This window comes from Elephas maximus, chromosome 22 (assembly GCF_024166365.1).
Source record: "Elephas maximus indicus isolate mEleMax1 chromosome 22, mEleMax1 primary haplotype, whole genome shotgun sequence".
NCBI classification, from domain to species: domain Eukaryota; kingdom Metazoa; phylum Chordata; class Mammalia; order Proboscidea; family Elephantidae; genus Elephas; species Elephas maximus.
This window is the reverse complement of record NC_064840.1, coordinates 68,672,032-68,816,210: the sequence shown is the minus strand read 5'-3', so window position 1 is coordinate 68,816,210 and position 144,179 is coordinate 68,672,032. Positions and strand designations below refer to the sequence as shown.

The window sequence follows — 144,179 nt, the reverse complement described above, 5'->3', positions numbered from 1 at the left end:
GTGCTTTAGGTGAAACTTTACAGAGTAAATTAGTTTCTCATTAAACAATTAATGGACGTATTGTTTTGTGACATTGGTTGCAAACCCTGCGATGTGCCAACATTCTCCCCTTCTGGACCTTGGTTTCCCCATTTCCATTCATCCAGCCTTCCTGTCCCCTCCTGTCTTCTCGTCCTTACATGTATTAGTCTTCTGTGTGGTTACTTCCCTTTCTACTCTTATCACCCACTTATATATCTGAAAGGTAAACATGGGAAGAAGAGTGACTTCACAAACATACAAACTGACTTGAGAAACTTTTAAGCAACATGGTCAAGCTCTGTGGTAAGGGTTGAGGAGAAATGAAGAGTAGATTACTGTCGAAGTTCCATCCATTGACACAGAGTAGCCTTGTTCTGGTGTAGGGTGGGCAGATTCTAGGATGACCCTGTAATACCCCCAAACTTTTAGTAGCTTTTTGTCGTCTCCTTCTCTTGAGTGTGGGTGGGACCTGGACTTGCTTCTAACCAGTAGAATATGGCTCAGGTATAGAGGTGATGGAGCCCTGGTGGCACAATGGTTAAGAGCTACTGCTGTTAACCAAAAGGTCAACAGTTTGATTCTACCAGCTGCTCCTTGGAAACCCTATGGGGCAGTTCTGCTCTGTCCTATAGGAGTGCTAGGAGCTGGAATCGAGCTGATGGCAATGGGTTTGGTGTTTTGGTTTTTTACAGAGGTGATGGAATATATATGATTATGTTACATGAGATTCTAAAATACCTGTATTGTGAGGTCTCTGTTTCTCTCTCTCATTAGCTTTAAAGAAGCAAGCTATATTGTCAGAGGGCCATATGGCAAGAAGCTGAGGCCCTCAGTCCGTCAATCCACAAGTTACTGAGTACAGCCAACAGCCACGTGAGCAAGGAAGTGGATTGTTCTCCACTTGAACCTCAGATGAGACTGCGAGGTCGATACTTTTGACTGTGGCCCTGCAGAAGACCCAGCTAAGCTGTGCTTATGCTCCTGACCCACAAAAACTGTAATTTTTTTTTTTTAAGCACTAAGTTTGGGGTAATATTGTTACACGGCAGTAGATAACTAATACACGATATTTAATAGAATATAAGCTCCACAATTACAAATAATTTTGTCCGTGTCTCTAGCACCTAGGAATGCGTCAGGAGCATAGAGGTGTTCAATGCATACGAAGAAAAGATGGAAAGAAGGGGGAGGGAGGGACGGAAGGAGGAAGGGAGGAAGACTGACTGCTGGAATGCCAGGAAGGTCTGGTGCTCTGAATACTGGTGTGTGATGTGGCTTTTGGTGCACCAAGTGGGTTTGGTAGGACATGTTCAGTAAGTTTTTTCTAAATGTTTTCACACCTGTTGATTTACACTCTAAACTGAGAGGTCTGTCTGTAGGTGTTTTGGCAGTGTGATTAATTTGTGGGTGAGAAGTAGTGGAACTATCTCCTGGGATTGGACCACTGTGACTGACTCTTATCACAATATTAGGGAATAGAGCAGGATTGGGACATTATGGGCTTGAAATCCATGTGCGTTTCTTCCTACTCGTTTGACTGCAAGACAGAAAGCGACCAGTGAACGACAGCTTTGAGGCCTATCTGTGTGTATGTTGATGGGAACAGAGTCTGCCAGGCCCTTGTACATTTTCAGGTATATGTTATCTTTTTTTTAAACACCCTTATATAGGGTTGCTTTAAGAGTAGGGATCGACTCAATGGCAGTGGGTTTTTTTTGGTATTGAGGTACACTTTCACCTATTTATGTGTATAATTCAGTGATTCTTAGTAAATTTATAGAATTGAGCAATCATCACAATTCTGTTTTAGAACACAACACTTAAAGAAGTAAACGTAAGAGGCCATTTTATGTATGTGTCTTTATAAGAACTCTCAAGTGCGGAAACATAAAGCTAATTAATGTAAATTGATGTAGAAATACAAAATTTATAGAAAATAAAATAAGAGAGTTTAGAAAAGATCCATTGCTTGTGTGATAATTAACTGCCGATGTCTCAGCATTTTCATTGGCTAGGTGAAGCGGTCATTGATCTGAAGAAAAAGAATAGTGAGTATTACTCAGTTTTCAGAAACAGTCATACAAGAGCTTTGTCAGAGTGATAACACCTGCTAGGAGGACTTAAGTTCAAAATATCTGGAATGTCTTTCAGTTCTTATGCTGTGTATATGACTCCTCTATTCTTTCTACTTTAATGTTAATTTTTTTATTTCTGGAATTCTAGAACAAAGAAGCACCTATTGAAAATTAAAATGGTAATTTTCAGGATAAATATATAAAGATTAATACACCTATAAAGCTTGTCCTTTCCAGAGGGTGGAATAGGTTAAAAATGTAAAATGGTTGAAGAAGGATTGGCATAAGTTAATGACTGACAGATGTCCGATGGATCCAAGGGGATTCAGGTAGTAAGTAAGGGGAGTAAGGCTGTTGGTGTGCTTTCCTAAATGCTCTAGGTTCGTACATGGAGGGCAGCCAATTATACCATGAAGGATTCCTCTAGGTATCATTGTCACAGAGGAATGACGGGCTGCAAGCACTGGGGTGTGTTCAGTGTGGCATCTTATGTTCTAAGCTTATGGTATGAAAAGCTGGCCCATTCACAGACCAAAAATAACTAGGTCGCAGTTTTTTAAAATCCTAAGCTTTTTGAAAAATCTTTTTTTTTTTTTTATGATGTCCAGGCGTTATCTATGCATTTTTCAACAGTAGAGAGTTTAACAAATATTACATGTACACGTGATATAGGACTGAAAATGTGGGGAATTTGTAAGTCCACTTCAGCATGGAAAAATTAAGTGGCAAACTGGGTAGCTGATGCTCTTTGAGTGATTCCCGTGTGCTCGGCACAGTTCTAAGCTTATGTGGCACTGTGTTAACTTTCCTAGGGCGGCCATTAACAGAACACCACAAAGTGGGTGGCTTTAAAGAACAGAAATTTATTTTCTCACAGTTGTGGAGGCCAGACGTCTGAATTGAGGGCACCAGCAGGACTGTGCTCTCTCTGTTGGCTCTAGGGAAAGACCCTTCCTCGGCTTTTTCAGTTTTTGGTAGCCCCCGGATTTTCTTGGGGTACCTTGACTTTCACATAGACGTGCTGTCTCACCACTGTGTGTGTGTGAGTCTCTTTCCATGTCTGTTCTCCCCTTTTATAAGACGCACTCAGAAGGGGTTGGGATTAGTAGCACCCACCCTGCTCTGGTATGACCTCATTTGACTTAGTCGATAACAACAACAACAAAGCCTATTTCCAGACAAGGTCACAATCACAGGTACAGGAGTTAAGACTTGAACATTTATTTTGGGGAAACTCAATTAAGTCTGAAACAGGTATGTACAATTATGATTTCCAGCTATCAGTTGGGAAAACTGAGGCACAGGGAGTTAGGTAAATGACCCAAGGCCACCCTGGTAGAAAGTGGGAAAGCCGAGGTTAGTACTAAGAGGATCTGGGTCCAGAGCTTGTGTTGTGACCCAGTATCCTCTGTCTTCTCTTCTTATTGAACAATATGAAGAGTAACTTACTTAAAGGAAGTAAGATGTACCTTTCTGATTATCCCATATGTCATCTAAAATATATACCGTGATAAAATCTGCAAGATTTGGCCTTTCTGGTAGCATAGTTGGAAACCCTGGTGGTATAGTGGTTAAGTGCTATGGCTGCTAACCAAAAGGTCGGCAGTTTGAATCCACCAGGCACTCCTTGGGAACTCTGTGGGGCAGTTCTACTCTGTCTTATAGGGTCGCTGTGAGTCAGAATCAACTCGACAGTGACTGGTTGGGTGGCATAATGGTTAAGTGCTCGGCTGCTAACCAAAAGATCAGCAGTTATCAGCTACTTCTTGGGAGAGATGTGGCAGCCTGCTTCCATAAAGGTTACAGCCTTGGGGACCCTGTGGGGGCAGTTCTGCTGTGTCCTGTAGGGTCTCTATGAGTCAGAATCGACTTGATGGCAATGGAATCAATTGAAGATTTAATACATTTTAATTCAGTAACAGTTATGAAGAAAAAACTTTATAACTGTTCTGAAAATAAAGAATACTTTTCTGTTTAATAATGTTCTTTTAACCAAAATACTTCCCATAGTTGTGATTATTATTAAGTAATTCTGTATCAGAGTTAGTCGTTGGCGAGCATGCCTGGTTGAGAGTAATGGGCAAGTTTTGGGATATTCCTCCTTTCTCTTTTGCTCCAGACAAGTAGAGTCCAATAGCCGTTCACACAGACACACTACTCACCAAACTAGGATGTAGAACGTCACTTCATGAACTATATTATGCCAGTTGACCGAGATGTCCCATGAGACTATGTAAAACCCAGTTTTATATGAAATCTATATATTTTTAAATGAGTTGTTTTTGTATTGGTGCTTAGGAATTTTAATGACAAAATTTATTTTTATATAAGCAGAATTAACTGAATAAAGGAGCATAATATATGTCTTTCAGATAAGCAAGATTAATGTGGAAGTCCAGCAATTGGTACCACAAAGGTACGGAACTATGGTTTACCTGAATGGGAGGTGTCGCACCTGGGAGGGGAAGATCGGCTTCTGGAATATGAGTTTAAGAGAATTGCCGTCAAGTCGGCTCTGACTCATGGTGATCCCAAGTGTGTCACCGTAGACCTGTGCTCCATAGGGTTTTCAGTGACTGACCTTTTGGAAGCAATCACCAGGCCTTTCTTCTGAGGTGCCTCTGGGTGGACTCATACCTCCACTCTTTCAGTTAGTAGCTGAGCATGTTAGCCACTTGACCTCCCAGTGATGCTGCTAGATTATGAGTTTACAAACTTCAAAATAAGGCTAGTGTCAAACTTTGCTGATGTGTCCAAGTTAACACGTGAAATAAGATTGTTGGGGGAAGGGAGGCTATAAAAATTATTTCAGTAAAGACATTTTTTTCAAATGTCCTTAAACGTTTGAAAGGCAAAAAAAGCAACTGTTTACCTGTAAATAATTGGCATGTTAATTTTAGATAATACTTTTCTAGCCATTAAACCAAATCTCATAGGAACCACTCTTATGGTTGTTCTTTGATTTGCTTAAATTGTCTCAGGCACTTGCAATTTTTTTTTCAAATATTTATTTTTCTGAAAATAATTTATATAATTTAACATTGCCAGTCTTTCTGGAGGGTCTTTCCTCAGTTACTTGAAGTGGTTTCTATTAAGTTCTGTTGTAATTTAGAAGGTACATATTTTCTATTCCTATCTGTAATTCTGTGAAAATAAAATAATGTTACGTAGTAATATAAATGCAAAAAATATGTCCCCACTGAAGCACTGACATAACTTAATGCACGTTCAATGAAATTAGAGCAGCCAATGTGGAATGTAATTCTTATTTACGTTTTGAAATGATGGTGACAAAGGGCTTTGTTACTGTTTATAAATCCAAGTTCCACACTGATTTAGTGCTTTTAAAATTCCCTGGACTTTATAAGATAGTCATTTTTTAAGTTTTTTATTGCTGAATTCAAGCTCTGTTGGTTAGGTGAAGAATAAGCATAAGCACTATGAAGAAGAAAATCTAACATTCTAATTTCTCCTAATCTCTACTTAACATTGTCCATTTATCTAAACCAATCTATAGTGAAGATACATAAGGAGAGTACACAATGCATAGGGCATGCGTACACTACAGTAAGTGAGCAATAAAAAAAAAACAGTACTCATGTTGAATTACGTAGATCCATTTAGACACTTTCGGTCTTTGTAATCTGGCCTTTTTTGTTACTTCCTTGTGATTCTGCTTATTTCAGTTTTATGACATGCATTTCTCCTTGGAGGAAATAAAGACAAACTGATACAGGGATACAGTTTAAATTGTGAGAAATACTCAGTACAGTAACAGATAAACAGAACTAATACTTGGCTGACATTAAACTTTATTGGAATTGGGTGTCAAACAGGCTAAGGTATCCAAGGGAGAGCTAATGACTATGGATTAAATTTTAGGTTCTACTTAACATTTCTTAGAAATCAATTTAAGACAACAGTTTTCAACAGTCTTGTGCAATGCAGATACATGGCTTCTAGTCTCTTGAGACATCTGTCTTCATGAACGAGGTGAAGAGGACCGACTCATGAGTTATGAAACCTTGAGACAGTTTCCCATTTCTACTTGCTAGCGTGAATAAATGTCATAATAAAGACCAGCTATCATTTGTTATGTACCAAATATGTGGTTCTTTCTTTGACTTTTCTTCTGGATCTAAACAAGTGCAGATGACATTTATGAGAAATGAAACATACTGAATTCGATTGAGAAAATAGAAGATCCTGTATCTCCATTAACTTGTGAGTGGTTTCATCATTTTAAACCCTCTCCAGACAGCCCAGTGATCTTTACTTTCTCTGATCTCACACAGTCTATGATGATTATTTGACAATTAATTATGCATTGAGTTAATATGCATTGAGTTAATACATAGTCTGTGTATGTTCCAGTACACATATACCAGCTGCCACTGAGTTGATTCCTACTAAGAGACCCCATGTGTGTCAGAGTAGAACCGTGCTCCATATGGTTTTCAGTGCCTGATTTTCTGAAGTAGATCATTGTTGTTAGGTGCCACTCATAGTTAGTGGCACCTAACAGTTCCAACTCATAGCAACCCTAGGTACAACATAACGAAACACTGCCCAGTCCTGTGCCATCCTCACAATTGTTATGCTTGAGCCCAATGTTGCAGCCACTGTGTCAATTCATCTCATTGAGGGTCTTCCTCTTTTTCCCAAACCCTCTACTTTACCAAGCACGATGTCCTTCTCCAGGGACTGGTCCCTCCTAATAACATGTCCAAAGTATGTGAGATGAAATCTCGCCCTCCTCGCTTCTAATGAGCGTTCTGGCTGTACTTCTTCCAAGACAGATTTGTTTGTTCTTCCAGCAGTCCATGGTATATTCAATATTCTTAGCCAACACCAAAATTCAAAGGCATCAATTTTTCTTCAATCTTTTTTTTTCATTGTCCAGCTTTCACATGCATATTGGGTGATTGAAAACACCATCGCTTGGGCCAGGTGCACCTTAGTCCTTAAAGTGACATCTTTGCTTTTTAATGCTTTAAAGAGGTCTTTCGCAGCAGATTTGTCCAATGCAATGCACTGTTTGATTTCTTGACTGCTGCTTCCATGGGCATTGATTGTGGATCCAAGTAAAATGAAATCCTTGCAAACTTCAATCTTTTTTTCCATTTATCATGATGTTGCTTATTGATCCAGTGTGTGAGGATTTTTGTTTTCTTTATGTTGAGGTGTAATCCAGGACGTGGTAGTCTACTTCTGAAAAAACTGGCCAGTGAAAACCTTATGAATGGCAGTGGAAGTAGATCACCAGGCCTTTTTTCGGAACTCCAACCCTTCGGTTAGTAGTCAAGCGCCTTAACTGTGTACACCACCCAGGGACTCCTATAGGAGTATACATATCGGGGGCTGGGGGGTATTGTTTGGGTTCCCTGGGAAACATACTCTGAGACCCTGAGATTGACATGAAGTAAGTTTATTGAGGAATGCTCTTGGGAACAACACCTGTGAAGGGTGAGCAGGCGAGGGCAGAGGGAGAAGATAACCCTGCAGCAGAGTCTCAGCCAATTCTTCGGAGAGTTCTGGAGTTGGGATGGTCCTTTGTTTGGAGTTGTTCCTAATTAAGTCAAGTCAGTTGGACCTTTATAGCCCTGCATCAGTGAGTCACTGTAGGGGAGGGGGCGTGGCCTTGGGTGAAGCAGCTCTCTGCCTGAGGGCAACCCCCAGAGATGGACGCAGTCCTGAGCCGTTGGCAGTGCCTGTGGCAGCTGAGGGAGCCAGAGCCTTGGCCCCGGAAGCCAGGATCTGGAAGGTGCAGTGCAACATCCGCCACAAGAGTTAATGTCATGCGGTGTGGTTAGAGCACAGCCTCTCTTGATGGGCTGGTTGGTTCCACTATACAATAGCCGTGTAACCCCCGGCAAGTTACTTAACCTTTCTGTCCAGACGAACCGGAGATAATAGTACTGCAGATATCTTGTGGAATTATCGTGAAATGGATGAGTTAACACATGCAAAGCGCATAGCATTTCTTGGAATCTGGTGAGCAAATGCTTAACAATTGTCAGCTATTCTTTTTAGAGGTTTCCATAAGATAATGGAACTATTTTAAAACTAACTTACTCATATATCCCTATTCATTCTTATATAGGTCAGGATAACTTATGCTTTAGTAACAAACTCCAACTCTCTAGTTGCTTAAAGCAACAAGGATTTATTTCCTGGTCATGCTAGAGACGTACCATGAACTGGTTGGTGCTTTCCTTAATCTGGGACCTACGCTGACAGAGCTGACTCTAGCTGAGGCAAGCCGTGGCTATGGCAGAGAAAAGCAACAGTGTTTGAATTTCATGCTGGCTTTTAAAACTCCTACCTGGAAATGACACGTGTCATTACTACTCAATATTTCATTGGTCAGAATAAGTCACACGGATACACATAACTCTAAGGGGCAGGGAGGGAAGTGCGATCCTACTCTTTGCCTGAAGGAAACCCCAAATCCTTCACCAGCAGCAATAATGACTACTACAGTTCCATTTTAAAAGATTACCTTGGGAGGATAGACACTTAATGATAGCTAACTTTCCTGGAGCATTTATTATGTGTCAGGCATGGTGATAAACAAGACTATAAAATATTCCCCTTAATATCTCAATATTTTACATTAAATAAAACTGGGGCATAGAGAAACTTAACACTATGCAGGTAGATAGCACAGACGTTAACTCAGACCTGTCAGATTCCAAAGCTTGTGCTCGTTAGTACCACTCAGTTTCCTCCCATTAACTCCAGTGACACCAATGTAAATATTTTCAAAACGTACCCTCAATTTTTTTTTTTTTAAACTCTTACAGAATTGTTTTGGAGTCTGAATTATTTAGGGAGGCCTAACTTGCAAAGTGTATGCAGTCTCAAAGTTTGTAGAAGTTTCTTTTTTGTTTCCGTAATGGCTTTGGAGGGGTAAACAGGTCAGCAGAATGGTCCTCTTTTACTGGGTAACTTGAGTCAGAATAATAGAGACTCTACCACCTTCACCAAAACAAACAACCAACCAACCAAACCTACCTTCACCAAAACAAACAAAAAACAACCAAACCTACTGTCAATTCTGACTCATAGCGACCCTGTAGGACGGAAGAGAGCTGCCCCATCGCGTTTTCAAAGCCGTAATCTTTACAGAAGCAGACTGCCACATCTTTCTCCCATGGAGACGCTGGCGGGTTTGGACAGCTGACCTCTCAGTTAGCACCCGAGGTCTTAACCACTGTGGTGCCAGGATTCCTTTACCACCTTCACAGTGAGGAAGAATTCAGTCTCAGTGGAATAGTCTAGATTGGGCCTCCATCTACCATGGAGAACTACATCTGACTGCAAAGAAGGCTGGGAAACATAGTTTCACTGTGTGCTTTGTGAGTTTTGCCATAGAGCTCATGACACAACTGAATAGGCTTTATTTTTTCATGGGATTGAGGAGACTTTAAAATGAGGTGAATACATTTGAAGTTAGCGGGGAATATCTCAAACCCCTTCCCTGCGTGGATTGCATTTCTCTCTCATTCCAGTATTCCAGAGTAGTGTTTCTTATTTGGGTTGATATCCTCTCTTAACATTTAGTATCTCACATTTTTTAGCCTATTTTCTGGTTTGCCTCGTGCTAATAGCTATAGTTGGAATTCTTACAAAACAAAGCAAAAAACAGTTGCTGTTGATTCCAACTCATGGGGATCCCATGTGTGCCAGAGTAAAACTGTGCTCCACAGGGTTTTCAGTGCCGAGTTTTTGGAGGCAGATCACCAGTCCTGTCTTCTGAGGCACCTCTGGGTGGACTTGAACCTCTAACCTTTTGGTTAGTGGCCACTTTTAACTGTTTGAATCACCCAGGGACTCCTTGAATTCTTTACCTTCCCCTTAATTGCCACGTGAGATTTTTGTACTCTTTCTGTCTCCTTTTATGTGAATGAAGGATGGTGCTGAGGACAGCGGTGGTCAGCAGAACACAGCCTGTACTGTGTGACCCAGAGGAAAGCTGCACCTGCTGCTTGGCCAGTGCCGCGTCCGTCAGGGTCTCTGCAGATCACCAGCTGAGAACTCTGAGGCCTGGTAGGAGGACACCTTGTCCAGGCGTATCCTCCAGATGGTCCCTCACAAACTCTGATTCAGGTTTTTAGGGAGTTTCACAGGGGATGGAGTAGAGGAGTGGATTGCTAAAGTGGAGGGAGTTTTGAAAGCTGTTATAATGAAGTGAGAGATCGAGCTTTTATTAACCTGTTGAAGCTTCCTCCTTTCGGTTGGGTTTGAGCCGCTGCACTGTCTACTCCCATGGTGAATAATGAGGCTAATGAAGTGGTGTTATGAACTGAATTGTGTCCCCCCAAATATGTGTTGAAATCAGATACCCTGTGTCTGTAAATATGACCTTGTTTAGAAATAGTGTTTTCCCTTGTTATGTTTATGAGGCTGTATCAGTGTAGGGTGGATCCCAAACTTAATCATATCTGAGTTATTAAAAAATCCCAGAATAAACACTGGGACACACCAAAGGGGAAGACAGACACCATGTGAGGATCATCTACAAGGCAAGGAATGCCAAAACCCGTTGCCATCGAGTCGATCCTGACTCATAGAGACCCTGCATGACAGAGTAGAACTGCCGCATAGAGTTTCCAAGGCTGTAAACCTTGAAAAAAGCACACTGCCACATCTTTTTCCTGCAGAGTGGCTGGTGGGTTCGAACCACTGACCTTTCAGTTAGCAGCCGAGCACTTTAACTCCTGTGCCACTAAGGCTCCAAAGAATGCCAAGGAGCCAAGGAATGCCTGGGGCTACTGACAAGGAAGGAATTGATGCAACTGAGATCCTGATTTGGACTTTTAGATTCCAGAAGTCTGACAAAGCAAATTTCTCTTCCTTAAAGCTACCACTTAAAGAGCCCTGGTGGCACAATGGTTAAAGCACTCGGCTGCTAACTGAAAGGTCAGCAGTTGGAACCTACCAGCTGCTCCATAGAAGAAAGATGTGGCAGTCTGTTTCCAAAAAGATTCCCCAAAAAACCAAACCCGTTGCCAACGAGTTGATTCCAACTCATAGCGACCCTGTAGGTAAAGGTTACAGCCTTGGAAACCCTATGAGGCAGTTCTACTCTGTAGGGTTGCTAGAAGTTGGAATCGACTCAGCGGCAATGGGTTTGGTTTGGTTTGTGGTATTTATTTTACAGTAGCAGTAGATAACTAAGACAAGGGTTTTGAGATTGGATTCTGTATTATCCCATGATTCTAGGGTGGCCATAATTAGTGGGGGCACTAGGGGTCCAGGACTGTAACACGTATCACTTAAAGTATTTTAAAATGCTTTCACAGACATTATATCATTTTGATTTTGTCCGCGAGGGAGGCCAAGTGTCTATGTTCTCATTCAATGTTGTTTTTCTAGCCCAGTCCAGCATGCATTCACTATAGCCCAAAGAGCTAATAAGCAGATACCTGTCTCTCCATTCTGTAGAAGTAAAAATATGTTTAGGAAGGTTGTGTGACTTTGCCAAGGTCACGTGGGTGCTAATAACAGATTGAATTTTGAAGCAAGTTCTTCTAATTCACTTTCCATTGTTCTTTCTATGAAACTATACTGCTTCACACTCTCTTGAACATACTCAAAAGTAGCAAATATTCATCCTTTGAGGATAAATTCCAGTTTTGGGAATAGTCAAAAGTATTGAGCCTTGATGTGGTGAAGGAAGTGGGTGACCAAGTTAGATAAGGTGATTTTGGATTAATAGTGAGGCATCTCTATAAACCAGCCCCTTTTTTTAGGTTCATACACTGGCATATAGTACATATTGTCTAAATACTTGTTAGTTTGATTTGAGAAAAAATGCCTAAATACTTTCAAACTCATACCATGACTGTGTAGCCATGCAGCCTTCACCTACGTTAAGATCAGAACCAGATCCGAGGAAACTGAAAACAGAAACCAGCTAAGAGCAAAAAGTACAGAGCTCACCAATGGCCGTGTTTAAAACCTAAACTTTTGCTTTCAGTGATTTTTTAGTCTGGTGCATGTAACTCAGTTTGTAATTTGGCCATCAGGAGGGGTTATTTATAAAGGCGGAGAGGGAATGAATTCTCTAGCCTCTGTGTGTTAGGTATGTATTTCATTTAATTATCATACCAGTTTATGAAATAGACATTTCTGTTTTAAAGATGAGGACAAGGCTCATGGTTTTCAGTAACTAATCAAAGGTCACATAGCCTGTAGGAGGCAGGGTTAGAACTTGAATCCAGGTCCACCTGATTTCAAAGCCTCGGTCTTCCTTCTAAATAATGCCGCTCTTTTCAAAGGCATAAAAAAACAAAGGAGGTGTAGTGAGTTGAATTGTGGCCCTTAAAAAAGATATGTCTATGTTCTAGCATCTGTGAATGTGCCCTTAATTATAAAAAGGGTCCTTGCAGATGTAATTAATAATCTCAATATGATACCATTCTGGATTATTTGGATGGGTCCTAAATCCAATGGAGGGGTTCCTGGCTGGTGTAGATGGTTAAGCACTTGACTACTAGCCCAAAGGTTCGTGGTTCAACCCACTCTGAGGCTCCTAGGCCTGGCAATTTGCTTCTGAAAGGTCACAACCTTGAAAACCCTACAGAACAGTCTTACTGTGCACACATGTGATCACCATGAGTTGGAACCAACTTGACAGCAACTAACAACAACAACAAACTCAGCGGTCGGTGTCCTTGTAAGAGACACACAGAGGGGAGGAGATGCCGAGCGAAGGGCACGTAAAGCAGAGGCAGAGATGTGAGTGATGCAGCCACAAGGAGCAGGAGCTGGAAGACGCAAGGAACAGATTGTCCTGTAGAGTCTTTGAAGGGAGTGTGGCCCTGCCAACACCTTGATTTCGGATTTCTGGCCTCCAGAACTGTGAGAGAATAAATTTCTGTTGCTTTAAGTCACGAAGTTTGTGGTCATTTGTTATGGCAGCTCTTGGAAATTAAGGCAGGAAGCATGGGGAGGAGCATCTATCGCAGATGGACGCATTGATTCACTTAAGAGAAACAAAGGACACTGTTTTTGGAGACACAGTTCTGGGATTGAATCCCAGCTCTTATGCTTATCAGTGATGTGTCCTGAACAAGTAATTAACATCTCTAAGGCTCAGTTTCCTCATCTGTAAAATAGAAATTATAATACATTTCTCACTTGATGTTAAAGATTTAATGGGATAAGATATAAAGCACTTCGCACAATTTAAAAACTCGGTTTACTTTCTTCCTTGGATCAGGAGAGTATTTAATAGTGAGTTAAAACATTATCCTTGACTTGAGTAGCTCCCATAGTTTTGTAAATGAGAGAGACAAGGCAATACAATGTTGCAACATCCATAATAAAGATAAAATGAGATATAAAAGTGGTACAAAAGAGGGTATGATTAACTCAGCCTGGCTGAATCAGGGACATTCTCAAAGGGGAAGACCCAGAAGCTGAGACTGAAGGATGAGTAGATGTGTACCAGGCAGAAGATGGAGGAAAAACAGTCCACATAGAGCAAACAGAATGTGCAAAAAGCCGGATGTGGAAAACAGAATGGTACATACCAGGGGATGAATGAGAGCAGAAAAAGCTGGAAAGGGGTCCAAAGACTAAAGAAGGTCCAGATCATGAAGAGTCTTGAATATTTTCAAAAGCAGTTTGGGCTTTATCACAAAAGTGTTGCAGAGTCATTGAAGAGTTTTAGAAGTGCCATGTTAACAGATCTGATTTAAGGACAGATTACTTAGAGTGGGGACGTTACTTTGAAAGTAGGAAAGGCTGAGAACAGAGATCTGTTAGGTAACTGCTGTGATATTCAGGTGAAAAAAGGGCAAGAGTGTTAATAAAGGCAGTGATAGCAGGGATGAAGAACACAAGGTAGCTATAAGAGATGCCAGAGAAGTCAAATCAATAGGATTTAACGTGCAGAGATGATGATGATAGATCGTGGGAAGAATATAGGATGATTCACAGGTTAGTGGAAAATGACCGTGGAAGAAGGACTAGATATAACGCAAAGGACAAGCAGAGAGAAAAAGGGAACTGGAGAGACATCTCAGCAATTACAAAGAGTAGTGCACTAAAATGTCATTTGCCAAACTGCTTTAATACATAGTTCGGATACTACAGGCTACAGCTTAAAAGCAGTGGATCTGATAGAATATGTGCAAATCATTTGATGTAGTAATCCTCTTCCGGAAATGTAAACTGAAAACAAAAAAGTTAGGTGGTACACAAACATTAATCTATTAGGAATAGTCATATTATTGTTCCTAATATCACAAAACTGCAAATAACCCCAATGTTTACAAATAAAGGAATGAAAAAATAATATAAATGGGATACTAGATGGCCCTAAAAATAATTTATAAAAACATGTGTATTGACACAGAAGTGTGGCAACAATAAAATTAGTGATGAAAGTAGCCTTATCGTATTCGTAAATGAGTATATATTTATATAATCTTGTCTCATGTTTGAAAATAATATGAGCACATATATTTATATGATTTGATATACACATATGTGCATGAATGTATATTCATATATAATATTTGTTTCCTCTTGAGATTGAAAACAAGACAAAGCTTCCAGCTTTCACCATGTCTATTAAAAAATCGTTCTGAAAGTCCTAGCCATTATGATAAGGCAGGAAAAAAAAAATGATAAAAGACTTAAAAGCCAAAGTGTCAGTGAAGTGGAAGGACAGACTAATTGTCAAAGAAGGACAGTCTCAAAACCTTCACTCGAATTTCCCCTTGTGAGGCTACTGATGAATGTACTCCGTTAAAGCAAGGGAGCGAACCAAGAGAAAGGATATGTGGATTGTAGGAAACGGGGTCAAACCACACGATCCCCTCACCTTAGTGTGTGGCAAAGGGATGAGAGCTGTGTCTTGGGCATAAGAGCAACTAGCAGAGGCTAGAGTAGGTTCAGGAAGTTCAGGGAGAAATGTCTTCAAGAAGATGATGTTGATAGAAGAGTGTGATGGTTAATTTTATGTGTTAACTTGGCTAGGTCATGATTCACAGTGGTTTGGCCAAATACTAGTCTAGTTGCTGTCATGGAGTAGTTACAGATGATTAAAACACTTGGCCTGGGGAAGAGCAGACTACCTTCCACAGTGTAACGTGATGTAACATGTAATGACCTCACACCTAATGTAATGTAATCACCTTCCATAATTAATGCAATGTGATACAATGCATTGCAGTGTGATATAACGTAATCACTTTCCATCCTGCGATCTAATGTGATACAACCAGTCAGTTGAGGCTACACAAGTGTAGGATGGATCCAAAACTTAATTACTTCTGAGTTATAAAGAGACCATAACAGACACGGAGACACATACATAGGGGAAGAGAAAAGGCATGTGAGGATCAGTCTACGAGAAAAGGCAATGCCAGGGATCATAGGCAGGCACCAGAACTAGGGGAGAGGCTCACAGGCGGCATCAACATGGCTGTGTCCCTGACCTGAACTTTTAGCCTCCAGAACGGTGAGAAAATGTGTTTTCTTTTTAAGGCTGCCCACTTGTGGTATTTGTGTTATGGAAGCACTAGGTAACTAAGATAAATAGCTAATATAGACACATGAATTGAGAGGGTATTTAGACAAATAGGGAAGAATTTGAGCTTGACTAAGGAATAGGTACACAGAAAATTAAGCAAGTGGGAAAAGAAAAACAATTACAACTCCGGGGTAAACAGAATATTGAACAGAGAAGGAATTTAATCATAGTTTATTACAAGGTTCGTTTCTGAATTACATATGTAGTTATGATAATACGAATACTGAATATTTATCTAATCAAAATTATGATTTAACTCTATTGAGAAGAGATAGGGGCATGGGGAGTGTTTGTGTATTTGAGGAGCTAGGAGGAGAAAAGAGATAAATTTTTATGTTCTGTAGCTAATAGATAATGTTTAAACTGGAAAAATATCTAGAAATAGCAATATGAGCATGCTCTTGGGATAAATAGTAAATGAATCAGCTAAAAGAGTTGAAAGTGATTGCTTTATGGATGGAGAAATGGGGGGATTCCTGTTTGTCATACAAACCTTAAAGTAGTAGTTTACTCTTGAACTATATGCATGTACAACTTTGATGTCATGTTGTTGTTGTTAGATGCCGTCGAGTCAGTTCCGACTCATAGTGACTGAACAGGACAGAGCAGAACTACCCCATACGGTTTCCAAGGAGTGGCTGGTGGATTTGAACTGCCAACCTTTTGGTTAGCAGCTGAGCTCTTAACCACTCCACCACCAGGGCTCCACAACTTTGATAAGAAACACTAATTAAAAAAAATTGTCCTAGGTTTTAGAGTTTCTGACTTTCTAATCAGTCTGATGAAAACCTTGAGAACCTCTGACATTCCTCCTAAATACGTAATGAAACCATCGATACTGAAACTAAGCTCTTTACTGTGAATTCCTGAGTCTCTGGGGCAGTTTAAAGCGTGGCTTACATCTGATGCAGCAAGCCTCTTCGTGAATGGTACAAAAGTGAGAATATACAGGTGATAATGGAGAAAAGATTGAAGTTGTCAAGGGTTTCGTTTTACTTGGGTCCACAATCAACAGCCATGGAAAGAGCAGTCAGGAAAGCAAACGACAGATTGCCCTGAGCAAATCTGCTACAAAAGACCTCTTCAAAGTATTAAAAAGCAAAGATGTCACTTTGAAGACTAAGGTACGCCTGACCCAAGCCATGGTGTTTTCCAATCGGCTCATATGCATGTGAAAGCTGGGCAATGAATAAGGAAGACTGAAGAATTGATGCCTTTTTGAACTATGGTGTTGGCAAAGAATATTGAATATACCATGGACTGCCAAAAGAATGAACAAATCTGTCTTAGAAGATGCACAGCCAGAATGTTCCTTAGAAGCAATGATGGTGAGACTTCATCTCACATGCTTGGATATATTATCAGGAGGGATCAGTCCCTGGAGAAAGGACATCATGCTTGGTAAAGTACAGGGTTAGTGAAAAAGAAGAAGACACTCAAGAGATAAATTGACACAGTGGCTGCAACAGTGGGCTCAAGCAAAATAATGATTGTAAGGCTTGCACAGGACTGGGCAGTCTTTCGTTCTGTTGTACACAGGGTAGCTATGAGTGGGAACTGACTTGACGGCACCTAACAACAACAACGACGTTAGTTCTTAGCAGAGTTAAGAATAACCAAAGTTGTCATGTTGAGGGACAGAGACAAGAGGAAGGTGGTTCTATCATCAACTAGCTTGTTATCAGAATTTTTACTTTTTTTTTTTTTAATTGTGTTTTAGGTGAAAGTTCATAGAGCATATTAGTTTCCCATTTGATAGTTTGTACATAAAATGTTTCATGACCATAATTTCATTCCCCATAGTGTGTCAGCACTCTCCCTATTTCCACCCTGGTTTCCCCATTTTCTTTCGCCCCGGTTATCTTTCCCTTCCTGCTGTCTCATTTTATAATTGATTGCTCTAACGAGTACATTCCTCTTGGGTGTTACTATTTATTGTATGTGCTTGACTGTTGTTTGGCTGGGAGGTGGTCTCCAGGAATGGCTTCATTTCCAGGTCAAAAGGGTGTCTTAGGGCCATAGTCTAGGGGGTTCCTCCAGTCTGTCAGACCAGTAAGCATTGTCTTTTTTTGTGAGTTTGATTTTTTTTGTTCTGCACTTTTCTCCCACTTTGTTCAGGACCCTCTGTTGTGATCCCAGTCAGGGCAGCTGGTAGTGGTAGCTGGGCACCATCTAGTTCTTCTGGTCACTGGGTTATGTAGCCTATGGTTCATATGGTCCATTAGTCCTTTGGACTAATTGCTCCCTTGAGTCTTTGGTCTCTTTCACTCTCCCTCACTCCAGATGGGAAGAGACCCAGGGTAGTATCTTAGATGACAGCTTGCCAGCTTTTAAGACCCTGATGCTACTCACCAAAGTAGCATGCAGAACGCTGACTTTACATATTATGTTATGCCAACTGACGTAGATGTCCCCCGAGTCTCTGGCCCTTTGTCTCCTAGCCTAGGAACTTCATCCCACAAGGTGTTTGGTTATGTCTCAGAGGTTTCTCTGACTTCACGCTTTGTGTGTTCTATATGGGCCACACCTACATTCATGTATGTAGAAATATCTACCACCAAACCTATATTTGCTACTGGGTGTGTTCCCTTACATCCTCCCATACCTCTTGGTGTATCCATCTACGTATTTGTCCATTTGTAAGTTACTGTTTATTACTATTACTGCAGGATTGTCTATGCTATGGCAGTTGGCGTAGTTGCCCTTTATTCTTACGTTCCTCACTATGTCTTCTCTTGCTGTGGTCATGTTGTACTGACTCTACCCATATGATGTATTGCCTTTCCCTTCACCAATATTAACTCATGTCTTCTATCTAACTGGTGATTTTCCCTCCTGCCCCCTCTCATCCTTGGTAACCATCAAGGAATGTTAGTTCTTTGTGTAAACCTTTTGTTATCCCATACAAACTTTGTCCATTTGTGATTGGCTTATTTCATTCAGCATAACGTCTCCGAATTCATCCATGTTGTGAGATGTTTCATGGATTCATTATTCTTTATCATTGCGTAGTATTCCATTGTGTGTATGTACCATAGTTTCTTAATCTATTCATCTGTTGATGGGCACAGAATTTTTACTTTTGAAACAAAAATGCAACAGAAATAAATGCAGTGTTAGGTAAGGGAGGAAAGGTAAAGGTGTTAAAAGCAGATAGGTTTAGAGAAGATGAATTTATCAGATCATGAATGAAAAAAATTACTGTCGTCTTGTTCATTAGACCAAGAATTAATATCAAGAGTAAATTTGCTGCTTTGCATGAAATGGGAAATTCTGAAGATACTTCCATATGAGACAATATGGCGACATTTTTATTTGAAATGGTTGAACTTTATAAGGAGCTTTTCCTCTTTTATCTTTCTGTTATTTGTAAAGAATTAATTTTCTAACTTAGTGTTTTATGTCCATTGTTTGGAATTCTAGGCACCATTTCCTATAGAAACAATTACAAGTAGTTGGACCCACAATGTCAACCCCCTTATGACTTGGTCGTAAGCAGACTCTGTCTGCTCGCCACGACAACACTGGACCTAACCAGTATTTCCATGGAAAAATTCAAATATAGATTCACACTGGACAGCTAGGAATACTTGCAATCACAAATTGGTAATGGAGATTAAAAGGGAACTATTAAGAAGTTGGATCAAGTATAGGCATGCTGTTTCAGGGTGGGGGAGTGTTGCTATTGGTAAAGGAGAGAGAAAGGCAGCAGAAATGGACTTCTTTTAATACTTCTTGACAAGAACAACAAAAAATATGGTATCCAGAACCAGTTTTTAACCTGATTAGATCTAGTTCCTAGGTAAAAAGAGAATAAAGTTGTAGTCAGGAGTATTTCTAGGCAGTAACAGGTTGAAGAGACAGGGAGAATAGAATCTCAAGAAGGAAATATGAAGGGGGAGGGGAGTTCTTGGGTCACATGACATTTTGGTTCAATGACTGATTATATGCACACGTATGTGTCATGCACGTCATACACGTATATATAACATGCATGTATATACCTTACATATTTGAGCTTATATAAATCAGAAACTTCTGTACATCATTTTGATAGCCTATCAACTTAACAAAACTATTATCAGAGAATGTTTGAAATTTATTAAAGAATAACATTTAAGTAGCATTAATATAAAGTGTACATCAAAATGCTTATTATAAATATTATCTTAGAGCTTCTGTCTTGGGGTAGAGGAAAAAACTCAATAATTGTATATTAATTTCACTTAATGAAGAGAAAAATAACTATTTAAAGAGTTGACCAGTTTCTAAAATTCCGGAACTAATAGTGCCCATAATTGAATGCTCATAATAACATAGCAAAGGAAGCTCAGCCTATCAGATTCAGTTTTCATCAAATATGCATTGAATCTGCATCTTTAGTATTAAGATAAAATAATTTGCTGCTTCAGTATTTTCTCAAATGCCTGTTTTTGAGAGACTGAATTTTGCCATAGGTAGAAAGTGAGACTGACAGACATTTTAAATTCTATTTACCAGAACTAATTTTTTGACTCATCTGTCCTCTAAAAAATTACTGACCTCTAAAAAAAACTGCCCTCCTTCCCTTTTCGTTTATAAAATGTTTCAAATAGTTTCCTTGTTGGTTTGGAGTTGTTGCCCTGATTCCATGCCTGGCTCAGAGATTATCTAAGTGCTGATTTACTTTGTGGACATCCTAAAATACAGCCAATTTTGTCTTGGAATCATCACACTTTTATCCCATTACCTTGCTGCTCAATCCTAGCCTGTACAAAGGCGGAAATCACAGTAGAGTTGAAGCCAAAAATGCATCATCTTTTTCTGGAAACTGTGCAGTATGGAGTGCCTGCAAAGCTCTGAAAGAAACTTACAATGTGCCTCACAAAAAAAATGTGCCAGTATCTGGTCTTCTGCCCAACAGAGATCACTGACAGCCAGCCAGTATTAAACAAGAGAGAATTACAAGTGCAGAGTAATTGTTTCCAATTACAAACAAAAAAAAATGCACCTTTCCTTTAATACACAACTTCTTCAGCTCTGACTCTAGAAATGCCAGAAAAAGGAGGGGAAGGAGGGAAGGAAAAGGGAGAGACTTCACCAGGCTCCTCTCCCCCATCACAAGCCTCAGTCAGGGTTGTGTGGCAGAAGCTTTGAGTTGGCTACGAGGTTGGCTTTTGATTTAGGTGGACCAGGCCCTTTTAATCCCTCCATGGAAGTCATCATTACTTATTCATAGCCCCGAAAGAATCTGGGACTATGGGTTCTGCCTAAAACAAGAATCAAGAGATAGAGATCCAACAGAACATATTTAAAAACCGTTGACTGAAGAAAACTAAAGTCATTCCACGCTAAGTTCAGACTGCTCAGTAAATGAATTACACTGGGACAGATGGTGCAGTGAGTTCTTTTGCTGACTGCACAAGTGGCTCTTTGGGGGATGTTGTGCTCCAAAGCATGAGGTTAAGGAGTTGGTGGGATCCTTCCCTGAAGAATCAATGTTTGGGACTCAGTCTATTGGGAATGACTTCTTACCAATACTAAAACTCGTGTGCGTGTGTTGTAAATCTTTAATACAATCTTCATTTGTTGTTTCATTTAAACGTTTATTATTTTCATCCTGTACAGAAAAAAACAAAACAAAACAAAACTTAAGGCAGTTGTCCTTATGCTCAAAGATAAAAATAAAAGTAATATATACAGCACTTACTATGTGATAGACACTTTTCTAAGTGCTTTATATATACTAATATACTTAATCCTAGAAGGTTGTTGTTGCTGTTGGTTGCTGTCAAGTCAGCTCTAACTCATGGTGACCCCATGTACAACATGAATGTTGCTCAGTCCTACACCATCTCTATGATCATTGGTATGCTCAAGTCCACTGTTACAGCCACTATGTATTTTGAGTGCCTTCCTAAAAGATAATTTCCATTATCATCTGCATTTTATAGATTAGGAAACTGAGGCATGAAGGGTTAAGTAATTAGTCTATGATTATGTAGCTAGTAAAGATCAAGGTTGGAATTTGAACGCAAGAAATTTGGCTGTAGAATTTATGTCTAATGATAGACTGCCACTCACAATGATTCTAATATAGGATATACTAAGTTTAAAGAATGGGAATTGCAAAACACTTAATTGTGCTCACCTAGAACCTGAACATAAACTAAGAGGCAATTGTTCAAACAGAACAAGGGGATACGTCATGGTTAAAAAAGAAAAAAGAAGGTGTGCGTCAGGGTTGTATCCTTTCACCGTACTTATTCAATCTGTATGCTGAGCAAATAATCTGAGAAATTGGACTACGTGAAGAAGAATGTGGCATCAGGATTGGAGGAAGACTCAGTAACAACCTTCATGGTATGCAGATGATGCAACCTTGCTTGCTGAAAGTGAAGAAGCCTTGAAGCACTTACTGACGAAGACCAAAGACTACATACAGCCTTCAGTATAGATTACACCACGTAAAGAAAACAAAAATCTTTACAACCAGACCCATGAGCCAACATCATGATAAACGGAGAAAATATTGAAGTTGTCAAGGATTTCATTTTACTTGGATCCACAATCAATACCTATGGAGGCAGCAGTCAGGAAATCAAATGACATATTGCATTGGGCAAATCTGCTACAAAAGAGCTCTTTAAAGTGTTGAAAAGCAAAGATGTGTCTTTGAGGACTAAGGTATGCCTGACCCAAGCCATTGTATTTTGAATTGCCTCATATACATGTTAAAGTTGAACGATGAATAAGGAAGACCAAAGAAGAATTGATGCATTTGAATTATGGTGCTGGAGAAGAATGTTGAATATACCACAGGCTACCAGAAGAACGAACAAGTCTGTCTTGAAAGAAGTATAACCAGAAAGCTCATTAGGAGCAAGGATGGTGAAAATTCGTCTTACTTACTTTGGACATGTTATTAGGAGGGACCGTTCTCTGGAGAATGACATCATGCTTGATGAAAAAGAGGAAGACCCTCAATAAGATGGATTGACACAGTGGCTGCAACAATGGGCTCAAACACAGCAACGACTGAGAGGATGGTGCAGGGTGGGGCAGCATTTCTTTCTGTTGTCTGTTCATAGGGTCACTATGAGTCGGAACTGACTCGAGGGCACCTAACAAGAACGTCAAGTTTAAAGATAAGATTACTGGGAGGAGGATTACTGTGACCTGTAAACATTGGAGAAGACTTCAGACTCACATGCTCCAGTGCCGCTAGATGTCGTGTAGGTGTATCTTTAGAACCTGGAAGGAATGGACACATTAGTCTAATTTCAACAACTCATCTTTTTGTAAAATCCATTGTAATATCTTCTTTGGTTTTATCAGAGAGCTAATCTGTACAACAAAATATATAGTTTAAGGGCTTTATTTTTATTTTGGAATATGCATTATAATTTCACTTAGACTATAAAAGACATAGGCGATACCTATTTCTGTATATATCCCTGGAGCCCTGGTGGCAGAGTAGCTAAGTGCTTGTCTGTTAACCAAAAGGTTGGCAGTTCAAATCCATCAGCTGCTCCTTGGAAACCCTTGGGGGCAATTCTATTCTGTCCTATAGCGTCACTATGAGTTGGAATTGACTCAAAGGCAATGGGTTTGGTTTTTTTTTGGTTTATATATATATGTGTATATGTATATATCTATCTATCTGTCTTATCTCTTTATAGCTGTAGCTACATCACACTGGGGTAAGTATTGTGGAGTTGTCCTTGAACCCTTGAATAAGCCTCTTCTGATGCATTTCAGGAAAAGATGATGGAAAACCTTTGCGCTCTCTCATGTACCAGTGACTCTTTCATGTCCCAACTTGGGCCTGTTTCTAGGTCAGGGAAGATATTATCTATGGAAAAATTCCACACCCAGTAAACAGAGTCAACAAATAGAAAGCTGTTGCTGATGCGTTTTTGGTGAGTTCTAAGAAGTGGCGAGGAAGGTGTCTGAATGCAGGCTTCCTGGCTGACACCTTCACCTGAAAGGAAATGTTTGTAAGCGGAGAACTCAGCCTTAGAACGAGTGCTGAGAATTCAGCACTTCTGAGGTGGTAAGATTATGTATCCTATCACTTCCAGAAATGGTTTTTGAAAGGAAAGTCTAGGCTAGGATCTTCTTAGGGAGGCTTAAGACAGAGTTTTCAGTTAAACTATTGTGGCTTCTGGGCAAAGCACAGACTCGGAAGAGCAGGAGCCTGAGTTCTAAAGCCACGTCTGGTAACAGTTAGCTATATGACCCTGGGAAAGGCAATTAGCTTTTCTGGGCCTTTTTATCACTTATAAAATTAAGGACATAGGACCAGATATTTAGGATTCTCTCCTGGTTCTAACATTTCTTCATGATTTAGAGCATAAACTGAAGGGCCAATTTTATGGCATTCCAACATGGCATCCAGGTTGAGGTGTGGACAATTAAATATTTATCTATACTGCTTTTTAATGAGTTGTTATTGTTAGGTAGCAGACTTCTATATAACAGAATGAAACCATTGCCTGGTCCTGCGACCTCCTCACAATTGTTGCTATGTGTTTTAGTCATCTAGTACTGCTATAACAGAGATAACACAGGTAGGTGGTTTTAACAACAGAAATTTATTTTCTCACAGTTCAGAAGGCTAGAAGTCCGAATTCAGGGTGCCAGCTCTAGAGAAAGGCTTTCTCTCTGTTGGCTCTGGAGGAAAGTCTTTGTTGCTTCTGAGCTTCTGCTCCTCGGTGAACTTCACGTGGCTTAGTGTGTGTCTCCCCCATCTCTGTTTTCTTTCTTGCTTGTTTAATCTCTTTTATATCTCAGAAGAGATTGAGTTGGAAGACATACCCTACACTAATCCTGTCTCATTAACATAACAAAGACAACTCATTCCCAAACAGGATTATAACCACAGGCGTAAAGGTTACAATTTATAACACATTTTTTTTGGGGGGGGGAGGCGGGGACACAATTCAATCCATAATACAATGTTAGAGCCCATTGTTACAGCCACTGTGTCAATCCATTTCATTGACAGTCTCCCTCTTTTTCGCTGACCCTATACTTTGGTGTAGTGGTTAAGTGCTATGGCTGCTAACCAAGAGGTTGACTGTTCAAATCCGCCAGGTGCTCCTTGGAAACTATCGGGCAGTTCTACTCTGTCCTATAGGGTCGCTATGATTTGGAATCGACTTGACGGCAGTGGGTTTGGTTTTGGTTTATACTTTACCAAGAACGGTGTCTTTTTCCAATGATTGATCTCTCCTGGTGATGTGTCCAAAGTAAGAGAGACAAAGTCTTACCATCCTCCCTTCTAAGCAGCATTCTGGCTGTACTTCCTCCAAGACAGATTTGTTTGTTATTCTGGTAGTCTATGGTATATTCAGTATTCTTCACCAACATCAATTCTTCTTTGATCTTCCTTTTTCATTGTCTGGCTTTCTCATGCATATGAGGTAGTTGAAAATACCATGGCTTGGGTCAGGCGCACCTTAGTCATCAAAGTGACATCTTCTCTTTAGAACACGTTGAAGAGGTCTCTAAGAGCCCTCGTGGTGCAGTGGGTAAGAGTTAGGGGCTGCTACCAAAAGGTCGGCAGTTCGAATCCACCAGTCTCTCCTTGGAAACCCTATGGGGCAGTTCTTCTCTGTCTTAAAGGGTCTCTGTGAATCGGAATTGACTTGACAGCAATGGGTTTAAAGAGGTCTCTTGCAGCAGCTTTGCCCAGTGCAATACATCATTTGATTTTTTGACTGATGCTTCCACGGGCATTGATTGTTGATCCAAGAAGAATAAAATCTTTGACAATTTCATTTTCTTTGCCATTTATCGTCATGTTGTTTACTGGTCTTTTGTAAGGATTTTAACCCTATGGGGCAGTTCTCCTCTGTCCTGTAGGGTTGCTATGAGTCAGAATCGACTCAACAGCAACAGGTTTCTTTGGTAAACTCCTTAGAAAATTTTAAGACTATCTCGGCAATACTTTTGGAATAATTGGAAAGAAAGCAAAAAATGCTACTTACTTTACCAGTGAGAAAGACAGAACTCAAAACAAGCTTAACCATCAAACACTCCCCTCCCCCCCCTTTTTTTTCAAATTTGGCATATTTGTAAATACCAATAAGCTACACCAAAGCGTTCCTAGAAGCAAGTAAAATCGTGCATATTCATTAGTCCTAAATATCACTCACTCTACGAGATTTTTTTTTTTCCAAGACAATTTTTTGGAGGGGAAACGTGTAACTCACTGTGTAATGTATTTCGTATCTTAGGTAGCATGCTTCTATTTGATATTTACATGGTATCTATTGATAGTACCTCGCGACTAGTGAGGCGAAGAAGGAAACTTGTGGTCAGAGAACACTCAGGGGAAAGTGATTAAAATTAGTATTTGATTTTAGTCACTGGCTTTGGTATCTGCAAAATGATAATAATGTACCTTGTCTACCTCACAGTACTCTGTTATGTGTTAGTTTATAATAATGTTAATAATAACAATGATCTTCATCATCTCCGTGTCCTCAAGGAGGGTACCAAGTAGGTCATATTAACCTTGACATGGATATTTTTTTAGCTCATTAGTTTACGTGGGTATAACTGCAGGGTCTTAGCTTGACGTTCACCTTTCTCCATCAGCTCTTTCAAAGCGTGTCACAGTATGACTCAGAATTCCCACCAGGGTGGCTCCCACAGTTCTCACATGTGTGACAACTCAGTCCCATCCTCCTCTTCTGTCTTCTTTCCTTAGGGATGCTACCACGAGGACACAGCTCCCCCACTCCTCTGACAAGCACAGTAACGTTCCCCCGGCTGTGCTGTTGCCTCTTAGTCCCTCTAGGACACATCTTTAGTGCTTCTTCTTCCCAGACGTGGAATGAGGTCTTGTTCCTCACGTTTCTTCTTTTTACCCTTTCACGTGAATCTTAAAGCAACATTAATGGTGTAAGCCTTAAATTTCACGAGGTTCCTCAGCAAAATGGCCACTTGGACATTGACTTGAGGTCTCTCTTCCTGTACAGACAAGCCCTTGCCCTGAGCTGGCCTGGGGCACACATCCCATTCTGTTCTCCCTCTTCCATCCCCTCCTTCCTCTGTTTCTTCTCATGTCCCTGCCTTCTCCTTCAGAGAATAGACACACACACACACACACACAAGCAACAATGATAACAAACACCCCCAGCCCCCAGAAAACATCATTAACTCAGGCATATAGATGCATGACAGGAGAGATTGCAGTGCCGGCCCCAGAGCAGTAATCGCAGCTGGCTCGGCCTAAACAAACAGCCATACAACGATGGAGCACAGTAGAGAAGAATCACCGTTTGAGTGTTATGACTAGGTTTTTAAATAAGTATCTGTCAGCCTTTTATAGAAAAGCCCTTTCAAATTGTCAGGGATGTCTAATAGTGGAATGAGAGTTCCCAGGAAGCAGTCAGTTTATAGAAATAAAGGCATTTAAGCAGACATTATATGATCACCCTTATGGCAATTTACAAAATGTGCTGTCTCCATTACAGGGTTGGAAGATTCTTGAGGGCAAGAGATCATTTATCCACTTTGTCTTCTGCATAACACTGGAGTTCCTAAAGCATTTTCATGTACATTCAGCTATCTGAATCCTTGCAAGAGTCCTATGAAATAAAGCAGGGACTATGCACATTTAATGAAGTCCCTGGATGGTGCAAATGGTTAACACGCTGAGCTGCTAACCAAAAGGCTTTAAGTTGAAGTCCACCAGAGGCACCTCAGAAGAAAGGCCGGGTGATTTACTCCCCAAAACTCAGCCACCGAAAACGCTTTGGACACAGTGGGACCACCATGAGTTGACCACAACAGCAACCAGTACCGGTAGTGCTCATTTAATAAATAATGAAACAGGGTCAGAAAATGCATCTTTTCCTAAGTTCGCAGGGCTGGTAGACAGCAGAACTGGGAGAGAATCCCAGGCAATTACATCCCTAAACTTTACATATTGCCGGATAAAATGTCCCGTGAACGTTCGTCTCTTGGTTGGCTAGAAAGAGCTGCTGCTTAGGTGAGGTAAGGAGGTGGACCTAAATGAGACTTCCTGGTCTTCAGTACTTGCCACAAAGCTCCAGCATGTCTTGGGTCACAAAAAAAAAGCAATTAGAATAAACCTCCTGATTTCATTCTCCTTCCTCCGTCCCAGCCGGGCTGAATATATCTGAGATCTACAGGATTTCATTCCATACCAAGTGTACAAACTAGTGGTACAAGGTTCTGAGCTCCTTGAGGGCAGGAGTTTTTCATCGCTCTTATTTCCTCTTTATGCTACAAAACCCAGAAAAACCCAGTTGTCATGGAATCAGCTCCCACTCAGGTGACCTAGTGTATGTCAGAATAGAACTGAGCTCCACAGGGTTTTCAGTGGCTGATCTTCCTGAGTAGATCTCTAGGGCTTTCTTCTGAGGTGCCTATGGGCAGACACAAACCTCCAAACATTTTGGTTAGCAGCTGAGCATCTTAACTGTCGCAGGGACCCTGTGTGTTTGAGATGTGCAGGGTTTTCAGTGGCTGTGATCTTACAGAGGTACAGTGCCAGGCCTTTTTCCTGCAGCACTGCTGAGTGGCTTCAAACAGTCAACCTTACAGATAGTGAAAACAACAGGCAAACAAAAAAACAAACCCGTTGCCATCAGGTTGATTCCGACTTATAGCGACACTGTAGGACAGGATAGAACTGCCCCGTAGAGTTTCCAAGGAGCAGCGGGTGGATTTGAACTGCTGACCTCTTGGTTAGCAGCCAAACACTTAACCACCGTGCCATTAGGGCACTGTTCAGGGATACAGCCCTGGCTTAACCTCTTATTTTATAATTGAACCGATGGATGAATAGATGGATGGTGGAGGTGACTGGGGCTCCAGTGTCTGTGACTCAACTGCACAGGGGCTAGGCAGGCACAGCTCTTGAAGACTCATATTGCAGCTGGTCTTTTTCTTTCTTTCTTTTTTTTTTTTTAAATTGTGTTTTAGATGAAGGTTTACGGAACAAACTAGCTTCTCATTAAACAGTATACATATTGTTTTATGACATTGGTTATCAACCTCATGACATGGCAACGGTCTCCCTTCTCGACCTTGGGTCCCTTTACCAGGTTTCTGTCCCCTCCTGCCTTCTAGTCCTTACCCCCGGGCTGTTGTGCCTCTTTAGTCTCTTTTTGTTTTATGGGCCTGTCTAATCTTTGGCTGAAGGGTGAGCCTCAGGAGTGACTTCATTACTGAGCTAAAAGGGTATCTGGGGACCATACTCTTGGGGTTTCTCCAGTCTCTGTCAGGCCAGCAAGTCTGGTCTTTTTTTGTGCGTTAGAATGTTGTTCTACATTCTTCTCCAGCTTTGTCCAGGATCCTCTATTGTGATCCCTATCAGAGCAGTTGGTGGTGGTAGCTGGGCGCGATCTAGTTGTGCTGGACTCAGTCTGGTGGAGGCTGTGGTAGATGTGGTCCATTAGTCTTTAGGATTAATCTTTCCCTTGTATAGTTTTTTTCATTCTTCCTTGTTTCCAAAGGGGTGAGACCAGTGGAGTATCTTAGATGGCTACTCACAGGCTTTTAAGACCCTAGACACTACTCACCAAAATAGAAAATGGAGCATTTTCTTTATAAACTATGTTATGCCAATTGTGTTAGATGCAGCTGGTCTTTCATGAAGTCTCCTGAACCTTCCATCTACTCTTGAGCAGAAAGAGATGTTTTGTCACATTGCTTCTCCTGAGTGGTCTCTGTGGGTCCATATGCACAGTTCATTTGGTTGGCTCTTCTGTCAAGCCCAGCTTGTTATTAATTCACTGTTTCTAAATTGTCCAGGACCCCATGTCTGCTCTAAGACAGGGTGCTAAGTAAGTGAGGCTTCTTGTGGAGACTGTAAATTTAGTACTCCAGGACGAGCAGTGTAGTTGGTTCATGATTTATGGCTGGAGGTTTGCACTCCTGCATACTACTGGTCAGTGAGGGTAAAGAGATCGCAGGGCCTTTGTGGATTCCCTGTCGCCCCTTCAGTAGCCACTATTTAGAGGCATTTAATCAGGTATAAAGATGGGAAAACCTTTTCACGTTGCCACTGCACCACAGAACCCATTGTGGTGCTCCTCTTCACACCTTCTAAACTAGTCAAAACAGTATTTCATGATTACCTGAATAATTTTATCTGCCTGTTCTTTCCCAGTTTGAGCAGATACAATATTCCCAGGGAAGAAGATGACAACTGCTCTGACCCCTAGTTTTCCTTTTGGCTCCAAGTCTGACCACCTAGACAAGCTAAGTTCTTAAAGAAGCACTCAACCTTTGCTGTCAGCAGGTGGTCATTCATGCCTCCTTAACTTCTCAGACTAAGTGCAGCGAATAGCGTCAGCCCCTGGCAACTGAAGAGGTCATGTGTGTTTTCTTTTCAAAATTTGGATGGGGAAAATATAAAAGTGGGTTTTCGAGGTAGAGGGGACACTGAATATTTGAATACAATGCCTAAGTATGTTATACAGCATTATTATACTGTGAAAATCAAAAGTTAATAAATCTGCCCGAGCCCAGAAGAGCTAGATGATACCCAGCTACCACCACCAATTGCTCTGACAGGATTCACAACAGAGGGTCCCAGACAGAGCAGGAGAAAAATGTAGAACAAAATTCAAATTCACAAAAAAAGACCAGACTTACTGGTCTGACAGAGACTGGAGGAACCCCCAAGACTATAGCCTCCAGACACCCTGCTAACTCAAAACTGAATCCACTCCCAAAGTCCACCTTTTAGCCAAAGACTAGACAGGTTTATAAAACAATAACACACGTGAGGAACATGCTTCTTAGTTCAATCAAGTATGAGACCAAATGGGCAACAATACCTGCCCAAAAGCAAGGAGGAGAAGGCAGAAAGGGGCAGGAAAACTGGACGAAGGGAAACGGAGAACCCCGGGTGGAGATGGAAAGGGGGAGAGTGCTGACACAGTGTGGGGATCATAACCTATGTCACCAAACAGATCGTGTGTAAATGTTTGAATGAAAAACTAATTCGCGCTGTAAACTTTCACCTAAAACACAGTAAAATTAAAAGAAAAAAGAAGTTCCTATATCCAAAGTTTATGTCAGTGGTTCTCAAAGGGCCATCTCCTGACCAGCAGCTCAATGTCACCTCGGAACCTGTTAGAAATGCAAACTATCTGTCCTCACCCCTAACCTGCTGAACCAGAAATCCTGGGGCTGAGGCCAGCACTCTGCTTTCTGATGAAAACTAAAGTCTGAGAACTGCTGGTTTTAAGAATGCTTACAAGAATGAGTCTATTTCTTTTTGTCTTTTTAAAACAACATTGTGGACAAATTAAATTTGTCCCTTTTCTGAACAGCATTTTTCCAGAACTGAAATTATTCATACCTTTTCTAAAGCACAGGTTAACCATATTAGAAACATCATATCCTCCTCATTCATAAGGGAAAACAAAGATCACACCCCTCCAATGTCTGGGCACTCTGGTAAACGAGGGCTCCCATACAAGAACTAAGGTGAAATATGTACGCAACCAGGCCTTAGAACTGAAGTGTTGTAAGAACGCCAAACTTAGGACAGAAAGTATCCACAAGAATGACCTTTGAACAGCACTTAGCTGGGAGAAGAGTGGGAAAAAATACAGGAGTAGAATAAAGGCTTTTTTAAAAATACTTTTTTAGAGATTGTTTGATAATAGATAAAATACTTTGTCAAGTATTAACACGGGGTATTTATACATTTAATGAACTCTGTAAGCCAGTGCATTGAAGTTTTATTGTGGTTTTTATGGCCTGGAACTCCATTCCTCTGTGACAGTGTTGGGGTAGTGTGTGGTGAACACATGACCCCATCAGTCCATGATTGAGCGGGCAACATTTATTGAGAACTCAGTACGTGCCCCAAATCTGGCTGTAATAGGAGAAAACTGCAAATATGGTCCCTGCTTTATAACAAGTTTAGCATCTAGTCTGAAAGATGGGACTGAATTCCTAAAACATTTGATACTCAATAAAAGGAATAACATCAAAAGTGAAGAGGTAGGATATAAATTGCAAACAAAGTGCAGTGTAGGGAGTACTCAACTCTCAGTCGTTAGTGTTTAAGAAAAGAGGCTTCATGGGGCAGATGGACCTCAAAGGATGCTTAAGATCTGCGGTTGACTGTTTGCAGAAATGGCTATAATTATTCACCTCCCTTATTATTTTTCACCTCCCCTTGGCCATGGAACTCTTCAGTTCCTCACATCGAGAGGTGAAGTCTACTCTTCTACTCCTGGAATCTGAGCTGGTCTGGTAATAGTTGCAGAGATGTTGTGGCATTCTGAGCCTTGTGTGTTTCTGGCCTCTCTCTTGGAACGTGTCCATCTGCCATGAACAAGGCCAGGCAAAGCCTACTGGAGGGTATGAGGCCACCTGAAGAAAGATGAGCTCTCTCAGCTAAAGGTGAGACTAGACAGGCCCAGAAGAACCCCTGAGCTGAACCCAGTCCAAATTCAAAACCTGCAGAATCATGGGCTAAATTAATGGTTACTGTTTTAGGCCAGGAAACCCTGGTGGCCTAGTGGTTAAGTGCTACGGCTGCTATCCAAGAGGTTGGCAGTTTGAATCTGCCAGGTGCTCCTTGGAAACTCTATTGGGCAGCTCTGCTCTGTCCTGTGGGGTTGCTATGAGTCGGAATTGACTTGACAGCAGTGGGTTTGGTTTTGGTTTGGGTTTTAGGTCAATAAATTTTGGAGTAGTTTATCATACAGCAATAGATACAATAATACAAGGTCCAAAAAGGTGGAGAGGAAGGAAAAAATTATTCTAGGCTAGAGTTGTATCCCCCAAAAGATCAAGAGACAGAAATGTGTGAGGTCAGGTCAAGAAAAATGAAAGGAATAGGATTGGATGCCTGAACCACTTGCGACAAATCGCTAGGGGCACCAGGGTTCCAAAGAACACGTACTGGAGGCCGACCTGCACTGCCGTGCCGCTGTACCATGGTATTCTCTGGAAGCACTCCCTCAGGCTACAAGGAATAGGGCCCTTCATGTGTTGAGACACTTTGTGAGCATCAGACCCCACTACCTCAAGCTGGTTCTGAGAGAGTGAGATATCATTTTCCAGCCAACTACATTCTGCCAAGTAAGAACAAGATTTTTGTGGCTTATAATCTATTTTTATTATTTATATTAAAAAAACTAATGTGACCTACTTTCTTTTAAACAAACTGCTAGAAGCAACCTGTAGGATCCCAGAATAAAAGCTGTGAATGAAACTCGAGTGCCTTTAATCTTAAATTTTTACATCGTGGGTTTACTGCACAGTGGACAACTTTTGCTCCATTTTATTTGGTCATTAAACATTTTTCACCATCAAAAGAGCCTAAGAGGAAATATTTACCTTTAAATTTTAAAATATGTTGTTTCTGTTGAATGGTACTTGCTAAAAAAGAACATCCCTTGAAGATTTTTTTTTTTTCTTTAGAAGTTGTTCCTTAAGTTTGGGCAGGCGGTGGGGGAGGAATTCAAATGAAACCTAATTAACCTACAGCTCCTCCTGCCTGGGATCCTTTGATCCAGCTCTCACAGGCCTCTTTTTTATTTTTGGAAACTGATTAGTTAAGTACCATAAACTTTATACACAGTGGCCTTATTGAGCAACGATTTTATTCAAATTATGCTCCTATCAGCCTTAACACTAAAAAAAAAAAAAAAAAAGCCAAAGCCATTGCCATCAAGTCGATTCTGACTCATAGCGACCCTATAGGACAGAGTAGAACTGCTCCATAGGGTTTCCAAGAAGCGGCTGGCTGGTGGATTCGAACTGCTGACCTTTTGTAGGCAGCCGAGCTCTTAACCACTGTGCCACCAAGGCTCCGTATCAGCAGTAGTACCCATGTTACAAATCATGGTGAACCAGGAATTTCAGTAGAAGAAAAGGAAGGGTGATCAAGACTGATTATACAAAAACGGAGCGAGAGGCGTCATACCTGAAGTGCACGCTGCGTGTGTGCGCGTTTGGACAGGGAGAGTATTATAAAGTTGTTGTTTTAATTGCTGCTGGCTCCTGTGAACATGTTGCTTCTCTCTGACTCTCAAGTAACCAGTTCACCCAAAACTTTTTTTGCAACGAGGACCCGCATCTCCTGTGTCCCACTCCTGCCTTCTCAGCCTGCCACCCACCTGCGTGTGGGCATCCTGCGCGCACGAACAGGTTCCCGATTACTGAAGCGTCACCTCTCCCTTCCCAGGAAATCTCCGCAGCCCACTCGGACTGCAGCCTGTTTGCCGCCCGTCCTCCCATTGCAGCAATCGGGGCGGCAGAGAGGGAGGAGGCGCGCAGGGAAGGGAAGACCGAGGAGGACAAACTCGCGGGCCCGGCTCCGAAGCCAGGATGGGGAGAGGCCGCGCGGGGCGAGTTCGCAGCCCAGGTAAACAGGCTGGAGAGGCGCAGGGCGCTGCCGCCGCCGCCGCCGCCGCGGCCACCCAGCGATTTCCAGGCACGCAACTCCGCCTCCAGGGCTCTCTCCCTCGCACTCTCGCCCAGCCGCTCGCTCGCAGCCCCAGCAGCCGCCGCAGCATCACTTCACACAAAGGACTGCTACCCGCTGAGCAGCTCCGCCACCTCCACGTCCTCCTCCGGTGACAGCAGCCCCGACAGCAGCGCTCGGGCGCGGCGGCGGCGCCGGGAGAGCCTGTCACTCTCAGCAACCGAGGCGCTGGCAGCAGCTTTTTCTTTCTTTTTTCCTATTTTGCTTTAATTTTCCCCCCTTATACCTCTCGGCTTTTCCGTGGTTCCACCCACCTCCTCCCTCCCTCCTCCTCCTCCTCCTCCTCCCATAAACAACTCTCCTACTCCGGCCCACCCTCCTCCCCCCAATAAATAAATAAAGGAGGAGGGTAGGGGGGAGAGCAGAAGGGAGCAGCGCGAGGCAGCCGGCAGGGTCCGAACAGGCAGCCCGAGCCCGCACGCACCTCGCACCATGAGATGGCGACGCGCCCCGCGCCGCTCCGGGAGGGCCCCGCGCCCCGGGCCCGCCGCGCGCTCGCCGCCGCCGCCGCTGCTGCCGCTGCTGCTCCTGTGGACCGCGGCCCTGGCGCCGGGGGCGGCCGCCGGCGCCGAGGCGGCACCCGCGGGGGCCTCGGTGTGCTACTCGTCCCCGCCCAGCGTGGGCTCGGTGCAGGAGCTGGCTCAGCGCGCCGCCGTGGTGATCGAGGGCAAGGTGCACCCGCCGCGGCGGCAGCAGGGGGCACTCGAAAGGAAGGCGGCGGCGGCGGGCGAGCCTGGGGCGTGGGGCGGCGAGCGCCGGCCGCCAGCCGCCGGCCCGAGGGTGCTGGGGCCGCCCGCCGAGGACCCGCTGCCCGGCGCCAACGGGACCGTGCCCTCCTGGCCCACAGCGCTGGGGCCCAGTGCCGGCGACCCGGGGGAAGAGGCGCCCTATCTGGTGAAGGTGCACCAGGTGTGGGCGGTGAAAGCCGGGGGCTTGAAGAAGGACTCGCTGCTCACCGTGCGCCTGGGGGCCTGGGGCCACCCCGCCTTCCCCTCCTGCGGGAGGCTCAAGGAGGACAGCAGGTACATCTTCTTCATGGAGCCCGAGGCCAACAGCAGCAGCCGCGCGCCGGCCGCCTTCCGAGCATCTTTCCCTCCTCTCGAGACCGGCCGCAACCTGAAGAAGGAGGTCAGCCGGGTGCTGTGCAAGCGGTGCGGTAAGTTCCTCGCCCCTGGGGGCGCGCTGCGGCCGGGCGGGGAGGGTGCGAGCCGGGCGCGGCGGGCGCACTCGCGGGGCGCGGCGGGCACCGCGGGCTGGACGGCTGCGGCGGGCGCGGGCGTCGGAGGAGTTAGTTTTGGGGTCGCAGGCTCCAAGCGATCCTCAGAGACGCAGGTTTCGCGGATTCCACAGGCAGCGCCTTCTCCAGTTTCCTAGGGTTTCCCTGTTGGTGATAACCCAAGTTTGGTCTGTGGTTGGGGCCGCCTGAAACTTTTTAATCCTTTAGGATTTGGTTCATCAAGTAGAATGGATTGTGCTGGCTGCTTTCTTGCCTGTGGATTATTCGATTTGGGTTAGGAGCTGTTGATTATGGGTCGCCGTCTGGGTTTTTTTCTTTGAAGGAGGAAGGGTGAGCCCTACGGGATTCTAATGCCTTCCTTTCACTTGGAGTCGTAAGTGTGGAGGTGGTCAGAGATTTGTTTCTGTGGAGAGCCACACAAGAAAAAAGACAGTGCATTGAAGCGTCTCTGTAGATGTGGCGGAGTTTGGGGCACACTCACTGTCTAACAGATAGGTGCAGTTCGTACCTTGCGAATACGTGCATGTGAAAAGTATACAGTGTGTGTCTTTGAAATCATCTCAAGGTTGTCTCTTTTTCACAGTATTTTGGTTTGGCACATCAGTGACTCAGGACAGATGAACGTAATTATGGAGCTTCAGGTGTAGGCCCTCAAGAAAAATTTCGAAAGATAAGTTTAACATTCGATATCCCAGACTTTTTCCCATTGGAAAGTATTCTTTGCAGGTGTCCTTGATATAGTCAGGTTTGAGAAATTAGGTGATGATCTGAGTACACTTTTGAGGTAGCATTACATTTATGCCATTCATAAAATAATTTCTAAGATCTAAGTACCTGTATAATTTCCTCATTACCATATAATCACTAAAACATAGCAGGATTTCTTCTCAAACCATACATTAACATGATTGCACATCACAAATTCTAACACACATAATAGCTTTTCCCCCTCCATCTTTATGTATCTAATAGATGGGTTAATTGACTTTTTACAAAACTCTGTGCCGTGCCACGTTCTGCCTGCTTATGATACCAAGTGTGTCACTTCTTCTAAATTTGTATCTGGCGATGGCCCAATTATTTAAATTTATGGTGGCATTTGAGGTGCTTATGTCCTGCAGTTAATTCATTACCTGACTGTTTGGTTTGAGTGTGAGGCAGGAGCATGGTGCAGACATCATTGCCTTATTTTCACAGTGCACTTTGTGCGCCAGAGACCTGTCAAGATTGTACCACTGTGTGGACAGAAGCTGTTCGCAGAGAGTGGTGCTGAAGAAGACTGAATGACGTTGGGATTCCCCAGGACTGGCTGATAGATGTCACTGTAAAACATGGGAAGCGCTCTGCTGGGAGCTATCTTATTAAAAATTAGGGAACATAAAAGCTCAATGCCATCGTACTGCAGCCGATGTTACTCAGTTACAGAATCTGAAACAAACCACTTAAGCCAGACCATCATCCAGTTTTCATGTGTTTTATTGTATCGAATTCGGGAAGGATTTTGCTTTTGCCCCAAACCATATAAGTTGTGATATATCTTTTACTATATACATCATGGGAAGTTGATGTAAATGGGATCATGGTTGGCAGTGATGCTTGGCTTGGGGGTGCGTTGCTAGATTAGCAGTGGTGTTAGTTGTGTTTTTAAACCAGAGGTAAATGTCAGGCTTCAGTGGTAAATCTCTGGTAAGCATCCAGAGGATGTTTGGCAATGGGAAATGCCTGTTGTCTGGAGGGATGCTGTTCTGTTTTTGTGTTTTAAAGGGGAAGCTTCCTCGAAGGTAGGTAGTATTGCCCTTTTCTTTACCAGCCAAAGGAAATACAGAGTTGTAAGTTGTGGCATGCTAAGCAGAGCAGTTTCTAAAATGAATCGGAAATGCCCCTACATGCAGTTGAGTAGATTAAGAAATCCTGAAGTTGTTGCTGAGTTGGTGTCATGATTGTGTATGTTTGGTGATTTTAGTGTTATGTGCTTTAAAAGTAGAATATTGCATGAAACTAACAGCTTTAGTGAAGGACTAATGGAAATAATGCCGAAAGTTTCTCTTGCACTTTAATGAACATGGTAGTTATTGCAATATTGGAGGAAAAAGGTAAATAAAAACCCGCGTAAATCCATACTTGGACCATTTTGTGTGTGTAAACTTATAAATCCATCCAGTTGTTTATTCTCGGTTAACAATGTCATAAAAAAAACCTACCAGGCAAAAAGACCACAAACAACTGGAAAAAAAATTATATAGAGAATAGGGGCTGATTTGTCCTGCTTGAGCTGGCTCTGTGTATTTCTGGTAAGAAGATTTCAGGGAGAGTAATGGAGAAGAGGGTCCTTATCTAACGTCATGAGCCACCCCAGGGGCGTGATGGCTGTGTTCCGGCTTGAGCCATGATGCTAGGCTGGAGAGGTGAATATAGCAAAGTCATTTTGCTATATTGTACCCAGGGGCACAGTTTCCAGCTGTCATACTCTCAGCTGCAGGGTTGTTTCCTGCAAGTTGCTTAGTAGTGTAGAAACTACACATGCAACAGATTAGCCTTAGGGTTGAGCTAATAGAAGTCTTTTCCTGATTTTTTTTCTTTTCCCCCTCTAAGATAAACTTATAAACTCCTGAGCAGTGTCTGTAAAAAAAAAAAAAGACACAAACAAAAAAAGCTCTTTTTTGCTTGCTCACTGAACAACCTCAGAAATATTTCTAGGTTTTATGTTCATCAGAATGCAAAATAATTTGCTATTCAATTAAATTTCTATTATTCAAACAAGTCATTGCTTGATTCACTACACTTTCAGTGTTCAGAGGATTGTGGTTCTACTAGGCAGAGACTAATTTCCAATAAGTGGTGAAAATACTGATGTTGAATGACATCTGTAATTGGACCCTGCAAGATCTGTACATCAATCGTGGCCTCACAAGCCAGCCTAAATATTTTCTGTATCATATGAGATTGGAACGAAGATGTATGTATGTATTGATATATTGTATATATTGATAACGTAAACATGTTTATCAGATATTTATGACAAATGGGACTCACTCTTTATAATATCCTCAATAACTGCTTAATAAAGTGCACTGACCTTACGGTGTTGTGAAAATGAAGAAAGTGCTGCAGGGATTTTCCAGCCAGCATTGAAGAAAATCATTATTAATAAAAGCCATATTAAGAAAGGAGCGACAGGAACAGATACAGCTTGACGGCTTGTATTTCATAAATACACATGTAAATTTAATTTCCCAAGTGTTTGCGACTGTTCCCTCTAAACGTTATAAATCTTGCTGTCAAAAATCTGTACTATATTTAAAAAGACTTCTTTCTGTTGGGTAGAGAAACTGTGTATTTATTTATATTTAGGTTAAATACAAAAATGGAACCAAGGTAGGTCATTTGGGAAGTTAAGTCCTTAAAATAAAAAAAAAAATTTAAAAATGAATTTAAACGCTTCAGTTAAAATAGAATATTTTACTAGCACTAGGGGATCGTTCTCATCAGATATGGGAAATCTATAAATCCTCTGAGCCTAGGGAAAGTTTTACCATATGACCTAATGTGTTAGGTAAGGCTGGGAAGCTTAAATGTTGAGGATCAAAACAATGAGCTGTGCTTCTGCTGTATGTAGCAAATGAGAGCAAAAGACATGATTGGGCAGCCCATTGCCCTTGTCAAATATGATCTATTAATTGTTCAGGAAATCTCCTTTGCTTCAATGCCCATTTTCTTCCTAATTATGAACACAGTATTTTAAAAGCTATGTTTAAAATTAGTGACAATTTATGAACTGGCTGCGTGTCCGAAGGCCCTTGGTACTCAAAAGTAATTAGTTTTTTTGTTCATATGTTCATTTCTGACATGGGTAAATGATATGAAAAAAATAGCACTTATAGAACGGGTATTTTTTAATTAGCTTTATTGGAGTAAAAGTAATAGTGGAAACAAGAAATATACAATTACGGCTGTTAATGACTCAAGCAATTTGTTACTAAAAATAAGACAAATGGTAACTAAACATGCTTTAATCAAAGACTTCATAAACTGAAAACAAATTTTTAATGTTCTTATTTTTCAATAACCGAAATTAGTATTGTGGACAGTTTCAGTCTGTATATGACTCCTCAAATTTGTACATGTGTATGTTACTTTATGCTCTTACAATGTCATAAAACTGAAGTTAAAATTAAAATAATATTTTGAAAGAATGGATGACCTGTCTAGGTCATTCCCCATGTCCCCAAATATCATTCTCTTTATTATAATATTTGGACAACTGCTTAGTGATACATCCTATCATACTTTTGAAGATAAAGGTGAATTCGTTGAGGACTTACAGAATACATACAGAGTTAAGTCGCACAGAATTGAAGGGTTGTGCTCGTGGAGGGACTCTGTTTCCTACTGCCTAAGTTGTTTAGTGCTCTGATTTGGTCTTTCGCGCTTAAGGTAAACCTGTTTCTGAAAGCTTGCATTCTGGATTTCCGTCCTCACGTGATCTGTCCAGATTGGAGATGATAGAACAAAAGAAATATTGATGAATTTTAAGGCTGAAAATGGGTTGACTAATCTCTGCTTGACGAAGATCCGATTGTAGAAAAAGTTTCCCCAAATGTAAACTGGCCATCCAGGCATCCTAGAGAGATGTATGTGTAAAGGGATACATACCTTATGATTTGGCCTTCTTCAAGTGAACCAGGATATCTGTTCAAGAGAACCAGGATATCTCTTCAAGAGACCCAGGATATTTTATACCTTGTTTTTCATAACAAAAATATCAACAAGACACTTAGTTTACCCATAGCTTGAATGATACATGGGAAAAAATCCTACCGCTTTCCAACCCAGTCTTCACCTGTGCTTTCCTTTCATCTCTACTTCCGTTTTGAAGACACTGTGAGGGAATCTTTGAGGTGAGCAATGGGGCCCACATGTGGGTCTTAGTCTGAGAGAAAATGAAGTACAGGATTGCTGTTCATTATCACCTTGACTAGCCCTGTCTTGACGCCTTGGATTTTGGCCGTCTCAGTCCAAGTATGTAAGAAAACGGAGTTCTTAGATCACACGACTGTGCATGCAAGTGGTCTTTCAGTTCCTATTAGGCCCTTTGTTCATCTCATGAAGGTACGAATGGTAACGTACATTGCATCTCTAGTTGAGATGCTTTTCCCCAAAGGCCAAAGTTCTTGCTCTGGATGTCTGCCACGGTGTTGGTAACTAGAAGAAAACAGCTCAGAGTGGTGTATGATTCTGGAGCTGATTGCCAGATTTAGGAGGTAACGAGGGGCCAAAAGAACATCGAAGAAGGAATTGTTTCTTTTTATTCTGCTTTGGCAGATTATCTGAGCTGAACCGAGCCCAGCACAACAGAATGTACCTGGCGAAGGCTACTAGAATCTTAATAGTGGGTTTACCCAGGAGCCCGAAGCATGGAGGGGGCTTGATAAAAGATGTGAAGCAGTGTCTGCTTTGGCGAATTTGGAAAGCCCAAGGCTGTAATAACCATCTTCTCAAATGTTTGTCTCTAATCTGAGAATTGCCATTAAGGAAAAGGAAGCTAAAACAATTAGAAGAATTGAAGGATTAACTAAAACCACATGGTTATACCTTATATTCCTTGAGTTTTGCATCTTTGTTGCCTCTTTGACAGATGACATGTAGCTTGATTTTTTCTTTTGCATAGATTAAACCTGAATAATATCTAAGCGAAGGAGTAAATGACTGGAACATTCCAGCTGATTGGATAGTGGTAATCACTATTCTGGGCTAAATTTAGAAAGGGGAGAAAAACCCCTCTATTTCTTTGCCTTTAGGTCTCTAATTGGGTGAGATGTGTTTCTGTAGGAAGTAGCATTTGGAGCCAAATCTAGCAGGGCACCATTTTCTCCTCCTGTCACTCTTTTTTTTTTTTTTTTTGTCATTCTAGAGTCTCACCTTCGGCTTGACTCTTGGTTTTGAAGGAAAGGTTATTCAATTTCCCTAAACTTCATTTTCCTCAATTATTCCTGAACAGTATTCATTCTGTATAGCAGCAAAAGGAAAAAACAGAACAAAAACAAACAAGAAACTGTGTTGTAAATATTTACAAATACACAAAGGATTTCGAAGAGTCAGTGAATCCCTTCCATTGTTCTGAGCACACCTATTCCCAAATCATCTCAGCTCATTTTGGGTACTGTTGTTGTTAGGTGCCATCGAGTCACTTCCGACTTGTAGCAATCCTGTGTACAACAGAACAAAACACCACCCCTTCCTGCGCCATCCTCACAATTGTTGTTGTGTTTGAGCCCATTGTTGAAGCCACTGTGTCAATCCATCTCATTGAATGTCTTGCTCATTTTTGCTGACCCTCTATCAAGCATGATGTCATTCTCCAGGGACTGATCTCTCTTGATAACATGTCCAAAGTATGTGAGCTGAAGTCCTGCCATCCTTGCTTCTAAGCAAAATTCTGGCTGTACTTCCGAGACAGATTTGTTTGTTCTTCTGGCAGTCCATGGTAATTCAATATATTCAATGTGAGTACTAGACCTCCATATTCAGAAATTATGTGTTCACCCTTGATCTCCACTCCCAGGTGTTTAACCACTTCATTACTGTAAGTTATACCTTATGTTGAAACAGTTCTCCTTGTAACTGAAGATGGGAGAAGCACTGCTTGAGTCCCTAAGAAGTAATAAAAATGATTTTGGAAGAGTTCCTTTCCAGTTTTTTATTTTTTCTCACACCACGTCAGCTCTTGGTTAGATAGCAGGAGGGACAGCAGGTGTCCACTTGGCTCTGGTGAGTAATGAGGTCCTTTCCCATCTCTTTCTCAGCCGGCCCTGGAGGCACTATGGGACATGAGGTGTTATCAGTGCAGCTAAAGAAAAAAAAAAAAAGATGAGGTGGCAATTTTCTCCCACTGTCTGGCTTTCCTTCTGTAAAAGAAGATGGTAGCCGTCTCCAGAGGAGGAAATGAATAGCTGTGTTTGCTTCAAGTAAAGTTTTTAGTCAGACTGCACCCTTGGAAGGTGATTCTGGGAGTTAGGGTGCTTTAGTGAGTACCAGGATGGTGGTCTGCTCAGAGTGGGTGTGCTCAATGTCCTGTCATCAAAGGGTCATGGTGCCGAGCCTTCTAGGCTCTCTACTTCTTTGCAAGGGAGAACTTCTCTGTGAAGTTTCTTTCTTTACTCCACTGTCCCCATCCTCATCCACTGAGATTGGTCACATCTTGTCCCCAGAAGCACTAGCACTTTCTCTTTCATTGGAGTGAGTATTAAAAAAAAAAAAGAAAAACTCTAGCATTTTGGAATAGGATTATTCTGGTGAGCAGTTTTTATATTATTTTTGCTTTCTATCCAATGTTAATGTCTCTAATTCCACGGTCATTAATAAGAAAGTAAGGGTCTCAGAAAACTGAGGAATGAATAGAGGTATCCATCTCTCCAGCACTCAATTCCCCCAACATCTGGCCTGAACCTGAAGACACTGGGTAACACAAAGACAGTGGAGACTGGCTCAGTAAATACCAACAAAATCAGCTGGGCCTTGAAAACTACGAAAATGGTCTTAAACGGTCTTCATAAGAATATTGTATTTCTGTTCATATTGCTGTGAACTCAGTCTAGAGAGACACCTCATCATACTTGGATTATTATCAGAAACTTAACTGATTTCATCTATTCATTACTTTTCCATTTTTTATCCTTAATTTCCCTGCCTCTATTCTGTTTACTGGAGCCCTGGTGGCACAGTGGTTAAGAGCTCAGCTGCTGACCAAAAAATCGGCAGTTCAAATCCACCAGCCACTCCTTGGAAACTCTATAGGGCAGTAGTTCCTGTCCTATAGGGTCACTATGAGTCGGAAATGACTTGACGGCAATGGTTTTTTAATTCTGTGTACTGCTCCAATTCCCTTCCATTAAATACTACATTAGAGGATGAATCATTCTAAGATACCGCTTTTATTTGTCCTCTGGTTCCTTCTCCTACCTAGAATCCTGTGCTGTACTGATGGCACTGCTCCACAGGTGCCCAGCAACTTCAGAGCACCTGGCATTTGCACCAGTTTTTTCCTTTTCCCAGAATGCCCTACTTCCCTATCTACCTCTTGTACCTTTGCTACCCATTTTTTTAGATTGACTGTGTCCTTCACTGGGCTAATAATGGGGTAATTATGTAGTCTTTGAAAAACTTAGAATAAGAGATATATATGTTCATAGTATATTGTCAAGTCAGAAAACGGTGTTACGAGTGTCTTTGCTTTTATTGTCTACCTATCTGATCTATCCATACACTCATCTGTCTGTCCATCCGTCTTTCTATCTATCATCTCCTTCCCCCACCTCCTCCTACCCAGAGAAATAAAAGCCTGGAAAGCTATATAGCAAAATGTTAACAGTGCTTAATCCCTGGGTTATTGATGCTTAAAATTTTTCTTCATATTGTTATTTGTATTTTCAAAGGTTTCTATAATGAATGTGCATAACTTCGTAACAAAGAAAAGCAATGAATGCTTTTTAATAGAAACGCGGACTTGTAGCCAGGACTGTGACTTACTTACCTTTATACGCCAGAACGTTGCCTTCTTCATAGTAGGTGTACTAGTTACTTATGGAAGGCTGACCGCTGTAACAAATGGTACCCCAACTATAAAATGGCTCAAATATAGTCGTTTATTTCTACCCAGTGAATGTGCAGACCGTGAGATGTTCTAGTCTTCTCTTCCATCTGAAAGAGACCCATGCTAGCACCTGAGGCATAGTTGAACATCTCACTTGAGACCAAATTGGTTGAGAGAGACTGGTTCTCAAGCCTCAGTGGAATTTGTCATGGTGGTTTTATTTTTAATGGCAGAGCTGTCCTCTGCAAAGTAAACAAATTTGCCTTCTGCTGCCTCATTGCAGTGGAACAGCAGATCATAAAAGCCGTATGTGTTTATTGAAGATAAATAGCATGCTAACTACATACTCTTCCTTGTGTTTAGCTTGGCATTTTATGGGTGAGTTTTGCAATAAATCTTTTAAAGTTTAATGCCCGCTATGTTTGGCTTCACTTGATTCCATTGAAAGTGAAGAGCGTCAGGCCATATTCACCCTGTGTTCCACTGGCATGTTCAGATGTCTTTTCGAGCTCCATGTTAAACAAATCATTTTGATATAGGGACTGTGGAGAAATGCTTTCAACCTTTATCACTGCTGACTTAATTGGGTTTCACCATGCACATTTCTTCTTTGTAGCATAAATTAAAAATGGCTGATGAAGCGGCCTATAAAAGCAGAATTGTTAGGTTAAACCTGTCCAGTGTATTAAATGTATTGATGAGTAATCTATCCACTGTTTTTAATTGCTTTCGTTAACTTTTCAGTAGTTTTATTTCCAGTAACTTGCTAAGTAACTGTCATTACATACTCAGTAATATTTCTCAAGGTGCCAGTATCACCCACCTACTTCCTGTTAGCAGGAATTATTGGTGATTTTATGATTAGTTTGTGTAGGCCCAGAGTCATATTTCATTCCTCTTAATTTTGGCCTTCCCACCCTGTAGAGACATTGCAGGGGGCCGTTCTGAGTACACTAATTAATTAAATTATGGGGATCATGAGATTTCTAAACAAATTAGGTAACTAATAGGAAAAGAGAAGCAATGTGTCCATTTTGTTTTTTGTGTCGCACAAAAAATTGTATAAAATGTAATTAAAATTGTATTAAGGTTAATAAGGGAAAACTGTTTTTAGGTACTGTGAGAACACATAACAAGAATCTCTCTTAGTCTGAAAGGTAGAAGAAGGTCTTCCTGAAAAAGAGGTGTTTCTCGGAGGGCGGAGAGGAGGAAGGAGGAGAGGAGCAGGGGAGGAGGAGGAGAGGAGGGCATTTCCAGCTTTCAGCAGGGGTGAGGAACTGCAGAGAGAGAGGTGGGTCAGTGCCAAGGAGAGAGGCAAGAATAAGGTCTGAGGAGGAATCAGAACACACAGGGCCTGGTAAGACATGTTTAGGGAGCCAGGCTTTATCCTAAAAACACGGGAATCCATTGAAAAGGTTTTGAGCTTGAGGGTTACAAGATTTTTGTTTTTTCAAACTGTACGACTGGTTGTTGTGCAGAGAATAGACTGGAAGGGCTTGGAGTGCATTCAGGGAACTCAGGTAAGGGCTCCAGGTGAGATAGAAAGTAGGCTTGGACTAGAGTGGAGGCAGGAGAGGTGAAGAGAAGCAAGAGGGTTTGAGATCACTTTGGAGGTGTCTTTTAGTCTTGGCTGTGGAGGGAAGTGCTAGCAGAGGGAGGTGTGGTGAATAGCTCCCACGTTTCTTGAAAAACAGTTGTGTGCTTGGTAGATACTACAACTGGAGAAGCTTGCAGGAAAATCAGGGTTTTTTTTTTTATTTTTTTAAAACCCAAATGGAAATACTGAGTAAACAATTGAGTGCATTGAGTGTATGGAGTTGGAGCTCAGAAAAGAAATGTGGGCTGGATTTATAAGTGCGGGAATTGGGCATGGATGTGGCATTCCTAGCTTCGTGGGGTAGATAAAATTGCTTAGGCAAAGAGAGTAGAGCGTCAGGAAAAGTGGGTCCAGAATGAAGCCTTCAGAGGTGAGGCAGAGGGGGCAGATGAGGAGCAGACAGACAAGTGAAAGGAAGACCTGGACAGGATTCAGGATCGAGGAAGTGGTCGGCTGTGTCTCCGAGTCCCTAGAAAATCGTTTTGGAAAATGGGTGAGGGAGAGCCTGAACTAGCGTTTCCTAAGTGCTGACTACATGCCAGACGCTTTTACACATATGACCTTGTTTAATCTTCACTACAGGCCTGGGAGGCAGCGAGATCCAGTGAAAGGAGGATTGAAAAGTACACACTGTAGTTAGCATCTCAGCTGACTTAGAGCAGATCTGGCTAGTGCCAGAGGGGAACCCAGGCAGGAGTGAGTTGAAGTACTGGTGACCAACCTTTGGGTTATTAAGATTGGTTTAAGAAATATTTTGATTTATTTGAACATAAGTAGCAGGAGGAGTTTTTTTGTTTCTTTTTAAAATTTTTTTTGTGCTTTAAGTGAAAGTTTACAAATCAAGTCAGTCTCTCATACAAAAATTTATATACACCTTGCTGTATACTCCTACTTGATCCCCCTCTAATGAGACAGCACACTCCTTCTCTCCACCCTCTATTTCTGTGTCCTTTCAGCCAGCTTCTGTCCCCCTCTGCCCTCTCATCTCCCCTCCAGGCAGGAGCTGCCCACATAGTCTCATGTGTCTACTTGAGCCAAGAAACTCACTCCTCACCAGTATCATTTTCTGTCTTATAGTCCAGTCCAATCCCTGTCTGAAGAGTTGGCTTTGGTTCTTGTCTTGGGCTAACGGAATGTCTGGGGACCATGACCTCCAGGGTCCTTCTAGTCTCAGTCAGACCATTAAGTCTGGTATTTTTATGAGAATTTGAGGTGTGTGTCCCACTGCTCAGCAGGAGGAGTTTTAAGCACTCTGAGTCTTTTTCTTGGGGGTATGGGGTTGGGAGGAATGGCTGCCCCTGAGAGATCTGATGGGTAGTGTGTAGATATGATTAAAAAAAAAATCAAAGTTGATTGTTATGTATCACGTCACTAAAGTGTTGCTGAAGGTCACATTTTTATGAGTGTTTTTATCCTTAGCTGAGAAGTCTTTCCCAGGTACCACATAAGCCATTTCAGTAAGAAATGATCGTTCAAATTTTCCTTGAGACACTGACTTGAGAACAAACTACTTGTCTCTATAGTCGGCACTCAGGTCCTATGAGAATTTAATGCATCGTCACGTAACTCCTTGAGGAAGTGACACCTATCAATCTAATAAAAAAAAAATTGAGATAAAATGTCCTTGAACCATGTGTTAGTCTGATCCAGGAGCTACCTTTATCTGAAGCTATGACTGAGCATTTTACCAAGCAGCAGTCAAGAAATGCAAAGTTATTTTTCTGACAGCAACCGAATGCATTTCTCTTGCCCGCCCATATACAGTCTTTTTATTGTCTACTAAGCAGCTGAGTTGGTGTGCATTCATAGCTGTTATTTGCATACGGAGTTGGAAACACCATGGAAAGAATGGTTTTGAATCTGTTTTCATCTGTTTCCTTTCTCGGCAGTAATACCGTTTGCACGCGAGGATTTTTTACGGTGAGTTTTGCTAATCTCAATGCAGTGTAAGTAAGCTGGGAGTTATATTTATGAAACTCACACATTATAAATCAAACGGAATGGGCAAAGGATGAAAAGGAAAGCTACAAAAAATAGGAAGAAAAGCTCTGGGACCTCTGACCTGCAGCCGAGCCCCTCAGTGTGGTTCCCTCAGGAGAACCACGGATGTGTTACTGCACCAGGTGATCTGATATTGGGCAGGCCAGAGGTTTCCAGAATGGTTGCATGTTAGAATACTCAGCTTCCTGGGCTAGACTGCTGGAGGTCCTGGCTCATTCAGTCCAGAGTTTGTCCTGAGACTCACCAGTCGATTTTGGAGATGGATTGACACAGTGGCTGCAACAATGGGCTCAAGCATAGCAATTGTGAGGATGTTGCAGGACCGGGTAGCGTTTCATTCTGTTGTACATAGGGTCTCTATGAAGCGGAACCAGCTCGAAGGCAACAAACAACAACACAGCACCTATCTGGGTTGGAGCCCCTGGATTCCTGGTCACTAAGGCTTTATCAATTAATAACGTTGAAGGTATCCTGAAAAGTCAGAAGTTGACCCAGAAGAGAATTCACTTTTGTGGAGTTGAACGTTTTACATAGTTTCCCTCACTTAATCCTTAGAACAATCTTGCAAGGTGTATCATTTCATTTCAGTTTTAACCTGAGTCTCGAAGAGGCTCACCGAACTTTAACAAAGGTCACGCAGCTGCTGAGAGGCAGAACCTTCGATTGTATTCGGGTCATCCTATCTGCCCTGTTAGAAGCATGATGAGGTTCTGAACAGTGCAGTCTCATTGTACCATAAGCTTAGCGAGGTGGCCTTGCTTCTCTATCTTAGTGGGTACCGTTGCTAAAGGTAGACTTTGCTGTGATGCTCCAAAGGAGTGTACATCTGTCTTTAGGCAGGGAGGACTCAATGTGCTTTGAGTACTGAAATCAGATCCTCTTGGACAAAACTTTGTCTTCGATGGCCTATGATGAACATGCCATGTTATTGTGTGCAGTGTTGGCATTGCATTTCTAAAAGAAATGGTAACAAGTCTGTTTTCTAACAAGAGACACCATACATTACACTTGTTAATATTTCTCTAGGAAAGGAATGAGACAGGTGTGGTCCAGTAGAGAAAGAGCTGGAGTCTAAAGAAGACGTAGCGTACTGTTCAAGGGTACAGTCCTTGACTCCTAGACTTACCTATTGCGGTGGCCTTGGGAACATTGCTTAATATTTCTAAGCTTGGTTTTTAGTTTTCTCTTTGTGAAATGAGAATAGTAATGTCTCTCTTGAAGATGAGTGAGTGTTAGCCGAGATAATATGTGTACAGTGGTTAGCACAACACCCAGACCATTGTAAGCACCTTATTAACATTAATCGGAGAGAGGTAAGGATAGTGACTGTGGATGCAGACTCTAGGCGGCAAGAACACAGTGTAGCTGAGGAGAGGGAAGGAGGTAGCAATAGAGGTGGAAATAAAGATGAACTTCATCTACTGTATTGCTGAGCTGTCCATTCCCTTACAAACCAGGGGTCCTCTAACAAAGTCTTTGGGGAGGTCCTTTACAAAGTCCTTTAAGAAGTCCTTTAACAAAGTGCCTTTGGATCACTGGATCATTGGATCAGAAGCAGCACACCACCCAGGTGCCCATTAGGAATGCACATCTGTGGTCTCCTCCAGACTATTGCTTTCCAGGTGTTTCTGAGTTTGCTGAAGTTTGAGAAGCACTGCTGTAACACGCAGCATCCCTTAGCATGAGTCATGACTTGCGCAGCTTGTTGGTTGGAGAGGAGCATTCGTCCAGGTTCAGTCTTGCTGGCACTGAGTGGTGTTCTTTCTTCTGAACACTGTGTGTGGCAGCAGCAGCAGCAGGTGAGAAACACTGAGAGAGAAGAAACAAAAAGATGATGGCATGCCCTTTCCAAATGGACTCATGGACATGGCGCCAAGAATGAACAGTAATGAAGCACCAAGTAAGGGCATTCCTTGGGAGAGCAGCTGGGCACCACGGGAGGAGGTATGAGGCTGGGAAGGGATGAGAGAGTGTGGGCTGAATCTCCGACAGAAAGGAGAGAGGAGATCCACCTCTCTGGGGTGCATGCTGAGCCCTGAGCCTAAGCAGGAACAGATTGGGGCAAGTGCCCTTGGGAAGGGGAACTGAATGGCCCTGTTCCCAGAATAACTCTCAGGGAACCTTCCGGCACACACAGAGAAACAGCAATCTGCCAGACTCCACTTGCCCAACTGGAGTGCAGGGCAGTTGCTCAAACGTTTTGGGCTCAGGGATTTGGAAAGATATCCCATCTTGCTGTGTGCTTTGTGGAATCAGGCTGAGAGCAGAATTTTTGCATTGAGAATATCTTAGGAGAATTGAATGAGATGAAAATCAATGTTTTTTATAGCTATGCCCCCCCCACAAAAAAAAAAAAAAGACATACTGCTGCTTCCTATCTTCTCCCTACTAATTACTTGGGTTTATTCAGTGTGTTTGCTGTGTGCTAGGTCCATCCTATTTCTCATCTCACCAAATCCTGATAATAACCCAAAGAGATTGGTACCATTATACCCATTTTACAGATGGAGAAATTGTCTCAGAGCAGTTACGGAATTTGCCCAAAACCACAAAGCTGGGTCATTGGTGGAGCTGGGATTCAGAATCAAGTCAGGCAGTTAGAAAGTTCCCTTATATGCTAAATGCAGCCTCTCTCTACCTGGCTCTTGGTGGGTGGGGGGGGGGGGGCGGGGGGAAGACGAGCATTATCATGTGTATAGTCCAAGTAACAGTATTTACTTCTTGCCCTCCCTAAATCAGCAAATTGTTACTGATCACTGCTCCTGGCATGCCATGACTGTTGTTCTATGGGATGTGGGAAGTTTGAGGAATTTATAATCCAGCTGAAGAGAAAGGAAGTGTGCACTCTCAACTAGAGAAAAGACAAGTGCCCCAGGTGGTCTGATGAAGGAGAAGGCGCCTCTGCAGGGGCTAACCAAGGAAGTCTCTAGGGAGGATGTCATAGTTGAGATGGCACTTTTGGGGGAGATAGGATTGTGTTTCGTTTTATGTTTGCAGAGCATGTAAAAATCATTTGCCAAAGCACGTTGCATACGTTTGCCTTGAGTTAGAAAAATAATGAGAACAGAGAGTGTGTTATCAACGCTAGACACTTGCCCCTTCTTTGGAGAACTTCTGTCCTAACAAACACAGGGTGAATCTGCCGAGAGAGATAGTAACACTCTTACAGGCAAACCTCACCAAATGGGGGAGAGCATATTTCCGTTTTCTTTTCAGATTAAAAAATGTATATCAACACCTGTCCTTGGAAGAAATGTAGTTTCTGTTTTAAGAGGAGAAAATAGAATAACACCTTGAATTAAATTCTATTATCAGAAAACATACCTTTGTTTTTTATCTCGAGTAAGGTTTTTCTGAGATACCGTTGGGAGTCTGTAGTGACAGAGTCATTTTCTACCATATTATTTGGCCATCATTCATTCTCTTAAGCTCGTGACTCTGGTGTCATTTATAATTGTTTTACATTTTTCATTACTAACATTTAATAGCGACCACCCATTAAAACTAGCGTAGTAGCCTAAGCATGTTATAAATTTATCTGACATGCTATTGCTCCTGGATTATAAACTGAAAAATAATTACAATTCTTGTTGTAATGTTATTATGATGATGATGTAGTATTTTCTCAAACAGTTTGTATCATTTGGTCCTTTCCTTCATTTGTGTTTCTTTATTTACAGGACAAGCTATTTTAGTAGTTACATTTAAAAGAAATCAGTGTTGAGAGCTGTTGATTTGAGACATCTCTTTCCAATGCCATATTTATGTAGCTCCCAGACAATTCTTTGCAGATCAAAGGAACTTCCCAGTCACTCCCAGAGGTCTGACTGACTGTTCTCTGTCTCAGTGAAGATAATTAAGGTTCCATAGCTTACCAGGCTCTGATACCAGCCCTAAGTGAGTTAGTGCCCACCTGAATCTTGGACAAGGAGTACAGGCAACGCTGCATTCATTTCTGAATTTTTAACCTTGTATTTCATCTGGTGCTGCTTGAGGTAGTTCCTGTAATGTCAGGGAAAATGTCGGTCTGCATAGCCTATAAAACCAAAAACCAAACCCGTTGCTGTTGAGTCGATTCCAACTCATAGCGACCCTATAGGACAGAGTAGAACTGCCCCATAGGTTTTCCAAGGAGCGCCTGGTGAATTCGAACTGCCGACCTTTTGGTTAGCAGTTGAGCTCTTAACCACTGCGCTGCCAGGGTTTCCCAGCTGCATAGCCTATAGTTGCCAATATTTTAGAGAAATATGGGTCTTTCTTTTCAGACTCTGATGATCATCCATTCCAGATGGATCTGCAACACTCTGTGAATGTGTAGGAATGAAGGAAGTGCATCTCAACCAGCCAAACAAACAACCTGCACGTTTGTTGTGTCAATGATTTCCTCTGATAGTTTTATGGAATATGACTTTATATAAAGTTATGAATTAAATGATATGCTTCAACCTTTTGTAAGTTCTAAGCAGTGTCCTGTTTGGTAAAGCAGAAAAAAAAAAACAAACAAACTAGTGTTTAAAGCAGAGTGTCAGTGAAAATGAGGGAAACCCTTAATGAGATGGATTGACACAATTGGCCCAACAGTGGACTCAAACATACCAGCTATCGTGAAGATGGCTCAGGTCCAGGCAATGTTTTGTTGTATTATACATAAGATCTCCATGAGTCAGAGCTGACTCAGTGACAACAACAACAGGCAATGCCCTATGGATGCCCACAGTTTTTAGTTCTCAACAACATATTAAAAATTAATGAAAAAGTCTTCATTATAACACTGTTTATGATCTTCATATTCACAGTCATTTATTTGATAAATACGCTTTGAGCACCTCTGGGCCAAACACTGTGCTAGATGCTACGGATATAATGCTGAACAAGAACCTTGCCCTTATTGTGCGTATTTGCATTTTACAATATGTCAGCTCCACCAGTCTTTCAAAGGCCATATTTTTCTAAGCAGTTTCTGAAATTAACAGGAAAAGGGTTCTCTTCAGCTTTAAGTTGAGCTCTAGCCTTTGTCTTTTCCTGACAATACAATGGGCCTTAGGGAGAGGAAGGAACACCAAGGGAATACTCACCAGAGAAAAATGGAGGTGTAAAGTTAAGTTGTACAGTTGGTGGGCAGTTGCCAGGAGCACGCAAGTTGTGGGCATATGGGAGGTTTCCAAATTTTTACAGCATTGAGTGATCAAGAGCTCTAAGTGGCATCCAAGCACCTTTCTCTACAATTTAAATGAAAAATAAAACATAGAGGTTGACATTGTGCAGCTAACTGAAAATGAGCTGTCCTTCAGAAAAAAATAGCATTTGTCTTCCTGAATGAAGGACTCTTGAAAATGTTACAAGAAAGCTATAGTGGACTTAACCCATGGGTTTCTGGCATTTGAAAAAGACTGGGAAACCAATGTTGAATCCTTTGCCTTTCAATGCCTATCAAGTCCATTTGCCACCCCTGCATTCCTGGGTTCTACTTTTGGGCATGTCTTGCTCTCATTTCGTCTGCAGGTGTCCCATGGCCTTCAACAGGCCGGGCCCTGTATATGTGATATAAATGCAGTGATGAATAAGTCAAGTTCACTGTGTTTTTGGGCTTCATCCAGCAACCTCCTGCCAACTGCATAGTAGGTCCTCGTGGAGCCTCACACATACCTCATTGTATAGCAGTACCGTGCGTGAATGTCCTCCTCAGTTAGACTTCGTCATCATCATTGGAATGGAATGGATTTATGAATGTTAGAAATACTCATAGGTCTGTGAAACAAAGCATATCAAGAACTTGTTGTAGGGATGTGGGAAGAGTAAATAAGGGACTTCTTTGAATCCCTCTTCCCACCATCCTCCTTATAAGCTTTTCCCCAGGATGGGAGGAGTTGGCCGTATGATTGATCCCAATCTGTCATGCATTGTCATTTGTTACATGCCAAAGGCCCCTTGGGCTTTCTTTTCCTGCCTGTGGTCTACTGTGGAATGGCTAGCATTCCCAGGGAAAGCTCGGCACACGCCTTGCCTTCTCTTTTATCCCCATACCTATGTGTGGCAGGCCTCTTGCCTTTCCTACTCGCTGTGTGGGTGGGACACCTGGGCAAAACTCAGGGTGCGTGTGGGCTTCCGGTGTCAGTACTCCTGGCATTGTTTGGTAAGGGGACTGTTGGTCTGCTCCACACGCCCCGGATAAATTGGAGTAGGACAAAGTAGGAAAGCTCACTTATACTTTGTGTCTAAGCTTTGTACCCAAGTGTTATTTACCAAAGGCGTTCTGTGTCTGGAAGTAGTCAGGTATTCAAAATGTGTCCCAACTATTTATAAAAATAATGTTGATTATTCCCTCAGCAGGGAATCCCAGAGAGGAAGAGAGGTGAGGGTAGGATGCAGTGTCAGTCCCCTCCCTATCTCTAAACCACCAACACCTAGTCCAAGGAGGGTCCAGTATTATCACGTTCACCGTTTGTTTGGTACCTGTTAGACATTTCACTGTGGATGGTGGTGCATATGTGTCTTATTTTCCTCGCCGGGTTTTGGGTGGAGGATTAAAAGTTACAGTTCTGTGAGTCTTCTCCAGTACCTAATACAGTGTCTTACATAAAGCGTGACTTAATTGAACTTTTTTGTTTTTTTTTCTAAAAGCGAAAGACCTTTATTAAGTCTTGTAGGATCAGTTGCAGTGGCGGTTCAGTGGTGGTACGATTCTTGCCTTCCACGCGGTGGGGTTGGATTCTTGGCCAATGCACCTGAAGTGCAGCCATTGTTTTTCTGTCAGTGGAGGCTCATGCATTGCTATGATGCTGAACAGGTGTCAGGAGAACTTCCGGATCAATACAGAGTATGAAGAAAGGCCTGGCAATCTACTCCTGAAAAATCAGCCTGTGAAAACCTGTGGATCACAAAGGCCCAATCCCATCGTGAATGGGGCCGCCATGAGCAGGGGATCAGCTTGACAGCAGCTAACAACAACAAGAATTAGGAGTGGGACTTTTCTGAGGCAGAAGGGCGGGTTGTGTGCAGCTATTGGGCAAGGCTGTAGGAGGTTATACCATGCTTTTGGGTAGATGAGGAACACTGCCAAGTCTGCTTTCTCTAGTGGTTAGATTTCTTCTCCATTTTTCCATTCTTCTCCATTTTTGGAGTTGGGGAAGGAGGGTGTTGCAAAGGAACTGTAGATGTACCCGGCTTTGTTTGTTTCATTTGTACCTCAAGCTCTGATTAGGAGGGTGCAGCCTTTCCCTGTAAAATGATTAGTGAGATTGTCTGGTTGATTAGCTAGCGAAAAGAGAGGCAGGGAGAATTGCTTTACTGTTTTGCTCTGTGGTAGACATTTGCCATTTTTGTCTGTCTAGCATCCAGCTTCTCCCTAGCCCCCCTCCTTCTTTCTCCAGTAAAACCCACTGACGTCCAGTTGATTCTGACTCATAGCAACCCTGTAGGACAGAGCAGAACTGCCCCACAGGGTTTCCAAAGAGCGCCTGGTGGATTCAAACTGCCAACCTTTTGGTTAGTAGCCGAAGTCTTAACCATTGTGCCACCAGGGATTCCCGTTAGACGCCAGTAATTCTGGAGTTGATTTCTCACTATTGGGAGTTCTTCCCAAAGGAAGAAGGGATCAAGTAACACCAACATTTGTCAGGGTTCCTTGAAGAAGGAGTGACTTAAATGAGTGGTGAAGGGATTAACTGGGTAGAAGAAAGCAGGGGTGCCTATGCACAGAGGGGGAGGAAGGTCAAAAACGTGAGAGAGAGAAGGCACGTCAGTAGTGAAGCCTCCTGAGAATTTAGCAGGACAGTTATTCAGATCCAGGTGGAGGGATGGTCCTACCAGTTCGCTGAGATTTCTTCTCACAAAAACCTTCATTATCTGGCTCTGTAACTTCTCCTCTATAACCTCCCCAAAAGGTAGGTAGTATATTTTAATTCAACTTAACATTATACTGAGAAAAAATATAAAAGTATTTTACTAAATTCTTTGTGCCAAGATGAAGAGACTAAAGGTGGGTTTTGAACTGTGTGAGGAGAGAGATGGTGGTTGGTCAGCAAAATCAGGCTTGGCAATCCTAACCTCTGACCAAGAGGGGGGAAAAAAAAAGAGCCCCAATCAGCTGGCAAAACTTAGATTATGAGTTAACGACTCTGTGCTTGGTCGGTGACCGGTGAGCTTAGAGTCTAATTGCCGAGGTATCTGGGTCTTGGAAAATAATTCCACTACAAGATTATTTTTGACAGAATGTCTAACACACAGGTCATGGATGGATGACATAAGTATTCAGAAGAGGTGGTACTCATTTCCATCTGGATGGGTCAGAAGATTTTTTTTTTGAATAATTTTTATTGTGCTTTAAGTGAAAGTTTACAAATCAAGTCAGTCTCTCACATATAAACTTACATACACCTTACTACATAATCCCATTTACTCTCCCCCTAATGAGTCAGCCCCCTCCCTCCTTCCAGTCCCTCCTTTCATGACCATTTTGCCAGTTTCTAACCCCCTCTACCCTCCCATCTCCCCTCCAGTTAGGAGATGCCAACATAGTCTCAGGTGTCCACCTGATGCAGGTAGCTCACTCCTCATCAGCATCTCCAGCCCATTGTCCAGTCCAATCCATGTCGGAAGAGTTGGCTTTGGGAATGGTTCCTGTCCTGGGGCAACAGAAGGTTTGGGGACCATGAGTGCTGGGGTCCTTCTAGTCTCGGTCAGACCATTAAGTCTGGTCTTTTTATGAGAATTTGGGGTCTGCATCCCACTGTTCTCCTGCTCCCTCAGGGGCTCTCTGATGTGTTCCCTGTCAGGGCAGTCATTGGTTGTAGCTGGGGACCATCTAGTTCTTCTGGTCTCAGGATGATGTAGTCTCTAGTTCATGTAGCCCTTTCTGTCTCTTGGGCTCATAATTACCTTGTGAGCTTGGTGTCCTTCATTCTCCTTTGATCCAGGTGGGTTGAGACTCATTGATGCATCTTAGATGGCCGCTTGCTAGTGTATAAGACCCCAGATGCCACACTTCAAAGTGGGATACAGAAGTTTTCTTAATAGATTTTGTTTTGCCAATTGACTTAGATGTCCCCTGAAGCCATAGTTCCCAAACCCCTGCCCCTGCTTTGCTGACCTTCGAAGCATTCAGTTTATTCAGGAAACTTCTTTGCTTTTGGTTTAGTCCAGTTGTGCTGACCTAGAAGAGTTTTTTGGGGGGTTTGAAACTGGAGATGGGTGTGTAGGATTTTCATGGATAGGAAGGAGCAGACATGAGTAATGGGCCGTGGTTGGTGGGACAGGTCACACATAGTCAGTGGTATTGACCCTCAACAATTCTGGAAGAAAGCTGTATTATCTCTATTTTGTAATAAAGAAACGTAAGCTCAGAATGTATAAATATGTGACCCAAACTCCCTCAACCGCTAGTAGTAAAAGTCAGGGCTAGACTTTAAACCCAGACCCTTCTGGCTCCAAAGCCCATCCTTTGCCAAGAGCAGATTACATTTATGGTGTTCAGAGAAACTCTCGGGGAGCAGGAAAGCAAATGCTGTGTACTGAGGATGGCACCCAGGCCATTTTGGTCAGACTGTAGGCTCACATAGGAAAAAAAGGGGTGAGGAGTTTAGGAAGGTGGGCAGGACTGATGGACAGGCAAGAACAGAGATTGTATCATATACAGAAGAGGGCAACATTGCAGGAATTCCAGGCAGAGAGGCGGACGGCCCAACGGTTTTAGATATCCCTCAGAGGGCAGATCTATGGAGGAAATACTGTGTAAACATGGCAAGAAGGTTTATTTCACTTGCAGCATTTTCAGCTGGATTACTTTTAGTTTAGACTTGCATCTGAAAAGCGATTATTAATACAGTCCATCTTTATCAGATTTTGAAGTTTTCAGCCAATATAGAAAATCAGGTTTCTTTTTAACTTTTTTAATTCTTTTTTTTTCTTTCCCCATTGAGTTCTTCCTGGCTGCATTAATGAAGTGGTGTGATATGACCCAGGGCTCCCATCTGTTTAATTTTGCTAATTTGCTCCGTTTTCAAATGAGTTTCCTTTGCCGCAGGAGCAGCAGCGGAGCGTAAACCGGGCTGACAGGAATTTCAGTTACACCGCGAGTGCCACCTCTGGGGCCCCCGGATAATTTTCTTACCGTCTTTTTTTTTTTTTTTGCCATTTGGGAACACAGCCACATTGTTTGCAATTGAAATATAGTTTTTAAATGTGCCTCCTACTGTGTTTTTATAGAAAGAGAGCCTCTTCTCCTGGAAAATAAAACACCATTGATTGAACCAAGAGTCCTTCGAAAGGGCTGTAATAAGTGCATTAATTGCAAACTTCAGGACAAACAGGCCCAGTAGCAAGCTTTTGAGCAGATTCCTGGCTTTTTTAAAGAAAATGTTAGAGCCTTTTGGACATAAGGGCCTAAATTGAGAGGAGGTGGGCAAGTGGAAGGCATTACTTTCCTTCCGGCTATAAGCTTTGCTTTTTTTTTTTTTTTTTTAATAAATGCTTTCCCTGTCTCTGATTTGCATTTCCCAGGAAGTCTCTAACCACTCACTGCTCAAGACTTCCTACCCTGTCCTGGATAAGAAGAAAGCCAAGCGGTGGTCTGAATTTTTAGATTAGAACTTCTCTGAAAAGTAGGGTGCTTGGAAAAAAAGAAATACTCTTGGTATAGTCCTTTAATACGGTAATCTTTGAAATAATCATGTTTTATTCTTAAAAAAAAAAAGGGCAATTAATTTCCTTCTCTGGCAGAACGCCCACTGAAGTGTTTCCTTCTCAGTCAGTTACTTTGGTGGTTGGCAAGTTAGCACAATGCGAATACAGGTTTGGGAACTACTAGAAAATTCTGTGAGTCAGGTTTCATGACATTTAATTTAGTCTCTTTCCCAGGAAAATAACTGATTAAATGCTAAGGAGGCTAGATGGAATTGAATCCCATGCCTCAGTGGTTCATTCAGAGAATGGTGTCTTCCGTCTAACAGTCTTTCGATAGGAAATTACCATATGTGCCACTTCTGGCAGGGCTAGGAATAGGTTTCAGATTTTAAAACACAAACTGGCAGCCACACGTGTTTTTCTGATTTACAATATTTTAGCGCTTACTGTGTGCCAAGCACTACTCCCAAACTTTAAACATATTAACTCATTGAATTCTCACAACAACCCTGCAAAGTAGGAGCTATTATGAATCCCATTGGCGGATGAAGAAACTGGGCCTAAAAGAATACATGGTGGAGAGATCAGGCTGTTTGGCTCCAGTGTTTGTACTGTCAGCCGTTACGCTAACGTCGGACTTACTCCACAAGGCATTCGTCTCATTTAATACTACCTTGAATGTTCGTTGACAATTTATTAATCTTATCTCTCCCCAGAGACTGAATTTCTTTCTTCTACCTTCCTCCCTCCCTCCCTCCCTTCCTAACAATTATCGATTGCATACAATGTTCTGGGCACAAGGTTAGGCATTAGGATATAGATATAAGATCCCATCCCTGTATCTGAGGAGCTTCCAATTAGTATAAGAGAGATTAGCAAATAGGGTGCTGAGGGGGTGAGGTGTCTAACCCTGACTTGGCAGAGTTTATTCGTCAATTCATTATTTCAGCAAAGTACAGTGCTAATGTGTGCCAGGAAACCCTGGGGGCATAGTGGTTAAGAGCTAGAGCTGTTAACCAAAAAAAGGTCAGCAGTTTGAATCCACCAGGCGCTCCTTGGAAACTCAGTGAGGCAGTTCTACTCTGTCCTGTAGGGTCGATATGAGTCAGGATCGACTCGACTGCAGCGGGTTTGGTTTTGGTTTAATGTATGCTGCGTTCCGTAGGCAAGTGGGAGACACTCCCTATCCTCAGCCATTGCCGTCTAGTTGGGGGAGACAGACAAGTGAACAGCCAATGGCAGTTTGCTGTGATAATTGCTATGATTATCCTCAGATGTTGGTGGGAGGTACGACATTTCAAAATATGCAAGGCACGTATCTGAGAGAGGACATGGCTGTTGGGAGCTTCAGGGTGACTTAGGGTGGCTGCAAAGTACAGTGTAAGGGGTGACGAGGGTAAGAGGTGAGGTTGGAAAGGTCAGAAAGGGCAGGGGACAGAATGCATTATCTTCCATCTTAGGATTCTTAGCCTATCTTGAAATAATGGGAAAGATCATCTGTGCCCAGCACTAAGGGTTCCTTTTCCTTCAAGCTCTCAAGTCACTTTAATTGAAAAGTAGAGAAGCAGAAGTTGAGAGTAACCTAAAATTAAACAATGATAGGGTATTGCAACTTTCAGGAGATTGGATATCATTGCTCTTATTTATAGCTTGTAGCTATTTTTTTTTTACTGGAGACAGATTGTAAAGAAGGGAGGTCCTTATCCTGTGTCTATTTCTGGGATATTGGTTCAGCAATCAAGATGTCGTTAGAAAGGAAAAAGAGGAGGATGGGGTTAAAATCAGTGGACGCCAGATTAATTTCTGATGCATCCATTGAGAGGATGGTCACACTTCAAGGTCATATTATGGAGCAATGAGATTTAGAGAGAGAATTTTTGGGTGAATATTTGAAATTCCTCTATAAGCAAGTAACGACAACTACCAAATTTTGTACTTCTCAGAATGAAAACAAATGTGGTAGAATTGGATAATGGGCTATGGAACCTCTCATTCTTGGATCATTGATTTACATAGATCCCAGCTTGGCTGTAACTAAAAGTTATTTCAATTTTATGTCTGTTCAGTGGCTGAAACAAAGTGGGTTGATAGACGTAGCTTTGCTTTTTGTAGAGGAATGCCCCAGTCACAGAAATCCCCAAAGCTAACTGGCCTTCTTCAGAGCTCCGAGATGTTTTTCAAAGGTAAATTGTCAGAGAGAGATCCCTCCTTGTCTCTGACTTGCTTCTTACTGCCTTGCCCTCAGAACGGACAGGGTTTCAAGAGTGCTGTTTAGAAGCATGAGTCTAATTTCAGTTTATTGTGAAATTCAATACATCAGAAACTACTGTGTCCCCAACCAAAAATAGATGATTAGAAAATTGTGGACTGGCTATTTGGAACTGCCCCTGTACTTTGGAAGGGAGTGGGTAGGGTTAGGGGCCTGGGCCTGGCCTTTTGGCATATAACTCTAAAGTCTGTTGTCTTTTGCCTTAGTGTGCTTTCTTAGTAGTAGGTTTGGACTGTAAGCTATTGTGAAAAGTATCTGTTCTATTCATCTTTATATACTCAGCCTCCCACATGACGTGTGGCATACAGTTAAAAAAAAAAAAAAAAATCCATCGCTGCTGAGTCAATTCCAAATCGTAGCAACTCTATAGGACACAGTAGGACTGCCCCATAGGGTTTCCAAGGAATGGCTGGTAGATTTGAACTGCTGACCTTTTTGGTCAGCAGCCGAGCTCTTTAACCATTGTGCCACTGTAGCATACAGTAAGAGTTAATAATGGTCGAAAGAGTGAATGATGTCATAAACATGTAACAGTTTGGCAAATAATAAAAGTACTATAGCAGTGAGGAGTCTTGGCATACACAAGTGAATTATAGGAAGGAAAATTTTAAATATTGGATAGTTACAGACTTAGAGGAATTTAGAACCAAGACATTTCTGTGTATCTAGTTCATTTTTAGTTCTTTCCTTCCTGTTTTCCTAAGCCAGCCTTTGGCTTTTTGTCTTAAAGCTCTACAGGTCGTTGAAAAAATTTTTTCTGTGTTTTTTCTTAGAACAGGATTTGCTGAGAGCAATCCATCCAACACTGAGTCATTATTCTATTCTAATTTCTTTCCCTAACCATTGTTTTGTTCACTGGCCCATTCTATCAAATCCTAGTCTTTTCCTGAATGCCTTTCTTTTCATTCTTTGTACATTGCCCCAACCAGACATTATCCATTCAATTGAAAATGATTAAATAACCTTGCACCTTGTTACCCCGCTTTTACACAGTCATTTCTTTCAATCGTAACATACGTGTTTCTGAAATTAGGAACATACCAAAAGGGGATTATCTTAGTTTCCTAGAGCAAAGATGCGCCTGACCCAAGCCATGGTATTTTCAGTTGCCTCATATGCTTGTGAAAGCTGGACGGTGAAAATGGAAGGCTGAAGAACAATTGACACATTTGAATTATGGTGCTGGTGAAAACATTGAATATATCATGGACTGCCAGAAGAACGAACAAATCTGTCTTGGAAGAAGTACAGCCAGAATGTTCCTTAGAAGCATTGATGGCAAGACTTTGTCTCGAGTACTTTGGATATATCACCAGGAGGGACCAGTCCCAGAAGTAGGACGTCATGCTTGGTAAAGTAGAGGGCTGGTGAAAAAGAGGAAGACCCTCAATGAGATGGATTAACACAGTGGCTGAAACAGTGGGCTCAAACATAGCAATGATTGTGAGAATGGTGTAAGACTAGACCACATTTTGTTCTGTCTCTATGACAGAACAAAATGTTTTGTAACAGCAACACCTGTAACAATACACCGCAAAGTGGGGCTATAAGGAATGGAAATTTATTCTTTCATGGTTCTGGAGGCTTGGAGTCCAAATCAGGGCATCAGCCCTGTTGCTTCCTTCTGAGGGTTCCAAGAGAGAAACTGTTCCAGGCCTGTCTCCTAACTTCTGTTGACTCCCAGCAATCCATGGCATTCCTCATTTTCCATCTGCCTCCTAAGTCATCTGGCTGGCTGTCTTCTGACTAGCTCAACTTGTCTGTTCTCCTCTTTTGTAAGACACCACTTGGATGGGACTAGTACCCACTCTGCTCTGGTATCACCTTATGTTAGCTGGTATCTTCAAAGACCCTCTTCCAAACAAGGTTACTGTCATAGGTACCAGGGGTTAGGATTTCAGCATTCCTTTTTGGGGGGACATAATTTGACCCCTAACAGTATAAACAGGAAATATGCTACTTAACAAGTTTATAATTATCAAGCGATAAACAGGAAATATGGTACTGAACAAGTTTATAATTGTAATTTGTGTGTGCGTCTGTGCATGTATGTGTGTAAAATGCTTGTCGTGGCAGAGGTGTGCAGATAAAGAGCTCCTAAGTGTGGATTTCATGTGTCTACTCAAGTGTGAGCCAACTGACTTGTTGTTACTTGGCCTAAAGATAGAATCTCTTTAGTCATGGTGCTTGGTGGGGGCAGTGGTGAGGACAGTGTCCCCAAAACTGGAAGGAACAGGGTCTTAACTTTTTTTCATTTTAACTTAGTTTTGAAAGGTATTTTCTATTACAGAACTTTCCTTTGGACTTTTTTTGTGATTTCCTGGGGGATGAGATGTGTTGCAAAAGCTTACCCACATCTCCTGCAGTGAGGAAAGATGAGAGGCTACCAGGAGAAAATAGAGATAAAAAACCTTATTTTTTTGTTTGTTTTAAAGCACCTGTTTCCACATATGTGCTATTGTCCAAAGAATCAGGTGGGGAAAGCAAATTTTTATGTCTCTGTAAATCTTAGCAGGAAGAAGAGAATAATTATAGCATGTTTATTTTAGCAGCAATTTGTTTACAGTTTAATTGCCAAAGAATGAAAATGTATTTTGATCCTCCCTCTTAGTTTCACTGTTTATTTGCAGAATAAGTCTTTCCCCCCATAGTAGATCAGAAGTAAACACAAGTCAAGCCTTTGTTCCAGCTAGTGGGCTTATAATTAATGAGGTCTTGCTGACTTAACTAAAGCTTCTTGAAAAATTCTTAGACTGCAGTGATGGCATTATGGAAGGTGCAAAGGGAACAAAAAGTTGATGACATTCTTGTGGAAGAGAAACAAGAACTTCATGAGATGGTGGAGTTAACAGCCTACCATTTACTCTGCCGGAGAATAAAATGAGTGTCACCAGGAAAGAGATGTGCGCAAGAATATGGCTTCCTGATTTGAGAAATAGTTCTCAACAGCACGAAGTAGAGTTAGTCTCAAGATACGTGTTAGGTCTTTTACAGTCTATCAGAAAGAAAAACAAATAGCAGAACACAGACGAAAGAGAAGAAGAGAGGAAAAAAAGATTGAAGTTGGCCGTCCAAGTGTTCTATACAAGGATGTATTGAATGGCACTGTCGTAAGAGGTTTTAATGTAATTACTTGTCCTGTCTATTTGGATTTGCTCTTCCTAAATTCCTTGCGGTTGTCACTTTGGGAAACGTTTCTATCTAGGTATTGTTTCTTCCTCCCTGTTAAATATCTACATGGAGTAATTCACCAAAATTGGGCAGGCTAGTACTCAGAATGTTTTCCACCTTGGCAAACCCAGTGTATCATTTATTTTGTCAGGTTTTCTTTTTCTAATTTCTACCATAAGAAAGTGTCAGACACCAGCTTGGTAGTAGATGACTCATTAAATCAATATTCCAAGATCTAGATAGTTCTGGTATTTGCTCGTATTATTTACCCCATTTTAAAATGGGACAAAACCCTTCAGTGAAGATGGACTGGAGATAGTTTTTACTGCAGCTGTGAGTGTGATAATGGCTCTAGACAAAGGCTTTCTATGAAGTAACGATCTGGGGTGGTTTAAATATTAGTTATTTCCAAGGTTCTGTACCAGAACTGTGCCTGCTCACTTGGGTTTTGGGGCCCATGCACCAGAGAACTGAGGCTTGGTTGTAGAAAAACATGACTTACAGCACTGGCAATACATGTCTCCAGAGCAAATAATGATACGATACTCAGTGATTTGTAAGAATGTTGATTTTTTGGTCAAATAATCTATGCATTTTTTTTTGAGGGAAGTAGGTGTGTGGGGAAAAAGTATAATAATTAAACTGAACATGCCAACAAAGAAAAGTAATTTAATTATGGTGATGACTCATTTAGCTGGCACCTTCAGGTAATGAGGTGCCCTGCCTAGATTAATTTCCCTGAAAGCAAAAACATATCCCTTTAAATGATTAAGCACTTTGTCTTCATCGGTCTTTGAAGACAGTATATCTAAGGTATTACATATATATCCCTGCCTCAGTAAATATGCTTGACAATTTTGTTGTCAATTACTACAGTAATAGATTTTTTTAAAAAGAGTTTAAAGAAATATTGGGAGATCTTGTAAAACAATTTTACCTCTATGGCATACAATGTTATATCTACAATATATGAGGTTTGGATTGGATGATCATCAGAATTCCATCCATCTCTAATATTCTCTAGGTGTAGGTCTCTTAGGAGTCCGTGAGTGGCACAAATGGTTAAGCTCTTGACTAACCCGGAGGCCGGTGGTTCGAACCCATCTAGAGGCACCTTGGAAAAAAGGCCTGGGTGTCTTCCTCATCGTCACTGGGGCTGCTCTAGATAACCTTTTGTTTCCTGCCACCAACCCAGTTTACTACCTGGAGCAGAGCATCTTTTTTGGTAGTAATTTAATATTTAAAGCCTTTCTTTTAGAGTGTTATCTAAGACTTGTTGAAAGTCTAAGTGAACAATATTTCCTGCCTCAATTTATTTACCCTTTCAAAAAATTCTGAATGTTTTGTATTTGTATCCCTGTAGTTATGGTTATGGAATCTGCCTGAAGATACAGAATCTATCAATATCAACACCTGTATCTATGGCCTTACTCCTGTTGGATTATTCGTGCCTCAGTATCCTACTCTGTTCTTCATTAGAACTTCCATTAATATACCCTATACTTCTAGCAAATCCATGCTGATTTTCAGTTTACTGGATTTTTTAGAGTCTTTGTAGAGCTAATCTTTGGGCTATTTATACGATCCTTTCTGTAACTTTGCCTACACGTTCATAGTTGTTCTCAAGATCATTTAAAACTTCTGGTTGGATACCATTCCATCCTGGTAATTTATTTTACTTTTGTCAGTTAGGCCTGGTACATCCCTTCCTGATTTATCATACTTGACTGCTTACTTCCGAAGAGCATTTGTATCCAGCTATCCTCTTCAGTAACACTGAGTCAGAATTTTTATTTATTCTCTTTCCTGTTCCTTATTCATCTGTGCACTCATTTTTTTGTTTTTTTTTTAAGTCCAACTGGTTATTTACTTGGGTGGCCTTCTGCCAATGATAAATTGAAAGAATAACACTAAAAAACAAAAAGAAAAAACAGCACTCAGAAAAACCCTTTAACTTGTCTTATTTTTATTTCTTCAGCATCTTTTAAACTCTTCCAACTACTTTATGAATTTCAGCCTTGAAAACCCTGTGGAGCTCAGTTCTACTCTGCATCACATAGGGTCACCATGACTTGGAAGCAACTCAGTGGCAACTGGTTTGGGGCTTTTACCATCCTTTAGGGTAGCATTTCCCTAACAGTGTTTTGCGTTTGTCAGGGACAGATCACCCAGTAAGCAAAGGATGCACAGGCTTTTAAACCCATGCGTACCTTGCGCACTGGTTAGTCTGCCCGGTGTTTGTCTGAAATACAGGGTTCTACAGTTAGGCTGTCACAGGAAAGGCTGCATGCTTAGACATACTTATTTCTATGCCCCTTCACACCCCAACCCCCAAAACAGTTTTTATTGTTGTTGTTGTTAGCTACCATCGAGTCAACCCTGACTCATGGTGACCACATGCACAATGGTCCTGCTATCCCCATGATTGGTTGCAGATTGGACCTTTGTGATCCATAGGGTTTTTATTGGCCGATTTTTGGAAATAGATCACCAGGCCTTTCTTCCTAGTCCTAGTCTTGAAGCCCCACTGAAACCTGTTCAGCATCACAGCAACATGCAAACCTCCACTGACAGATGGGTGGTGGCTGTGGCTGAGGTATGGTAGGCAGGAATTGAACCTGAATCTCTAGTATGGAAAGTGAGAATTCTACCACTGAACTATCAATACCTCATCAAAACAGTCTAGTGATTCATAATTCACAGTAGCAATTTAAAAGACCCTGAAATATCCTGTGTAAAGAAACCAGATTAACTTTGTATGACTTATTTCTTCCTCACATAAACACCCTATTAGCATTCCATGAACTAATGTTATATGAAGAACCTTTGTGATGTTTGAATTTAGGAGTTTGCCTATTCTTGTTTGGCCAATCTTTACATTTTCAGATGTCCTTTTTTTCTCTTTAACCTGTTTATTTCTTGCCTAGTAAGACTTGCTGAGTCCTTTTTTCTTTTCAATTTTTAACCCTAATTTAATAATTTTTTTTTGAGTGTTAGTCCTCGATTGTGTCTGGTAACTGGTGGGGAGTACTTGTAATGAGTTTTAGGTCTTCTGTGCTTCTGAATATTTTATTACTTATTAATTTTTTCATTTATGCTTTTCTCATATTTATTTTTTGACAGACCTATGTGACCCAAGTTGATCTTTTCAAGTGACATTTACTTTGAACAAAATAATTTTTGCTCATTATTTATCTTTCAGTGTTCTATATACAAATGCTTATTGTAATATTTTTAAAATAAGAATGCCGCTTTTGTACCCTGGTGGGTATAATAATTTTAGCTGTTTTTTTATTCACTTACTTAATAGTTCATGTGATATCCTGAACCTCACTGCTTTTAATAAGGATTAAAGAACCAATGTTATATAGTAGAATTTATCTTTCCCAGTTACCCTACTCAGAAGTTAACTTTTCCTTTTCTAATTTCTATCAAAAATTTATATTGCCTTGAGGTTCCCGGGTAGTGCAAATGGTTAAGTACTTGATTATTAACCTAAAATAAAATTAAGTGTAAGTTATTAATATAATTTCCAGTAAAAATAAACATTTTTGATAGGGTTTATAATTATAGATCATCTAAAAGAATATTTATGCATAAGACTTCTTAACAATCTGCAATATGAAGTTGATACAACCTTGCTTATTGAGAATGAAGATGACTCAGAGCACTTACTGATGAAGGTCAAAGACTCCAACCTTCACAGTGGGTTACACCTGAATGTGAAGAAAATGAAAGTCCTCAGAACTGGATCGATACATATCATGATAAATGCGGGGAAAAAAAAAAGTCAGTGATTTCATTCTGTTTCCATCAAGAATCAGTGTCCATGGAAGGAGCCATCAGAAAATCAAATGACGTATTGCACTGGGAGAATCTGCTGCAAAAGACCTCTTTAAAAAGTTTTCAGAAGTGAAGATGTTACTTTGAGGACTCAGGTGCACCCGACCCAAGCCACGGTATTTTCACAGTTGCCTCATATGCACATGAGAGCTGGACGATGAAGCAGGAAGATGGGAGATGTGATGCGTTTGCATCGTGGTGTTGGTGAGGAATATGGACCATACTGTGCGCTGCCAGAAGAATGAACAAATCAGTCTTAGGAGAAATACAATTAGGCTGCTCCTTAGAAGCAACGATGGTGAAACTTCGCCTCACATTCTTTGGACATGTTATCAGGTGGGATCAGTCCCTGGAGAAGGACATCATGCTTGGTAAAGTATAAAAAGGGTCAGTGAAAAAGAGGAAGACCCTCAATGAGATGAATTGACAGAGTGGCTGCAACAATGGGTTCAAACATAGCAAAGTTTGGGAGGATGGTGCAGGATGGGCAGTGCTCTGTTGTACATAGGGTCTCTGTGAGTCGGAAGTGACTTGACGGCACCTAACAAGAACAACATCAAGCCTGTAAGTTCACTGATATTGTTGCTTCATGTATGACTAAATTAAAAAAAGGAAAAAGAATAACTTTAAACTCGAAGTAAATAAAAAATAGACAAAATATAAGTTTGAGTATCATAAAAATCATGGAGTTGGTTCTTAAATATTGATGTTTTAGTAACCCTGAACTGGGTGAATCTCTAAAATATTTTCCATTCTTCAGTGATGAGATCTCATGTGCCTGTTTCTCTTACACATTTGTCTCCTTCAGTTTACTTTTTAAAATTCACGTTAATATATTAAAAATGCAGTCTTTGCTGCTTGGCCTAGGGGGCGGAAATGATCATGAGTGCATTTTTGTATTGCAGGACACTTACCAGAGATTCAAAATTTAACCATGGCTAGTAGACAGTGTGGCTAATTCACATGTAGATCGCCAAAATTAAATATATTAGGAAGAAATCTGTTTCGAAAACATTTAATTTTCGAAGCACTCTCTTCTTTTCACTACTTGTAGTATTTATAGTGAGATAGGCAGATGCTTTTATATAAAGAAATGGAATGAGATTTGGGGACAGTAAAACATTTTGGTAATTAGAGATTTCTGCTTCGTAAAACCCTACAAAAATTATAAATAGCTACACCATAATTCATCACTGACATTCTAATAGCTTTAATTGAGATATAATTCACATATCATATAACTCACCCATTTAAAATATACCTAAAAAAAACCCCCAAAACTGCCGTCGATTCGATTCAGTAGTTTTTAGTGTATTTATAGAGTTGTGCAACCATTACCACAGACAATTTTAGAGCATTTTCATCACCCCAAGAAGAAACCCTTATCTATTACCAATCGCTTCCCTTTCCTCCCACGCCTTTACCTTGGCAACCGCTAATCTACTTTTTGTCTTTCTGAATATGCCTATTCTGAACATTTCGTATATATGGAATCATGCAGTATGTGATCTTTTGTGACTGGCTTCTTCGATTTAGCCGTAATGTCTTCAGGGTTCATCCATGTTGTAGCATTTATCAGCGTTTTGTTCCTCTTTATCCTGAATGGAGCCCTGGTGGCACAGTGGTTAAGAGTTCAGCTGCTAACAAAGGTTGACAGTTCCAATCCATCAGCTGCTCCTTGGAAACCCTACGGTGCAGCTCTGCTCTGTCCTATAGGGTTGCTGTGAGTCGGAATTGACTCTATGGCAACTTTTTTTTTTTTTAAACCACTGAATAATATTCTTTTGTAACACTATACCACATTTTGTTTATCCATTCATCAGCTGATGGGCATTTGGGTTGTTTCCACTTTTTTGGCTTTGTGAAGATTGCTGGTATAACCATTCATGTACAAGTTTTTGTGTAGAAACACATTTTTAGTTCTTTCGGGCATATACTGAGAAGTGAAATTGCTGGGTCATAGGGAAAAATTATATTTCACATTTTGAGGAACTGACTGGAATCTAAAAAGCATTCTCAAAGTAAGAGTGTGATTTTATTTTAAACTAAATGCATGTCTATGCTAAATGCTAATAAGCTACCAAATTTGTTTGTCAAGAGTTTTACACAAAATATTTTTCCAAAATGATGTTTGGCAAAAACCATCGTTAAAATACATGTTTTTGAAAACAGCAGCTTACAAGCTGCTGTTCTACATCATAATTTATCATCATTTATCAAAATTGTCACGTCCTTCTGTGACACGTTTTTCTCTACAGAGTTTATTGCTGTCTTTGTCATTTAGAAAAAGACATTGGCATGGAATCTGCTTCCTAAACGGGTGAAATTTGTGTTTTTTGGGGTTGACTTTTACAAACAAATTACATGTTGTCAGAAAACTGATGGTAGTTTGCTTTTTCTTTCATAATCCTCATTTTAACAACAATAAAAAAGTTTGTAAAATAAAAACATAACATTTCGAGGTATAGCTGCATCTGACACTTTAGAGTTTACTGTGCTGTTCTACTTAATACGTTAAAGTTTTAGAGAGAGATTTTCTTGTATAATGAGATTTTATAGTCAGTAAACTGTTATTTGATTTTTGTCTTTTATCATAATGCTTCCTTAAAGGCTGTTTTAGATTCCTTTTTAGGAAAGGTCTTTGTATCTACTTTTTATATCTACTTATGAAATTAGGTTTTAGTGTCTTGTTGTCAGAAAGGAATATTCCTTAAAAAAAAAAAAAAAAAAAAGAAGCAGCAGCAACTAAATACAGCCAATGGTTGGGGTAATAAAAAGAGAAGTAACAGCATAGAAAAAAGATGCCCCCAAGGGAGGAGAAAGAAAAAAATACCAGTTAAACTTGGCTGGATTAGATTTGTTTATTGACAAAGAAAGCTGAAAAGCTGAGCCTTTCACTGCCTCACTTAAAAAAAAAAAAAAAAGGCAGGATGAGGCATTCAGTGTCCTTGTAAAGGAGACAAGACATATCCTTAATCTCTGAAAATAAAACCCAAACCAAACCCTTTGCTTTCGAGTCGATTCCAACTCACAGCAACCCTATAGGACAAAGTAGAACTGCCCCATAGAGTTTCTAAGGAGAGCCTGGTGGATTTGAACTGCCGACCTTTTCTTTAGCAGCTGTAGCGCTTAACTACTGTGCCACTAGGATTTCGTCTCTGAGTATAGAACTGTATGATTGTACAGAGAGATCAGCTGAAGTCATTCATCCTTCGTTGTATTCTGGTAGGGATAACTTATCCTACACATAACATAGTATAGTAATGGATATTTATAATGAAGGCTCATAGCTTCACAGTTTGGGTTACCTGGGCAGAAGGCTCTGAGATAGGGTTTAGTGTCAGGTTATTTATTAGGGAGTGTCCTGGGAACAACACTGCGGAAGGGAGATAGAGGAATCAGGATTGGGCCGAGGGAAAAGTAAAGGTGCTCCTTGGCCATTAGCACGGGGAGCTTTAGAGCCAAAATGGCTTATCTGTGTAGTCCTATGAAATTGCTGCAGCTTTTATACTGAGCTCCATCAGATAAGACTGCCTTGTCCTTCCAAGGGTGAGACCTTGGGTAAGGTGGCTCTCTGCAGCAAAGGCGATGCCTAAAGGGGCTCACAGCTGGGCCATCCCCTGACAACGCTCCCAGCAGCTGGGGCAAGATTTCTTCCTGAAAGATTGGCCCCAGTGGTGCTTTTCCATGTCCACTGCACTGCATCATATATATTTTTTCTAATTATAAAAGCGCTAAAATTATATACAACCTAAGTATGCATTCAATCTTGAATAATTACATTGTTTTACAGCTTTCCAATTAACTACTATGTAGCATTAAAAATAACGAGGTATAGCTATGTATGTTGACAAGAAAATAACCGTAATATCATAGAATGAAAGTACTAGGTGGCAGAACTACACACAACTACTACACACACATACACACTATGATTCTATTTTTATTCACAAAAAGCTATGCAAGTCCATACAAAAAACAGATACATGTATATTCACCAAAGTTTGAACCCTCTGAAGATGGGTTAGGGTAAGCAAGAAGAGAGGAGCGGTAGTTTTCATTTTTTACTGAATTGTTTGCAATTTTAATGAATTTGGAGTGGTTACATGCTCAGCAGAGGTATTAGTTTCCTATTGCTTCTGGAACAAATTGCCACAAGCAGTGGCTTAGACCAACACAGATTTATTATACTTACATAGGTCAGAAGTCCAGTTCTGAAGGGCTGAAATCAAGGTGTCCGCACGGCTGTGTTCCTTTCTAGGCTCTAGGCGAAAATCCTTTTTCTTGCCTTTTCCAGCTTCCAGAGGGTGCTGATATTCCCTGGCTTGTGCTCTTTCCTTCATCTTCAAAGCCAACAGTGTAGCATCTTAAATCTCTGTGATTCCCTCTCATCTCTCTCCTTCTTCCACTTATAAGAACCCTCCCTTGTAATTATATTAGTCGCTTCTAGATAATCTAGGATAAACTCCTTATTTTAAGATCAGCCCATTATCAGTCATGATTCCATTTGCAACCTCAATTTACCCTTGCCATGTAGCCTAACAGGAGCCCTGGTGGCCCAGTGGTTAAGAGCTTGACTCCTAACCAAAAGGTTGGCAGTTTGAATCTACCAGCCGCTACTTGGAAATCCTATGGGGCAGTCGTACTCTGTCAGCAATGAGTTTTTTTTTTTTTTTTAACTCTGCCAAATCTCTGGAACCTGTGGACGTAGCCCAAGCCAAGGTCATTGCTGTCGAATCGACTCTGAGTCATAGCGACCCTATAGGGTAAAGTAGACCTGCCCCATCGGGTTTCCAAGGAGCAGCGGGTGGAGTCGAACTGCTGACATTTTGGTTAGCAACCAAGCTCTTAACCATTGTGCCACCAGTGGGGGGCATTATTCTGCCTGCCACTGTAGACTAGTAGAACGATGGCCTTCTTACAACCTGTATGCAACCTGTTCTTACTTCTTAGTCAGATAAGACCGGGTGAATAAGGTAACAGAAAATGGGTGGATAAATATGCAATTCAGTACATGCCATTGTTCTTTAATTTCCACAGTATTTTTAATAAAGAGAGTTCAGTAAGAATTCATACAGGCAAAGTTACTGTGTTTAGAAAAAAAAATGTTGTACGGATGACATCTGTGATTTTTTCACACGGGCCTCTGTTAAGGCCCTTATTACTGAAATGTGATTACTCTTTCCTTGTCTCTCTTCCACTTTTCTGCAGGATCCATGGAGGAGAGGGCTATGTCCTTTACAGAGGACATTCATTCAACAAATGTTTACTAAGAACCTATTGAACGTATATTTACCCATTCATTCAATAAATGTTTATTAAGTGATTATTACGTGTCAGATATTTTCTGATCATTTGGGATATAGCAGTAGACAAAATTACCCAAACATTTCAGTCCTCTAGTGAGGGAAAGCAAACCCAATGCCGTCGAGTCAATTCTGACTCATAGTGACCGTATAGGTCAGAGTAGAACTGCCCCATAGAGTTTCCAAGGAGTGGCTGGCAGATTCAAACTGCTGACCTTTTGGTTAGCAGCCGTAGCACTTAACCACTATGCCACCAGGGTTTCCCTAGTGAGGGAAGACATCCTATATATAGAAGATAATGAATGCTATGGGGAAAAAAAAAAAAAAAGATTAGGTTATGAAGGGGTGGCAGTGATGGTTTGCAGTTGAGTGGTGAGAGTAACCAAAACCAAAACTACTGCCGTCGAGTTGATTCCAACTCATAGAGACCCTATAGGACAGAGTAGAACTGGCCCATAGGGTTTCCAAGGCTGTAATCTTTATGCGAGCAGACTGCCACATCTTTGGCCAGTAGAGTGTCTGGTGGATTCGAACTGCCAACCGTTTGGTTAGCAGCCAAGCCCTTTTAACCATGGTGCCGCTAGTGTGGTGAGAGTAATCCTTGTAAATTGGTTGACATTTGAGCAAAGACTTGAAGGAGTTTAAGTAATAGCCAGTACAATATCCATGAGGTAGGAGCATACCAGGACTGTTCAAGGAATAGCAGGTGAGCAAATGTGTATGCCTTTGGCTATAGTGTTGAACACAGACTATTCCAAGAGTGGAAACAGGGAGATCATCCTAGTGAAGTGATCTTGGAGAAAGACTGTGTGGCTTGGACCAGTGTGGTAGCAGTAGAAGTGATGAAAGTCATCAGATCCTGGATAGGCTGTACTTTGATGATACAGCCAATAAGATTGATTGACAGTTTGGATGTGGGATAAGACAGAAAGAGAGGTGCGAAGGAAAATTTCAAGATTTTTAGCCTTGAGCAACTGGAAGGATGAAGTTGCCATCAATTGAAATAGGGAAGAGTGTGGGCGGAATGGGTTTGGTGGAGAAGATGTGGGGTTAATTTGGGGCATGTTAAATGTTTAAGATTTTATTAGACATTCAAGGGCAGTGATGAGCAGCGAATTCCATATATGAATCTGGCATTCAGGAGAGAGACCTGCAGTGTATATAAATATAGGAGCCATCAGCATATTATAGATGCTATTTAAACCGGGAGACTAAGACCAAACAAGCAGGTGTAGACTCACTTGGGAAGAAAGGCTTAGGATCGATTCCTGGAATACTCCGGCTCCTAGTGGCTGGGACAAGGAGATAAAACCAGTGAGGGAGACTGAGATAGAACTCCAATATCTAGAACACTGCTTGGCAGCAGGAGGTTGTGTTTGCTGAGTGGAGAAATGAACAAAGCAGGGGTAAAGCAGCGGAGAAGAATGGTAAAGTTTCATAGTATATGTAGAATAAATTAAAAGGTGAAAAATAGGATCATTATCCTGTCAATGAATGGGTGGGGAGCAAGTCATAGAAACTGGAGTAAAAATAGATCAGTTTCTTTCTATTCCATAAATGTATCATACCCCGGTGCCATCGAGTTGATTCTGACTCATAGCGACCCTATAGGACAGAGTAGAACAGCCCCGTAGGGTATCCAAGGTGGATTTGAACTGCCTTTTGGTTAGCAGCTGAGTTCTTAATCACTGCACCACAAGGGCTCCAAATATATCATATACAAGGAAAATAATAAGAACCGTTCACTTAAATAAGTTAAAGTGTTTCTTTCAATGCAATTACTTCCTTTTTAATTTTCTTAGTGTGTTATATGCTGGCGTGGTTAATTCTTTGAGAAAATGGGTAAAAATGTCTTTAACTGTGTAAAGATGAATCCAGTTCTTCAGATTGATTATTTCTATTGTTTTAAAAAAATACTTTAGTGTAGCAATACTAAGTTGAAACTTATCTTAGAAATTTTCCCATACATGTACCTATATTTTTACACTGAATTATAGAAGAATTTCCAAAGTCAAACTAGTAAAAGTTGGTGGTTTTCATTCATGTGATTCTGTTCCCATATATTTAATAATTTGTAGTAGAATTTTTTATGTTCATCATGGTCATATTTGTTATTAAAGGTGCTTTGGAAGTTGTATTGTGTGTGTATCTTGCTAGAGTATAGAAGACGCAGACCTTGTCTTCAAAGATTTTACATTCTAGGTTAGAAAGTTTAAATATTATGTAAATGCACATATACACATTTGGGGTCTTTGTTGTCATACCTGCTTTTCTACTGCAGAGTGACTCCATAATAGCTCCTGAAGAATAAAGGGAAGCTCACCCTCTTCTATGGTTTGGGACTGTTGATTCATGGTATGTTAATTCTGTAATCTTCAGGCTTTGGCTGGAATGGTAAGTACGGAAGTCTTCCTTGGAATCAAATTTGTCCCAGAGCATTTTGAGAAAACACAAAAGGCATTAACATTTACATTTTCAATTAAGGCATAGGGTAACCATTTACAGCAAGGATGCAGAAGTTGACATTGTTGTTTATGGTGTAATATGCTGGTTATAGGCCCTCGTCTTGCAGTTATTTCTCTGAAATGCAGTAAAAACAACAATGCCTAGCACCATAGCAACCTCCATAAAATGAGGCATATGCCGTTTCTAAGACTCACAATATGTTTTTCTGATACTGTGTTTGCTCATAAACATGTCTATTGTAGGTGCTGTCTGAGGCAAGGGCTGCTTTCCGATAGAAGCCCTCTCTTGAATAAACTAGTTTCTGGTTTCCCTTGAAGTTAATGAGGCCCTTACTGACTACCTTGGGGATATGATATTTTTAGATATTGATACCATGGTCACTGGCTGTTATGTGTCTTGTGACTGTCCTGGCATAAATTACCCTATTTTCAGAACACATTAGAACATCCCTCTATATTTTGAGGTGGGCAGGGGAAGGTAAAGTGTTAGTGAAATGCATATTCTGTGTGTTATGGTGATGCCTCAATTATCAGCCATCTTGCTGTCTCTCCCAAAGTCACTGTGTATACCAGAAACAGCATTAGACATGAAGTCAGACCTAGAGCCATGCTCTGGTTTTGTCATTAAATGCTTTCTGACTTGGATCCTAACACTTCTCTGTGCCTAAAGAATTGTTAAATTAAAGTGAATTTATGAGATTCTTTGATGTCACAAAATGCAATATCTGTTGAGTGTCTATATATGTGTACGTATATATAATTTATAGTAGAGTTTTACACACATACACACACACACCCATGCTCCTTTAGTAGTAAGAGGGTTTGGACAGGGGAAGAGTGAGGTTAGAGGGGTAATATGTGAGGTAAGAAAAATTACAACTTCTAAGGAGGGCCTATGGGAGTATAATCCCTCTGTAAAATGTGAATTTGTGAACAAATAAAGCTAGTTTTGTTACAGGAGGTCTTTATGGGGCATTTATAAACGGAAGATGTCTTAGTTATCTAGTGCTGCTGTAATAGAAGTGCAGGTGGATGGCTTTTACAAGCAGAAGTTTATTCGAATTCAGGGTGCCAGCTCTAGGGGAAGGCTTTCTTTAGCTCTGGGGAAACGTCATTGTCATCAGTCCTCCCCTGGTCTAGAAGCTTCTCAGCTCAGGGACCCTGGATCCAAAGGATGTGCTCGGTCCTGGCTCTTCATTCTTGGTTTCATGAGGTCCCCCTCCTCTCTCTAGATTTGTTCTTTTATATCTCAAAAGAGATTGACTCAAAATATAACCTAACCCTATATATTGAGTCCTGCCTCAGTAAAGTAACTGCCTCTAATCCTGCCTCATTAATATCACAGAGGTTAGGATTTATAACACATAGGATAATCATATCAGATCACAAAAAGGTCGACAACCACACAATACTGGGAATCATGGCCTAGCCAAGTTGACACACATATTTAGGGGACACAGTTCAATCCATAACAGAGGGGTGTCTGAAAATAACGACACCTGGCAGAGCCTAGTAACGTTTGGTACATCTAACCCAGGTAATTTTCTCTTAGAGTCCCAGGATAGGAGGCTACAGTTATTTTCTGAAAGATACCAGGCCTGATTATCTTGCTCCTCTTAAAGAAAATAGTCCAAATTTTGTTGAAGAGATGCTTTAGGGAACTGATTGTCTCCGCATTTAAACACCACCCTTAGTTGTTATTTAGCTTTTTATCTAGGGAAAAGTATATGAAAACTCAGCCTGGGGAAATTACTTGGGAGAATTTCTTAGTAATGAGCTAATTTAGCTAGTTTCCTTGTATTCAGAGAGTATTGTGTGTATTCTGTGAGAATAAAGTTTTCTTATAAACAAACCATTCTACTTTTTTAAAGTTCTTTTTTTTTTTCCGCCTTAAAGATAAGGGAGTAGAAAGTGGATTTTATAGCTTGAAGATTTTGGTGTTATTACATGTTAAGTAACCACTAAATGTGAATAAGAAATAATTATTTAGAAAGAGTGGTATGAATGAGAAACTATGGAAATACAAGAGAATCTTGAGGTAGTGGAGTGGGAAGGGACCAACCATTTGATTTTACAGATTGCCTTTACCTCATTATTTAGTTCTCTTAGCTGTAAAATGGTAAAAATATTACTTAATCCACAGAGGTATCATAAGGTGTCTTAGGCTGGGGTCTCTAGAGGGACAAAACCAGTGAATTGTATGTATAAATATATATATATATATAAAAAGAGAGGTTTATTTCAAGGAAATGGCTCACACACTTGTGGGGGCTGGCAAGCCCCAAATCTGTGGGTCAGGCGGTAGGCTGAAGTCTTCTCCTGACTCCTGTGGTTGCAGGGGCTGATGAACTCCAAATCTGCAGGTCAGGCGGCAGGCTGAAGGCTTCTCATATCCCAAGAACCAGAGGTGAGAAGATAATGAGATGAATGCAGGATCGAGAGAGTGAACTTTGCCAGAACATTGGTTTATATCATTAATGCAGGCCACACCCCCCAAGGAAACGCCTCTCTCAACTGATTGGCTGCTCACATCAGGTCACAAAATTGGAGGTGATACCTATTGTCTGCCACCCAGTGAGAATTATAGCCTGGCCAGGTTAACACATAACATTAACCATCACGTAGGGATTAAAAGATAACTATATTCGTTCAGTATTTATTTGTTGGCTTATTATGGTTCAGACAATGTATCTGTGTACTAGAAAGAGTACCAGCCTTCATGGATTTTACAGACTGGGAATGAAGAGACTTTGCTGGGTGATGACAAGTGGGTGCTTCCAAAGTCCCTGCTGCTATGGGAAGTCAGACCTACCCCAATACTGATACTTGGGGAGGAAGTGGAACAGCACTTTTATATGTTGGGTACCTGTTACCGTCTATGCAAAGTGCATGTGTCATCTCATTTAATTCTAACAGCAACCGTATAATAGAGGTCTAATTTCCCTCTTTAATAGCTGAGCAAAGTTGTGTTCTTATAGGCCTGTGTCCAAATAATGCTTATTAGTTAATGAAGAAACCTAAATGAGTGAACTTAAACCAGAGCAGCTGAGTGGTTTGCCCGTTGTGTTTAGTAAGAGCGTCAGAGCTGAGGCTGGAACTGTTGCCAGTGCTGGCTCCTTCCACCATCCTGCACTGCCCCTCATGTACACACAGGCATGGATGTGCATGGTAAACAGAAAAGGGGCACAGTTTCATATATTCCACACTTACCAATATGAAAATCATTTCACATAATACAAATAATCTAATAATAGTGCAGTTGGGGCTGCTTGTATAATCAGTTTTAATTCCCATTACTACTTATAAAAAAAAGGAAAAAGACAAACCTATCGGCTTCAAGTCAATTTCAAGTCATAGTGACCCTATAGGACAGTGTAGAACTGCCCCATGGGGTTTCCAAGGAGTGGCTGGTGGATTCGAACTGCCGACCTTTGGTTAGCAGCTAAATGCTTAAGGTATATTCAGTTGTCCAGATCAATTGACTTTGAGCTGCTGATTTAGTGTATTAAATAATGGGATCCCAACTCTGAGAAGTTTCCTCTGGCAAGCTATTGGCTGTGAAGTAAACTCAAGACAGAGTTCAAGGCTATTCCTCCAGAAGTTAAGGTGTCCTGAAATAGAAGGTGTTATGTCATCTTGCTTCATGTGTGGGTTGTGTGGGAGATTTTTCTTTGCAAATTGAGTCACTGGAAACCAACGCTCCTATAACTGCGTTTGAGATCCTGCAGCTGGTAAACCTTTGGTAGTTTCAGTTTCTTTCTCAAAGAAAACATCTGCTGTAGGTATTTGTAGTCTGGTTATGTGTAGGTTACTCATCTTAATTACTAAAGCCACAGTGACTATCTTGGAATTTTGTAGAAGCCCATGTAGTAACTAAAAGGATTTCTGCTCGCTTCTAGTGATTCCAACTGTTTTGAAAATATTTTTTAAACATTTTGGTAGGGAATTACTTTGATGCATGAGAGGACCTCTTTCTTTTTGCTTGGAAGGGAAGCTGGGCCAGGAAAGCTGTGGAGTCAGCTCTGGAGGATTCTCTCTGGCATGTGTGTTATCTACTTGCGGTCCTTAGCAATGTCTCTAATCCCATGGAGTTGGTACAGGGTTCCCAGGTCTTCTAAAGCTTTTAGAAGGCATGTGAGATAAGCATTAACTAACAATACTTACATCCCTTCTGTAATTTATTTGGACTCTAAAGTTTGTGATAATGTATCTAGTAGAGAAAAAAGGGGAAGACCCTCAATGAGATGGATTGACACAATGGCTGCAATGATGGGCTCAAGCATAATAACGATTGTGAGGATGGCTGGAGACGTGGCAGTGTTTTGTCTTTTATACGTGGGGTCACTGTGAGTTAGAGCTGACTCAACAGCACCCAACAACAACAGAGAAATGTAAGATATGCTCTGTCTATTTTATTAAATGTCAATCTGAATTACATTTCTCCTAGAACCCAGACTTACAACCCAGACTTACAACAGTGTATTCAATAATTAGGCCTCTGGGACCTAATTTTGAATGGTCAGCAGTCTTTGCGGTGCAGCCCAAAGTAATATTTATGTTGGCACTACCGATACAGTGCTTTAGGCTTGTATTCTCATCTCTCAAATGGGTGCCAAGCCAGACCACCCTTATCCTGACTTCCAATCTGGAGGCTACCGCCGTCAGCATAATGTGTTTATAATTTCCCTCCCCCAGTATTTCCTTGCCTCTAGATACCGCTGTTTCTTCCCCAAACACTGAAAGGTCTATTGTCTGATTTTTCCCTTGCAGCTGCGTTATAAGCAGACAAGCTCAAGCTGATATACAGTTTCTTTCGTGACAAGGACCAATTGTGATTTATGGCTGTTGACAGGGTGCAGGGTGCTGGTGATGTGGGGGAGGGTGCGTTTTTAGCCAGCAAGGCGATATCCTTTCACTAAGCAGTAAAGAATGTGTTAAAAATCTCTATTTTTTTTATCAGGGTCAAAGCGAGAATGCTTCACTGCAGTTTTCTTCTTAGGGGAAAGCCTTTAGGCTGATGGTCTGTAATGTTCAGCTAATGTGTTTGTATGTCCATATCACTTAAACAAATATTTATCGAGTGCTTGCCTCCTACAAGGTATAGTGCTGGGTGTTGTAAAAATTTTTATGAGAATCCTAATGTATTAAAAAAAAAAATTAAATATATGTGTATGTACATGGAACCCTGGTGGCACAGTGGTTAAGTGCTACAGCTACTAACCAAAGTGTCAGCAGTTCTGATCTACCAGCCGTTCCTTGGAAGCTCTATGGGGCAGTTCTACTCCGTCCTGTAGGGCAGCCATGAGTCGGAGCCGACTTGACGGCAAACAGTTTTTTTTTTTTTTATATACATATATATGTATATGTATGTACACACACAAACATATACACACACACGTATATATGTATGTATGTATATATATAAATATATGAAACATGATGTATTGGTATGGGTCTCTGTCTGGGTTAGTCTGATACAGACTTAAGAAGTGATACACCTTTTCCTCAAAAACACTCAGCTTATTTAGCAAGAAGCTTATCAACTAGAGATGAAAGAAAGATACGGAAACGTATTCAGTTTTTTATTTTATTCATTTAGAACATTTTATTGTGGTTTGGGTGAAAGTTTACAGAGTAAATTAGTTTCTCATTTAACAATTTATACACATCTTGTTTCCCAACATGAGTTGTAATCCCTCAATGGGACAGCACTTTGAGTTCTCTGTTTTCATTCACCCATCTTTCCTGCCCCTTCCTGCGCCTGAATTTTGTTTTTGGGCACATGCTTCCCGTTTGGCCTTGTGTGGTTGATGTTCTGAGGAGCACGTTCTTCACGGATGTTATTGTTCGCTTCATAGGCCTGACTAGTGTTTTGCTGAAAGGTGACCTCTGGGAGTGCGTTCAGTTCCAGGTTTGAAAGGTATCTAAGGGCCATAGTCTCAGGGGTTTCACCAGTCTCTATCAGACCAACAAGTCTGGTCTTTTTTATGAATTTGAATTTTATTTTACATTTTTTCCCTACTCTGTCCAGGGCCTTCTACTCTGATCCTGATCAGAGTGGTTGGTAGTGGTAGCCAGGCACCATCTAGTTCTTTTGGTCTCTGGCTAGTGGAGGCTGTGGCTTGTATGGTTCATTAGTCCATTGGACTAATTGTTTCCTTGAGACTCTGATTTTCTTCACTCTTCTTTGCTCCACACAGAAAGAGACCAATAGTTTATCTTAGACGACCACTTGCTAGCTTTTAAAACTCCAGTCACTACTCACAAAGTATGATGTAGAACGTTGTCTTTATGAACTGTGTTATTGCAATTGACCTAGATGTCCACTGAGACTATGGTCCTAAGCTCTCAAGCCTACTGACTCAGTTCCTTGAGGTGTTTGATTAATGGCTAAAAAGATTTCATAACTTTTCCCCCTGTGTGCTCTTCTGTCTACATGGATATATTTGCAGCACAAACAAATGCATAGTAGAAATATCCTCTGCCAAACCTATATATGCTTGTGGGTGTACTCCAATATGCTGTCCCACACCAGTTCAGCTTACATATCCACCTGTGTATCTGCTCATAAATTATTGGTTATTTATTACTGTTATTGCAGGATTGTGTATGTAATAGTGTTTACTGTTGTTGGCCTTTTACTCTTTTGTACCTCTTAGTGCCTTCCTTTGACTTTGTCATGTTGTGCTGACTTCCCTCATATTGTGTATTGTCTTTCCCTTCACCCAAGTTAATATGCATTGGCTATTTACTTAATGATTTTTCCTCCCCTCCACTCTCATCCATGGTAGCCATCAAAGAATGTTTCTTTCTACGTGTAAACCTTTTCTTGACTTTTTATAATAGTGGTCTCATAAAATGTTTGTCCTTTTGTGATTGATTTATTTTGCAAAGCATGATATTCTCCAGTTTTATCCATGTTGTGAGATGTTTCACAGATTCATTGTTATTCTTTAACATTATGTAGTATTCCATTCTGTGTATGTACCAGAGTTTGTTTATCCATTCCTCCATTGATGGGTACTTAGGTTGTTTCCATCTTTTTGCTGTTGTGAATACTGCTGCAGTGAACATGGGTGCGCATATGTCTGTTTGTGTCACAGCTCTTATTTCTCTAGAATATATGCCTAGTAGTGGAATTGCTAGATCATGTGGTATTTCTACTTCTGACGTTTTGAGGAAGCGCCATACTGTTCTCCCCAGTGGTTGCACCATTTTACATACCTACAGTGTATGAGAGTTCCAATTTCCCTACACCCTCACCAGCATTTGTTGTTTTGTTTTTTTGATCATTGCCATTATTGCCAGGGTAAGGTTGTTTTGATTTGCGTCTCTCTAATGGCTAATGATTGTGAGCGTCTCTTCATGTGTTTGTTGGCAGCCTGAATGTCTTGTCTGGTAAAGTGTCTGTTCGTGTCCTTTGCCCATTTTTTAATTGGATTGTTTGCCCTTTTGTTGTTGAAGTTTTCTATAAATTTAGAAATCTTTGTAAGATTGCCAAAATTTTTATCCCAGTCTGCAGGTTCTCTTTTTACTCTTTTGATGCATGTGTTTTAATTTTTAGGAGGAACTAGTCGTCTAGTTTATCTTCTTCTGTTTGTGCAGTTTTAGATATCTTTGATAGTATGTTTATGCCATAAAGTAGGGCCCTTAGGTTTGCCCTTATTTTTTCTTCCATGGTCTTTATAGTTTTAGGTTTGACATTTAGGTCTTTGATGCATCTTGAGTTAATTTTTGTGTGTTGTGTGAGGTATGATCCTGTTTCATTTTTCTGAAAATGGATATTCAGTTTTGCCTGCACTGTTTGTTAAAGAGGCTGTCTCTTTCCCATTTAATGGATTTTGGCCCTTTGTTAAAGATCAGCTGCCCATAGTTTGATGGATTTACTTCTGGGTTCTCAACTCTGTTCCATTGGTCTTTGTGTCTGTCGTTGTACCAATACCAGACTGTTTTGACTACTGTGGCTGTATAGTGGGTTCTTCTTCAATGGTGCTTTGCTTATCTGAGGTGTTTTTTCTTTCCATGTAAAGTTGGTGATTAGCTTTTCCATCTTGTTAAAGAAAGTTGATGGACTCTAGATTATGATTATATTATATCTGTAGATCCCTTTGGGTAGTATTGACATTTTCACAATGTTAAGTCTTCCTATCAATGAGTATGATATATTTTTCCATTATGTAGGCCCCTTTTGGTTTCTTGCTGTAGTGTTTTGTAGTTTTCTTTGTATAAGTCTTTTACATCCCTGGCAAGGTGTATTCCTAAGTATTTTATGTTTTGGGGGGCCTGTTGGTGTAAATGGTATTGTTTTCTTTATTTTCTTGTTGGAGTTCTCTTTGTTAGTGTAGAGAAATCTGACTGATTTTTGTATGTTGATCTTGTACCCTGCCACTTTGCTGAATCCTTCTATTTATTCAGGTAGCTTTCTTGTAGAATCTCTGGGATTTTCTGTGTATACAAACATATCATCTGCAAATAGGGATAGTTTTATTTATTATTATTATTTAACAATTTGTATGTCTTTTATTTCTCTTTCTTGCCTTATTGCTCTGGCTAGGACTTCTAATACAGTATTCCTTTTCTCAAGGGGAATGTTGTCAGTCTCCCTTGAGAATGTAGGCTGTTGGTTTTGTACATATGCCCTTAATTATGTTAAGGAATTTCCTGTCTATTCCTCTTTAGCTGAGAGTTTTTATCAGGAATGGGTGTTAGATTTTATCAAATGCCTCGTCTTCATCAACTGATATGATCACGTGGTTCTTTTCTTTGTTTTATATATGTGGTGGATTACGTTGATTGAGTTTCTCGTGTCGAACCATCCTTCATACCTGGTACGAATCCCGCTTGGTCATGATGTGTTATTTTTTTGATATATTGTTGGATTCTGTTGGCTAGAATTTTGTTGATAATTTTTGCATCCATATCCCTGAGGGATATTAGTCTATAATTTTTTTTTCAGTGGTGTCTGCCGGGCTTTGGTATCAGGGTTATGCTTGGTTCATAGAATGAATTCAGGAGTATTCCATAGTTTTCTGTGTTTTGGAATAGGTTGAGTAGAATTGCTGTCAGCTTTTCTCTGAATGTTTGTAGAATTCACCAGTGAAGCTGTCTAGGCCAGGTCTTTTTTTGTTGGAAGTTTTTTTTTTTTATCACTGCTTCCATTTCTTTTTTTTTTTTTTTAATGGATCTGTTCAAATTTTCTACCTGAGTTTGTGTTAGTTTTTGTAGGTAGTGTTTCTAGAAATTTGACTGTTTTTTCTAGGTTTTCAAATTTGTTGGAGTACAGTTCTTCATAGTATTCTGTTATAACTCTTTTTATTGCAGTTGGTTCTCTTGTAATGGCACACATCTCATTTCTTATTTGTGTTATTTGCATCTTTTCCTTTGTCAGTTTGGGCACACAGTGGTTTATTGATTTTGTTAATCCTTTTGAAGAATCAGCCTCCAGTCTTGTTGATTCTGACGTATTTCCGTTTCATTTATTTCTACTCTAATCTTTATTATCTCCTTTCTTCTGGTGACTTTGGAAGAATCAGCCTCCAGTCTTGTTGATTCTGACGTATTTCCGTTTCATTTATTTCTGCTCTAATCTTTATTATCTCCTTTCTTCTGGTGACTTTGGACTTTTTTTTTTTTTGCTGTTCTTTTTCTGTTTGCTGGAGTCATAGGGTTAAGATGTTGATTTTGGCTCTTTTTTCTTTTTTGATTTGTGTGTTTATTGCTATAAATTGACATTTGAGCACTGCTTTTGCTGTGTCCTGTAGGTTTTAGTATGTTGTGTTTTCATTCTCTTATGATTCTAGGAATTTTTTCCGTCATCCAGTAGTTTTTAAACAGGATGTGAAGATCAAGTCAGTAGATTGTGTTGTTTAGATCCTCTGTATTTTTGTTGAGTTTCTTTAGAGTTGTTCTTTCCTTCATAGAAAGTTTTGTGTTCAAGTCTCCTGCTATTATTGTGGGGTTGTCTGTTTACCTTTTCAGTTCTGTTAAAGTTTGTTTTATATATTTTGTAGCTCTTTCATTGGGTGTGTAGTATTTATTATGGTTATGTCCTCTTGTTGGATTGACCCTTTAATCATATAATCCCCTTCCTTTTGCCTCAAAAGTCTACTTTATCAGAGATTAATAATGCCACTCTTGCTCTTTTTTAGTTGCCATTTGCTTGGTATATACTTTTTCTATCCTTTTGTTTTTAGCTTCTTTTTATCTTTGTGTCTAAGATGAGCCTCTTTTAGACAGCATATGGATGGGTCATGTTTTCTTACCCGTTCTGTCATTCTCTGTCTCTTGACTGGTGCATTTAATCCGTATACATTCAGTGTAATTATTGCTAGGTATGAATTCACTGCTTTATTTTGTGATGTTGCTGATTTCCTTGTTCTGTATACTTTTCTGTGCTGAGTTCTTTTTGTTTGTGGATTTTCTTTTCATTTCCCTCATTGCTGTTGATTTTGGGTTTACTGAGTGTTTATGATTTTCTTCTTTTTTATTTTGGTGAAAAGGTTTACTAGTTTTCTTTGTGGTTGCCCTGAAATTTACTTTTATCTTCCTAAGTTTAAAACAGTCTGTTACATCTTGCTATCGCTTTGACTTCCTTTCCATGTGGAAGTTCGGTAACTACACCAATCATTTCCCCTTTTTATTTTGAAGTTGTTGTCATTTGCAGATTGGAATCCCTGGTTTTCACAAATTCCCTTAATTTCTGCTTATCTGGAAATATCCTAATTTCACCATTGTATTTGAAAGACAATTTTGCTGGTATGTAATTCTTAGTTAGCAGTTTTTTTCTTACAGGATTTTACATATGTCATCCCATTACCTTATTGCCTCCATGGTTTCTGCTGAGAAATCGGAGCTAGTCTCATTGGTTCCCTTTTGTAGATAATATTTCATTTTCCCCAAGCTGCTCAGCTGTCTTTGGTTTTGGTTTTGGAAAGTTTGGTTATGACATGTCTTGGTGTTTTTCTTCTGGAGGTCTATCCTATATGGAGTTTGATAGGCTTCTTAGATGGATATCTTCTTGTCTTTCATGATACTAGGGAAGTTTTCTGCCAGCAAATCTTAAAAAAATTTGGTTTTTTTTTTTTTTTTTTTTTTAATCTGTTCATGTTCTGGAGTTCTAATCACACTTAAATTATTCCTCTTGAGAGTGTTCAACATAACTCATAGGCTTTCTTTGTTTCTTTTTTTGTTTTGATTGCCTCTAACATTGGTATCAAGGGATTGGTCCTCTATTTCACTGATTCTGTCTTCATTGATTCAATTCCTTTGTCCTTCCAATGCATTATACATTTCTGAGATTTTAGTGTTCTTTCTCTGGGTTTCTAGTTGCGGTTTTTGTATGGTTTCTAATTACTTGTTTATTTTGCCGTATTGCTGTTGAATTGTTTTCCTGAACTCATCTATACTTTCGTCAGTGCCTTCCTTGGTTTTGTCTGTGTTCTCCTTGATCTCCTTCTTGATCTCTTTGAGGATCCCATGTGTAAGTCTTTTAAATTCCTTATCAGGTACTTCAATTACCATTTCTTCCTTAGGAATATTTTCTGGCCTTTATTTTTATTTATTTTTTATTTTTTGATCATTCGCTTTAGCCATCTTGTGAAGTTTCTTTATGAAATTTGATTTTGTCTGTTGTCATTGAGGCTTTAAGTTGTTATTGTATTTATTTATTGATTGCTTGCTTCATTCTGATTTTTTTGTTTTGTTTTGTTACATCTAGACTAGTGGGGCTTGTGTGGTTCACTGGTCTCAGGTCTGGTGCTCATGACCCATCTGTGGGTGAGTGGGGCAATGGCTGGTAGTTTTGAGTGCAGGTCTGTTTGTTGGTCATGCTGGGCAGCTGTGGGTGGTCTGGGTGAGTGTTGGTCACCATCTGTCATCTCTCCAGTGATGTAGGAATGGGTGGTTGCACTCATCGAGTGAGTAGGGCTGCAGGTACGGTGGATATGGTGGGTAAGTGGGGATGCAGATGTTGTTGATCTCTGGTTGGGTGCAAAGGGAGGGCCCATACCTTGGTCCCCAGTGGTTGGGGTTGCAGAGATGGAGGGTTTGTGCAGCTAATCACCAGGAGGGTGGGGGTGAGGGAGCATGCTCCTCTAACAGACAGCAACTGGGACCTTATTTCACTCCAGGTATGTCTACACAGCTACTCTGTGTCCTCTTGGGAATTCCGTGAAATTGCCTTCTGTGCTGCTCACTTGGGATTGCTGCTGTCTTAGTCTCAAGATGGTCTCCCTGTGCCGGGCCAGTTGGCAGGGCCCCTCTACTCTCTCTCTTCCTGTTCACTGTTTTCAGTCATTTTCTTCTTCCAATCAGTGTTCGATTTAATTCTTTATCCTTTCATGCTCAGGGTTCCAGGATTGCTATCTGTATCTGTTTCACTCGTTTTCTCAGGTCTTTGCTGTAGAGGGATGGCATGGTGTGTCTAAGTCACCATGTTGGCCAGAAGTCGTGTATTCACTTTTACTACTAATATAAACTTATTTTTACTAGAAATATCTAAGAACCAAAAATTCCTAAAAATGTTGATTATAACCATAGAGTCCTGGGTTCGACTTCTAGGACCAAGGATAGAAAAGATTTGTGGACATAATAGATTCTGTGAAGCACAGATTCTTACTAAATCCTGAATGCCTTATCATCCTCTAAAAAACTGTCTTAAATTTGGAGGAGCAGGCCTTCTCTTTTGTTAGGGCCCAGTAACCTGCATCGTTGTAACTATTGTAATATAATACGTAGAGTGTGAGTGATAAATAATTTAGAATTGTTTGTAAGATTATTACTGGTTTATGTTTTGCATTTGCAAACTGTTCTTTATTTCTCATGTATATTCTTTATTTGTCATGTGTATTCCTTGCATTTATAGTTTACTGAAAGGGGGTACGGAGTTAATAAGACTTTTTTCTCTATTACCAGTGTTTTCAGAACAAGTGAAGGTCTCATCAGACATCTTTATTTCATTGAGTCAAATCTTTTTACAAAGCCTTTTGGAAAGAACATAACACTTGTACTTATAAATCGTTGACTAAAACATAGTCACGTGACGATACTTCCACTCAAGGAAGAATGGAAAATGTAGCTTTTTTTAGCTTTCCATCTGAATAAAAATCAGGGTTCTGATATTAAGGAAATGGCTACTGTTCAACTGCCCATACTCTTCTTTTAAAAATTTTTTCCCCCCTTTTCTTACCCCATACCTGTTATTTCAAGGAGCTCTGGTGGCGCAGTGGTTAAGCATTTGGCCGCTAATCAGAAGGTTGTTGGTTTGAACCCACTAGCTGTTCCATGGCAGGGAGATGTGGCAGTCTGCTTCCATAAAGATTTAAATCCTCAGGAACCCTGTGAGACAGTTCTACTCTGTCCTATGGGGTCGCTGTAAGTCAGAGTCAACTTGCTGGCAATGGGTTTCGTCTCTCCTTTCAAGGAGCCCTGGTGGTGCAGTGGTGAAGCACTCAGCTGCTAGCCAGAAGATTGGTGGCTCAAACTTGCCAGCCACTCCACTGGAGAACGATGTGGCAGCTTGCTTCTGTAGAGATTACAGCCTTGGAAACCCTATGGGGTAGTTCTGCTCTGTCCTTCGAGATCACTATGAGTTGGGATCAACTCGATGGCAACAGGTACCTCTCATTTCTCCCGCTACTTGAATAGAAGCTTTGGCTATTTTCCTTTTCTTGACCTCTATAGTGCGTAATGTTTGTCTTTCATACCTAAGCCTTTCTTCTTGAGGGGAGGATCCTTTAAAATTTTTGCAGCTCTCAAACCCATTAGCTCTGTAGCAGTATTCTTGAAGCACAATAAGTAAAAAGTATTTCATCCTTTCTTTTTTCTTTTTGATTCATATTTTAATTACCATTTTTCCTTCAGTTTCATTTTAGTTACCTGTACAAACTGATCAATGTAGAAACATATAATTCTTAGAGGAAAAGGGACCCTGGGATTGAAGCCTCGAGTCTGTGGACAGAAGTGGCTCCTGAATAAAAATTGTGGCTGTTTCTAGAAGAAGGGACTTGGGTGCTGGGAAAGCAAATGACAGATACCCAGCTCTGAAAGCTTTCTTTGGCTCTTTAGAAACAAACAAACAAAAATATTCCTCTAGTTTTCTCCTCTTAACCTTCCTTTAAACACACATACTGCAACCATCCATCCAAAGTTGACATAGGCAGTTCTTTCAAAACCCCTGTGGTCTTCTGATATCAAAGCATGAGGCCTGAACAGACACTCTCACGGATGCGTATACGTGAAAGTACCAATGTCTCCTCAAAATAGAGATCTTCTAAACTGTCTTTTTTAAAAAACCTTCAGGATGTAGTGGGAACGAGAGTGAATGAGCCTCCCACTTTCCACATGGGCCGCACACATTGTGGAGGCAGATCGAACCCTGCGGATCGTGGTTTAACCCCGATGCCTACGGATGGAGATCCTGGTTTCAGGGCTGGGTGGCTTTCGTGAAAGACTTGATTGACTAAGTTAGGCAGGATGCTTACATGCATTGATTTGTTAGTTCCCCTTGAGTTGGCTCCACCTGGTAGTGGACTTTGTGTGTAACAGAATGAACCATTGAAGCCATGCCAACAATCCGGGGTACGTTAGAGCCCATTGTTGCAGCCACCATGTTAGTCCATCTCAGGGAGGGTTCCCCTTGTTTTCTCTAACAAGCCTTGTCAAATTTCCCAGTTTCTGGGCAGCCTGAGGTATCAAGATCTGACCTGGGATTGGAATGCATTGTAGAGAGTGAGTGGAATTGAAGTTCCTCAGCTTATCCAAGATGATTGTTTTCCATTTGCTTCAAAGCCAGCTATTTCTTTGGCTTTCCAACAGTATGAATATCTCTTACAATCACAGACTCCTAGGTGTGAAAATATCTTAATGATAATATGGTCTCATTTTGAAAGAAATGAAATGAAGGAGATCAAGCAAATTGCTTCGAGGTATAACAAAATCTTATATGGCAGAATCAATGAGAGGCTGTCTTTCCTTACTTCTGAGACCTGGGGCGACCTTAGAATGTTTCTGTATCCCAAATCAATCTGATAGATTATTTTTCTGATTTGTGATTTTATTTATAAGAAAAGTTTTATAAATGTGTATCATTCACAATTCTTCATTTAATATCAATATAATTTTTATTGAATAAAATTATATGAAACTAGATTTTTTCCAGGTAATCCAGAGCATTCAGACTGAAGTCCACGGGGAGCCTCTGAATCCTTGTGAGCCCTAAATGAAGGATGAAAGGAAGATAAGGGAAGGAGAGAATGATGCTTCATTGAGTAAAGTGAACATGGTGGCCAAATAGGCTTGTTTGACGACAGAGTGTAATGTCAACACTTGTTTCTTTTTTTCTTTTAATTATCTTCCCTTTTCCCCAACCTCCATTCCTATATCACAAAATAAGAGGTAGGGAGGAAAAACATTTATTTTTTGGAACAGTGCTTCTCAAGCTTTAATGTGCATGTGAATTATCTAGGGTTCTTGTAAAATACAGATTCTGATTCAGTAGTGATGGAGCCCGGGTTCTCAAAGTGTGTTCCTCAGGGCAGCAGCATGGGCATCACCTGTGAGCTTATTACAATTGTAAATTGAACCCCATGCTGTGTACTGAATTAGAATCTCAGGAGATGGGACCTAGAAACTGTTTTAACAAACTCACCGGGTGACTGTTATGTACCCTAAAGTTTTAGAACCACTGTCATAGGGGATATTCTCTTGGGTTTTCCCCAGGACTCTGAGTTTGGGATTTTTATTTATTCTATGATTGGGACTTGCATTATTTAGTTGATATTTGTTAATTAAAACTATTGGTCAGAGATCTTGCTTGAAGCTCCTGCCTGGCTGCTAGTGTCCAGCAAGGTAACTGGCTCTATTGAAGTATATATTTCTTGGATTTCTTGGTCCTTCAGTACCTCCTACCTGTTACAACCCAGACACCTTCTAAAGAAAATATGCCATAATTTGTAACCATGAATATAACCAATATAGCTAGATACCATTTGCACTGATAAGCAAGCGGCAAAGTGGACAGATCTCACCTTTATTGCTAACTGTTAAGGATCAGCATGAATCCAGTTCCTACCTGGAAAAGGATCCAGTCCTCACCTTCCCACATCTCTTTCCTTGTCACCAGCTACCTGAGTAGCACACTGTCCGACCTCCAGCCACCCAGAGCTGAATTGGAACTCATGTGTTAGAAGGACTCTCCTTCAGATCGACGGCCTGTATAGCCCTTTTCTAAATTAGCCACCTTGAGCTAAGTCAGAGTTAGTAAGTTAGAAGGACTCATGTCCTTCTGCCCTTCCAACTTCCAGATAGGCAGACTCCAGCCCCTACTGGCTCTCATTGTCTCCTGTGGGTTTGTTAAATCGCTGGGATGGCTCACAGAATTCATGGAGCCTACCTATACTTACAGTTACCCATTTATTATAAACAGAAAGGATGTAAATGAAGAGACAGATTAGCCAAGGTCTGGGAGAGGTCCTGGCGCAAGACTCATATTGTCTCCAGAGATGCACCGCCCTCTGAAAGCGTATGTTCTTGCCAATTCAGGAAGCCCCCAAACTTCCATGTTTAAAGCTTTTTATTGGCTTCATTGCACAGTCATGGTTGGGGCCTCATTGCATAGTCATGATTGGGGCCTCATTGCATAGTCATGATAGGTTGAATAATCGGATATGCATGATTGATTGCATCACACCCCTCCTGAGGCTGGCTGACCTGGTGTGGTCTTTGGGGCTCCCACTCATTTGAGCACATATAAGTGTTACCTGGCTATTTTAGAAAACAAAGACACCTTGATTGCTGGAGGAATTCCAAGGGCTATCTTTCAGGAACCAAAGATAAAAGCCAAATGAGTTCTTTGTCCCACATCATTATATGGCAGTTGGGCAATACTCGAAAAGATAGACTGAAGGAGGAACCAACCAACTAACTAAAATGCCCATAACAGAATATTCTTGCAGGTTTTCAGTGGTATGGATATTATCTGGGTTTTATAACTTTCTATCAGTTTAGTCCCAATTCATAGGTTTTTTTCAATCATATCAATGACCTATGCCCATTGCTATGGAGATTGTATAACTGCATGGGTCTGACGGGTACAAACATGCTTTTAGCAGTGCCTTCATGAGTGTTATTACTGTTGAAGAAAGAAAAAATTTTAGTAGGGATCATATTCCCTTATAATTTACTTAGGATATTTGCAGCAGATGAATGTTATCACTTACAATGTCTCAGCTTTTAATTTCTGAATGTTTCTTCATTTCCTTCAAAGGACGTTACTGTAGAAAAGTTCATTGTATATTATGTCATAGGGTGAAGCACCAGCCTGACCCTCTGTTAGAAGTGAAAACAAAAAGTTTTATTGAAGGATAGAGAGATTCACGAATCAGGAGACACGCCAGCACCCAGGCAGGATACCGTAGTGTCCCTCAAATTGCAAGAAGAGAGCAAGGTTTTTATTGGGTGGTGTGAACAACGGGCTTCCTAATGCTTGTGGGCATGGGACAAGTACAAGGCAAGAGTTACAATGGAATTGTTAAACTGTAATCTTTCTTAAAAATTTTTCTTAACATTAGTAAGTCTATTTGTTAACATCCTGGGGTCTGTTGAACAAGACATTATTGGGGTCTGTTGAACAAACAATTATGTGGAGAGGGTCTGTTGAACAAGACATGGTGAGAACAATTGAGTACACTTTCTGTTCAAACTGCAGGTTTGCTTCTTCCTCTTGTCTTAAAAGTAACAAGCCATACTTCTACCTTAGTTACAGATTTACAGAGTCAGCAGAAATGGAGTGAAGGTCTCAGTGAGTGAATAAAAATGAAGTCTGACCAAGACCTGGTTGGTTGGCATTTACCTCATCTTGGTCACAGAGTTACGAGACAATTGAAAACTTCCATCTTTTCTTAACATTATCAATTCTATTTCCTAACCTCCTGGGACATGTTCACTAGGGTATTCCCCCTAGGACAAGCTTCAGGAACGTTCTTAAAAAACGTCTTTTAACAAACAATTCCTAGCACAAACTTAAATCCTGACCCGTGTTCCTTTTGTGTTACAAGCAGCTAATCTTTTACGAGAAGCCGAATTGTCTCTTCCGAGCAGCAGAAGTAGTGATTTTAGGCCAAGTTCCAGTTTGATTCAAATTGGAGTTTTTAATTTAGGTTGGAGATATGTCACTTTAATGACACTAAGTGCCCCAGTTTTGAGTTTGTCGTTGTTAGGTGCCGTGGAGTCAGCTCCGACTCTTATTGACTCTATGCACAACAGAACGAAACGCTGCCGGGCCCTGCGTCATCCTCAGAAACTTGCTTCTGAAGTTTTGAGCTTGCGTGCTCAAATATCATAATTGGTCAAGTTGTTTACAAGCCTGAAATATAGATGGACCAAGACCCTGTTTATGCTTTTCTGCTGAGAGGCTTTGTTTCTGTAAAAAGGATCCATTTCTTTTGTGAACCTCTATAAAGCAATGAGAAGAATTTGAAATTTATAAAGGTACTCAGCTGTTCTATGGAGGAATTTTTAGGCACAACACGTAGATGCTAATGTATTATGTTCTTTCTGTCAGTACATCGCTTAAATATAAATGTATAGGAATCCAGTTAAGACTTAAGGGTAACATATACTATAAGATCTCTCATACAGAACTCACGTAAAGTGTCTGTCGAAATTTTGTAACTATTCCAGAAACAGTACCATGTGTCTTCAGCCCTCATTTACAACTTACAGAAATTTACCCATTTTATGCAGAAAATTGGAAAGGAGCAGATGTTTATTCCTCAGCTAGAATTTTGAAGGCCAACAATTAAAATAAAAGTGTCTCTGCCAAAACTTGAACTAAATTAAAAATTTTAGCATATAAATTAAAGCTGACTTACAACTAAATTTATCAAGGAAATACATTTGTTTTGCATTACTGGTTTCAATTATTCTGCAAAGGCTTTTATTTTTATGGAACACTGAAGATTTAAAAAAAAGTCTCAAACAATTATTGGCCAATTGCACCATTTAAAATGAGTTATGAATGTCTTGCTTAAATGTATGAACCATTAGTACGTAGCTGATGAGCTTATAGGGAGGCGTTAAAGCAATGATTACCCTCCTCTGCTTCAATCGACCCAATGACATTTCTTGCTCCAACATACATCAGGTTCACGAAAACTGGCTTCTTGGCTTAAATTGCCCTTTCTTCCTAAGCAGATCCAGTCAGATCATCGGATACGACTGTCTCTACACACAGAGACAGGCAGATCCATCTGAAAACTATTTCAGGAATTCCATGTTGTCCATATTCCCAGGGGACCATAAGAAACTGGTCTCTGAATCTAAAACAGATAAAGCTGTGGGCTGAGGATATATGTAGCAGTCTCTTCTCTCCTATTCATTTGCTCTTTTTTGAGGGGAGGGAGGCCTGAATTTTGAGACGTCTCAATGTATTATTTGCAGTCACGTATTTACACACTTAGCTTATTGCTATTAAGCAAACAAAAGTAAAAAACCCAAACTTGTTGCCGTGCAGTCAGTTGCAACTCATTGCCACCCTGTGTGTTATAGAGTAGAACTGAACTCCATGGAGTTTTCTTGGCCATAATCTTGATGGAAGCAGATAACCTGGCCTGTCTTCTGCCCTGCTGCTGGCTGGGTTTGAACTGCTTACTTTCTGGTTAGCAGTCAAGTTCAAACCCTTTGTGCCATCCAGGATCTTCAAAGTAAGAAAATACAGAGATTGTTTCCTAGTTTTAATATCTCTCTACCCTAGCTCAATTTGTACAATGTTGCCTAATTAATTTTTCTTAAACACCTTTTACCTAAAACTTTCATTGACTCCTGTTTGTGGTGTGAGGATTCAACAGCATCAATGTGTTGTTTTTACCTGACTTTAATTAATCACCGATTCTTGCTAATTTTCACCCCTCTGCTTCAGCCAACCCAATGACATTTCTTGCTTCACGTGTATCAGGTCCATGAAAACTGGCTTCTTGGCTTAAGTTGCCCTTCCTTCCTAAGAAGATCCAGTCAGATCATCACATATAACTGTCTGTACACATAGGGACAGACAGACCTATCTGTTTATCAGGAGGGACCAGTCCCTAGAGAAGGACATCATGTTTGGTAGATGGTCAGTGAAAAAGAGGAAGATCCTCAGGAAAATGGATTGACACAGTGGCTGCAATGACGGGCTCAAGCATAACAACGATCATGAGAATATCAGAGGACTGGGCAGTGTTTTGTACCATCGCTCATGGGGTTGCTGTGAGTCAGCGCTGACTCAATAAATAGTACCTAAAAAAAAAAAAATTTTTTTTTTTTTTTTAACAACAACAGCAGGACCTATTTTAGGAATTCTATTGTCAGCGTTTCAAGTAAAAAACGTTAAAAAGTAACCAATTTACTGAATTATCTGTCAGTTATACTACATGCTTCTTAAACAGATATGCTAAACACATTTTAATTTTTCTAGATAATTAAGGGAATATTATACACAATAATAAGTAGGAATCTATGGTAACTTTTTTTTTTTTATTATGCATAAGATAAAGAAGTTGTAATACAGTCATTTCTACTGGACAGGTAAGGTATTAAGGAGTATTTGCCCCTGACTTTTTTTTTTTTTAAATGGACACGGAATGTGCTTTCTGAGTTTTTTGCTATACTCTAATTTTTTCATCTTTTTTTTCTTTCAGTGTTTTCTCCATTGCTCTCAACGTCTGCCCTTACTGCTGTCTCAGTCTCTGATTAGAAATACCCCCTTTCAATATGTTGTAGATTGGTAAATGGCCACAAAATTTTTAATTTAAGTAAAACTAAATAGGATTTGAATAACATGTAAGGGTTTCTGTTATGAATAATGTGTGTAAGTTGGTGGTGCCATTTTTTACCTGCTTGGTTACTTCGTTTGCTTACTTCTGAATTCTTACTGTGATCTGGAAAGTTCACAGTGTCGTTAAATAATATCCAAATGAGTGAAACATTTCTGTTATTGGAATGGTAAGGATGTGGTAAGCTATGTAGTGATTTGATATTTTCAAGTGGTACCTTCTCAAATATTGATTCAGTGACCTTTAAAACAAAGTCCCCAACAAGTCATGAAAACGCACTGTTAACACTCGTGAAACTTTATGTTTGTTGTTGTCATTAGGTGCCATCGAGTCGGTTCTGACTCATAGCAACCCTGTGTACAACAGAAGGAAACACTGCCTGGTCTTGCACCATCCTCACAATCCTTGTTGTACTTGTGCCCATTGTTGAAGCTTTTGTGTCAGTTCATCTCATTGAGGCTCTTCCTCTTTTTTCCCTCGCCCTCTCCTTTACCAAGCATGATGTCCTTCTCCAGGGACTGGTCCTTCCTGACAACATGTCCAAAGTATATAAGATAAAGTCTCGCCATCCTCCCTCCAAATGAGCATTCTGGCTGTACTTCGTCCAAGACAGATTTGTTTGTTCTCTGGCAGTCCATAGTATATTCAGTATTCTTCACCTAAACCATAATTCAAAGTCATCAGTTTTCTTCAGTCTTACTTATTCATCGTCCAGCTTTTGCATGCATGAGGTGATTGAAAATACCATGGCTCCATCAGGTGCACTTTAGTCCTCAAGGTGACGTCTTTGCTTTTTAACACCTAAAGAGGTCTTTTGCAGCAGATTTGCCCAGTGCAATATGTAATTTGATTTTTTGACTGCTGCTTCTATGGGCGTTGATTGTGAATCCAAGTAAAATGAAAATCCTCGACAATTTCAATCTTTTCACTGTTTATCATGATGTTGTTTATTGGCCCAGTTGTGACAATTTTTGTTTTATGTTCAGGTATAATCCGTACTGAAGGCTGTGTTCTTTGATCTTCATCAGTAAGTGCTTTAAGTCCTCTTCACTTTCAGCAAGCAAGGTTGTGTCATCTGCATATCACAGGTTGTTAATGAGTCTTCCTCCAATCCTGATGCCCCATTCTTCTTCATATATTCCAGCTTCTCGGATTATTTGCTCAGCATACAGATTAAATAAGTATTGTCAAAAGATACAACCCTGATATACACCTTTGCTGTTTTTAAACCACACAATATCTCCTTGTTCTGTTCAAATGACCACCTCTTGGTCTATGTACAGGTTCCACATGAGCACAGTTAAGTGTTCTGGAATTCCCATTCTTCACAATGTTATCCATAATTTCTTGTGACCCATACAATTGGATGCCTTTGCATAGTCAATAAAACACAAGTAAACATCTTTCTGGTATTCTCTGCTTTTAGCCAAGATCCATCTGACATCAGCAATCATATCCCTCATTCCACATCCTCTTCTGTATCTGGCTTGAATTTCTGGCCGCTCCCCTGTCAGTGTACTGCTGCAACCATTTTTGAATTATCTGCAACAAAATTTTACTCAGGTGTGATTTTAATAATATTGTTTGATAATTTCTGCATTCTGTTGGATCACCTTTCTTTGGAATGGGTACAAACATGGATCTCTTCCAGTTGGTTGGCCAGGTTATTGCCCTCCAAATTTCTTGACAGATGAGTGAGTCCTTCCAGCATCGTATCTGTTTGTTGAAACATCTCAATTGGTATTCTGTCAATTTCTGGAGCCTTTTTTTTTTTTTTTGCCAGTACCTTTGTGCAGCTTGAATCTTCTTCCTTCATTACGATTGGTTCGTGATCATATGCCGCCTCCTGAAGTGGTTGAACGTCAACCAATTCTTTTTGGTACAGTGACTAACCATAATAGATATGTACGTATTTTTGGTTCATTGTCTTAAGATAAAGCCTTAAGGTATTTTTAAATAAAATTTTATGCATATTTCACTGAATGTAGCTACATGAGGAGCGCGCAGCTTTCAAAGACGGTCTCAGCTCTGAAAATGTTGTCTCCTCTTTTGCTCTTTCATTCTCTATCCCTCCCCTCCCTGCTCCTTACCCCATCTTGCCACCGTAGGACAAGAAATGTGATGGAAGTTAGCAAATAGTAATTTATGGAGAAAGCCTGTGTTCCATGCTTTTTATGCAAGTAAATTATAGAAAATTAATGTTGTGACAAGATGATTCTATTTTGATGAATAAAATCATTGAAAAGATATCAAACCCCACTGCTTCTCTGCTGAGAGAAGTTTTTTTCCCTCTATTCTGCATTTATACTCTTGGCTTTCTTCCCAATTAGTCTTTACAAAAGAATGATAATTAAGCAGATAGAATTTTGACCCTACCTTGTGTACAAGAAAAATACTTGCCACCTGTTCTTCCACTTGCTGATTCTGTGTGCATTAATACTTCGCGCTTTTAGGAAAACAAAAACGAAAACCTTACTTTCGTGATTTGTACTTTTAAAAGGAGGAAGTCTAATTCCAATATAAAAACAATTTCAAGACAGCTTCAAGAGCTCCAAAACACAATGTTCACAAGAAGTGAAATTGTTGTTTCCTGATGGCTGAGTGCAAGTACATCTGATAGGTTAAATTGTACTTATAATTTCTTATATCCCTTGAAAATCCTTAGGAGAAAAGCGATACAATAAAATTAAATTTTTACCTTTAAATTTATTGAGTGTTTTGCATGGGAATACATTCACATAGTTTAAAAATCTGAAGGAATAAATGAGTATACAGTATAATAATTCCTTCCTACATTGTTACCCGTCTTCCCAGTTCCCTTACTCTTCCCTCCTCCACCCCAGAAAACTACTGTTACTAGTTTTTTATGTTTTTTTACATTGTTACCCGTCTTCCCAGTTCCCTTACTCTTCCCTCCTCCACCCCAGAAAACTACTGTTACTAGTTTTTTATGTCTTTTACCAGTTTCTTTATGCATATACAAGCTAAAACCAATATTCTTATTCCTCCAAAGTTTTACACAAAAGATAGCACATTTTGCAAACATTCTGCCCCTCGACTTTTTTTCACTTAACACATGGCCTTGGATATATTTCCAGGTAAATACACCAAAAGGTTTCTTACTTTTGTAGCTGCGTAATATTCCATTGTGCTGATGTACCATTTTTAAGTACATACTTATTTACAGATTTTGGGTTTGTTTCAAATCTGTTGGTATTACAAGCAATACTGCAATGAGTAATGTTGTATGATTTTATACAGTAGAATAAATTCTCAGAAATGGAATTGCTAGGTCCAAGAATGAGTATTTGAATTTTGATGAATGTTGTCAAATTGCCGTCAGTAGGGGTTGCTCTAATTTACAATCTGACAAGGCACGTATGAGATTATTTCCCCTTAGCTTTGCTGATAGAGTGTGTTAACAACCTCTGGAATTTAGCCCATGTGATAAATAAAATAATAGTGAATTTTTACCTTGTGTTTTTCTTGTTACAGGTAAAGAAGAACATCTTTTCATATATTAAGTAATTTTTTTTCTGTAAACTATTTAGATCTTTTTTCCCTTATTTTATTTTTCCTCTTTTTCTTACTGATTTCTAGAGGCTTTTTGTATATTACACCCTTTTCTGTGCTACAAGGTGAAAATATGTTTCTTGGTTATGTCACTTGCCTTTTGAGCTGGATTATCATGGTTTCCTTTTGCCTTGGAGAATTGATTTTCTCTAATTTAATGTATCTGTTTTCTTTTATGGATTCTGGATTTTGGGTCATAGTTAGAAAGGGCTTTCACACTCAAAGATTGCAATGGAATTCCCCTATATTTTTCTGACACTTTGTTATTTTTTTTATGTTCCTTAAACCTTTGACTCATTTGGAATAGTCTTGCAGTATGAAGTTTATTTTTTCTTCAAAAAAAAAAAAATTCTAATTATAGAATGGTCCACTTTTTTTTTTTTTACCACTAGACTGAGATGCTACCCTTATTACACATTAAGTTTCTCTGTGTGTTGTGGCATGGCTTTGAATTTTCCAGTCAATGTCAATGGATAGTCCTTTTTTAATGTGTCAGTACTCACTGATAAGAGGCTTTATAATATTTTTTAATATCTAACATTCTTAAATTACCTTTAATATCCAATCCTAATGAACTACTTGCTCTTCTATTTTAAAGTTTTTCTGGATATTCTTATTTCCTTATTTTTTCTTTATTAACTCCCAGTTTGACTTGCATGGCTATGGAATGTAAAAACGAGATTGAGTTACACATGCCCAGCCGGAAGAGCACGGCTGCTACCTGTTCACAGGGCAAAAGTTTGAGATGAAAAATAATCTAACTTTTGGAAAAAGTGATTAGCTGGTGTCTGTAGATTTATGTATAATCAACAGTTCCTGCTTTCCAGCTCGTGCGTTCCAGCCAAGAAGACAGCTAATGATCTGACAGCCTGCTCAGCAGGCATTGGCCCCCTCAGGCCTACGTTGTTTGTCTCCTCCCAAACCAAAATCCGTTGCCATCAAGTCAGTTCTGACTCACCTCGACACTACAGGACAGAGAAGAACTGCCCCATAGAGGCAGGAACAGGCGGTAGATTCAAACTGCCAACCTTTTGATTAGCAGCCTAGCTTTTAACCACTGTGCCACCAGGACTTCAGAGCTGGACACAATTCTGAGGAAGAAGAAATTTCAAGAGGCATTTTGATGAATATCCGAAAGACTCTCTGAAACAGTTCAGACTTTCCTGGCTTTTTTTGTTCCTTGGATATAAATATCCTATACAGCCTCATCTTAGGTGCAACACCCGTCTCATACTGTAAATTGTCCAATTCACGAGTTGCGTCATTAACTTATAAGCCTCTAGAATGGTTTTAACTTTGTTTTGACTCTTAGAAATTATTTGACATTGGTTTCATTCGAACAGTTGGTTTTTTGTTTTAACCATTCCTGAAGCCCACTCTTCAGACAAACATTAGACTGAACTATAAAACATAAAATAATATTTGTAAAGAGTGTGCTTCCTAGTTCATTCAGATGCATGAGACCAAATGGGCAGCTCTTGTCTGGAGGCAGGATGGGAAGGCAGGAAGGGACAGGAGCTGGTTGAATGGGCATAAGAAACCCATGGTGGAAAGGGGAAGTGTACTGTCATGTTGAGGGATTGCAACTAATGTCATGTAACAATATGTGTATAAATTTTTGTGTGAGAAATTAACTTGAGCTGTAAACTTTCACCTAAAGCACAATAAAAAAGAAATTGTTCTACATTTTTAAATCAACTTATCTGTTTTTTTTAGAATTACTACCTTTATTATGTTGATATTTGCTCTCAAAACTGTATTTCTTTTCCATTTGTGCAAGTTTTCCTAGGTATCCGTGAATATTCCTTTGAATCTCTCTTATAAATCTTGCACAATTCTTATCAACTCTGTAACGGTGTTTTGAGCCCACTCTGCAGTACCGAAGAAGAAAAGGCCTGGCAATCCACTTCCCTTAAGAGTACAGCCAAGAATGCCCAATGGGACTCAGTTCTACTCTGTAACACACGGGGCTGTCAATGAATCAGAATCCTCTGGATGGCAACTGACAGCAACAATAATTACCTGTTTTTATGGTACTTTCGTTATTGATTTCTATATGTTATTTTTAATTTCTAATCCTGCTATCATACTGAGGTCTTTTATTCTTTGTAGTACTTTTTAAAATTATCTTGTGTTTTCCAGGTATATAATCATAACTTCTGCAACAAATATTCTTTTAATTTCTTCTTTCTAATTTTGTTATCACTTGTCTAATTGCCGTGGTGGTGCAGTGGTTAAAGGGATTGACTGTTAACTGAAAGGTCAGCAGTTCGAAACCACCAGTGGCTCTGCAGGAGAAAAATACAGCAGTCCCTTTCCATAGAGATTTAAAGCCTTGGAAACCGTATGGGGTCACTATGAGTCGGGATCAAATAGGTTTGTCTGATTGCTTTGGGTTATACCTAGAATACAGTCTTAAACAAATCAATGATAGTGGGCATCTTGGTCTTATTTCTGACTTTATGGGATTGTTTCTGGTATTTTACCATAAAGCAGGATGATGGCTTTTGGTCTGAGTTGGATTTATTTTATTATGTTAAGGAAATATCTACCAATGGAATAATAGAGTTGTAGACGGACATGTGAACACCTCTTCAAGTCATGTGTTTCTCAGCACTCTCTTGAATCTAGGTGTGACTGTGTGACTGGGTTTTGGTTGGTGTGATTACAATGTGGCCACGTCCATGCCAATCAAATGTGGGTGAAAGTGACGTGTGCCACTTCTTCCACACCCTTTCTTTTCCTTTGCAAGCAGGAAAGCAGAAGTGATGGACGCCCAGCCTCAACCATGTAGACAACAACAAGGTCCCAAAGGATGGCAAAGCCACAAGATGAAAGGAACCTGGGCCTCAGAATGACTGCGTGGAACAAACTACCCCTAGGCTTGGAATGCTCACTTCAGATTGTCACTTGAGAAAGAAGATAAACACATTTGTTAAGTCATTTTATTGCCGGGTCTCTTATTATACCACTTAACCTGTTGTTATTATTAATGCATACTTAGTCCTGTCTTTTGAGTGATTTTTATCAAGTGTGGTTTTTTGTCAAAGGCCTTTTTCCATCTATGGAGATTATTATGTGATTTGTTTCCCTAGGTAATTAATATACCAAAAAAAAAAAAAAAAAAAACCCAACAAAAAAACCCAAACCTGTTGCCATTGAGTCGATTCCGACTCATAGCGACCCTTTAGGAAAAAGTAGAACTCTGACCCATAGAGTTTCCAAGGAGCAGATGGTGGATTACAGCTGCCGACCTTCTGGTTAGCCACCAAGCTCTTTAGCCACTGCGCCACCAGGGCTCCATTATATTGGTATTTCCACAATATTTGACCGTCCTAGTTTTCTGAGGAATACATCATACTGCATCACGATGTATTACTCTTACAGAGTGCTTCCAGGAGTTTTTCGTTGCTATTCATGCTTAAGATTTGTCAGTTATTTTGTAAAGTTTTTATAAGAGTTTGATATCAGTGTTTTACTTTATAGACAAAACGTTTTCTGTGTTCTAGGTCTGTTTGAAAAATTGGCATTTTTAAAAAAAATTGGCATTTACTGTTCTTTAAAGATGTGGTAGATTTCCAAGACTGGTGCATTTGGAGTGTTAGCTAATTGACATATTTTCCTATCTCATCTACTCCCCCCATTCAGTTTTGGTAAATTTATTTCTTAGAATATTATGTATTTTATCCATATTTAAAATTTTTTTTTGCATGGAGTGGAATAAAATGGTCTCTTCTGTTTCTTTTAATTTTGTCTATTTTAATGGCTATTTATCCTTATTGATTCTTATTTTATGTATTTGTGTCTTGTTCATTATTTCCTTGATGAGGATAGCTGTGCTTTATACATTGTATTTTTTTCTCAAAGATCAATGTTTTTCAAATTTGTTGATTAATTCTGTCTTGTTTCCCTAGCTCCTTGTATTTATTAGTTATGCTCTTCTCTCCATTAATTTTGTTATCCTCTTTTATAAATTCGATTCAGATGCTCAATTCGCTTATTTTCATTATTGTTTTTATCAATATAAATATTAAGTGCTAAGAATTTTCCTTTGAGCAGTGCTTTAGCTGTATCCCATGAATTTTGGTATGTGATGCTTTCGTTAATATTATTGTTCTAGAAATTTGGAGATACTGGTTTGTATATCTTCTTTGAAGTAGTTCTTTTAGACAGAGTTTTAAAATTTCTACTTGAAAAGGCTTCTGTCATTTTCCAGTGCTACTAATTTCTAGATTTAGTGTATTATTCAGAGTATTTTTTTTTTGGTGTGTGTATATTGTTTCTAGAATTTGGAGTTTTTTGAAATTTTCTTCATCGTCTTATATGTTATCAGTTTTCATAAATAGTGAATGGGTAGTAATTGTTTGCCATTTATCAAACATGTATAGCTTAACAACAACAACAAAACCGAAAACCAATTGCCATCAAATCAATTCTGACTCACGATGATCCCATGTGCTACAGAGTAGAACTGCCCCATAGGGTTTTCTTGGTTGTAATTTTTGTGGAAGCAGATTTGCCAGGCTTTTCTTCCATGGCACTGCTGGGTATGTTCGAACTGCTGACTTTAAGTTAGAAGTTGAGTACAGAGCATTTGTACCACCTAGGGACCTGCATATAACTTACAAATGATGCTAATTTATGTCTTCTATACTTTTTTTTTTTTTACATTTTTTTGGAAACCCTGGTGGCATAGTGGTTAAGAGCTATGGCTGCTAACCAAAAGATCAGCAGTTTGAATACACCAGGTGCTCCTTGGAAACCCTATGGGGCAGTTCTACTATGTCCTGTAGAGTCACAATGAGTTGCAATTGACTTGGTGGTGGCCTTTTTTTTTTTTTTTTTTAATACGCTTGCTTATTGGTTGCCCTATCCTTTCAGAGCTTCAGACAAAAAGAATTTGTGTCTTATAATTACTGTGTTTCCACCTTTTACTTCCTGTAATTTTAGCTTTATGAGTGCTGGGCTATGTTATAGATATTTTATAACTGTTCAGTCTTTATTGTGAATTTACCTTTTAGCATTATACAGTGGAGTTTTTTGGGATCATTTTTAGACCTAATCTCTCACTTGTCTGTTACGGAGATTTAGCTAGCATATCTTTGCCCACATTTTTAAGTTTCATTTTTGTATCACTTTCCTTTAGGTGTTTTTTTTTTTTTTTTTTAAACATACTAGATTTAGGTTTTACTTTCTGATTGAATCTTAAAACCTTTGTTTTTTCTTGTTTTTTAAATTAATTTTGTTCTTCTTGGTAATATATACAGCAGAACACACACAATTCAATTTCCACATGTACAATTTAGTGCCATTGATTACATTATTAAAGTTGTGCAACCAGTCTCACCCTCCTTTTCCAAATTGTTCCTCCCCAATTAGCATTAACTCACTGCCCACTAAGTTTTCTATTTAATCTTTTGAGTTCCTGTTGCCCATTTGATCCCACATAGATAGATCTTAAAAGAGCAGAATGTCAATCTTAAAATCTTTTAACAAGTAAGTTAAACCTGTGAATATTTGTGTAGTGGATACATTGTTCTGAGCTCTGTCATATGTTAATTTTGGGTTTTTGTGTTAGCATTATTTAATAGTGTAAAAATGATGTGACAGGGGCATCAGACCTCCTTATCTAAATTCACAAGGGGAAAGGAGGATCAAGATCAATAGCCCAAGGCTGATTCCTCTGAGGCACAAGTCGAACATTACCTCCTCTCTCTAACCTTTTTACCAATTCTGACACCAACCATCCCTCCCATGATACTCTCGACTTCTCTGCTGGGTTCAGTAATCCACTGCAGTGGTCACACAGAACTCACAGACCATACTCACAGTTTTGGGGTTTATTAAGGAAGTAACAGGTTGCAATTCAGGTTCAGGAATGCTCGGGATACAGTTCTTTGATCACAACAGCCTCTACTCAGCTGTGCCGACAGGCCAGTCTCTCTTTGGCCCTCAGGCCCTCAGCCTGGCTTCTGCTGTGCTTGGGAAAGTGTTACAAAGCCCTTTTTGCTTTGTCTTTAAGTACCCAAAGGCACCCCACTCTGCCAGTAAGCCTCAGCCCAAAGGTGCTCAGCTCTAGCTCTGCAAACCTAGCTCCACCAAGTGCCTGGAGACAGCCCACTCTGCCAGGAAGCCTCCTTCCTGAAGGTGCTCAGCCTTCTCACTCTGTGGCCGCGAAGCCCACCTTGCCATCTCCTGCTGGTCTCCTGCCTCTGCTGCTGCTTCTCTGCCTCTGCTTCTTGCCGTCTTCAGTGTTACAACTTTCTCTTTTGGTCTCCTGGTTCCAGGAACTTCTCAGTGCAGGGATCCTGGGTCCAAAGGATGTGCTTCACTCCAGGCTTTTCTTTTTTGGTGGTAGTGACATCCTTTCCTGCTTATGGGATGGCTCATTTTAAGCCTAGTGGGGTGGCAAAACTGACGAATCCCCTGTTAGGTTTCCATATACCTTATTTGCAAGGTCCTACCCCCACAGTGGTGCCGTGCACCTTATTTACATTATTAGCAAACAATCCAAGCCATTGGTGGGCCATAAGCCCTCATCTGCATAGTCCCACCCAGTCTTTTGATAGTAGTTAGAAGACTATGGTGAGAAAGAATATATAAAAGTGATCTATCACACCACAAATAGTCTTTCATTATGTTGCCCGTGTCCTTTTTTTTGTAGATACTTTTTCTAATATGTAGGAAGGTTTTTTGTTTGTTCTAGAGGTTATCTCTATGCTTATGCCTTTATATTTTACCCTTAATTCTTTTTATCTTTAGAATGTATCAGTTTTCTGCTAAGGGCAGTGATAGAAATTAATACTTCCTGTTCTCCCCTTTTTCCTCTCCTTTCTCTCTGCCACCCAGTAGTAGTCAATACAGTTAACTTTGTGTTTACCTTGTATAAAACATGCTTATACTTCTATTGCTTTCGTTTTCTGCTTTAGTGATATCATTGAATTTCCAGGTATTACACGAAGGCAATTAGTAAACTAATTTAACTTCTCCTTTCCTTTTCCATTCCATTTTTATTAGCTGTAGTATTTCTATTTGTCAGGGCATATAATATTCACATTCTTTTTCTGTCATTCCAATCTGCACCTCTTTTTCCATAATTTATCACAGTCACGTTTTGACTGGCTGAAGTCTATCTTCTAGTATTGTCTTCAAGATAGATTATTACTTTTTTTTAGTGTTCAAACCTGTTTATTGTCTTTGTTCCTGAAGGAGAATTTGACTCATTTTTTTTTTTTTTTTTCCACTTGAGAATCATGTAAGTATCGCTACGCTGTTTTGGGGTGTTAAATCTATTGTAGAGAAATCTGAATTTTCCCCTCATTAGTAATTTTCTTTTTTTTGCTGGAATTAACAGATTATGAATTATGAGATTTAAGAGTTATGAATATCTGTAACATACCACAGCATTCGTAATGCTGAAATTACAGAAAGTAAAAGGTAGAAACACAGTAATTATAGGACACTGACTCTCTTTCCTGAAACTCAAAGAGAATAGAGAGACCAATAAACAAGTGCATAAAAAACCTGTTGCCTTTGAGTGGATTCCAACTCATAGTGACCCTCTAGTGCATATAGTGCATACAAAAAAAAAAAGAAGACCTAAATTAGCATCATTTGTAAGTTACAGTAGCCCCCCCCATCCACAGTTTCCTTTCCTGCAGTCAGTCGTGCTTCAGAAATATTTAATGAGTACATAGCATGATGAAACCTCAAATCATCCCTCTTTGTCATTCATATAAATTTATTACAGTGTGTTGTTATAATTGTTCTATTTTATTATTAGTTATTGTTGTTAATCTCTTACTGTGTCTAATTTATAAGTTAAACTTTATCTTAGACATGGATATATATATATATATATATATATATGTATATATATATATATGACAACTCATAGTATATATAGAATTTGTTACTACCCGTGGTTTCAGGCATCCATGGGAGGTCTTGGAATGTATCCCCCACAGATAAGGGAGGACTGTTGTAAATGGGACTACTGTATATACAGGTCCCTAGGTGGTGCAAGGAAACTCTGGTGGTGTAGTGCTTAAGAGCTCCAGCTGCTAACCAAAAGGTCAGCAGTTCAAATCCACCAGGCGCTCCTTGGAAACGCTGTGGGGCAGTTCTGCTCTGTCCTTTGGGTTGCTATGAGTCGGAATCAACTCGACGGCAACGAGTTTGGTTTTGATTTTTGGAGGTGGTGCAAATGGTTTGCTGGACTATATTTAGGATTCTTTATCATTTAAAGTTCAATACTACTACTCTATGGTGTCTCTGTATTGTCTATCCTGGGTGGCTATTTCCTGGCCAATAGTGTACCGTTTCAGTGTATATATTTAAGTGTTTTATTTCAAGGAACTTCTCTTGAATTATGTCTTTAAATAGTCTTTCAGTACCCCTGTTTTGTTTTTTGTCTTCAAGGACTCTAAATATGTGTTTGTTGGATCTGGTTTGCCTGTCTTCTATATCTGTCATATAGTCACTAAGTGTTTTTAAGTCTTTATTATTTCTATTTAATTTTGTTCACCTTTCTCATTTCTTCTTATGTCCTTATTGCTTTTTCCATAGTCCTTTTTATCTTAAGTGATTTTCATTTTTATCATCATTCAGAGATTTCTCCATACTGTTTTTAAGTTCCAACAGCTCATATTTGAGCTCTTCCTGTTGACATTTATCCACTAAATACATATTTTTTTCTTCATGATCTTCTTTTTAGAGGCAATTGCTGCTTTTATTCTATAAAATTAATGACAAAATTTTTGTTCAGATTTTTCATCTGTTCTGTAGCAGTATTTTTTTCTTGTGTACTTTATCTCTTGGTAAGTTTTATTCCTTTTTTTTTTCCCCTCATAACAACCCTGTATCAGTGCGGTGCCATCTATTTTTTCCTTTTGCAGTATTTAGCATTGAATGTATTGGGTCTTAACAGAGGTGTTTGTGAGGTGGGAGGGTACTGGTAGCCTTCCAGACTTTACAACTTAAAGATGCTCTCAATTTTTGTTCCCACAGAAGCAGACTGCTTTCTGCTAACATGACTCTTTTGTGTAAGTTTGTGTGTATGTGTGTGTCTCCACTTTCTCTACTTCTCTGGTCTGTATTGTGTCTGGCAGGACTTCTGTAACTAGCTGTACTTACTATGATACGTCTCGTTTTTACTCATGGTGCTCCCACGTGTCACAGCAGAACTCTACTTCAAAGGATTTTTAATGGTTGATTTTTAGAATTGGATCAACAGGCCTTTCTTTTTATTTCTCATTTTTTTAAATTGTACTTTAGATGAAGGTTTACAGAGCAAACGTGTTTCTCATTAAACAATTAATACACATATTGTTTTGTGACATTGGTTGCCAACCCCATGACATGTCAATACTCTTGCCTTCTCGACCTTGGGTTCCCCGTTACCAGCTTTCCTGTCCCCTCCTGCCTTCTTGTTCTTGTTCCTGGGCTGGTGTGCCCATTTAGTCTCATTTTGTTTTATGGGCCTGTCTAATCTTTGGTTGAAGGATAAACCTCAGGAGTGACTTCGTTACTGAGCTGTAAGGGTGTCCGGGGGCCATACTCTTGGGGTAACCAGGCCTTTCTTTTGAGGTGCCTCTGGGTGGACTTGAACCTCCAGTCTTTTGGCTAGCAGCCAAGTGTGTTAACCATTTGTACACCCAGGGACTACCAGAGTTGAGAAATAAACACTTTGCATCCTAAAGTAAATTATCTCTCTGTTATCTTTCTGCCTGTCCCTCCGTCCGTCCATCCATCCATCTATCCATCTACCTATTATCCCCTTTTTTAGTGCTCCGTTTCCTAAATTAAGGAAGACTTGAACCCTTTCTTATAAGTTACTGACTCCCTAATGGGAACAGCTCCTTCCCTGCATTCTGTAACACCTGAACCTGCAGACATGTGATGACCATTGCTGACATGATGACCAAATGAGGAAACTGATGGTTTTACCATGAGCAGACCAGCCTTTTGCTTGTGAATTTTTCTCCTACATGTCTGCTGTGTCCCTTTTTCAAGGACTATTGTAAAGGCTTATATTTTGTGGATAAAAAATAGTATAAAAATGTTTTTTGCCTCTGCATTTTTCTTTTACATGAGATATTTTACTTGTGTCAAAAACAGCAAAAAAAAAAATGTTTCTGCTATATATAAGGATTAACATATAAGAATTAAGGAGATTCATTCAATATAAACTTAGTATTAGGACTATTATAAAGTCCTGAATCGTAAGTATTTCTGTCCATTAAGTGTGAAGAAACTATAGAGCAAAGGCTGTAAAACACATAGTATTAGATATAGAAAGAGGATGGAACTCTTGGACAAAAGGGTACCAGTAGACCTCTAAGTCTCCTTGCCATTGTGAAGGGGAAAGGAATCAGATAGGTTGCTGAAGTGTAATATATTTAAAGAGATGTACCAAAAAGAAAGAAAATATATTAATCAAGAATTCCAAAGATGCAGACTAGAGATTGACTGGTGCTAAAAAAAGTGAATCGATCTAGTTGAAATGAATGGTCCATGATTGGGTTAGGAGAAAGTCTAGCTATTCAGTTCAACTTTCACTTAGACTACTGTCAAATTATTTGTAAAAGTACAGAGCAGCTTTCTGAGGGAGGTGTGGGTAATATAAGTCTCTGAAATAAATTTAATATAATGCAATCAAGGAAATAATAAAAGTGTCTTAATAGCCTTCTACTTAAATTGGTTCCTAACCAGCACATTTTCTTATTTGTGAGCTTTTGTGTTATGAATTTAATTATTTTTTATCAAGATGTTAAAAAATTTTTATTGTAACCAACTGGCACTGTAATTGCTTTTAGGGAAAGAACTGTGTTTGAGGGTGAAAAGAAAACTTGCTAAGCCATTTGGAATGAAAGGTGAGAGAGCTGGAGGATGGTAGCCCATATAACAGATTAATTGATTCTGCATGAAAAATAGGAAATATTTATTTTTAATACTGAGAGAGTGAGGAAGAAAAAAGAAAATATGTATAAGTGTGTGGAGAGGATCAGAGAAGAAATGGGAGCAAGACTAGCTAGAGAGCTGATATGAGGCTGTGGATAATACAATCTGAAATTCCCGTGGATACCTGGAAACCTTGGTGACGTAGTGGTTAAGACTACGGCTGCTAACCAAAAGGTCGGTAGTTTGAATCCACCACGTGCTCCTTGGAAACCCTATGGGGCAGTTCTACTCTGTCTTATAGGGTTGCTATGAGTTGCAATCAACTCGATGGCAATGGGTTTTTCAGCTTTTATAGGGTACCCAAGGATATTTTAATACGGGGATACCCACCATTTGAAGTTGTGTTACTGCCAGGTAAACCCTTCCCTGATCTTCCCCTGAATCTTCAATAAAGTCTACAATACTCATTATTATCTATGTGAGGGTTTGTTTATTACTTTTGTGGTTCTCTCACTCTTTCTCTCTCTGGAAGAAAGGAAGTTGCTAACTTTCTCACTAAGCTATGTTATAAAACAGCATCAACACTCATGGAAGCAGAACCTCTGAAATAGAGGTGACCATAAGCACACAGCCCTTTAAACCTTGGAATGCAGTTTGAACTACTGTCAGGCAGGAGATCGGAGGTCCAAGGTCTTCTTTTCTAAATCTCGGAGGATACAGAGGTTTTAGTGAACATCTGAGTTATCCTTTTATGTAAATATGGTTTCCGAGTCATAGAGATTTAGAATTTTAAATCGAAGATATAGTTTTAAAACAGTGATATTAATTTTCTGAAGATAAATGTGTCATTTACTTTTCCCAAAACTTCTGGAAGGTTCTCGACCTTTCAGTTACTAGATGCAGGAGCATGAATGAAATCTGCATGCATATTTTCATTTAGATTTTTGTAACCTGAAAGATCATTTCCTAAATATCAAATGCATAAAGATAATCAAAGACAGGCCGTGCCAAGTCCTGGTTATGGTGCGATTGTTCCCAAGGGTACTTATCAGTGTTAGAGAGGTACTTTTGAGAGCCACCCATCAATCCCAATGGTTTTTGTAAATTTTTTTTTTATGTTTTGTTTAACTTGTAGTTGTTTTTTTTTTTTTTTTGATTACAGAATGCTAACCAAGTCGTGGTTATGCATCACAATCACATACGTTAATTTGTACATTGTTCTCATTTTCCTTCTGTTTTTCTCAATTAGTAGGAACAACACGTGGTCATTTTTCTTCAGAATGAGACTTGATTTTGTGTTATCTGGTGTTAAAAATTAAGTGCTTCATAGCAGTTATTTTTAAGGTTCTCAAAGTCACTTTGTTACATTGCCTCAATGCACTTCAAACATTCCTTTTCAGGAAGATGTAAGGAAATATTTACACTGTAGTTTGCCCCACTTACAAATTCTTTATCCTGTTGAGCATGCCTTATCCTAATGTGTATCACCTGTTATTAAAATAAACATCCAGTATTCCTTAGTTCTAGCTGTTTTTATAAATATATTTTCATGTACGCTAGACAGTGTCATGGAAATATTTGGGAGACTATTATCTAATCACTACTAAAAGTTGAAAAATGCATAATCTTTTGGATGAAGTCTTGAAAAGTGGAAACCTTAATCAGTAATGCTGTCAGGTGAATATCATACATCCAAGCAATGTCAGTACTGTAATTTAAAATAAGGTATCTATGACTTACGTATTCCAAGGATGTTAGTGCTGGAACATTTTGTTCAGTCTCTATTTTGTGGGTTAAGGAGACTAAAGTGAAAGCAGTGAAATGACTCGTGCAAGGTAATACGGCTATTTTTTGGCTGAACTAGTAGTAGAACTCACAACTTTCTTTGCCTTTTTTTTATTCTGTGATTCTAAATTTCCTAAAGGAAAGATACGGAGAAAAATAAGTGTTGATGGTGGGGGATTGGGTTAACACGGAGACCTGGAAGGAAGAGAACGTGTATAGAAGGTGGATGTGTAGGGAGGGCGGCAAAGATCAGTGTCTGCCACTTGGGATTGTCCCTGCTTTAATCACATGAAGTCGGAGCACCCATTGTGTTCAGTGGGTGCATTCACTTCCAATACAACAAGCCACATCATCCAGTGCTGTTTGAAGACAACTCATAGTTTCATATTTATTTCTCTATAATTAGTAATTTATAATCTTTGAAAATCCCAAGCCATTAATTTGACTTTTTTGTCCATTTAATGCCCTCTCCAAAGTGCTGTAACATAGCCTAAAGGAAATCAAGTGGCACTTTTGTTGTTGTTGATGATGATATTTTTATAGCAAACTCCAAGATACCTGGGAATGCCCCAAGTTGTTGAAAACCCTGGGTGGGAATTACAGCTTTGGAAACAGATTGCCATGGTTACTCTGTTTGATGCTGTGGTTGACGCGCCTCTGAATGGTGCGCGTGCGTGTGTGCCCACCTGCCTAGTTTTAGGCATGTACTCTTTTTATATTCCCATGTGGTTGATATGTTGGATGTTTTCCTATCTGTCAAAGAAATAAAAATGTCTCCAGCATCTTAAGAACAAGATTGTTTACATTCCTTAATCTAGTGGACATTTGCTGCACAGAAACGTTTTAAGTGAGGAATGAAATATTCAGAAAATTAAACTGGGTAGAGAAGGTAGCTGCTAGAAATTGTCTGAAATTGTGTTTGCACCTGCCTTCTTTTATCATTTAGTATGGAAAGAATAATAAGAATGGTATGAATGAAAATTCCACATCCCCTGTTCTTGCCTTAGTACCTCTGTCAAATAGTGTGTGTGGGGTTAGACCAGGTGCTTGTATATGGTGTATGGCATGTGGTTTAATTTATGTCAGGCGTGCTTCTTGTACTAATCCTTTAATGCACTCGTTCTCACCCAGAGCAGTTAAAGGCCTAAGCTTCTTCATGTTTTACAGCAGAAAACACTCACTCCCACAAACACAGTGCGCTCCCGGGTAAATCCAGAATGTTTGCAGCAGGATTTGTGAACCATCCCCACTCTCGATTTTCTGGGATAAAGTCTTTGTACACTGTGCTTGACTGTTTTTATCTCTTGATACTCACAAATAATGCCAGTGGAAAAACAAATGTAAGAAATATCCAACTGAAACCCTTTGTAGAGAGAACCTTAATATTTCAAGCACGGAGAGCTTTCCTATTGAGAAGATGTATGTTCAGAATATTCTTAAATTGTTAATTTAGGTCAAGAAAAAGAGAGTCAGCAAGAAACTATAAAACCCCAAATCTCTAATGAGAAAATATATTTTGAAAATGAGATTTTCTTTGATACATACGGGAGGGTTGAGTATTCACTTTTATCGTGGGTCCTAGTTATATCTGATTGTAAGTTTAGAAAACAGTTGCTTTTCTGGAAAAACTGTGTGTGTGTACATGTACCCTTTACGTATTATTATTATTTTCAATCTTGGATCTTTACGGAAGGCATATGATAATTTTTTTATTGTGCTTTAGATGAAGGTTTACAGAGCACATTAGTTTCTCATTAAACAATTAATACACATATTGTTTTGTGACATTCGTTGGCAGCCCCGCGATGTGCCAGCGCTCCCCCCTTCTTGACCTTGGGTTCCCCATTGCCAGCTTACCTGTCCCCTCCTGCCTTCTTGCCCTTGCCTCTGGGCTCGTGTGCCCATTTAGTCTCGTTTTGTTTTATGGGCCTGTCTAAATCTTTGGCTGAAGGGGGAACCTTAAGAGTGACTTCAGTACTCTCAGCGTTTCTCCAGTCTCTGTCAGAACAATAAGCCTGGTCTTTTTTTGTGTGTGTGTGTGTGTGAGTTAGAATTTTGTTCTACATTTTTCTCCAGCTAGGTCCAGTACCCTTTATTGTGATCCCTGTCAAAGCAGTCAGTGGTGGTAGCTGGGCACTATCTAGCTTTGCTGGACTCAGTCTGGTGAAGGCTGTGGTAGTTGTGGTCTGTTAGTGCTTTGGACTAATCTTTCTTTTATGTTGTTGGTTTTCTTCATTCTCCCTTGCTCCACATGGGAGCAGTGATACCTGATGCTCTTGGTAAATGCACAGTTGTCTTAAGAGAATAATGTGAATTGCGTATGTGAATGTGATCTGGCTAAAATGTCCATCACACCAGTTGATCACCTGGTTTGCTTCATCTCACCTGTTTGTCTGCTTGGTATCCATTTCTTTCTTACTAGTCTGTGTTTCCTGGTAGAGCCGACAACTTGTTCAGATATATCTGTTTCCTGCACCCTGGCCTCCAGGTAATTTTAGAGATAATGCTTTTTCTTTTTACCTTATCATTTGGTTAACATGTTAAATATTTTATTTTTCTATCAGAGAGATAAAAATGTCTTCAGGGTCTTAACCAAGATTATTTATATTCTTTAATCTAATGGATATTTGCTGCACAGGGTCATTTTAAGTGAAAAATGAAATACTCAGAAAATTAAACTGTGTATAGAGGTAACTGCTAGTTGTACATTGCTTGGCTAAAATTGTGTTTGCATGAGCTTCCCTTTTTCATTTAGAAGCCACATGACCCCTAAAGAAGTTCTCAAGTTTGAGATGTGGAAAGAAATGCTTAAGTCTTGAAGTTTTGATGGTCATTTCTGATCTCTTAGAACACATGCGTACACATCTTTGAAAGGACGTTGGCCACAATTACTTTTTGGAAAGATCTTGTTTATAGTGCTTTAAATACCTCTTTTCCTTTGTTAAGGGAAGTTGGATTTTCTTTCAAGTGATTATTGATATAAAAGAGGATTCACCCTTGTCTGGGGCTTGTGCACTTGAAAATGCATCGTAGTTAACGCATGGCATGGGTGAAAAGACGAAGAAGCGGAAGTTCATCTGTAGAGATTTTACCATGTGATGTGTGTGTAAACTCCTAGTCTCTGGGTTTATGATTATTATGTAAACGCAGGGTTTTTTTTCTTTTTTTTGGACCGAAGTCATGATTTTTGGCATAATTTAGTAGAAGAAAGAGGATCTTACTGTAGGCTTGGCCTTTTTTAAATCCTGTGCAGAATTGTAAGTAGTGGGGAGAGTCGACATTGCAACACAGAAAGGACCTGAAATGTCCCTGTTTTTGTGTGTGAGTGTGATGGAAGAAAGGGCTTTTATGAAGAAGACATATTTAATAAAAGACCAACATTTCTAGTTTCTTCCCTCTAGGCTTTACTTTAACATTTTATTCATATCTCTATTATAGCATCTATCAAATTGTGTTTTAATGATTCAACTGCCTTTCCATTTTAAATGTTCCCATTAAGAGTGAGGAGCAACTAAAATATACTAAGATTTAGAAGCAACTTAAAAGGAAAGACAGTTGAATCGTAAAAATATACTAAGATTTAGGAGCCCTGGTAGCACAGTGGTTAAGAGCTCAGGCTGCTAACCGAAAGGTTGGCAGACTGAATCCACCAGCCGCTCCTTGGAAACCTTATGGGGCAGTTCACCCCTGTCCTGTAGGATTGTTGTGAGTTGGAATCTACTAGATGGCAACAGGTTTGTTTCCTTGTTTGTTTTACTACAGTTTAGAATATGTAATATTTATTCTTTTACTTCTAGTGATTGGCAGAGTATGTCACATAGTAGATGCATAGAATAAATGTGAATGATTAGTTGATGACATCCTGCAACTATGTGTATATATGTATATGTGTGTGTGTGTATGTGTATATGTATCTATATATCTCAAAAAACCCATTGCTTTAGAGTTGATTCCGACTCATAGCGACATGGTGGATTTGAACTGCTGACCTTTTGGTTAGCAGCCAAGCTGTTAACCACTGTGCCACCAGGGCTCTATATATCCGTATCTATATCTCTGTAAAACCAAAAACCCGTTGCCGTCGAGTGGATTCTGACTCATAGGAACCCTATAGAACAGAGTAGAACTGCCCCATTACTTTCCAAGGAGCACTGGGTGGGTTCAAACTGCTGAATTTTTGGTTAGCAGCGGTAGCATTTAACCACTACGCCATCAGGGTTTCTTATACATATATATGTTTTAAAGACATGATGTGAAAAAATGACTTCAGCTCTAAGTCAAGAACTAAAAGGAAGGTGGAGAGGAAGGAAGGAGGAAAAAGGCAGAGCTTAAGGAAGTTGCAGTGCAGGGGTGGCAGCTCAGGATGCTTCTTTCCTCATCAACCTTGTTCAGCCTGTGTTTGGTCAACAATTTGTACGTTAACAAGGCCTTGCATAGGTTTAAAGGAATGTTTTGTGGGTAAAGAGATGCAGTAACTGGGCTAATCTTTGTGGGCAAATATGTTTATTTTGATGCATGGAAGCATAGATGCAGAGCCGATAGAAGGAGGCCAGGGGGTTTTCTCTGCTCCACCAAATCAAATATGACTGGAAATTACAACCAGACAGCAGTCTGTGAAGCGAGTGATACGAACTCTGCCATCTGGTGCCTGCTGTGGACGTCTGGCACCCAACGGTACCAGATTTGGTGCAAGTGGGGCTTCTGTTTGGGAAACTTTGCCAATTTTTTTTTTTCCTTGAAAACTGGATTCTAGCTTTGTTTCTGCATACATGCATGGGAGTAAAAAAGTCTCATAAATTGCAAATTTGTTTAGTGTAACAAAAGCGTTAGATGTAATGCTGTCGTGTTAAATATGTATATCTGCTGCTGCTTTTAACACCATGAAGTCCTGTTAATATTTTTTCCTTTGCTAGCTTTTAGATCTGAGGATAGGCATCATTTCTAAATTATCTGTCCCTAATTTTTTTTTTTTTCCCCTTACATGCTGTGGTCGTCAAATATTGGTAGTTTCTATAAAATATTCCTTAAAATTATCATCTTCTGTCTCTTTTATTCTTAGAAATGTTTTCATGTTTGAGAGCACACCTCTTATCAAGTCACCCTGTTTCCTTGATCCTCTGATAGCTTTCATGTCTGTGTTTTTCCGCAGAAGCTATGTCATTTCTTTCTTTACCACTCTTCGTTTTGATTTGAACATGGAAACTAAGCATTGAATTTTCCTTCTCATTTTTTCCCTACTTTTGCTCTAACCCATGATGTTTAGTCTGGCTGGGCAAAAGTAAAGTGTTTGTCTTAATTTCTTCTGTCCTGTTTTTTTTTTTTTTTCTTCTGTGTTTACTTTCTAGTATTCTTGCTCTCCAGAATTTCTTTTGAAAGTCAATTTCAGACTCTTTCCTATAAGTGAAATTCTTTGTACGTGATAAGTAAATGTCATGAAAATACCTTATATCTTGCGTCTCATCTTCTGTGCTCCCCTTCATATGAATGGCGTCACAGTCCATGCAGCTGTGCCAGTCATAAACCGAGGAATAATCGTAGACTCCCACTCACTCACCTTCTGCTTCTGATAAAGCGTTGCATCTTCCTACGTGTTCCGTGTTGCATCACTGTCCTTCTCACCAATGTTCCTAGTATATGTCCTCCTGATTTGCTATCTGCATTATTGCAGTAGACTCCTAAATTTCCCCCTTCCTCAAGTTTCTGGTCCTTCACTCGCCCTGTACCTTTCCGAAATTTTCTTTACATCTTTCTTCATCTCAAATCGGATTAGACATTCTCCTGCTTAAAATCCTCCGGAACTTTCAGGTTGAAGTCCAAGCTCATTAGCATGGGATACAAGGGCAGGCCTTCTTGACCTGACACTCTGATCCCTAGATATGTCCCCAAAATACTACATACCCAGACCGTGACTAACTGATGTTGGTCCCTCAACTGTGGTAAACCACTGTGCTTTCCTGGTTGCCTGTTTGACTCCTTTCCCTTTTATGTAACTGTTTCCCTCCTGGCTCTTCAACACTGAGCATCAGTGTTATCTCCCTAATGTCTAATATGAAGGCCTCTCCTCTGTACCCCCAAAGGCTTGGGTACATCTACTTTCCAGCACTTACTGTACTCTACTAATACTGTTGGTTCATTACGCCTCCACTGGGCCCACAGTCCCCAAGTTCTAGCATACTTTTGCTCATAAATGCCTGTCATGAATGAAAGGATAAATGAATCTAAGAAATATCCTAATTGTTAATAAATGCTCTTTATATTTGAATTTACTTTTTTATCAAGCCTTGGCCTCACTGGATTATATCTACATTGCAATACTGATCAGGACACCAGATTTAAGCATTCATAGCCTTAAATGTTGAATCTTAAAACGTTACCAAACTTTGTGTTACTTGGCTGTACATTCAGACAAATACCGAGACACAGAGTGAAAGGTTTAACCCATAAACCACACGACCTGATGGAAAGAGATTAGAAAAGAAAGAAGGAGCACTTGGTTCACGAATCAAGCGGCTGTGCTGTGTATCCTCACTTCTTTATTTTATAGTTGGTTAAGAAATGTCAACTTTTTAAAGGTTAATGTGGCGGCGCTAAGCCCTGTCTGTGGCATGACTGATCAGTTTAAATGTGAACTACTTCGATAATTATGATGTAAGTCGCAGTGTTGAAAAAATTTCAAAAATAGTTCGGATCTTTAAAAAAATCCTGGACGGGTAGTCCCCAGTTAATGACATAATTGAGTTCCCATGAATAGCACTTACAACTGTCCTTTTTTTCTTCTTTCGTACATCTTTTTTTGTACTACAAACAGTGTTGCACCACGTGATTTGCAGATGTGATTATTCTCAGCCAAGCCCTAAAGACAAATAAAGATAGGACTTATAAACATACTGATGATAAAAGGAAACAATAATGAAAACTGAAAAAAAAAAAAAAAAAAAAAACCCAAGGTATTCGATTTACATCAGAACGGACTTATGACGGAGTCACCAGAACAGAGCCCTGTTGTAAGTCAGGGACTACCTGTATTTAAATATAAAAATATTCACTATGATTGAGAAATCTTATGTTGATGCCCTTTAAGATTATAAGATAATCTTATATTGATGACCTTTGAGATTATGAATTTTGGTCTCCTGAGGCAAGCTCGTTTTAGTGAAACTGTTTAGATATGTCTTGAGTTTGTAAATAAGACACAGAGAGGGTATTTTGTGCTTCAGGGGATTTTGTGTTTTAAGGGATCTTTATAAAAAACATTTAGAATGCTTTTGTCATTATATTAAGGTGTGAAGGAGCACCCTTTCCTATCTCGGTCTGTTAGCCAAGGATAGGTAAAGAGGACCAGGGAAACCTAGTAATGGCTCCCTGTGTACCAAGCAAGTTTACTGTGGATGCAACTTTTAATAAACAAGAAACACCATTTCCACTTTTTGTGTGGTTTTTCTTCCCTTTTAGCCTTTCACTCTAATGGGCCTGCTTATCAGTGAAATGACCTACAAACTCATAGTCCCCTAATACTATCATCTTTGGAGCGCTATGTACCAGGAACTTTAGATGCATTTTTCTCACTTTAATTAACCACCTACACGGTAGGTATTATTGTCTTATTTTAGAGATGAGAAAGCTTAGATTGACCTGGATTAAATATACATTCAACAAATATTCAGAAATGCAGGTAATTTTCAGCTTGAATGGCCCTTAGAGGTCAAATAGCCTCTCTTATCATATAGGTGAGGAAACTGAGATCTACAGTGGTTCATTGATTTCCCAAAGTCACATAGTTATTGGCTGAGCAGGGGCTAAATCTCATTCTTCCTGGATTTTTGTTCAGAATTTGCTTGGTCATTATTTTTAACTAACCTTTATCTGCTCCATGTATTTATAAAACACTTGATAATGATTATATATATTAGGAGAAAGATATAAGTGTTAAAAATATAAATTCCATAGCTAACTCAGGTGATAAATGTAGAGAGAAGAACTTCGTGGAAGAGATGAAACTGTGTTTTCTCTTCTTGAATGGTGTCTTCAGGCCAAAGCCAATGGCACGTTCAGAGAGAAGGTACAGAATTGCGTTAGCAACTCCACCTCAGAAGAGTTTGACCTTGAACGATCTGCCGTAGCTGCATGAGAAATGTTAAGGAGTTCAAGAGGGAGATGGTCTGTTGAGGATTCCTCTCCACTGCACTGGAGTATCTGAGGAGCCAAAGGGAGAAACTTGTGTTTCTCCACTGAGTGGCAAGTCTGTTAGATAATATTATCGGTCAGATCAGGCTTTCCAAGAGTTTGATCCTTGGCTTTCCCCCACCCAAAATACTCTTAAATGCCTGGTTTTAAGCAGATTACTTTTTGATTATAGTATTGAGAAATGAAAGGATGTCATCAGCATTTCTACTAACCAAATACTAGGTGTTTATACCTCTTATTTGAAGAGAAACGATAGAGTGAAAGAATGGGAATGTCAGTTTCATACTGGCTGTATGACCTTGCAAAAGGCATTTCCATTTTTTTTTCTGTAGAATAGTCATAACACCCCCTGGTTCATTCAGTTAAAGTAGAAACATATCAAACAGCCTTGCCAATTAGAATGTTCTAGGTCAGGAGTTGGCAAACTTTCTGTGAAAGGGCCTGATAGTAAATATTTTAGGCTTTCAGGCTATAAGGTTTCTCAGCTCTACAATTGTAGCAGGAAAGCAGCCACAGACAGTACGTAAACAAAGGAGTGTGGCTATGTTCTGATAAAACTTTATTCATGGACACTGAAAATTGAATTTCATGTAATAGTCACGTGTTATGAAATATTCTTTCAACATTGTTTTAACCATTTAAAAATGTACAAACCATACTTAACTCTCAGGCTGTACAAAAGCATGCAGTGGGTCAGATTCAACCTATAGTGTTCTGTTAACCAGCCCTGCCCTAGGTGATTGCGCAGCTATGAAACAGTTCCAAATTTGAAGCAATTATGGTATATTGGATTGTCTGATATAGTGCAGGAAGATGAGCCCTTCAGGTTTATATGACTGGGGAAGAGCTGCTTCCTCAAAGTAGAGTCAACCTTAAAGACATAGATGGAGTAAAGCTTTCAGGACCTTCATTTGCTGATGGGGCACGATTCAAAATGAAAAGAAATAGCTACTAACATCTGTTAATGATTGGAACGTGGAATGTACAAAACATGAATCTAAGAAAATTGGAAGCTGTCAGAAATGAAATGGAACCCTTGAAGATTGCTATCCTAGGCATTAGTGAGTGGAAATGGACTGGTATTGACTATTTTGAATTAGATAATCATATAGTCTCCTATGTCGCGAATGACAAATTGAACAGCGTTGCATTCATTGTCAGTGAGAACATTCCAAGAGCTATCCTGAAGTCCAGTGCTGTTAGTGACTGGAAGATAGCCATACGCCTACAAACACCAGTTAATACAACAATTATTCAAGTTAACGCACTAACCAGTGGTGCTAGAGATGAGGAAATTGAAGCTTTTTACCTACTTCTGCAGTCTGAAATTGATCTTGGGTTCTGCAGTCTGAAATTGATCAGACGTGCAATCAAGATGCCTTGATAATTACTGGTGATCGGAATGTGAAAGTTGGGAACAAAGAAGAACCAGTAGTTGGAAAATATGGGCTTGGTGACAGAAATGACACCTGAGATCACATGATAAAACGTTGTAAGACCAGTGACCTATTCATTGGAAATACGTTGTTTTCAGCAACATAAATGGTCACTATACATGTGGACCTCACCAGATGGAATACACAGGAATCAAATTGACTACGTCTATGGAAAGAGACCATGGAGAAGCTCAGTATCATCAGTCAGAACAAGGCCAGGGACCAAACAGACCATCAGTTGCTCGTATGAGAACCAAAGTGCGACTTTGAGTATATCCCACCTGAATTTAGAGACAATGTCAAGAATACATCTGACATATTGAACACTAATGACCAGATGAGTTGTGGAAAGACATCAAGGACGTCATACATGAGGAATGCAAAAGGTCATTAAAAAGGCAGGAAAGAAAGAAAAGACCAAAACGAACATCAGAAGAGACTCTGAAACTTGGTCTTGAACATAGTGTAGCTAAAGCAGATGGAAGAAATGATGAATTAAAAGAACTAAACAGAAGATATCAAAGGTCAGCCTGAGGAGACAAAGTAAAGAATTATAATGACGTGCAAAAACCTGTAGATAGAAAACTGAAAGGAAAGAACACGTTCAGCATTTCTCAAGCTGAAAGAACTGAAGAAAAAATTCAGACCTCAAGTTGCAATATTGAAGGATTCTATGGGCAAAGCATTGAACGATGCAGAAAACATCAAAAGAAGATGGAATACACAGTCATTGTACCACAAAGAATTGACTGACGTTCAACCATTTCAGGAGGTAGCATACGTTCAAGAGCCGAGATGTTGAAGGAAGAAGTCCAAGCTGCGCTGAAGGTATTGGCAAAGAACAAGGCTCCAAGAATTGTTAGAATACCAATTGAGATGTTTCAACAAAGAGATGGAACACCGGAAGCGCTCACTCATTTTTGCCAAGAAATTTGGAAGACAGCAATTTAGCGAACTGACTGGAGGAGATCCATATTTGTGTCCATTCCAAAGAAAGGAGATCCAGCAGAATGTGGGAATTATCCAACAATATCGTTAATATTGCATGCAAATAAAATTTTGCTGAAGATCACTCAAAAATGGGTGCAGCAGTATGTCAACAGGAAACTGCCAAAAATTCAAGCTGGATTCAGAAGAGGCTGTGGAATGAGAGGTACCATTGCTGATGTCATGTGAATCTTGGCTGAAAGCGGTGACTACCAGAAAGATGTTTACCTGTGTTTCATTGACTGTGCAGAGACAGTCAGCTGTGTGGATCATAACAAATTATGGATACAATTGAGGAGAATTGGAATTCCAGAACACTTAATCGTGTTCATGCAGAACCTGTACGTAGACTAACAGAACAGAACAAGGGAGTACTCTGTGGTTTAAAATCAGGACAGGTGTGTGTCAGGGTTGCATCCTTTCACCATACTTATTCAACCTATATGCTGAGCAAATAATCCAAAGCTGGACTAGAAGAAGAAGAATACAGCATCAGGATTGGAGGAGTAATTTACAACCCACGATATGCAGACAACACAACCTTGAAACTGAAGAGGACATGAAGCACTTACTGATGAAGATCAGAGACTACAGCCTTCGGTATGGATTACACCTCAACATAAAACAAAAATCCTCACAACTGGACTAATAAGTAACATCATGGTTAAAAGAAAATATTCAAGTTGTCAGGAATTTTCATTTTACATAGATCCATAGTCAACATCTATGGAAGCAGCAGTCAAGAAGTCAAATGACATAATGCATTGGGCAAAAGACCTCTGTAAAGTGTTAAAAAGCAAAGGTGTCACCTTGAGGACTAAGGTGCGCCTGACCCAAGCCATGGTATTTTTGATCACCTCATGTGCATGTGAAAGCTGGCTAATAAATAAGGAAAAGCAAAGAAGAATTGATGCCTTTGAATTATGATGTTGGTATGGTATATTGAATATACCACAGAATGCCAGAAGAACAACCATATCTGTTTTGGAAGTACAGCCAGAATGCTCCTTAGAAGTGAAGATGGCAAAACTTTGTCTCAGTACTTTGAATATGTCATCAGGAGGCACCAGTCCCTGGAGAAGGACATCATACCTGATAGATGTGCAAAGAGATGGATTGACACAGAGGTGTTGAGGGGACTGCATTTACTGAGCCATTTAAATTATCGACTCCTAGCTTGTCCCTTGATACAGAGGACATGTCTGTGCATATGTTCCCAGCAAGTGTCCAAGGATACTAACAGAATGAGAAGCAGTTTTCTGTGTTATCTGCAACCTCAGAGTTGAGCAGAATGTCAGTTAGTGAAAGTGGCACGCTACACCCACACAACTCATAGAATTGATGCAGATCAGTGGTGTCAGCATTTCTGTTAAAAAACAAATTTTTCATAGTTTTGAGGTCTCAGCACTCTTCCAGGCACAGCAGACTGAATCTTGGCCCACAAACTTCTAGTCTCAATATAAAATGCTCATCTTTCTTTGTGTTTTTGCTAGTTGTGTTCCAGAGATGATCTCTTCACATTAGAGGAACTGAAAATGGAAGACTCATTGACATCAGAGTAGCCAAAGAAGATAATGTGCTTATTTTTGTTTTATTTTTGAAACCTTTGAACAAACAGGTATATTTTAAAATTTTTTGCAATTTTACAATGTAAGTCTTTGGACCAACTTTATGTAATGGCACTGGCTTATATAACTATTGTAGTGGAATGAAATGATTTCCATCACAGAGATGGTTTTGGGAAATGTCCTGTCACATAAATGGTAAGTGTAGTCACCATAACTTTTATTTAAGGAAGGAACTGACAGCTGAGGGGGATCACAAAACTGAAAATTGATGATCACCCATTTTATTGCCTTTATTTTAAAGATCGTAGTGACAAAGTCTGAGGCTCGATTTGAGAGTTTACTACATATTTAAATTTTTCATGCAATCTACATCCCCCTTCACAGTTGGCGATAGAGCATTGTCTGTCTCTGCTCTGAACTACTTTTCTAATGGATTCTAATGGATAATTTATCTAAAGGAAAGGTCTAATTGATACAAATTAGAGGGTACAGCTTTGTAATCACCTATTAATAGATGTCTGCCTAAATAAGTATAAAAACAACACAGTTTCAAGCACCCCAGATTAGATGAGAGATATTAAAGAGAAACCATTAGCTTGAAGTGTTGGGTCAGAAGATGTTGTTGTTGTTAGGTGCCATAGAGTTTAGCTCTGACTCATAGCAACCCTACGTATAACAGAACAGCAAGAAATGCTGCCTGGTCCTACGCCATCTTAACAATCATTGCTGTGTTTGAGCTCATTGTTGCAGCCACTGTTTCAGTCCATCTCATTGAGGGTCGTCCTCTTTTTCGCTGACCCTCTACTATATTAAGCCTGATGTCCTTCTCCAGTTATTGGTCCCTCCTGATGACCTGTCCAAACTATGTGAGTTGAAGTTTCCCCCCCTCCCCGCCCCCCGCTTCTAAGGAGCATTCTGGCTGTACTTCTACCAAGACAGAGTTGTTCATTCTTCAGAAGATGAAGATTAAGAAATAGGTCAACCATCTCTCAGCAGCTGGTCTTGAGACCTGGACGTTCCCTGCAAAGAGAATTGACTGTGATTTTGATGGAAATAGAAACTTTCGAGGGCAAACTTTTGGCATATAACTTAAGAAACAGACAAACAAAAAATTCTCATGCTTTTACAATTTTTGATTTCGTTAGATCTGGAATGAGGTCTGGAAAAATACATTGCTATAAGGCTTCATAGTTGTCTTATGTAAAGTTCTGGAAACAAAGTCTTAGGCAGATAACATTAAGTGGGAGGTTGACTGGGTCATGCTCTAAGGGGTAATACCAGTGAGGGAGTAAGAAGAGAATGACTGGAGAGAAGGAAAAGCTGAACTGCAAAGCAATGCAGTACAGCTGCCACTTAATCCTAAAGAGCCCTGGCGCTGCAACCATCCTTAAAAGTTGCCCTGCATGGAGGCAAGAGAGGGACTTTGTACCCTGCCATGAATAGTCATTGGATGCAAATTGCCCTAGGGAGGGGATGTAAACTTGAGTGAGGCAGCTGCCTTTCACAGAGAATAATTCCCAGAGAGAGTCCCAGCTGTGCAGTGTCAACAGCCAGCATTAGGGTAACTGGAGGAATGAGTAGTTCAGAATTGAAGGTGTTTTTTGGGCAGCACACCAGAGTATCCAGTACAAGAAACGATTTTCATGATTGAGAGCCTATTGCTTAAGGATCATTGGGAGGAAGTGTTTGGACTGCAGGGTAGAGAGGAAGACTTGCTGAATTCTAAAACATGCACTGAGTGCCTACTATAGCCAGGTGCTGGAGATACAAAATGGAGCCCTGGGGCACAGTGGTCAAGCACTTGACTGCTAACCAGAAGGTCAGCAGTTAGAACTTACCAGTCACTCCCCGGGGGAAAGATGTGGTAGTCTGCTTCTGTAAAGATTACAGCCTTGGAAACACTTTGGGGGCAGTTCTACTCTGTCCTGTAGGGTCGCTATGAGCTGGAGTTTACTCCATGGTGAGGGATATAGAGATATAAAGATGAAAAGATAAGTTCCGTACATGCAAGGAGCTACCATCTGGTGGAAGGTAGACATGAAAAAAAAACATTACTGCCGAAATTGGGGAACATGTTTAACAGCATTAGCTCACAAAGAAAATTCTATGCATTCTTCTTATTTGGTAGATTACAGCTCCGACATCTAAGATTGTCTTAATATAAATTTCTTCCTTTTCAAAGATGCTTCCATCTTCTCTAAGTTTTTTACCATACTGTGATGAGAAAACAAGGATCTTATAGTAAAACCGTTCGATGAAAATTAAAGTAAACCTAAGTAATTAGGGGAGAATACAATAAACCCTTGGTATACACAATGGATAGATCCTGGTACTCTCTCTCAGGTCTTCAAATGAATGGTTATAATTGCATGATGTATTTCCCTTTGTTAAATGCAGCAAAGTAAACCCAAAACATAGGTTACTCTTTTAGATCCTTAAGAAATGTACAACTAAAGGATTTAGTGATGCTTTTTTCTATATAAAATAATAGTTTCTTTTATCACATAAAACTTTTCACTTCTTCCCCAAGTGTTAGTAATTACTGGAAAATTTACATGCAGAATTAATATGAACATAATAAGTAAAAAACACAAAAATTGTGGTCCATGGAGTACTGCGTGAATGCTGAGTGGTTAAATAGATACTTTGTCTAGTTAAAGATTCACTGCTGTGTGCTAAGTTCATAGTTCACACAATGCAAATTTATGCCTCATAAAAATTACTATTTCAAGTCATGGACTTTATAGGGTTACTCATCAAGTCATCAAAAAGGTGAAAGGTAAAGGTCAATGTACTAATCCGTATGAAGTTTTTCACAAATTCCATTGATTCATTTTTATTTATGACCCTTATTTCATAAAACTCTAGGGTCATAAAACAATGGGTTATTTTACAACTGTTAGCACATTTCAAGGTCTCAGAAAATGTTCAACTTTTTTGGTGAGCAAGAGAGAACTAGGAGTCGTGATTATTATTTTGTTTTACCTCTAAATTCTACATAAACTTGTAAAACTGGAAGAGGCTTTAGGGATCATCTGATCCAGAGGCATTTAGTTTTGAGATGATAAAGTTCCCAATAAAAATAGAAACCTTGTTACCAGAGGTAGAATTCAAAAGACTAATATACAGAACTCTTCAAGAAATCAGGAAGGAGATCAGGCAAAATGCAGAACAAGCCGAGGAGCACACAGGCAAAGCAGTAGAGGGACTTAAAAAGGTTATTCGAGAGCACAATGACAAATTTAACAGGCTGCAAGAATCCGCAGATAGACAGCAAACAGAAATCCAAAAGATTAACAATAAAATTTCAGAATTACACAACTCAGTAGAAAGTCACAGGAGCAGAATTGAGGCAATAGAAGTCAGAATTAGTGAGACTGAAGATAAAGCACTTGACACCAACTTATTTGAGAAAAAATCAGATAAAAGAGTTGAGAAAAAATCAGATAAAAGAGTTAAGAAAAAAAAAAAAAGAAGAAACCCTAAGAATAAGGGACTCTAAAAAAAAAAAAAAAAACTTTTTAGTTTTTTTTTATCAAGAGGAATTGCCTACGAGTGATTGGAATACCAAAACAGGGGCATATCAGAGAAGTCGGAGAGAATTGTTGAAGTTTTGTTGGCAGAAAACTTCCCCGATATCGTGAAAGATGAGAAGCTATCTAATCAAGAAGCTCACCGAACCCCTCACAAGATCCCAAAAGAAAGTCACCAAGACCTATTGTAATCAAACTTGCCAAAACCAAAGCTAAAGAGAGAATTTTAAGAGAGGCTAGAGATAAACGAAAAGTCACCTACAAAGGAGGGTCAATAAGAATAAACTCTGACTACTCAGCAGAAACCATGCAGACAAGAAGGCAATGGGATGACATATATAAAGCCTTGAAGGAAAGAAATTGCCAGTCAAGAATTATATATACAGCAAAACTGTCTCTCAGATATGATGGTGAAATTAGGGCATTTCCAGACAAAAATAGAAACCTTGACAAAGTAGTAAAAGTTCAGTTTTGTGTGTATACCTATTCACGCACATGTATACATAGGGGAAATGGTATTGATGCAGTGATCTATTTCAGGTAATGGCCAGGAATAACAATATTGACATAAGTAAATATTGGGATTGAAGCAGGAATTGGAGATGAGAGTGTCTTAGTTTCCTAATGCTGCTGTAAAAGAAATCCCACAAGTGGGTGACTTCACAGAACACAAACCCCAGAGCCTCTGGAATTGGGTGGTGAGCTGGATGTGCCCGTGGAGAGGACTTAACTTGTCATTTGAGTCCTGATTCTTGGGAAGATTTTGAGGAGTTATCTACTTCCTTCAACCTCTCATTTCTGGAAGACCTGGTTTACCATCCGGAGCAGGAATGTGATACGAAGCCTGGCCTGGTATGTGGAAGACGTACGTGGATTGCATCACACTCCATTTCCAAAAGTAAACCTATTTGGCTTGCTGTCAGCTTTCCAAATAAGGAGAGTTTCCCAAAAGAGAGTGGCTGGCTTTGGCACATGTGAGTTTCCCATTTAGACAGATTTCCTGCTAAAACTAGTTTCGATCAAGTTGATTCCAACTCATGGCAACCGCATGTGTGTCAAAGTAGAACTGTGCTCCATGGGGTTTTCGGTGACTGAATTTTCAGAAGTGGTTGCTAGACCTTCCTTCCAAAGCACTTCTGGGTAGACTTGAACCTCCAACCTCTTGGTTAGTAGCCTTGTGCATTAGCTGTTAGTGCCACTTAGGGTCTCTAGTATTTCCACAGAGGTTAGAAATCACGTTTGGGTCCTTGGATTTGGGCAAGCTGATCTTGAAGATCCTCTTTCATGATGAAATTTTAATATTTCCTTTTTCTTCAGCCTTTTCCCAGCCCCGACTCATGGCGGTGTTTGGTTTACCATCATTTTAAATAGAGAGGAGATTATATTTGGCAACAGTATGTCAATATTTTCCCCTCTTTTGGTAGTTTGAGATAAAATAATGACAATGACATTTACTGTAATTGTTTTAAGATTTTGTAACCATTTGACATGCATATAGGAAATAATTAAGATATTGTATTCTGAGGATATTGTATTGTAAAGGATTTGATTGCTAGAATAGCTAGATTTTCAAGATTATTTCTTTGAAAAATGAATGCTTTTTTAAAAAAATTTTTTAACAGCAATATTAATCTTAGAAATCGGTCAATTCTTCTTAGACTTGACCACCTGCTGAAATAATGATTGCATATTCAAAATACCGTTTCATCCAGTTTTCTGTGAATGTTACTGCAGAAGTTTACTCACTCTTGTAATGTTCAGAGAGACACCTAAATGTGTCCATTCACAGACACTGCACCAAGGCTGATCTTATGGAACAGGAAACATGTACCCTTATTTTCTGTTTTTGTTCTCAGCCTCCCTATCCCCTTTGGTTCCCATTTCCTTGTGTTGATCTCTGCCTTTTTTGCTTCAGGCCAGTGTTATTATTGACCTAAGGATCAGCTAGCCTGTGATGCTTGCAGAGGCCTTGAGATCTTCTCATCATATATGTACAGGGCTGGGCACCTGGTTGTTATTACTGGCTGCTGTCGAGTTGGCTGTGACTCATGGTGACCTTATGCATAACAGAATGAAACGATGTCTGCTCCTGTACCATCTTCATGATGGTTGGTATGTTTGAGTCCATTGTTTTGGCTATTGTGTTGATCCATCTCATTGAGGTTTTTGCTGACCCTCTACCAACCATAATGTCCTTTTCTAGCGAGTGGTCCTTCCTGATGACGTGTCCAGAGTAAGCAAACTGTGCACCTGGACTCAGGCTAAATGCTTGTTGGATGGTCAACTTGGTAATAGTTCTTTGGAGAGTGTGCACTGAACTGATTTATACTAGTGAGTTCTAGTGTGAGGACTCTCAGGGACTGAGAATATTGTCAAAGAACAAGACTATTTAGACATACTTTAAACTCACACTGTATAATATGCCCTGTCCACGACCACCCTCCATATAGTCACTGCTTACTCCAAAAGCAAATTTTCCTAAGCCCAAAGTAGTTTATGACAGATTGTTTGTTGGCAGGTTTGGAGTCTAAAGAGGAGTAGATTTAAGGGTGCTGTTGAAAGCTACACTTACTATGCTAATTGAAATTTAAAGTAGGGCTTTACCTTTATGACAAAACCCAGTGACTTGCCTTGATATTAAATGGTCAGAATTTGAAGTAATGCACATTTCTGTTTTTGTATCTGGACAATATGATTACATGTATGAAGAGTTAACAATAGAATTTTATACTTTAATCTGTAAATGGGACCTAAGTGCATTGTTTCGTAGCATACAGGACAAAAAGGTAAGTACTCTAAGCAGGCCATATGCTTTGTTTTAATGGTTTGGTTCTTTGCAGTAACCCTGTAGTTATAATTAAATGATGTCTATCTGTATATTTGAAAACATATAGATGATTGTCTTTTTAACTTCTCTGAACACTTACCATTATGTAGGAATAATTATGTAGATATTTAAAAAAAAGGTAAATTGTATAATTTTTCGTGGTATCCTACTTTTAAAAGCAAAGGTGGTATTTGCCTGAGAAATGGTATAAGGACTACAGTTTAAAGTATTGTGAAGAAATAACCCTTGGATGATGAATTAAAACCCTTTAACATTTTGGTAAATATATATTATTAATTTAAAAATTAAACATTACAGAGAATGGACAATGTGATCATTTAAATTTATCTCGTGCACAAGGGCGTCCTTCTGCAGTTATCCTGTTGTTTGTATCCTCAGTATTTTCCTTTCAGGATCCTTTCCATCATCAATCCAATATGCTGTGATGTCTCCCACCTAAAAAAAAAAAAAAAAAGCCTTCTTTTGACTCCTTATCTACCTTCTGATAATACCCCAGTTTTCTTCTCCCTTATTCTAAAAAACTCAAGAAAGTTATCTTTATACATGATGTCTGCGTTTTCTCTCCTCCCAGTCTATCTTGAATCCACTCTAGTCAGGCTTTTCCCCACTGCTGCTTTAACAAAGTTGTTCTTGTCAAGGTCAGCAATGACCTCCATGTTGCCAAATCCAATGGTACTTTCCCCGCCTTCATCTCACTCTTAGCTATCAGCAGATTTTGCCTATTTGACCTCTTCTTCTTGAAACGATTTACTCATTTATTTTTTTCCACTTGGACTTAAGGACACTGCTCTCTCTTGGTTCTTCCACCTCACTGGTCAGTCCTCATCGCTCCTACTTGTTGGTTCAACCTTATGTTCTTGACTCGGGGCTCAGTCCTCAGACCTCTTCTCTTGTATGCACTCACTGCCTAGTAGAGATCACCCGTCATCACTCATGGCTTTAAATGCCATCCATACATTTAAAACTGTTGCCATCAAGTCAATTCTGACTCATAGCGACCCTATAGGACAGAGTAGAACTGCCCCGTACGGTTTCCAAGGAGCACCTGCTCGATTTGAACTGCCGACCTTTTGGTTAGCAGCTGTACCTCTTAACCACTACACCACCAGAGTTTTCTCTGTACACTCAGGGCTAAAAAATTTTAGTCTCCCCCTTGAACTCAAGATTTATGTTTATCAAATTACCACTTAGATGCATAATGGGTCTCATAATCCAAACTCTTGATTTTCACCTCCACTGACCTGGCTCCCCACCCATGACCCCTCAGTCCAGAAAATGACACTCTTTCTCTCACATCTCACATCCCATCCATAAGCAATTATCTGGATCTATCCAGAATTTGGCCCCTTCTTACCACATGGATTGCTACCACCCACCATCTCTTGCCTGAATTATAACAATAACCTCGAAATCGATCTTTTCCCACTGTTGGACCTTCTACTCATTAGCCAGAATGAGCCTTCTAAAACTGTAGTCAAATCATGTAAACCCTCTATTCAAACTCTCCAATGTCTTTCAATTCACTCAGCATAAATTATCAGAGTTCTTACCATGACCTACCATGCCCTTTGTCACCTTGCTACCTTCTGACCACTATCCCCCGCTCACTCTCTTCCAGACACAGAGACTTCCTCGCTGTTTTCAGAGAAATCTCAAGACCCTTGCACTGTTGCTTGTGCCGGGATTGATCTTCCTTTGAATATCTGCCTGGCTTACTAATTGTTTCTTCAGGTTTTTGCTCAAATGCCACCTTTTCAGTGATGCTTCCCCTGACCACGCTTTGTGAACTAGAAGTTGCTCCACACCGAGCTGTCTCTACTGCCTTATCCTGCTTTACCCTGTAAGGTCCACGAGAGTAGAGATGCTGTCTGTTTTGATCCCCAATACCTAGAATAGTGACTGCTGCATGATTGTTTGTTGGAAGAGTTCATCTTTAATTTTTTTTTTTTTAGTAGAAAAAACCTTGTAACAGGCAACCAAAAAACTTAGTTCCCATTTATATCTGCCACTCACTAGATGTATTTCCTTTTGCAGGTGCTGAACTTTGCTGAGTCTCAGATTTCTTAAGTATCAAACCCTATAGGACAGAGTAGAACTGCCCCATGGAGTTTCCAAGGAGTGCCTGGTGGATTTGAACTGCCGACCCTTTGGTTAGCAGCCGTAGCACTTAACTACTGCGCCACCAGGGTTTCCTATCAAAACATAGTAGAATGAATTAGATAACTTCGAAGGTGCCTCTTGCTCTAATAAAATATCTTACTTGAAGTAAACACTTAAAATCTCATTTGTACTTGCTCTGTATTTTCTATGACAAGGCCATTTCTCATTGATATATGACTATGTAGGATCCCTGAGGCCCTGGTGGTATAGTGGTTAAGAGCTCATTTGCTAACCAAAAGGTTGGCAGTTCAAATCTACCAGCTGCTCCTTGGAAACCCTATGGGGCAGCTCTTCTCTGTCCATTATGAGTTGGAATCGATGGTAGTGGGTTTGTTTTTTTTGCTTTATGTAGGATCCCTAGGTAGTGTAAATAGTTAATATGCTCGGCTGCTAACCAAATGGTTGATGGTTGGAGCCCTGAGAAGAAAGGCCTGGAGATCTACTTCTAAAAAAGTCATCCATTGAAAACCCTATAGAGCACAGTTTTACTCTGACACACGTGGGGTTGCCATGAGTCAGAGCTGACTCAATGGCAGCTGGTTTTTAGAGATGAAAAACAGTTACCATTTGTCATATTTACACTGCTCCTTCTCCTGTAATACTACAGTTACATAATCCCCAGTCCTAGTTTTCTGTTAGTTCCTTACCTTTTAGACCCACTGTGAATGAAATATGAAACAGCACGTCTGGCAAATACACGGTTTTGGTTCTGTCAGTTCCCCGTGGCGGACATCACTGATGGAACGTATAACTCTTTCCCGTAAAGCCAAGACTGTGCCAAAGAATCCTATCCTTCTCAACAGTCTCGTAGGAAAGATAAAAAATTTATTAGAACTGAAACTGAAGATGTAATCTGTTTTTCACCCCAGTTTTAGGTATCTGCGAGCTTAGAAGTGGGTTGGGGCAAAGGAGATTGGATATACTTCCCCAGCCTTTTCTTCTTGGATCACGCCCACTCATCCTTTAGTGTGGATGCCGCGTCTAGGATGTTTGTCCCCCGGTACGAGGCTGTGTTTGCTGCCCCTTTTTCCGTAGTTATGTTACCGTTGCCGTTAGCTGCTGTGGAGTTGACCTCTGACTCATGGTAACCCCATGCCTAACAAAATGAAATGCTGCCCAGTCCTGTGCCATCTCAGTCACTGGTTACTGTTGTGCTCCATAGGGTTTTCATTGGCTGATTTTTGAAAGTAAATCACCAGGCCTTTTGACCCTGTTTTTCCCAATTATAACAACAAAAACAAAAAACACAAACCGATTGCCATGGAGTTGATTCTGACTCATGATGACCCTGTAGGACAGAATAGAACTGTCCCATAGGGTTTCCAAAGCTGTAACATTTATGGAAGTAGATCACCACATCTTTCTCCAGCTGACCTTTTAGTTAGCACCTGAACACTTAACCACCGTACCACCACGGCTCCTGTTCCCAATTATAGTCCTTACCATGTTATTTTGTAAGTTCTTTATTTTAACTTGTCCACATTGCCCACATGACTCTGCACTCTAGAGGTTCAGACCTTGTTTCACCTGCTCTCCATTGCATGTCCACAACCTAGAACTGGTCCTGACATATATTAGGCACACAACAAATAATTAGTTGATGAATAGGTGAATAAATGAATAAATGACTCCAAGACAGAATTCTTGACATTGCTGGTCTACCTAGCATGTCTCTCTTGGGTAAAATTAACTTAAACATATGATAAAAACATTTTTCTTTCTGTTGGTTAAACCACCTAATAACTATTAGAGAATTCATGGGTTAAAGCCCTTTATTAGAACAATGCAAATAACTTGGATTGGGGAGAGGCTATGTGATTGAATGGACTTCTTCTAGTGCCTTGTGCCAGCATTCCCTTAAAATCTGCTTGGTGGACTCTGGTTCCTTGAGATTTGCCTAAGACAGTCTCCATGGTTCAATACGTTTGAAAAAACGCTGCATAATGGTCTTCCCCTTGGAATATTGCCATGTGCATTGGCATGTTAGAGACTCTGAGTCCTTCAGTAAAGAAATCCATTTACTGTTTTAAAGCCAGGCTTTCGTAATCCTTTTTGACCTCAGAATGTTATTACTGCTGAACTAGTAGTGTTCCTTGAAACACCATTTAGGAAATGCAGCTGTATGCAAATAAGAACCACTAAATAACCGTAAATTAGAGAGTAACAGTCACGTGGCAGTGAGCAGGATGAACCTGAAAGGAGGGAAACCAGTAGGTAGGCTGTTGTGGAAATCTTGATGGAAAATGGTACATCTGATAACCAGAGACCTTATAGTGGTAATGGAGAAATGAAAACATTTATGCAAGAAATCGATCTCATTACTGAGTGACCTCATATTTGTAAGAGAGTAACTGAGGTAGCTAGGGAATTTGAGTTTTGTAGCACTTTACTTCTTTTGCAGTTCAAAGTGAAGAGCTTGACTTCATTTATAAGCCAGCATGGTACCCTTAAATAGCACGGTGCTTATCATTATTTAATGTGTGTATAATGCCTTACTGTATTTATATTCATGTTAAAAATCAAGTTCTTTACACTCTGATTTTATTTATAATTCTCAAAGCACATATTAATTTGCTAGGTTTTTGCAACTGTTTATGATAATATTCAAATGTCTATTACTACGTCTTTCTTTCCAGGCCATTCATTCCCTGATAAGTGTGTGTGTGTGTGTGTGTGTGTGTGTGTGTGCGTAAGGTATACCAACATATATGCAAAGAAGTCAACTTCCACATTTTCACCAGTAATTTTTCTGACATTTGCTGCCATGAAGTTATCTTTATCCTTTCTCTATAAACGATGGACAAAGCTAGGTAGATTGGAATTTGTCACGCCTTCTCTTCTTCATGCTGCAGACCAATTAGGTGGCTACCAAGGCCTTTTCATAACGCCTGGTACATTCAGAGAACGTTGTATCACGTTGGAGTTTGTAATGCAGCACTAATTTTAGAAGGTTGTTCCGATTAACGTGTTCTTCTTGGTTTTGCAATTACTTTATCCTTTGTACTTCACTCCCTTCCTCATTTTTTTTTTTTCTGTCCAAAATATATTTTCTTTCTGTTTTTTTCTCTGAGTTGTCCTGAGGGGAGGCTAGGCAGGGTAGCCTTTCTGAAGACCTGGCTGTAGCGACTTTCCCAGGTTCATAAATATTAATAATGTGCTCCTATGCTTCCGTATGCTGAATCTTGTTGTCAAGATTGTACAAGAAAGGCATCAGATAATTTCATGCAGACCTGGAGCAGCAAGAAAATGGGGCCGTGGCATTTGGGGGAGCATAATATCTAAATGTTAATATTGTACACTGCTGATGAGGAATGAGAATTTCTCTTCCTCGGATGCTAATATTATCGGTTGCCTGAGAGTGTTTCTTTTTCTGTTTCCACTTCATTCCTTATAGCTAGTTTCTTCTTTGTGAAACAGTTACCAAAGAGAAAAAGTGGGGTGGTATTTTGAATAAAATCGTTGGGGTTGTACAGGGAGGAGTTTGCTACTCAGCTTTCTTCAACCTTTTGTCGAAAATTCCAGTTCAGAATAAGAAGACACGGGCACTTGCTTTCTAAGAGCCTGTGTGACCATGCTGTCATTCTGAAGAAATGGATTGAACCTTCTTAGTATCATTTCATAAAAAATTTAGTTAGCTATAAATGTTTAAGGATGTTGCAGCTGAAATCATTTGCCTTGTGGGAAAAAACCATGAGGCTGTCTCCTGTTGTGTTCTCTTCTCCCTTTCTCGATTCTTTTATATATCAGGCAATGTAAGCCTCTTAACTAACAGTGCAACCAAAGTGTTTTGATGAGCAGATCAAACCCATGCATAGGATTGAAGAGAGAAGCACGAAGTGTGTGAGATGCTCTGTTTTTTAGTAAAGGTATATATGCCTTATTGTTATTTTTGTTTTTATATGTTTTACTTGATTTTTTAACGCCACTTTTTTTTTTTTATTTTAATTTCATCTGTAGCAGACAGTATCCTGCTTGTAGTTTCTAAAAGGATTCACCAAGGAAAACGTCAGTTGTCTTGCATTACAAATAATTAGAGAAGTATCTTAGTTGATCCCCAATCCATCACTGTTGAGTTGATTCTGACTCATAGAACCCTATAGTAAAACTGCCCCATAGGGTTTCCAAGCAGCCGCTGATGTATTTGAACTGCTGACCTTTTCGTTTAGCAGCCAAACACTTAACCACTGGGCAGAGCTAAAAATAGAGTTCAGTGATGTTTCCTATAATTTTTTTTTTTAATTGTGTCTTTGGTGAAAGTTTACAGAGCAAAGTAGTTTCTCATTAAACAGTTAATACACTTGTTTTGTGACATTGATTGCCAACCGCGCAATGTGCCAACACTCTCCCCTTCTTGACCTTGGGTTGCCCATTTCCATTTGTCCAGCTTTCTTGTCCCCTCCTGCCTTCTCATCCTTGCCCCTGGGCTGGTGTACACATTTAGTCTTGAATCCATTGTTGAGCTACATGTATTATTGTTTGTTTTATAGGCCTGTCTAATCTTTGGCCGAAGGATGAACCTCAAGAGTGACCTCAGTACTGAGTTAAAAGGATGTTTGGGGGCCATACTCTCGGGGTTTCTCTAGGCTTTGTCAGACCAGTAAGTCTGGCTTTTTTTTGTGAGTTTGAATTTTGTTCTGCATTTTTCTCCAGCTCTGTCCAGGACCTCTATTTGTGATCCCTGTCAGAGCAGTCGATGGTGGTAGCTGGGCACCACCTAGATGTAAATTCTTGCTATTTTTAATTAGAAAAAAAGAAAAAGATAAGCAAGAAAGAAAAGACAGTGATTAAGCAAACTTCCCAGGAATTTGTAATTTCTCTCTACCATGAGGGAAATGAAAGGTTTCTTTCATCACTAACAACAAATGGTAAAGCTTACAGAATTGCAAATAACTCCCCCTCCTCAATGAGAGTAACTAGGTGAGGATCAGATCTCATAAGGCCTTGAAGGTCAAGGTAAGAACTCTGGATGTTACTTGGAGTGAGAGGAAAAGTGCTTTGAGCAATAAGGTAAAATTAAAAAAAAAAACTTAGGCTGTTGTAGGAAAAATAGAGAGTAGGGAGACGAGAGACAAGAAACAAGGAGACCAGTTAGGGGGCCATTGCAGAAGTTCAGTTACCCAACCATGACTTGGATGGAGGTGATGGCAGTGGTGGTGGGGGGGATTGAAAGTGGTCAGATTACAGTTGGTTGTGGAATGTGAGAAAAAGAAAAACATCAAGGATGACCTCAAGGTTTTTAGCTGGAGCAACTGGAAAAATGAACTTTGCTTTTACAGAGGCGGGGAAGCCTGGAGGAGAATCAGATAGAGAGTAAAGAACTCTTTCCCTTGTTTTTCTCCAGCCATACTGTTTCCCCTGCTCTTTTCAGAACACACTTGGCTTGTTCCCACCTTAGGGCCTTTGTCCTTAAACGCTTTCTAATGCCTGGAAGGTTCTTGCCTTAAATATCCTCTTAAGTGCCTTTTGCAAGTCCATCAGAACTCTGCTCATTGTCACTTTCTTAGGGAAGAAATACCTGACCAGGCTTGAAACTACCTCTGGCAACACCATCACCTTCCCCTGGCACTCTCTTTCCTGGCCTTTTTTATGTCTCCAGAATTCTTACCTCTGTACTAGGTTTTCTGGGTACACAAATTGTATATCTGGCTTACTTAGTATTTTCTGCGTTCTCCTACTCCCAGAAAAAACCCAGTGCTTCTCCTACTAGGCTGTAAATTTTTTTTGTCTATTTTATTGTTGCAATATCTCTAACATCTGGAAGTCTGCTTAGAACTGATGGAAGAGATCTTTATGAAGTCAGGGTGAGGGATGAGTCCCTAAACAATACACAAAAAGTGTACACTGTAAAGGAAAAGAGGGATTGTTCTGAATACGTAAAGTTTATTAACTTTTTTTCTTATAAAAAGATCTAATAAAGAGACTGAGGCGACAGGCCACAAAAAGGAGAAATATACAAAGGACTATATCATCCAAAGTTGCTGCTAAAAACCGGTAATAAAATAACAAATAACAATGACAAAATGAGAAAAAGACTTCAGGAGAGATTTTCAGAAAATGTAAACCAGCATCAGAAATCAAAAGAGCAGAAAGTAAAATCACACTAAGTTCACTTCTCACCCAGTATTAGCGAAAATTCAGAATATCGACCGTAATGAGTTTTAGGCAGCATGAGTAGCAACCTTGCTCTTTGGAGTGGTAAAATCATTTCAGAAAATAATTTGGCATTGGCCGAAAACTTTGGAGATAGGCAATGTTTACAGACTAGCAATACCAATCCTAGGTATGCACTGTAGAGAATGATTATAGCAGCAAAAAACTGGAAACAACATAAATGTCCAACACAGTAGGATAGATGGATATATAAATAGAAATAAAGATAGATAGGAGAAGTATAAAACCGTTAAATTAAGTGAAATGCTATAATATCAACATGGGTGACTTTCAAAAACAGAATCTTGGCAATAATAACAAGTAGCAGAAAAACCCATATAAAATTATTTCCTTTATATAATGTCGAAACAGGCAAAACTCAGAAATATGTTGTTTTGAAATGCGCTCATGTGGTAAATCTGTATAGAATATGGAGAGAATGATTAAGTCAAATTCAGAATAATGGTCACCTCGGGAGGGAAGGAGGGGCCTATGATTAGGTCACATATTCAAGAAGGTCCTCTTGAATATCTTCAAATACAGTGTTTCGTTTCTTAGTCTAGTAATGCTAGAAAGGTATTTATGTTTATGATTGTTTTTTTAATTTCACATATATCTTAATACAGCCTTTTGTTACTATGGTTTGTAATAAAATTAAAAAAAACATAAGAAGAAGAAAAGAAAAATGTTGTGGACCTAGCAAGTGTAGACAACTGTTTTGATCGCTTTTGCTGTGAAAGGTATGACCTCCTGTGGGAAATATCGTCTGATCTATTAACATTGGGTTAGATTCCCTTCCTCTCCCTAAAACACCATGAACCTTCCCTGATTGTACCTTGTATTGTTAAAGGAACACCAGCTTCGGTAATACATACTCCTCCCTCTACCCCTTTGTGCTTTTTTAATTTTTTTTTTTGGCTTTAACAAAGAGAAATTAATTTTTTCCCAGTTTTTAGTAGGCTATAAGTCCAAACTCAGGGTGTCAGCTCCAGGGGATGGCTTTCTCTCTCTGTCTGCTCTGGAGGGAAGTCCTTCTTATCAGTCTTCCCCTGGATTAGGAGCTTCTCTGCACAAGAAGCCCGGGTCCAAAGGACATGCTCCCCCCCGGTGCTGCTTTCTTTGTGGGATGAGGTCCCTAACTCTCTGCTCACTTCCCCTTTCCTTTTATCTGTTGTAAGATAAAAGATGATACAGGCCATGTCCCAGGGAAACTCTGTGGGTACCAAATTCTGCCTTAGTAGTCTAGTGCTGCTATAACAGTAATACCACAAGTGGATGGCTTTAACAAATGGAAATTTATTCTCTCGCAGTTTAGGAGGCTAGAAATCTGAATTCAGGGCACCAGCTCTAGGGGATAGTTTTCTCTCTCAGCTCTGGGAGAAGGTCCTTGTTTCCTTTCAATATCTGTGGGCCCGGCATTCCTTGGAGGTCACCATTTGTTTTGGCATCAGTTTTCCTCTGGGTCTAGGAGGTCCTCAATGCAGGGATTCCTGGTCCAAAGGATGCACTCTACTCCCTGTTCTTCTTTCTTGGTGGTAGTGAGGTCCCTCTTCTCTTTGCTTGCTTCTCTCTCCTTTTATCTCTTGTAAGACGAAAGGTATGACTCAAGCAAGGGTGTGAAGTGAATAAGAGTGTCACTTCAGTAAAGGTATCACTTGAGTAAGGCTGTGTCTCAAGATATACCCCACAGTGATCCTGTCTCATTAACATATAGAGATTGGGATTTACAGCACATCACAAAATGGAGGATAGTTACACTAGATCACAAAATGGAGGACAACCACACAATAGCGGGAAATTGTGGCCTAGCCAAGCTGACACACATTTTTTGGGGACACGGTTCAATCCACGGCACCCAGAATAGCAAAACTGTTAGGCAGAGCTAGCAGAGAATTATTCTGTATATGACTCTGAATCTCAAGCCTCCATGGGAAGATTGTGGCTTTGTACGATTTGGCGCTTTTCCTTGAAAAAAGGCTCTGTTTTGGAGCTGAGGAATAGTAAAGGAGACTGCTATTTGTTTAGCATTCAACTCTTAGGTTTTTACTGTGTGAACATGCAAAATAAATAGAAGAGGGGCGACCAAGTTTTAGAAATTGTTAAAAGATATTGGCAAGATTCCTCTGAACTTAATTTCCTGTAGCCAACCCCAGGTCAGAGTTGAGGGGCCTGAGTCTAGACAGAAGGGCCAGGTGTTCACAGTGTAGAGTGATACAGCTATTCAGATACCATCAAAGGCTGTGTAATGGTGTTCTCGCCTCTGCACTGAGCTCCTTCCCAGGTATGAAGAATGTGCAGCCAACTAATTGTTGCTTGCCCTGATCTTGTTCTAGGATTAATGAAAAGACACTCTGCCCATAGACTAATGTCTATGGATATGGACAAGCAATAATTACATGTCTTCTCTTTGAGAAATAGCGTCAGTCACTTCCATAAATATTTCTTGGAATTTATTTCTTTCTCTGAACTATCCTGGCCCTCTTAGTCTCTTGGCTTGCTTGGCTTCTCTGTCTTCTCTAGTGTACTGGATCACAATGGCACAGCCTGCACCCAACCAGATAGCTGAAAGTGGGGTTGGGGAGGTTACTTTCAGCTTTTTCCTTGTCAGCTCGATTTTCTGGGGAGTTATCCCTGTTTCTGTTTTCCCCAGAGGTGGGTTTGCCATGAAGCTAATGAAGCTCAAGCTTCAGGGTCCCTCACTTACATGAACTCCTTCATAGCCCATGAATTTTGTATGTTTTGTTTGGGTAGTCCTTGCTTTGCATGGTATCATGTTAACCAAAATGTATGCATATCAGAACTGTGCCTTGCTTTGCACAGCTATATTATTTCATAATATAACTACCCTCGTCAGTCATTTTTTTGTTATTTTCTTTGGTCTTTCTCTTGGAAAACCAAACCAAACCAAAATATTGAGCTTCTCTTATTCATAAAGGAGTATTCTAAATCAAGCTGGCTTTCTGGCTGTATGGCATCATGGCTTAGCAAATATTCTTTGGAATTCTCTAAGTTCCAATAAAAAAGGAAGCCAGAAGTCTGAAACAACCTATTATCTAAAATCTAAGCTTGAGATTTTACAGATTATGGCCTAACTAACTTGGTTAATATTTTAATGAGTTCAGTAAACATTATTAAAGTATTAATATTTATCAGACTTTTCTAGAAATTGGGGGGGGTGGTAAAAGCTGCCTTCAAGTAGTTCATGGTTGAGGGAAAGAGGCAGCTAAACATGCAGTCATACTTTTAGGGATGACTGTTAGAATAGAGATGTTTGGAAGCTGCCAAGGGAGCAGAGAATAGCATCTAACATCGTGTGTCAGGAGCTGCCAGGACCAACTCACAGAGCAGCTGGTGCTTGAGCAAGCAAGGCTTGAAGGATTAATAGAAGAATGGGCTCCCTTGTTCCCTGGACATAGGGTGCAGCCTGTGCCAACACAATTGAGGAAACCTGTGGCACACTGAAGGGCAGGACGTGAGGGTGGACATATGGCAGGGTGCTAACCCAGTAGTTCAGATGTAGGTGATGTGATTCGCAAATGTAATTACAAAGCTACATAAGGCATTATATTGAACATGTTTAGATAACAGTAGCACTTAGAGGGGAGACATCCCTATAGGTCCTATGCTGAGCCTGAGGTGATAACAGAATGGACTACTTTATTAAAAAAAAAAAAAAGACTATTTCACATGATAGAATGATCATACTCTTGAACATGAGACAAATCTAGGCTGGAATCTTGGCTGTGTGATATAATAACTGAGATTCTTTGGAGAATTAGTTTCATTGAACCTCCTTTTCCTTATGTATAAAATGAGACCGTGTGATGATACCTGCTTCTCATGCTTGCTGTGAGCATCAGTGAGATCTTACATGTTTAAGGGCCTCCATCAGATACCTAGCATATGATAGGTGCTTAATAAATGGCATTATCAATATTATTACCAGACAAAGGGAAGGTAATCAGAAGAAGAGAGAGGGACAGGAGTCTATCATGGGAGCTTGTGGTTATTTGAAAAATCAATTTCCATCCATTGATGTAGCATCAGGGAGCCCATACCAGCCAGCTAGCATGGGGATACGACCAAAGGACCTTTGTGCTGCCTCTCCTGACAATAACCACTTTGGTTGAAATTCTGTATTGTGTATTTTTACAAATCAATGTAAACTGTGTTAAATCCTACAGATTTTTTTTCTGAGCTAAATGTTATTAGTTGGCACAATTGCTAAATGTGTAGGAGGAAAGGAAAAGAAGCAAGAATGTTTTTTTTTTTTCTAATTTGGGGAGAACAAAAAACTGCTCTAGGGTAATGTTTAAATGCATGACCTCCCACCAGAACTGATCACTTCAAAATTTAGTGGGAAAACACTGAAATGTCAGGCCTAAGCCTGACAGCTCTGCAGGTCTAAGTGTTTGCTTTTCGTTGTGAATACGTAAGTAACTCAACTTTCTTAGATTTATTAAAAATGAATGAATGGGATGGAATTCGCAAAGCAGACAAAAGAGTTCAAACTTAGAAGGAATATTCATTTTGTGTCTGTTATATGCAAGGCACTGAGCTAGATGCTGAAAGCGATACACAGAAATTAAAGACATGGTGCCTACCATCAATTTATCAGAAGAAAAAATTACAGACACTTTTCTTCTGTATTAGAAGTAGCCCTGAGGTAATACAGTAAGAGAAGTGTAGGCAAAGTTCTCTGGGATTTCAGACAAGGAAGTGCCTGAGTTTGTGTCCCGGAACTGCTCACTTACACCCCTGGTGGCACAGTGGTTAAGAGCTTGGCTGCTAACCAGATGGTCAGCCATTCGAATCCACCAACTGCTCCTTGGAAACCCTATAGGACAGTTCTACTCTTTCCTGTGGGGTCACTATGAGTCGGAATTGACTCGACGGCAATGAGTTTGTTTTTTTGGTTTTGATGTGAAATAAGTACACAGTCTCATGTGGAGTGGCTTATTTGGAAATGGAAATTTTTTTCTGTATTAATTCAGTCAAACGTGTCTCCTCATCAG

The 144,179-nt window shown here is 40.0% G+C and overlaps 1 protein-coding gene across 1 annotated transcript; it reads left to right on the top strand.

Annotated features, from left to right (window-relative positions):
• Positions 1-34,566: 34,566 nt before the first annotated feature.
• On the top strand, positions 34,567-103,153 carry LOC126065487 (spidroin-2-like). The gene is made up of 2 exons (XM_049865509.1): positions 34,567-35,285; positions 102,367-103,153. Exons 1-2 carry the CDS (start codon positions 34,567-34,569, stop codon positions 102,467-102,469), a joined length of 822 nt encoding a protein of 273 aa, XP_049721466.1. The 3' UTR covers positions 102,470-103,153.
• Positions 103,154-144,179: the final 41,026 nt, after the last annotated feature.

Bases quoted from the DNA above. Each gene is read 5' to 3' on its own strand.
- LOC126065487 (XM_049865509.1), top strand. From the start codon at position 34,567: ATGGCGACGCGCCCCGCGCCGCTCCGGGAGGGCCCCGCGCCCCGGGCC. The intron at 35,286-102,366 runs GTAAGTTCCTCG...CTTTGCAAGCAG, and splicing joins GGTGCTGTGCAAGCGGTGCG to GAAAGCAGAAGTGATGGACG.